Raw genomic sequence first — 144,179 nt, forward strand, 5'->3', positions numbered from 1 at the left:
AATGCTCCAACACATTCTCCAAATTTCTGGTCACTTTACCAAATGTCGTGTCATATTAAAAAACTTAGAATTATTTCGCAAATGGAGCATTATACCATCAAATGGAGGATTCTCACTCCGACCATTCTCTCACTGATCATTCTGATCAAGTTTTCACACCCCAACAAATATATCATTGATGTTACAAGATCATAATTATATAAAATTGTTTTGTTGGCACAGACAATAACTAGGTTAAATATTTATTGATCGAATATTTATAGTGTAATTCCGACGATGATGATGATTAAAATGATAAAGAAACCGGAATACATGCCATCAAGTAAGTTTAATTCACACACACACGCGCGCACACACACACACACACACACACACACACATATATATATATATATATATATATATATATATATATTTGGGTGAATGATTTTTACAAAATAGGTGTTGTGGATGATAGTTTTCACCAAATGAAGATTGGTTTGTCAAAGTAGAGTGTGGTCGCATGGATATTATATGACAAGAATGTCCAATTGGAACCGAAATAATTTTTTTACAGAGACAACAAGGCGAAATTTGTTGTATCTGGCCGAATAAAAAAAATAAGAGGAATATGGAAGTTCTGTAAATGAGGAAAATGCAATGGATTTGTGGTAAAACGGTGTGGACAAGATATTGAATATGATAGGCAAATATTCGTTAAGAGTGACATCGATTACAGGAAGATTAAGGATTAGAAGACTATATTGCTTCAAAGACATCAAAATGAAGCGAGCGACGACTGTAGTTGGAAAATTTGGAGCGGTGGAGGTTGATTGTGTACGGAGAAAAATACCCGAAAGAAAAAGTATGAAGTTAATGTAAAGGGGGGGAATCTACAGAAAAGTCCCAAACATTTGGGAAAATTTTCAAAAAAAGTCATAAAAAAGTTTTTGAACAAGAAAGTCCTTATTATTTAACATTTTTCCCAAATTAACGAAAAAGTCATTTTTTATATTTGAACAACAAATGACAGATTATGTGATTTTCTTAAAATAATGTGACTCTTCTGTTCAAAATTTTTTTAGGATATTTTTAAAAATTTTACCAAAAAATTTGAGATTTTTTTATAGATTTCCTTAATATAAAGTTACACGTAGATGTATTGGCTTTTACCAAAAACATAACCCTGGGTAAGAGGTCATAAATTCATTTTGAGTTAATGTTATAATATTTTTTTTTCTTCATGAAACATCCTTTTTTTCTAAAAAACTATTGTCATAATATAAGAACTGCAATTGTTTCTTAACTCCCTTATTATGGTTTTAGTGATATATTATGAACAAAAACTTTTAGTTGTTTATTTTCAAATTATAAATTTTTTAAAAAAAACAACAGTATTCTATAAAACCAAATAAATAAATAAATAGTTCGATGCTAATTTTTGTCATTAATCCTTTTATTTTTCACATTGTATGCTATGTGTATATTATTTACAAGTCTACTTTTGCATCTCTTTTACTTGCATATTTATTTCTTTTATTTTATTTTTCTCTTCATTCACACCTTGTGTTATTCTCCATTGTGGACTAATATTACTTTTCATTTGCAGAATGTTATAGATTTGTGGATTAGCATTCTTATTTTGGAAATCATCATGAATGGAAATAGTCTTTATCATCCTTGGATAGAATACAGATGTTCGATTATTTACATCTTACATGTCACTAATGAAACAGAGTAATTGGCTTGAATTGATCCGCTGGGGATATGTTTGACTATATTTATATATACTTGTACATTTACAACTGATAGGATAAGTATTGATCCTAAGTATTTGGATCTAATCTATACATTAAATTGACGCTAATCTACTATATGTTATGTACCCGTTTTACATTCCCCCTCAATTTTAACTATGACAATGTTTAGATTGTATATGAGACGCTATAACATGTTTTGTGTTGAAGGCTTAGTAAAAGCATCTGCTATCTAATCTCTAGAAGATAAACGAACATCGAGTGCACACATTGCTACTTTCTCACAAACGAAATGGAAATCAACTTCTATGTGTTTTGCACGAGCATGAAACACAGGATTAGCAGTTAGATAAGTGGCTCCAAGATTATCACACCATAACACCGGTGGTCGAGATTGATGAACACCTGGTTCTTTGAGTAAGGATTGTACCCAAGTTGCTTTTGTTGTACAATTAGCAAACGCCTTGTATTCAGCTTTTATACTTGATCTGGACACCATGAGTTGTTTTTGAGAGCTCCAAGAAATAAAATTAGGCCCTAAGAATACATCAAAGCCTCCGGTTGATCTACGATAATCTAGACAACCATCCCAATCTGCATCCGTGGATATACTAAGAAGTGTGGAATCCATTGAATATAGAGCCCGGTCGAAACCGTCCCCTTAATATATCTTAGAATTCGCTTGACCGCCTCCCAATGAATATTAGTGGGTTTAGAAAGATATTGACAAACTTTGTTTACAGCAAATGATATATTCGGTCGTGTTAGTGTGAGATATTGAAGACCACCAACCAAACTTCTATATTTGAACACATCATCATCACTTAGAGCTTTACCATAATCATGAGCTAGTTTCTCAGTCACAGATATTGGGGTTGAAACACTTTTACAATTCACCATATGAGCACAACGAAGTAAATCCAAGGCATAATTGTGTTGCATCAGAGTAACCCCTCCTAAATTTTGAACAACTTCAATCCCCAAAAAGTAGTATATGCGACCAAGATCCTTGAATGGAAACGAAGAAGATAGTGCACAAATCAGATTATTAACCACTTTTTGCAAAGAACCTGTAAGAACAATGTCATCCACATACACTAACATGTAGATAATGACATCACCCTGATTAAATAAAAAGAGAGAGGTGCCCGCTTTGGATGAGTAAATACCAAGCTGGTAGAGTTTTTCACTGAGTCTATAAAACCAAGCTCTAGGAGATTTCTTTAATCCATAAATTAAATTCTTTAATTTGCACACATAATGGGGTCGTAAAGCATCTTCAAATCTAGGTGGTTGTTGCGTATATACTTCTTCATTTAAGAATCCATGAAGGAAATCATTGTTGACATCAATATGTCGAAGATGTCAGCCTCGAGAAACAGCCAGTGAGAGAATCAAGAGAACTGAGGCTGGTTTTATATCTAGCAGAAAGTATCCTGATAATCAATGCCATACTGTTGGGTAAAACCACAAGCCACTAAACTTGCTTAATGCTTATCAATAGAACCGTATGGATTTTTCTTGACTTTGAAAATCCACTTGCAGCCGACTATATTGACATTAGGAGGTCGAGGGACCAAAACCCATGTATGATTTTGCTGAACAACATCAAATTTAGCTTTCATCGATTTTTGTCATGGGGGCTCAGTGAGTGCCAGTCGGTAGAAAGTAGGGGTTGCAAGGAAAGCTCATTTATTGGGAACATATGTTACCGTCCCATCAATTTATTTTTGAGGAAAAACTTTTCCTACATGACCACGAGTTGTAATACATGATGACGATCGAGTGGTGTGACATCCTCAATTTCACGGCCAGAAAGACCGATTTGTTTATGCTTTGTTTTTTTTAAATCGGAGTAATCTTTTAAAGAAAACAGTTGCGGAATTTGTTCCCAAAATATGATAAAAATTTATCAAAGCATTTCTTTAAAGAAATGTTTTTTCATTATATAACAAAATTTCGAGATGTCATGTTCCGATACAGACACATAAGCATAAACAAAACTTACATTATTTACACTAAATATTTTACTTCTCCTTTAATCTCTCCGTGAAATATATCTTCGTATCGATACCTGTGATACAAAGCAAACTGAGTGGGTCAGGCTTGGGAGCCTGGTGCGCATATAGGGTTTTCAACCCACAATAATATAATTATTATATTCAATTATCAAACAATCAATTCAAATACCCACCCCCATTATCTCCATTTATTTCTTAAAGATTTATCCTAAGAACCGATTACCCTTCTCCCATTCATTCCTAAGGATTTCCCTAAGGAACTGGCACAAAGTCTAGTGCTGCCATGGTTCTTAGATTACCTCTGGTGAACATGCAATTCACAATAATTAATGAACACCTAGTTCAAGAACACCTAATGAACACTTAGTTCCAATATTACCCAATGAACACCTAGTTCACGAACACTTAATGAACACTTATATTTCTAAAACAATATATCCCATCCCGTCGATCCCCACATACTGACCCTATACTATGATCTTACAAGATCTAGCCTAAGGAATCGATATGAACAACAAACTGACGAAGCTGCTTCGGAAATTCCCTGGCAGCAAACGAGGATCAATAAAGACATCAAATGAGGGGAATGGAATAAGTTCACCACGAACCTTTGTTCGTAAAAGAAAGAACCACAAGACAATTAATTCAGGGGTAGTTATCTAGATAACAATGCCTAGGTGTGGTCCGACTATCATGAGGTATTATACCCCCAAACTCTACCTATCCCAGCATCGAACTTTGCCTAGCAGTGGCCTGAATACATGAGGTATTTCACCCCCAGACGCACCCTATCCAGCAATATAACACCAGACATACCTAACAGTGGTCTATTACCGACACACTTTATTAGACAGTCTACGAAGTTCCTTTAATTACTTCGTGAAAGAAAACGTTGACATATGAAGCTCGGTCGATCACCTCATAAAAGAAACACTGACTCCAAAGCTCTCTCAAAATAAAAGTATGGAGAAATATTACTAGAGTACCCCCGTACACTCCTGTAACCAACACACAAAATTGTCCAAAAGACTTTGTACAAGATAGTACTTCTGGCACATTATAGTACTCTGGTATGCGAAAGAATCGTACCCGATAACATAATAGTACCCTGGCACAAGCAGCACCCAAGACACGGAGCTTTGAAAAATACTTCGTACATAAAATGTACTTCTGTACGTAGGACGTACTCTACCGATCATCAATCTCACCCCACACGTACTCTTAAAAAGAGACTACCCAAATTCCAATCTTAATTGAACTAAACATCCCATTTAAGTCTTAACCCATCACTAGGCAAACCTACAATGTTTATAATCAATTTTTTTTGATACTATCTTCGTTTAGGAAACGCTAACTAGTGTATACTTAACACAAGGTTTTAAGTAATAGTATCATATATACACATCTTAACACATATTGAACCATATCTGATTCGCACGTTGTATATTATCAAATATATCTAACACGTATTTCGGAAAATGACAAATACTTCACATACATATGTATATTTCATATTATAATCAATACTCGTATTTAAAATCACGTTCTTAAAAGGGACTATACACATGATACCTTATCGAATGAATACACAGTTCTAAAATACATAATCCGTGCTCCCGGATCTTAAATTTGCCTCATTACCTAATCCATATTCTCAGATCTAAAACTAACCTCTTGATCTGATCCATACCCTTGGATCTAAAACTAACCTCCTGCTCTGATCCATACTCTCGGATCTAAAACAAGTTTATCTCTTTATCCTTTTATCTCATGGTCCAACCCACCTTTTATCACCTACCAACAACCTCATCTACTCATGTTCTACCCAACATATTTTTAGATACAAAATACATATATAGTTTAACTCATTAAAACTTATATAATTCATCCATTCCACAATCATCTCAAATAAACAACAATATATTATACACATAGCACGTATTTCATAGCAAATACTTAATATTTATGTGTTAGAAGAAAATGACCACACACTCACTTGATTAAAAGATGATCGGACAACACTACAGCTTGTAGAAGTAGTATTCTTCGGTAGATCTGGAAGATCTTAACAAAAATTGGCTTCTCGCGGGCAGAGCTTCGGCTCAGTAATCGCACTTCTCGGGATCTTCGGGGCTTTGGGTCTCGGGAATGATACCGGGGCTTCGGGACGCGGAACGACTTCAAAAAACGAGAGAGAGAAGGAAGATTTGGTGTAAGAAGTGAATGAGGTCGAACTTGATATTTATAGGCTGATTTCGGCTCATTCACGTCGTGAGAATTCATTGCTCACGTCGTGATCCATGGATGAATCACCTCGTAGCTTCGACATCTGCGTTCAAGGCTTGAATAGTGTTTGTTTGACTCCTCACGTCGTGAGAATTCATTACTCACGTCGTGAGCTTTTGAGTTATCGTTCCCGTAGACTTCTAGCTTCGAAATGTGACTTTTTGACTCCTCATGTCGTGAGAAAAGAGGCTCACGTCGTGAGTCCAGTCAATTTAGGGTTTCTGACATGTGTCATGCTCTTAGATAGCTATATCTTCGGAAGGTCATAACTTTTGCATACGAACTCCGTTTTTGACGTTCTTTATATCCATGCATAGGTGGAGACGTACTATACAACTTTCATTTAGACTCCTAAGGATGAAAAGTAGTTTATCATAAACTAAATTTTACGTTTCCCAGTGTCGTGCCGGTTTTGACGCGAAACTTCGACAAGTCATATCTTCTTCGTTATAACTCGGATTTCGGCGTTCTTTAAATCTCCGGAATCCTTGTAACATATACTAAAACTTAGTTAAGATTATTCATTCTAAATAATCTTTCATCAAAAATTCATTTTTGACGTTTATCGTCTCTAAATTGACTAGCCCGGATCTACAAGCGTTACAAGTGGAGGTAGCTAGAGCGGTATGGTCTGAAGATGTAGGCTCGCCAATGATTGTTAGGGTGTCATCGAAAGGTGGAACGGTGGTAGTATCAGTAGGTAGAGATGGTGCCGCTACTGTTGCATCAACTGTTGTGGTCGTCATCAGTGTACCAGTTGAGTTGTTCTCGGAAGCTTGTTGATTTGATGTAGATGACACCTGAGTTGATTGTCGAGCACCTATGTCTACATTGGTGGTTATATGAAAACTCAGAATAGGTGCACGAGGTGCTACAAGTGCATTATAATGGTTAGTCCACACCATAGTGATATTTTATTTTATTTCCTTCTTTTTTATAGTTTATTTTAGATTTTTTAGCTCTTTTTATTAGTATTGCATAATATATTCTTTATTTTCCTTATCAAGGATCTTGTCGGGTACTTTCTATTTTTCATGAGGTATTTTTCAGGGGTTTGGAGCTCGTTGCGGTTGTGGATTAGCTTGGAGACGGGCTTTGTGGGATTTAGAGCTATCAGTGGGCTTTATGGATCCATCAAAGGAGATTTGGGCTTAAAAAGTTGAAGACTTAGATGAAGTGGGCTTATAAAGAAGGGTCTTGGATTCTTATTTTGGGCTTGGACTATCCACATTTGAAACTTAAAGATGATTGGCCAAATTTGAATCATGTGAGATGTGAAAGGGACCAAGGGAATCTTGAGTAGTGGAGTGGTGTAGTGGAGAAGACAGATCCAATAGCATTCCAACGACACTTGCGAGGGTGGAGTCTCAGTCGCGTAACACTTGCGAGGATACTCGCGCAACTGCACAATTTGGGGCATTTTGGTCATTTTGCTCATGATTTACTTTGGGGATTGAGTCTAGCAGCTCATACTTCGATCTTCCACCATTAGAGAGCATTGGAGGTGATTTTTGGGTGCTTGATACACATTCTTCTCGTCTTTCTACCAATTGTTAGTTTTTTATGCAAAAACACTTTTGTGATTGTTATCTTGTTGCCATGAGTGGCTAGTTTCTTTATTTTGGTTAACTTTGGCTAAAACCTTTGGATATTTGTGGGTTTTGAAGGATTCATGCTTGATTGTCATTTATCTTATGTTTATAATTCTAGTTCATATTTCTTATGCTTGTTTAATACTTTGATCATGAGCTTGGTACTTGAATGAGCAATTGTTGGTTTATTTCTTTGATGTATGTTTATAATTCTAGTTCATATTTCTTATGCTTGTTTAATACTTTGATCATGAGCTTGGTACTTGAATGAGCAATTGTTGGTTTATTTCTTTGATTTAGAATTGAATCATTGAATTTACTTATAACAAGGGCTTTATGATGGTAGAAATCATCTCTAGCTTATGGATCATAACTCCTTTATGGATGTGTAAGCATTGACATCCTCTAGGAATTGGGGATTCCTTCATTCTTAAGGCTAATCAACTTTCTTGGGTTCAATTGCTTCAATTGAATCCTAGATTTTGATTAAGAAGGTGTGTTGTGGGCTTCCCCAACCTCCATACTACCTATGAGGAATCTTGGCATATCATGCTTCATGATTGCTATAACCAATTTGGGATAAATGATAAGCTTCATATTGAATCCTAATGATAAATATACAAATGTTCATTGTGTTGAATTGCCTTGGTTGACAAATTCTCTCTAATATTTGACCATCTCACCATCTTGCTTAATTGCAAACTTTTTAGTTATTCAAGTCTTTTAGTTTTCAAGCAAGCACAACACCTCCTTTTTAGTTTAATTATAGTTAGTTTTATTACACTAGTTCTATTGGATTGCATTGGTGATTGAATACAACCATTTCCTCGAGGATTGATACCCCTTTTATCATTATATTACGTTTTATTTGCAAAAAAGGTGTAATTTTCTTGGTGGACTTGACATCCCACCACACAGATAAGTCATAGTTCCTCATATGGTCATTAATAATTGTCGGTTCAGATTGAGGAAAAGGTACGATGTTAGAGGTGGACGACGGTATGGTGTAGGTGTAGATGGATGATGTTGCAAATGGGAATCGTGATTCATTAAAGATAACATCACAAGATATGTAAATACGTTCAATACTAAAATCTAGACACTTATACCCTTCGTACATTGAGTTATAACCAAGAAAAACACACATTTTGGACCGGAATTCAAGTTTGTGAGAGTTATACTTGCGAATAATTGGCCAACAAGCACATCCAAAGCTGCGTAAAAAGAGTAATATAGGGTTATATTGAGTAAATGTGTGATAGGTGTTTCATTATGTATCGTACGGTTGGGCATGCAATTTATGAGGTAGCATGTAGTAAGGAAAGCTTCATCCCAAAAACGAAGTGGGCGAGAAGAGTGAGCTAACAATGCCAGACCGGTTTCAACAATATGGCAAATTTTACATTCTGCCATGCCATTTTGTTGAGATGTGTGAGGACATGATACTCGATGAGAAATACTCGTGCTTTGAAAATATTTGAGAAGTTTGTGATATTCATCTCCCCAATCAGATTGAACAATACGAATCTTAGTATTTAAAAGACGTTCAACATGTTTTTGAAAATTATAAAAGAGTTGTTCAACATCAGATTTGTTTCTGATAAGATAGATCCAAGTGTAGCGACTATAATCATCCACAAAACTAACATACTATTTAAAACCACCACTAGACTCTTGAGATGGTCCCTAAACATTAGTGTGAACAAGCTCAAGTGGAGAAGAAGCAATATGAACAACGTTATTGTAAGATAGTTGGTGACTCTTAGCATGTTGACACACATCATACACAGACAACTTATTATCAAAGGAAACACCTAATTTTTTTAACTTTAGAATAAACTTAACGACAGTTGAAGTAGGATGACCAAGCCGTTGATGTCATTGATACGACGATACCTTGACACTAGACGAGGCATGATGAGGAGTACTGGAAGGAGAACGACTGATTGGCACCGGATAGAGACCCTTCTTTTGCTTTTACTGAATATAAGGGTTTTCTTTGTATCCTTGTCCTTAACAAAGAAAGCATCATTATGAATTTCAATAAACACATCATTATCAGAAACAAGTTTATGAGCAGAAAGAAGATACTTATTGATTTTTGGAACATGCAAAATATTTTTAAGGGTAAGAGGTGTACCTAAACTGAAAATTTTAGAATGACCAATATGTGAAATATGAAAACCTACTTCATTGGCAACGTGAAACTGATCCTTGCCTTGATAGTGTTCTTGAACTGAGAGTCGATTGAGATCACTGGTGAAGTGATCCGTTGCACCAGTGTCAATGTACCAGTTGGTGTCGTGATTGTAATTTCATGTAATGACACTATTTCCCCCACGGTACTCCTCTGACTAATATGCATGATTGTATCACTTTATGCAATTTAATGTTATGTGATCACGTATGCCACACACTTGACATCGAGGACCACCATTGCTTCTGCCCAGACCACGACCCCGATCGCAGCTACCACCTCCACCACGATTACTGTTACGTTGGTAGTTGTGAGAGGAGTTCTTATCTTGATTACGACGGGAAGAGTTTGAATCTTGACGTGTAGCCTGGTTAGCGGAAGCTGTGATTTCTGTCACATTATTCAATGCACTGGATTGTGCCTCATGAGCAATTAGATAGGAATATAACTCAGGTAAAGTTATTGTGTCTTGATTACTCAGAACGATGATGGCGGTGAAGAGATCATCGTGGCATGGTCCTAGGCCGGCTAAGATGTAGCCGATTACTTCTTCATCAAGCATGGGATGGCCAATATTTGTCATGGTATCTGCAAGGCTTGTCATCTTCAGGTAGTATTCCGAAGCATTCAATTCGCCTTTCTTTGTAGTCAAAAGTTGTGTGCGTAATTGGATGGAGTTGCCTCTATGTTGTGTAGAGAACATGGTATGGAGTGAAGTCCATAACTCTTTAGTTGTATTGGTGCATCGAGTAAGCTAGGCAAGTACCTCTTGTGTCATAGAAGACAGAAGGCCGCCAATGATTTCCTAATCTTGAACAAACCAAGCATTGTATTCAAGATTTGGGACTTCCCTGATATCAGCACATGTTCACGTGGTGAGTTTGGCAGTAGGGACAGTGTTGGGGCCATCAAGATATCTGAAAAAGCTGCACACCATTGAAAATGAGGACAACTTGTGCCTTCCAAAGTAAGAAGTTGGTTCTCGTCAATTTGCACGAAATAGCAGTAGCAATTTTTGAAGAAGTGATGGGGGTAGACATGGCGGATCTAGAAGAAGGCCAGAAGGTCAGTGATGTTGGTGAGTAGAGAGAGAGGGAAACGTAGTCTTAGGAAGGCTCTGATACTAAGTGCAACAGAGTAATTGGCTTGAATTGATCCCATGGAGAAATGTTTGACTATATTTATATATACATATACATTTAAAAATGCTAGGATAAGTATTGATACTCACTATTTGGATCTAATTTATGCATTTGAATTGATGTTAATCTACTGTCTATTATACCCGTTTTACATCGCTTCCCTCATTCATATAAGAGCATAGGACTAGAGTAATATTGTTACTGTTGTATGATATTACAACATATCTAATTAGAATCAAACAATCTCTCAATGCAATCAATTTAGTTTATAATTGTCAAGTAATATTGTTAATTGTCTTGGATAGAATATAGATGTACATATATACCTAGGGCTGTTAATCGGGTCAACCCGATCGGGTTTCGGGTTAACGGGTCGGGTTAGTCGGGTTTTCAAAAAAAATAATTTAACCCGGTACCCGATCCTATTAAGGTATGTGTTGGTCGGGTTTGGGTTAATCGAGTTTCGGGTTAATAGGGTCGGGTTAGCCGGGTTAGTCGGGTTAATACACTAAACACTTAATTTAAACATAATATATATGGTTTTTTCAAGAGTGCAATCTGATATAAATCCAAACCATTTTTTTACTCTTTTCTTAACATCAAGAAGGCATACAAATTTAAACAAATTAAAAATAAAAGATCATGGACCTCATGGTTATTACAACATACGAGAAAACATGCATACGACAATAGCTAAAAGAGTTCTTCCATTATAAATATTAAATAGATGAACTTCAATCTCTAGTTAGCGATCAACACCATATAGTTTATTCATGTTTATAGTTAGTTTAAAGTAGAAATAAGTATCAAAATAAAATATTTACTTTTTCAGCCGCTCTAGTAATTTTGAGATGTGGAGGTTTTATATCTTTTTGGACTTCAACTTCACAAATGGGAGTTACTTGACCCTCATATGTTTCTAGAGTCACAAAAATTTACATTTTCAAAGGATTTGTAGTCTTTTTGTATAGTTCAAGTAAAGAGCAGTGGAATATGTAAAGGTTGTGAATTCCTAACCGAGTTATTTGGGTTGACCCAAAACCCGATTTTTTTGTAAAAATCAACCATAAACCCGACCCTAACTACAAATCGGGTTTGTCGGGTCAACCGAATAATCCGATTTAGAATTCTAACCCTATTGAACCCGACCCTAATTACCTTATTCGGGTTAGGGTCGGATCGGGTTAATCGGGTTCGGTTTTTTTGACACCCCTATATATACCGTAAATAATAACACGCAACAAAGTCGAAGCAAACCTTTTCGTTTTATGAAATAAAAATGTAACAAACATTACTTTTTAAATTACTAATTATAACGGGACTTTGATGGGATTTAGTTTGTACGCCGGAATATCCTTACCATGCGACGTCGTTTCATTTGATGACAGCCGATGGATGCCGTTGACTCCGTTGTACTAATTCTTTTATCAAAGTTTCATTTTGGCCCCGTATTCTTATGAAATGGCATTTCCACTCTTCTAAGTTTCAACATATGCATGCACAGTTGCACACTTCATTAATATTAGACAAAACTGCAAAAATGGTCCCTGTGGTATGCATTTTTTTGGGGTTTTAGTCCAAACAGTGACTTTTTTGGTTTCGTAGTCCTTTTGGAGTGGTTTGTATGCAAAAATGGTCCTTCCGAAAACTGAAATGACTATAATACCCTTGAGGTATTTATTTTTTATTTTTCTTTCATTATTCTTAAAATTTAATATTTATTTATTTATTTTAACAATTAAAAAAATAAAAAAGGGCCCACCTCTCTCTCTCTCTCTCTCTCTCTCTCTCTCTCTCTCCTATGTAAACCTACAGTAGATCCAACCCTCGTTCATAATCCATTTGAACATCAAATTCCAACATCAAACATCAGAGATTCCAATTTTTTCTTGCAAACAATCGATTTCTCCGATTCCTCAATTCTCAAACAATTGATTCTCACTTTTTTCCTGCAACTTAGATTAACCCACAAACTTATAGATCTTCATCCAGTTTCACTATGAACACACACACAAGATCAAGGTATATATTCGACATCGATTCAGCAGCAAAGTGCAGGTCCAGTGATAGTGGGCTGAGGTCCACTGATTTCCTACGGATGTTGAGAAGACTCAGTTTAGTGGCTATCAAAATCGACGATGAAAAGAAACATTAGTGATGTTAGAGGAGACGATAAACAAGAATCAATTCGAATGCTCAGGGTTATACCCATTATATCACCTGATTTAAACGACAATAAATCTAGAAACATCGTCTACATACAGGTTATACACAAACACCTATTTCATTGATAATACACATAAATGAGAGACAGAGGAATCGTAAGAGAAGGAAAAAAAGAGAAAGGGGTGAGTCGATAAAGGGGAGAAATCGAGAGGGGCTATTGTAGGGAGCTGCTCCGGTGGCCGGTAAAGGGGAAGAAATCGATGCGTAAGATACGAGGGGAGGAAGGAGTAAGATACGCAATGGCTCCCTCCTGCACCGATTTCCTTCTTCTCTACCTAATGGTGCTCGAACCAGAGAAGGTTCTCGATCTGCCCAATCCTAGTGGTAGCACATCAGCTCTGTTGCTTCCATCTTCCCAATACAGCGATGATTGAAAAGAAAAGAAGGAGCAAGGATTGGGGTTTGTTTAGGGTTGCTCAGATCAACAGAAAAGAAAAAAGATGGGGTGAGGCTAGAATGGTTCTATGGTGGGCGGAGATGTAGCGGTTCACGGTGGAGTTTGGTAGTCGAATGGAGGCTAGCAGGTGGTGCGGTGGCTATCTCCAGATTGCCGGAGGTAGCACAGCCCCTTCTTGTTCGTTGAAATTGGGAACGAGAGAAAGAAATGGGTATATGACCTGGAGAGAGAGAGAGAGAGAGAGAGAGAGAGAGAGAGAGAGAGAGAGAGAGAGAGAGAGAGAGAGAGAGAAGTGGGCCATTTTTTATTATTAAAATAATTATTAAAATAAATAAATAGATATTATATTTAAAAAAATCAAAGAAAAATGAAAAATAAATACCCCAAGGGTATTACAGTCATTTCAGTTTACTGAGGGACCAAATCCACAATGAAACTAGCTCAAAAGGACTACGAAACCAAAAAAGTCACTGTTTGGACTAAAACCCCAAAATTTTGCATACCACAGGGACCATTTTTGCAATTTTGTCTTAATATTATTACCTATAATGAAGAAGTTGTGGTCTACATATATAAGTCACAAAGTTGTAAGTGAGTGTTGTACAATGGTGAAAAACTACATCTAATGTTCATGAATTTGTTTTATTGCTGAAAATGGAAGGAAACATCGATTAATGAAGTTTCAAAATAATTCTACATACTAACATGAAGTAGCAAATTTCATCAGTAGTTCATTGTCTCAAAGAATTCAATAATATAAAATTTTCATATGTTCGTTTGGTTATGTAGGAATCCTCTTTTAGAGACATAAATTTGGTGTTTGTATCATTAAAAAGATATAATTAAAGTTTATATCACTTATATTGACGTATTATATTAAATCGTTGGCAATATACATATGTGATAATAAATCATAACACATACGATATCCTTAACATATTCAACTCATAATGTTAAACCTGGGTATTCAACTTATCTTAGGATTTTCAAATTAACCGGTGCAGAATTACTAATAATAATAATAATAATAATAATAATAATAATAATAATAATAATCTGTAACTATAAGGCACAAGATTTGAATAACTATTCATTTGTCTTGCCTCAACTAAGGTTAAATATTGAAGTCAACATAGTAGACAATTAATAGTTAGAATGAATATATCTAGTATATAAACGAGATAAAAATTGTCCCAAGATTTGAATAACTATTCATTTGTCTATGCGTAGGATGCTTAAAAATGTAAATACAAAGAAGTAGAGGGACTGGAATTAACAGAATGCACAATAAAGAGAAGCAAGGTAGAGTCGAAAGTCAGTAGTAGTAAAATTATTACAAAAAAAAAAAAAAAAAAGTTATAAATTTGACTATAAAAAACCCTCCATCTCTCTCTCTCCTTCACTTGCTCCACTCCTCTCTTTCTCTCTCTACCCCTCTTCACTCTCCTCACCATTTCCTATCCTCTCTTCAGCAATGCCACAACACACCTCTGCTTCTCTTCTATTATGATTCGATAGAAACACAGAAGCAGTACTGTTTTGGCATAATCTGTAAGCAGAAGGAAGGAAATCAAGACAGTGTGTGTCAAAACCAACCACTTTCTCAATCTGGGTAGAGAGAGAAACCCCCAAATCTCACCCACATTTAACGAATCTCCATAGATCTACTTTCCCCTGTTTTCCCCTGTTTCAGTTGAAACCAGATAGTGAAAATGGGAGACGTTATATCCGGGAAGAATCTGATACCGGAGAGTTTTCCGGGGGCGTCGGTGGACTTGGCGGCGCAAATTGGTTTGTTATGGGACCTAATCAAGGCGCCATTGATCGTGCCATTGTTGAGATTGGCTGTTTATGTCTGTTTGGCGATGACCGTGATGCTTTTTCTCGAAAGGCTTTACATGGGTATTGTAATTGTCCTTGTTAAGCTGTTTTGGAAGAAGCCAGAGAAGCGATACAATTGGGAACCCATTCGTGACGATTTGGAAATCGGGAATTCTGCTTTCCCTTTGGTTCTTATTCAAATCCCAATGTTCAATGAGAAAGAGGTTCGTCATTTATCATTATTGTGTATGTTTTGTTTGTGCTTTTTTCCGATTTCTCGTAATTCGGAGTAATTCCGTGAGTTTCTTGTGTCCTCCTTTGTTGATTTATGAGGAATTTATGTTACGTTTGGTATTGATTCATTGAATGAATGGATGATGTCACAGGTATACAAGATCTCAATTGGGGCAGCATGTAATCTCTCATGGCCTTCCGATCGACTCGTGATTCAAGTACTTGATGACTCTACTGATTTTGTCATCAAGGTACAACTTATTAAAGCCAATTTTACCTCTTTGGTTTTATATCTAAACAGTACTACTCATCAAAGCAGAAAGAAGATTTCAATAATTACTCATCACATTCAACCTTTTTTACTTATTCAAATCATTACACCATTTTTTATTTTTGAGACCGAGTTTGGTGAATCCGTTGCCATAATTTTGTTACATGTCATAAACCAAGTAAAGTTATTAATATGGTTTTCATTGCTATTAATAGTGTTTTTCCATATGAATTTTCTTCCTAAAAATCCAAGTGAACAGTTTCTGATTCATATAATCTAAATCAATAACTACTTTGATTGGGTTTCTACAAATTAATTAAATTCTATCTTATCAAACAAGGGAATAAACTCATTTCACATTTAAAACTTAAAAAACTTGCATCTTTCAGTAAACGACAAAGGCTACTTTCACGATGTTGTTGTTTAGATTTTTGATTAGATTGTGTTTTTAATTTAGGATATGATCGAGAAAGAATGCCAAAGATGGGCAAGCAAAGGAGTTAATATTAAGTATCAAATCAGAGAAAGCAGAGGAGGTTACAAAGCCGGTGCTCTTAAAGAAGGATTAAAGCATGATTATGTCAAAGACTGTGAATACGTCACCATTTTTGACGCCGATTTCCGACCGGAGCCAGATTTTCTCCGGCGAGCCATTCCTTTCCTTGAGTTCAACCCCCAAATCGCACTAGTTCAAGCTCGGTGGCGTTTTGGTAAGTTTCTCATTCTGATTTTTCTGTTAAATCTTGATTAAATTAAATAATATTTTATTATTTTTTTCTTATTTACTTACACTTTTTAGATAAATTTTAAAGGGTAAGAAAGGGTACAGTTGACGTTGAGTCTTGTTGATAGCTAATGTTAAAAGTGTCGGTGGTAACATTTTTCTTTTTTTTTTTTAAATAAAAAATACATCCTCTTTTTTTGTTTTTATCTCGTTAAAATTATTTAAATCATAATTTACTTATTTATTAAACTTGTACATTAATCATTTAATAGTAACACATTTAAAATACATTTTTTCTGCAACCTAATTAATGCAACCTATACGTTGGAAGTCATGAGAAAAGACATGCCAACAAGAACTACATAATTTCTTTTCTTATTTGTAATAATGCACAAACATTAATTTTCAAAGACATTTATTTTAATTAACACCGTTTACAATTTCAAACCTTTGAATACTTTTCCTGATAAAAAAAATGTTATTATCTTTACTTAAAAAGGCATTGGAAAGTGAGTTATATTATCTAAATAATTGAATAAAGAGTTGTATCGTATATGAACTTTTGACATGTACATATTTGATACCAAACTCCATCTATTTGCATGTACAAACTTTTGTTAACATTGAAACAACATTTTTGTGTAACATTTGATTAGATATTGTGTATGTGGTGGTTTTGTGGAAATAAACCAAGTTTAGAAAGTTACAGAGAGCATATCTAGAAAGTACAAGGATGAATGCTAAAAAAAGAGTAAAGTACAAGGCGATAAGATGTAAATTAATTGTTGTCCGTTGCCCAATTAGACTCCACCAATCACGGAATCGTAGCGCCCTCCACTTTGTTTACTTTGCGAGCTTATGCAGGGTTGTAACACGTGCTTAGAAAGTTGTACCCTAGTTAAAAATAAAAAAACAAATATTGGAGTTTGGAGTAAATTGACATAAATGTCCGGAAATAACTCATGGGCCACCCCACAACAGTCGGCATAAATATTGCTGGATGGTTTCGTCATTTCTACATTTATCATTCATATATATATATATATATATATATATATATATATATATATATATATATTTTTTACTTTCACACTCAAAAGTGACCTGTAATTTTTAAAGAGGAAGCAACTTCAATGTGTACAAGGGCAATATAGTAATTAGGTATGTCTGCAGTCCACGTGCATTTATGCTTCCATGATGTAGTGTACTCTGCGCATTGTCGTTGGTACAGCTGCTAGATTCTAGTTTCACACCGACGCTCTTTTCTTACCATCTGAAATATCATTTTTGTATTTTACCTACTTCCTTTTCATTTCTAGTCTAGAGTCTAGTCTACTATATATTATTATTATTAATAAATAATAAATAGAAGAACGTTATGCTAAACACCAATTCTTAATTATAAAAATTGAAAAATATCAAGATTTTTTTTTAATTAATGATTAAATAAAAAAGAGGCGATGATGATGGTGTGGTTGATATAAAGGTGATCGTGGGATGTTGACAAAAAACAAGCTGTGAGTTCATGTGCTGAATGGCGTGTTGTGTTTGTGATGTAGAGACATGTGTCATGTAGCTACGATTGATCATGGGCCCACAATATTCACACATGGACACCGCATTTACTTACTATTCACCTTTTTTCTTAAATAATATTTACAATAATTTATTTTTTTATTTGTTTCAGTGAACTCTGATGAATGTTTATTGACAAGAATGCAAGAGATGTCGCTGGATTACCATTTTACAGTGGAGCAAGAAGTCGGATCAGCTACTCATGCATTTTTTGGATTCAACGGTAATATAAATATAAATAAACAAATTTCGGCATTTATTTTTCAATAAAATAATCAAGGGGTAAGATAGTAATTAATTAAATATACAGGAACTGGTGGCGTGTGGCGGATTGCTGCCATTAATGAAGCCGGAGGGTGGAAGGACCGAACGACGGTGGAGGACATGGATCTTGCTGTTCGAGCAGGTCTTAAAGGATGGAAATTCCTGTATCTTGGTGATCTTCAGGTAAGTACATCAATTTTTCATCAAAATAAAAAAAAAAAAAAATTTTAAAAAAAAAAAAAGAAAGAAAAACTTTAATTGATGAATTGATTTTTATGATGATGAATGTTTTTTTTTTTTTTGTAGGTGAAAAGCGAACTTCCGAGTACATTCAAAGCCTTTCGTTATCAGCAACATAGGTGGTCCTGTGGTCCTGCTAATTTGTTTAGGAAAATGGTGATGGAGATTGTTAGGAACAAGGTTAGTTTACTTCATTTTCATTGATAAATGATAATCTCTCACTTCCCCCCATGTATTTATTTTTAAAGTGATATTCATTGCATTAATTTCACAGAAAGTGACATTATGGAAGAAGCTTTACGTGATCTACAGTTTCTTCTTTGTAAGAAAGATCATTGCTCATATGGTCACTTTCTTCTTCTTTTGTGTTGTTCTTCCCCTCACGATATTGGTCCCTGAGGTTGATGTTCCCATTTGGGGCGCCATTTACATCCCCTGCGTCATCACCACCTTGAATTCAGTCGGAACTCCAAGGTATGTATGTCTATATTTACATATCATCACATCACATCAAATGGTTTGCTAATTCAATTTTTGTTGTTTTAGATCCATTCATTTATTGTTCTACTGGATTCTGTTTGAAAATGTGATGTCCCTGCACCGGACTAAAGCCACATTCATTGGTTTACTTGACGCAAAGAGATCAAATGAGTGGGTTGTTACTGAAAAACTGGGAGATGCTCTCAAGAACAACAAATCAAACGCCAAAGCACCAAAGAAATTCAAATTCAATTTCAATTTCGGTGACAGGTAATTCAAATCGTTATACCTTTTCTTTCATCAATTCAACTTGAATGTTTCAAGAAATTAGCTTAATTAGGGTTAATTTTTGGTGATATGTAGAATTCATCTAACCGAGCTAGGGTTTGCTGCGTTCCTGTTCTTCACTGGATGCTATGATTTCATGTACGGGAAGCACAACTACTTTATATACATCTTCCTGCAGACGATCACCTTCTTGATCGTTGGATTTGGTTATGTTGGCACCATCGTCCCAAGCTCTTGAAGATGATGCATGGACTGAAATCGAAAAAAAAAAAAGAAAGAAAAAAAGCAAAAGCCTACATCTTTTTACTCTTTCCATATCTCAAATTATTCACAGTATATACAATCTTTCGTGTGATTGATAAAACAAACACATGCCCATGCCGTTTGAGAAAGGGAAGAGGAAAGAGATTGGAGTTTTTGGTTGGATGTTTGTGAAAATTTTTAAGGAGACATAAGAAAAATTAATTAGGTTGTTTGTTAGAGAGCATAGTATACAGTTGAATCGAGTCCAGTTGAAGAAGAAGAAGAAAAGAAGATGTTTATTTCTTATGTTGCTTTTGTTTTTAAATATTTATATGTTGAGTTGGGCTTTTTCTTTTTAGATTTATGTTTTGTGGAGGGAAATAATATGGTGGCAATAGGAGAGTGAGTCGATTATGATCGTAATGTGCCATCTATTATTGTACTCTCTTTTTTATTTATTTGTTTGGGAACTCATGTATTTGTAGTACAACTTCATACCATTAAATTAAACAAATGTTTTGTCTACTTTTTTTTTCCATGTGCAAAATTTTTAGAGATGATTTATTTGCATTTCTTGGAGATATATCATATATGCAGTGTTTTAAAAACCGGTTCGAACCGGCCGGTTGAACCGGTCGAACCGGGAACCGGAGGTGAGGGCGGTTCGATTTGGACCGGTTTGATAATGATTTTCTGACCGGATTAAACCGGCCGGTTTTGGTAAAAAACCGGTTCAACCGGCTGAATTGAACCGGAATGGACCGAGTTGAACCGGACATTCTTGGATTTTTGTGTTTGTTTTGTGCTTCTTTGTTTGATTTTGACTTCTATAATGATTGTTTTTATATGTTGTATTCTATTTATGTTTGTAATACTAAAAAGATGACAAGTTTTGTAAACAATGTATGTAGGATAATTAAAAACATATAAAAATATAGAAACGGTTTGACCATCCGGTTGAACCGGAAAACATCACCCGACCGGTTCAATTGAAAAACCGGTTTTTAAAACATTGCATATATGTATTTAGGTCCTTCAAACGAACTATAACAACTTGTTTATTTTCATTCGTTTAGGTTTAATCGAACAAACGAACCAACATTTAGAGAGTAATAAAAGATAAACATCCATAGTCATACCAAGAATTAATAAACCACTAGTAAGGAACTAGAGAGAAACCATTACAATAAAGTGCATGCCAAAATTGGATTTTGAAATAAACCATTAGCAAGGAACTAGAGAGAAACCATACAATAAAGTACATGCTAAAACTGGATTTTGAAGCCAAGGGACCATGTTAATTTTAGATTTTCTACTCCTATTGAAAATTGAAAAAATATAACCTATCTACCACATTATCAAACAAATCAGATTTCGTAGGAATAGAAGACCCGAAAAGAAGACAATTTGGAAACTCCATAAACACCATAAAGCATAAATAACCACCGTATCAAAAGCCTTCCGTTTACTTCCTATCAACCTAGCCGAATCCGTCCACTGAAAATCGAGAAACCGTTGCAATAAAGTAAGTTGATAGCACTTTAATATTTTTATCAAATCTTAAAATTGTAAAACTTGAACAATTCTTAGATGTTCCATTTATGCTCTTGCAGGTTGTATAACATTATGTATATATTATATAAATAACAACTAAACATAAAGAAATAAACATTCATGAATATTTATGAACAAACAATACCATAATTTACGTTCGTTCATTTAATTAGACGAACAAAAAATCATATTCATGCTTATTTAATTAATAAATAATTGAACTTTCCGTTGAATAGATCAATGAATATTCCGATGAGAAGTTGGTTTGTTAACAAACTTATATAATTATATGTATTTGCTTTAATGACTTCTTATTTCAAAAGTATATTGTATTCTCTTCCACAAAATAATTTAAAAAAACGACTTTCAATATTTTATTAATTATGTATAGATTAAGCATTAGACGACCTACTACTTTTGAGAATCTTAAATTGTTACGGGACATTTTGCTTTGGACAAAAGTCAAAAGAAATTTTATATGTAATACCAAAACCATAAATGGAATATGGTCATAATGAATTTGATTAGGAAGATACCCTATATTTGGACATGTCTATATCATTATAATATTTCATTACTCAAGTTGTTGGAAATTTAGCATATAGTAATATGTACGCATGTGACTGCTGAATCGTTTTCTAACAACTTGTGATATGAACATGAACACCATCCTTATTTATTTTGCCATAAAAAAGAGTAACTGTTAAAAATAAATCCTCAAACTTTAACCTCTTTTTCGATAAAACCATCTTTTTTCTGAAAATAAAAAAGTCACGAAAAATAAATGAATAAATAAACGTTCATTCAATTGTATTGGAAAAACGAAGAAATAATTTTTCAATGGTTTTTCGAAAATAAAAAACTGTTTTTATTAAAAGAAAAGTCAGTTGAGAAAGAGAATAAATTAAGATTATATTAATTGTCTAATCTGGATTGTTTGAATTAGATAGAAAATGCAATATAATTAATTCTAAGACAGGATAAATAAGATTATTTTGTTTTAGAGAAACAGTAAAATAATATTCTTTATAAGTTATTAATTTCTATCTTATTTTGTTTAAACAAAAAAAAATCCGGTAAAATTATAAAATAAGATTATAATAAATTTATAAAAATAATGTCGTAAAAATATCCATAGTTTAGTTTTTCTTTTTGGTAGTATACGGTACTGATTAAAATCCCAACAGTAAAAGGATTTTCAGGCTTTTGTCCATTTCCTTTAAGAGAAATGATGGGTTTATCGACCTACGGTAACCTATAAATTCATGTCAATACAACATTGAATTTCTTTTGACATGACAACTGAACATGAACAAAAGAGAGACTGGTCTCTAAAAAATGAAAAACGACAAAAACCGAACTCTTCAAAAATAGAGACCGACCTGAAGAAACTAGTCTAAAAAAACATCATCACTCTGAAACAGTTCTAAAAAGACGGGACTGTTACAAATAATTTTTGGTGTTATTTATGAAGAAACTAGTCTAAAAAAACATGATCACTACGAAACAGTCTCAATTTATACCAAAAGCCAAAGTTCATATACAAATAATTTTTGGTGTTATTTACAATTTCTTGCTTTCTTTATTTATTAACTTTTAATGTATCATTTTTAGTAAATCTTAATGTACAATTTTAGTGTTAATCATATATCTAATAACAGAAAGACCAAAACCGAAAAAAGACGTACGTAAAGACCGTGAGACTGGTTCCAAAAAGACCAGACTGTTCTGAGATCAACCCTATACCTGTCCACAACCACTAATGTGTGTAGGTCTACTGATTATCTTATGTAACTGGTGGCAGTTTAATAAAGCCACAAATACAGTATTAAGTTTAATCCCTAGGCGAGAAACGAAAAAAATGTAATTAAAAATTACTGGGATATTATATATCTGTGCATTGATTACCAGACAAAGAAATCCAATAACCTTAGATACAACAATTCTTTACTTCCTCCCAATCCCATCCTCATATTACACATTACATAATAATGATGATAAAAAAAAAATGATGCAACTTCCCAATTCCCATTCCCTCTATAAACCATGTAAATGTTTCAAAGAATTTCAAACCCCACCTACCAACACTCACACAATCTAATTGTGCAAAAAATCCCGAAATAACCCCAACTCTAGTGTAACACCCACCCTCTATGGTTTTTCTTTTTCTTTTTTATTGCCATGAAAAAAAAAATATTGGATAAAAATTATGTTCAAAGCAAACCAGCAAGTAAAGCCCCGGGATCTGACGATGCAATTGGTTGAGGTTGTTGTGGCATACTAGGGGCTGTGGGAATGCTAACCAAGTGTTCCTTGATATATTCCTTTAACCTGAATCAACATATATACACACACATAATATTTATAAATAGTATCCAAGTATTTTGCTATAAAATATTATGAAAAAGAAAAAGAAAAAGAAAAACATACTCGAATGTTAGTGTTGGATCTTGTGATGCAACTGTCATGCGGAGTTGTGTTCTGTCAGCTGGATCTGTTTCAATTCTTACCAAACATAACATGGCCCGTGTGCTTTCTGAATAAAAAGTTGTGGTTGCAACTAAATTACTTGGATTTGGATCCTTAAAATTAACAAGCAAACAAACACAGTAAGTTAAAATGTATGGTGTTTTTACTTTTTACAAATTACAATAGTCAGTCATAATAAAACTTACGAGTCCAGGGCAAACTATAAGCCTCAAACTGCTAAACAAATGTGACATTTCACCCAATGACATAGCTCTTACGCCTCTTACCTGTTCAATTTTATAAACATTAAACTTCAGATATAAATCATGAAGGAAAAGACATATAGACGAACCACTTCTTGAAGTTTCAAAGGAGGTCCAGCCAGTGATCTCCACTGTGGAAAAAACTCCTCTGTGGATACTGGTATAGGCTGGAAAAATTTGTTTATTACTGCAGGAAGCCGGAGCTTACTTTCAACCTGAGTAAAAAAAAAGTCAAACATTGACTAAATGGATAAGTTGTAGTCTTGTAGAATGAAGAAGCATAAATAAGAACATACCAAGCTGGTGCCAAACATGTATGAGAAATCAAGAACTGCAACATCCCTACTTGGACCAAGATTTACCACTTCAACTGGGCATTGAACCTGAATCGTTAAAAACCAATTTTTTAAATATTTATTTTTAAATAAATTAATTAAAAAAATACAAGGCAATACCTGTGCTCGTGGAGGTATAACTTCAGGTACTGATGAGAGTTCCAGTTTTAAATGAGATGGAGGCAGAACCACTGCTTGAACTGAAGTGAGTGAAGAAGTTGTTTTGTTCCCCAAAAAGATGACTAGGCGACCTTGATGACCTCGCCAGTCTGCTTTGATACCAATCTGGAATAATAATAATTAATCAAAAAAATAAATAAAATCTAATGCAATATATGATATGTGATATATATATATATATATATATATATATATATATATATATATATATATATATATATATAACTTGACTTTTTAGTACCTGAACATAAGGATCTTCATATAGAACTCCACTATCTTTAAGACACAGGGCATGAAATCTTTCTGCAGTGTCTCCTATTGGCTGTGTAAGGTTGTCAACAGAAAGTTAAAATAATATAAAGAAATAAATGATATTTATAGCCAATGAGGATAGGACATGTGGCAGACAGTAGTACCTTTACAATATTATCTTGCTCTTCAACAGGTGCAAGAGCTAATGCATCATCTTCACTTACAGGAGGAGGAGGTGCTTCAATAGCCAGTGGGCTTAAAAGATCTCCAAGAATATCAGGTTGAGGGTGGTCAACTTCATGTGAAATTCCATTAGCTTGAGTCAACTCTTGGTCAACGCTCACAGAGTTATGGTCAACGCTGGGGATTTTGACCATACCAAGTTGGGGAGGTTCGCGCTCAGATGTCACCACTAAAGCATTAGAAGCCTGCTGTTGTGTGCGTGACTTGATAGCACTTAGCTCTGCAGTATCAGCTTCAGTGTCTTCTGCTTTCTTGATCAATGAAGACTTCAAAAAGGTAAATCAAAGTCAACAACAATCACCATATCAGATAAATTATTATTATTATTATTATATGCTCAATCAATCAATCAATCAATTAAAACCCTACGCTTAAATATACCTCACGTTCAGGGAACTTTGGCATTTCTGCTAATATATCCATCAGGGCTTCACCTTTCCTACTCAATGCAAAATACTCCACAGCTCTTTGTTGTATCTCAGTATCAATGCATGTTTCATATCTGTCAATGTGTGTGAAATTAAATATTATCAAATTTTGCATATACAAAAAAAAAAAAGTGTAGCTCCTATTTATTATAAACTCACTTGCTGAATATTGCCCAGATCTGGTTTTGTAATTCGGGATCTGGTGGTTGAGAGTGCATCAAAATCTTTGCGTATGTTGAGAGAAGAATGGATATTGTTGGAGTCCTGTAGAAACAAAAAAAAAAAAAAAAAAGATGATGATCACAAAAGAAAACATAGATGTATAGAAATAGAAATACTCACGATACAGTAGGAAGCTTCTCATGTATAATGACAAAAATGTCCTTTGGGCTACACCCAGGTCGTCTGGCCAAAAGATGGCTGTATTCTCCAAGCAGATAAGCGCTAACCTGCATAATAAAAGACCCATGATGACATCAGCATACAGTTGTCTATATTTGTGTAGGAAATATAAGATATAATCTACATACCTTCACCATTGTCTCATGTATTGCAGGCTTATCAAGATATTCTCTAGCTTTGAGAGCTGCATAAGGCTAATGATTAAAAAAAGAAAAGTGAGTCAGTAGTAAGTCCTATGAACTTTAATAATGCAGATACCAATCTACATTCTACAATACCAAATTGATTAGCTGGATGTAAAATTACCTGAAGGTCCTCATTGTTGGTTACAAATTGCACAACACGAAACCAAATGTCATCACTGACAAAATCTCCTGCTTTGTCAATCAACTGAAGAATAACATCAACATACCTGAACAGTCATAACAAAAGTGAAATTCACAACATTAAAAAAATACTATAAAAACCATAAATCTGGTATTAGATAAAAAAACAAAACAGCATACCATGATAAATCAGGGGCAAATTTCTCAGCAAGAATAGCAGCTTTTAGTGCCAACTCTTCACGCATTGTGAAATCTGCTGTTCCAAGATACTAAAAGTAAATGTTTATCAGTGGCATATGAGAAAAATCCAACTGAAATATATAATTGAACACAGATTATATTTATATCTAGCAACTCTTTACCTGCAATAGTTCTTCAACAATGTCTTTAGCATTTGAAACATCACACATACCATAAAGTAGATCCAGTGCACGTCTCCGAATGCTGCATTCAAGAAATAAAATTAAGTAAAAAAAAATGATATAAATCAGTTAATAGCAAAATTAAGCCTCACACCTGATGTCAGGATCCTTCAATGAGGTGATAATTTGAGCTTGATGTCTCTTAATTATGTCCTGGACATCTGTAACCATCAACATTCGAGTCATGTTCTCCTGCAAAAGGGTAAAATAGGCATATAACATTTAAGTTATAACTCCATCAGATTATAGCAACATTATACAATTTCATTGATTAAATTACTTACGAGACCAAGATAACGGATATTTGGCTCACGAACAGCTATAAATTTCCCTAACAAAGCTACACACTGAGACATCATCTCTTTTTCAGCATCAAGATGCATAACAAGAGCAAGAGCTTCAAACAAAACAGCATGAGAAGCATTGTTCTTGTTAACATTTTTCACAACATCTGTTCCCATGAGTATTCGTTGTAGAACCTCAAACAATGCTCTTCTTGTGTTTGGATCTTCAACAGTTGGGAAATACTGAAGAGCCCTCATTGTTTTGACTTGAAGCCAAGGAGATGGAATACCATAATACGTGTATTCTTGAGGAATATCTTGATTTCTAGCAAGTCTTTCCAAAACTTTAACACATTTTGGAAGGCAACTCCAGTATGCTTCATGGTTGTTAGAAACCAAAGCAACAAAAAGACTCATTGATGATGTTAAAACACCAAGATTTTTTTCATCTAATAGTTGTGTCATTCGATCAGACCATCCATCTACATTCACCACATCAGGGTTTTTCCTAAAAAGCCTCAGAAGACAAAGTGCAGCCTTTTTTCTCACCAGTGGTCTGCAACTGCTTGAGACCTGAGATTTGAGAAAATTAAAGAAAAAGATAATAATCATATTTTCATTTACAAAAATTATAAATTAAATGTGGAGTTTAGACTTTAGACTTACAAGTAACTTTTGAACATCGGGTGCTAGTGATTCAGCGAATTCTCTACCACCAATATTCCCAACCTGTAAAAGTTTGTTAATTTGATAACAAAAAAAGAAAAGATCTAAAAAAATCACAATCATGGTTTTATATCCATACCATTGTCAATGCGAGACACTGAAAAGTTTCATTGCGTCCGATAATATCGTTGCGAACTGTATTTATTGCTAATCTTAAAAAATCATGATTCTCATTGAGCAAACATGATGTCACTAAATACCCAACCTTCAAGAAACACACACACCATAAGAATAGAATAACATAACACTTTTTTTTTGCAATACAGAGAAGGAAACAAATTTAAATTAAGGAATGGGTATGTTAGTATGTATGTACCTGCTTTTCTGGATATTTTGGTGCAGAAATCAAAGAAACAGCTTCCATATGACCAAAGTCCACATCATATCCTAGCATAAATATGTAAAGCATTTTCCAAACATATTTCTTTTTGTCATATGGTGTCAACCCCTGTGACAAGAAAAATGTGAAGGATTATTATTTATGTTGGAAAGATGTTGATTTTGTATGGGGTTGAACATGACTCATGACTGATCTTCTAGGATCACTAACTAGGCCTATGTCTAGTTTCATGAGTCAAGGTCATCCCTGTACTTCTACCAAAAGTGCATACAGATTTTAGTTTACCTTAAGTTATCCTCAATTCCTCATATCATGATACATCATCTGGAGATCACTCAAGTATTGAGTCGGCTATAAATTTTAATTATCCGTATAGCCAAAAGGGATTTCATACTTTTCAATCATTATTACCAATAATGTCAAATAGATGCAGATGACTAGTATTCCTTGAATCCTTACATATCCCAGGTCAAGTTGTTAGTTTGTATTAGTAAACTCCCTTTATGCTATTGTTCATTTCATTTTTAACCATTTCTCCTTTAAGTGTCAAAACAGGTAACATGACAGGCAATTGACCAATCCAAAGTAGTGCACATAAGTTTGATGAATCGGTTCATACCTCACCAACCCATCTAAGTTGTTTTAGAAATCCTCATTTCAAAGAGTTGCCAGTGTTTTCTTAATTTACTGTTTATATTCAGGTTGAAACATTATGCATCTCTTAGTTACATTGACCCCGCATTTTCTTGAATTCATCTTAATGTCGAGAAATTCCTCTACTGAACTTCCAAAATGACCTCAATTGACCAAACAAACTAAACCTAACTTTGTAAATTTCACTTCGCTTCGGTCTTAATCTAATCGAATTTACAAGTTCGGCACCTTAGCGAAAAATATATATACTAAAAATACAACTTTTCTAAATACGTATGTGTGGGAAATAGAAATGAAGCCTGACCTTTTCGTTTTTGAAGCGTGTACGGATATTGCCAAGTTCTTTATCAACTCGAAGGCGTTCTTGTTCTTTGTTTTGGCAATTACGGATTTCGGATATGAAGACGGAGAGACCTCTCATACCTGACAACGCCATCTCCGCTAGACTTAGATCAGATCCAGCCGAGCGGCGTCTGTTTCTCTAGACTATAGCCGTTTGTTTCTCGATCCGAATCCAATTTCAATCACAAAAATGCAGTCAATGTGAAATCAAATTATAGATTCATAAATGATAAAGCAACCGAAGAATATAGTGTACTGTGATCTAGAGAGAGAAGGAGAGGGAGCAGATGGACCGAGTAAAATTTCGGAGAGCCGTCAGCCAGTGAGAAGACTTCCCGTTTACCTTTCTCTTTCCAAAAATTAACTATAGTAGTAATATCAATAATCTCTCAGTTAATCCACTAAATTTGAAAAGAATAAATATAAGGAAAATCATAACAATATCATGTTGTAGATTATTTAATATAATAAATAACTTGTACAAGGGGTTAGATAGGTAATATCTAATTATTTGAGTCCGTCACTTCTTACGATATGTCTATTAAAAGTCAACAATCCATTATCATTCATGACGTTATTTAAGGATCACGTGAAAATTAGTCAATTCTCTTTGGAGGTTGAAGGTTATAGTTAATGAACATAATCATGAAACGACAATGTATGGAAGGTCATCTATTTGCAAAACGATTTGTCAAAGATAAATCTCAAAACTCATATATCATATATCATATGATAAACAGAAGTGTAATAAACCTTACGATATATCAAATAATCATGCCATATGTATGCATCTATTCCTCCATTAGGTTGAAGGTCCATATCTATTTGGGACATATCGGATTCAGGAGTTGTTTATGAGTAGATGTGTGTGTGTCACCTTTCTAAAAAATAATCTATTACCATTCCTACATACTCCACTCTCATATAAGGCCCTTATTCTAAGGTCAGGAATGTTGGATATTTTAGACCAATAATAAATGTATATAGATAATATTATCATTAATTTCAATTTTATTACGGAAGTTATTTAGAATTGTTGAAGAGTTTATTTTATTAACAAGTGAAGATAAACACTTAACATGTTTATCTTGTGAGTTAAGTCATAGTTTGACTCAAAATCTTCTAAATCCCTTACAAACAATGTGGATATGTGAGTATGCTTCCTCGTAATATTAACCTAGTGAGCACACCTCCTCCCAAAACAAACTGAGTACACATCCTCACAATATAGTTAAGCGAGTACATGTCATAACATAGTAGACCAACTGAGTACATCTCCTTACAATGCAGTTAAGTGAGTACTCCTCCTCATAATGTAGCTAAATGAGTACACGTCGTGACAATACTAACTAAGTTAGTACACCTCCTCACGGTGTAACTAAGCGAGTACACATATTAACAGTAATTCTAAATGCATGAGTTAATCCCAATAGTAGGCTAGATATTAAGCCTAAATATCAACAATGTTTGGGGTTTCACTAAAGTGCCCTTAAATCATTAATGGGTGTACCTCATTTAGAAACTATAACATCAAGCATTTGAATGAAAGAAACGACACACAAAATACATATCAAAATACATATAATAGCCATCGAGTGTGTATGTGTATGTGTATTGTATTAAACATAAGGGAAAACACAAGTACAAATATATCATATATTTTGAACAAGTGTTCATAGGGTAGAGTACTTACCTAAAGTCCTTTAGCTACTTCTTATAATCCATTTCTCCCTAGATGCTTTAAGGGCTCAATGCTCACCTAATTATAACAATAGTTGGGTCAAAAACCTTTTTATGCTCTGTTAAGCCACATATTAAGTTTTTGATATTAAAAGTGAAATATTATTGTTTCGCGGTCTTCTTTAAGTCCATATGAAGGCATATCAAAGCCTAGAGATGATATGGAGTTGTGTGGAAAAAAAAATATAAATAAAAGCGAACTTCTTTTACTTACACATATGCATGACCTTCTAAAATATGTTTCGTGGTCATGCAAGAGTTTTCATGTCATTCACAATTTGTAAGGGCATGAAATATTCAATGAAAAAATTATTCTCATATGGCCAAGTTGCATAGCCTTGCAAATAGACTTGTAAGGTCGTGCATTGTGTGTTGGAACTCTCTTTCGAGCATAAACTTCAAAAATGGCCATTTAGTATATCCAAATTGATTTAACCATTCCAATTCCAATTATAACCACTTAATTATATCTTAATCATTCACCACTTGATGACTTAACTCACTTAATGCTTTGGAGGATTGGATAAACATCTAGAAGGCATCAAACTTTCAGGTTAAGTATTAACTCATATTTGGGTTAATAGATTCTCTACATAATTTCTAGTTACCTTCAACTAATTGAAGATGAAATTCCAATTATGTTTAAAACCATTCAAAAGCATTATTACACAATGATTTGTGGTTTAAGTGTGATAACCCAATATTTTGAACAACCAAAACCATTTAGCTTCAATAGAAATCATATAAGCTTTTCTTTATTGTCATTGCATTACTAAACCGAAATCATCACCGCTTACAGTTCACTTTGACCTGGCGAACCAAAATCATAATGTTTCAAAGTGTTGTTAAACTTTCTAAAACTAGATGGAACACTTATGAAGTTCAAATTCAACATAGCAACAAAAACTCAAGGTAAAACAATAAATCCATAAATGTATCATCCAATCAATCGATCGATACATTAACTTCAATTTAGTTTTTAAACATCATTTAGGTTTTAAATCGGTTTCATAAATCGAAACTTATAATCGGATTTCACTATTGATGGAGATTTGAATCTTTCAAATATCATTACAACTTAAAAGTTAAGCCATGATTGAAAATTATCTCTATATATATTAAAAGAGAAACTTGATGACATCACCTTCAACAATCATGGTCATTCATTGTGTTTCCATGATTAATTTCAACCTTTGGATCATTCTGGATCATTTCAATGAAATTTATATTAATTTTTTAAATATATAAAAAATAAATACAAAAATTAGAAAATTAATTAAAAAAGCACAATAGTCTTTTGAGGTAAGACATGACAAAATGCACAACAAAAATAAACAATAGGGATCATCTGAGTTAAAAAATAAGTTAGGGACCAAACGCACAAATTACCCAAACCACAGGGACCGTTCGTGTAATTTACTCTTACCTTTTTCGGTTTGTTCACATATGAGTGACTATCTTTTTTTGTATATATCTAGGTAACAAACTTTTTGGAAGTGTTCACATATGACCATTATGACTAGATGTAATCTACTACAACCAGTCATATGTGAACATTTCTAAAAAGTTTGTTACCTAGATGTGTACAAATCAAAAGGTTAATTACTTTAATAAGTCTATTTCCCTAATATTTATTCTTTACATGTTCATGCAAAATGATCTTTAGTGTATATAAAAGGTTTGATGCTATTTATTATTTTTATGCTCTGTTGTAAATGTTTTGAAGTTTTGAAACCCAAGTTTGAACCAAAACCCAACAATCACTTGTAATATCCAAAAATCTTGGTCCTTGAAATAAATTTACATTTTTTGTCCTTTTAGTATGAAAAAGTCTCACTAAATGGAGAGGAAGACACATAATTTTGAAATGAATAAATATTTTTGGTTCTTTTAGTTTACATGAAATTACTTTTTTGGTCCTTTTAGTTTAGAAGTTCTTCAATTTCATCTGGAAATTCATGTCACTTTGAAATGAATTAAGATTTTTTTCCATTTAGTTTAAATGAAGTTATGTATTTGGTCCTTTTAGCTTAAAAGTTCTTCAATTCCATCTCGAAATTGTAATTCATTTTGACCCTTTTAAATGAAAAGTTGTTCGAGAGAGGAAGTGAATTTATATTTTTGGTCCTTTTAGTTTACATGAAATCCCTTTTTTGGTGCTTTTAGTTTAAAAGTTCTTCAATATCACCCAAAATTAACATCGCTTTGAAATGAATTTACGTATTTGGTCCTTTTAGTTTAAATGAAATCACATTTTTTGTCCTTCTGGTTTAAAAGTTGTTCAATTCACTTTGAAATTGTAATTACATTTTTGGTATGTTTACTTAAGAAGTTGTGCAATTTCACTAACCAAAAAAAATTGTTTATTCAAAAAATATTATGAAATGTACTTTACATTTTACCAATATATGCAATGTACTCCTTACCCAAAATAACAATGTGCTTTTATTTTGTTAGTAATAGTATCAACATAGTTGGTAGTTTATTAGTAATTGCAACATACTTATAATTCTTTACTCATAATAGCAATGTATTTGCAATTTCTCAAAGCCTTCGACAATAATACAAGGAAAACAAAATCAAACACGAAACATTGTGAGCAACGAAACAAATACTTATAGAATCGGTGTGGTTTCGATATTTTGAATCTTTTAAGACTTTAAGTGGTTTATTAATATTTTGATATTATAGGGTTTATCAACAAAGAATCTTTATTTTAACAGGTTGGGGTAAGCTTTTTGTATCAAGATTTTGATATCATTTCATAATCCCGGATGCCGACAAGTGGACTTATCCTACATAAGTAAATGTGCTTGAGTGCCAAACGTATATACTGCATGGCATGATCCATGCAAATGGCTTCGGCCATCTTATCTCAATCAAAGGAAAAGAATGTGGATCAAAGCATTTGAATGGGATAGAACTTATGAATATGTAGTATCGTGTATGTTTGTCCCTACACACCAGGTACTCCATGTTTTATGGTTAAAGTTTTCTCTGATTATAGCATTGTACTTTCTTTTTTTGTTATTAGCATATTGTATTTTTCACCGTATTCCAACCAAGAGCATTGCACTTTAAATATACTAAAGTACAATGCTATAATAAGGAACAATAATTATAAACTACATTGTTTCTTCTTGCATTTCGAGCCCCTTTTTATCTAACATTTTTTTTCTTTTCGAAAAGGTCAATCAAACTTATTGACACTTCTAAAAAAAGGGGATTGTATCTTCGTATCCTCCATGGGATAGCATACAGGAAAGGTTGGTTTCAAGGCTGGGATTATAGTACCGTTGATGATGGGTACATGACAACACTGCAAAAGATGGGTTTGGTCAATCTCAAATATGATGTGTGGCAATCTGATAATTGAGAAATACTCTGCAGTAAAAGATGGGGGAATCTTTTGGAAACATTAAGTGGTCTTCTTGAAAAAATGGTGAGCTTGGTGTATGAAATACCCATCTCTAAATCGGGATCCACTTTCAGGGGAAAGACTTTATATCGACAATTCTATAACATAGCTTTCGACTCTAAAGTGCTATGAGGACATGGTTTCATGGGAATGACTCAATAATTGGTGGATATTCTTGTAATAGAGTCAGAGAATGTTGGTGAAGACATATCATTGAACGGGGAATATTTGGGTAAACAAAACACTAATGCATTTGCCATCACTTGCATAATACAATTGTCGGTGGATATCTCATCTCTAGAAAGAAGAATTACCTACTACTATTCGGTTAAAAAATTGTCCACCAATAATTATCTAAATGCCCTTGAGCTGCATCGCGATTTGAGTTACTTGTATAAGTCGATTATGTCTTTGGATGGAGTCCAAAAATTTGTGAAGATTTGGGATGTTGCTGATTGTAAATTTGAAGATACGACATCTTTAAGTTGTGTTTACAAGAAGGATGGAGGTTTGATAGATGGCTTAAAGTTAAACGAGAACCCAGGCGTACATGTCTTCCTGCCTCTTAATGTGATGACCGGAATGCTCAAAGCCATGGCTGAGAAAGCATTACGTGAAACATATTGTTCAATGGGGAACATCAACGTCTCATATTGTGCTGAATATGAAGGAGATGATGATAATTTATTCGTGATTGAACCCAATGCAGGGAATACCATCGATGTAATTGGACCGAGGATTGAAATGAATGATATTTCTTATGAAGGTGGCTGCGTTGCATGTGATATTTGTGGTGCAGTGGTGTCAATTATCATCGGGACGACTCAATCACCGTGTGCCACTTCTTAGTCAGGCTAACTTCAGCGGTCTAGATGTACTAACGAACTTCGAAAGTAAGAGTTAGGACAAGGAACACTTCTAAGTAAGAAAGAAAGTTTCTTTTATAGAACTCAACTTTTACAAGGCAACTTCTCGATTGATTCTACAAATGATACCTCTTTCCTATATATAGGGTCTTTACACCTCATCAAATAGAAGTTTCTAGGTCCCGTATCTTCCCGACTATTCTAGACTCTTCCAATGATATCTATATAACATTTACAAGACTCTATAATATACTATACCATTTATGATGCCCTAGATATTTCTAGGACGTTCCAACATTATCCAACGTGTTCCTTTGTGACCTAGCATGTTCTAGGTCGTTCTAAATTCCTCCGAGTCATTTTAGCTTCACTTGTATTTTCTGGATTATTCATGGTCGTTCCATATTTTTCCTGGGACATCCATAATTCTTTAGCATCTTCCAGGGACTCGTAGTGTGTTCTCAATCTCTCCAGGGACTCCTCGAGTATTCTCTATCGTTCCAATGTTCTCTACATGATCCCAGAAACTTGGTCTGTGACATCCTCCCCCACTTAAACCCTTTGACATCCTCGTCAAGTCTTCGAAACGTATATCTCGATCCTATCACCAAACTACTTCGTGTCTTTTCTTTTGCTTTAAAGTGTTTCTTCGAGTAAGGCACAATTTGTTTCCCTAACGCTCCTTCTGCCACCAATCCTCTCTCAACCTCATAGACTCTTGGATCAATCTTCATGTGGGATAAATATCCATGTTTGTTCGAATGTGTCTCGTTCACTGGAACTTCCCTTTTTGGCTTCATATTCTTTTTTATCTTTTTACCCGGGCCATACGACATATGCATACTTCCTTCGCTCTCGGGGCCTTTGTGAAGCTTCATAGTTGAAAGGGTTCGAGCTTTTGTCTTGCTTCTTTCTAAGGGAATGATGTGGATCGTTGATCCCTTAGTTATACGCATGGTGTTGTCTCTCTCGAACAACCAAGGACGTACCTTATCCAGAATGTCCATTCCTAGTACCATGTAATAGTCGTCTATTCGAACCACTATCAAGTCGATGGATCCTTCTCATTCTGCAATCTTCATGGGTATTCCACGAGAAACTCCAAGGATTGAATTAAATGGAGAGTTGACAACCTTCAACCGTCCCCACTCCTTTGTATAATGGATCCCCAACTTCGTGGATTCCTCTTCTGCGGCGAAACTATGAGTTGCTCCGGAATCTACGCCTTAATGTTCCTTCCATTCACCTTAGCTTCGACAAACATTAGACTCTCCCATTTAGTTTCGTCTCCTTTAGATGATTTTATCTCATCCTTCGATATCGAGTTTAGAAAACGCATTGAACTTATTTGTGCTTCGACTTCTTCCTCCTACAACACCGTCGCATAGAAGGCTTTTTTCTTCAGTCAATCTCGAATCAAGTGAAGACCATCACATATGTAACACTTGACCTCCTTTTGTTCTCCTTTTTGATTTTTTCCTTCGATTAGTTTTCCTTTTGAATTTGAGGGTTTGGTGTGTCTTGATTTGGTTGTGGTTCTGATGTAGATCGATCTCCACCACTATTTTTCTTAACCGTGGTTTCTCTACGAAATTTCATTAGATCTTTTGTCACGACGATAGTTTCGTCGATGTCTCTAACATTTCTCCTGTTGAGCTTATTATAAGCTTAAGATTGTAGTCCATCCATGAAATAGAAAAGTTTGTCTTTCTTCTGCATATCAGGTAACTCTAGCATCAAGCTCATGAACTCGACTATGTAGTCTCGAATCCAGACACTTATGAAGGCCTATACACCATAGACCCATAGGAAGAATTTAAGAGGCAACTTAAGAAACATTTCTTCCTACATGAATTTAAGAGGCAACTTAAGAAACATTTCTTCCTACATTATGTAGGAAGAAATGTTTCTTAAGTTGCCTCTTAAATTCTTCCTATGTGTCTATGGTGTATAGGCCTTTTTCAGTGTCTTCGTGTTTCCTTCTCCACCATAGAGTTGCACTTTCGCATAGAGAAAGGACGGTCGTATCTACCTTCGTCATGTTGTCCTTCACTTAAGTAGCATTAAAGTAGCATTTCATCAACCAAAAGAATTTGTCAAGTTCTTTAGGTTCGCATTTACCTCCATACTTCAATGGTTTTAAGTGCTTCAGTGTGCGACAACGTTCTTGCAATAGCTCTTCTGGCGATTGCTGCCTTGCACAAGTTTACTTCAGTTTGTAATGCAACTAACTTCTCAAGTAACTTGTTCCACAAGGTGTTTGTAAGTCAAAAGACTTCTTCCTTGACATCGATGGTCTCTTCTATCCATCGCTTGTGTCACTTATCTCTGTAACGAATGGATCAATGATATTCTTCCACTCAAGGATCTCATTGACGTTAATCGCCACTCTTGTAAGCTTACAAAAACATCTACCGACTGGTCCCTCTTCTTGGACTTTATTTTATAAAAAATCAAAGAATACAAAAGGCAAGATCAAAGAGAGAGAGAGTAATTTCTTTTTCTTTTTCTTTTTTTATTTCTATAATAAAAAAAATTTTAAAAAAATACATAGGGCAAAATCATCATTTTATAAAAATTAAACCAAAATATACCAAACTCGCAACAAAATGGAAACTTTAGACCATTTGTGCTAGTCTAAACCTGATTGGCCCAAAATGATAATTTTTGACATACCATAAGGACCATTTTTGCAATTTTGTCCCTAATTTAATTAGATTTTGTTCAATAATACTAATTGAAGAAATACCAAAGATACAATAACATTAATTTTTCTTATTTCAAACTACAACAAAAAAAAAGAACTTGGTTGGATAAGAAATCAACCTAGTAAAAGGAGCAGGAGGCAACTGCCTTTTCAACTGCCAAAAGAAGCAAAATTCTACATCCAATTACTGAACACCACTCCATCTAGCCCAGTCTACAAACTGCATTCCACCATAAATATTGTTTGCAAAACGCACTCCAACTGTAAATGCCATTGCAACTACAGGGACCTGTTTCGCCAAAGGTAAAGCTTCCACCACACTTTCCAATCCATTGATAACTTGATAACGCGTATTAGAAGACACCGCAAGAAAAACACCTGTGTTTATGTTTATTCAATAAAAAACCTAAATATCTGCTGCATGCTAATTATTATATAAACAATCAAAATCATTACAAAACATAACATACCCCAAAGAACAGCACTTTTCACCAAAGGAGGCACTCGTGGTAAATTTTCATCTGAAGTATGCATCCTCCTATAATTACAAACAGATTTAAAGGGTATTTTAGACATTTCATTAGTAACATTGCCATATTGTCAAGTGAGAAGCATACCGTTTGGCATTCATAATCATGTTTGCAATTCCTTGACCGATTATACCACACCCAAATCCAACTGAACCATACAAGAGGCCCTGTATCCATTATTATCACCAAAACACATGTCATGTCAATTGTCATCACAAGGTGAGCAAAATTAATAAAGATCATTTGCATACCTTGTAAAAGTATGTTGCAAGTCGTTGTTGAGCTGAAAATCTACACCCTGGTCTCTCAAACTCAAAGACACTGGACAAGCAATATGATTCAAAAGTTACTACATAATCATTTGATTTTGTAAAGAAAATGGAAGTTTTGGAATAACCTGCTTGGAAGAGCTGCAACAGAGTTCTTTAGGCCACTAAAAAGACCACCACTTGCTACTGTTCGCTTTCCAATTCGAGCATATGGTGCTAACATGCCAACCAAAGCAATGTCAACAACTATGCCTACCAGAAGATCTGCAGCATACAACTCAAACTCTGCCCAAAAATCTTTTCCTCTTTTTTGGACTTCAGCAAATGTCGCACAGCAAGAATCAATCACTATCTCTGTTCCAACTTTGAACAAAAATGATGGATCAGCAAGCATTCTGTTACGAAGAACTGCACAATACTTCATCAAGAAACCTAGAGCCCACCCAGAGCCCTGAACAACAGATTGTAAAACAACTTAAGCTTTGTATCATACTCTAATTGAAATAACTTCCTTTACCTGTAAATCCATGTATCGTGTAAGAATAAGTTTGCGAAGTCCGGTAGCTTTTGCAGCTTCTAACATATCGGGAGGCAGATTCACGCCTTGTGTTTCAGCCACCTTCATCACCTCATCGAATTTCATTAACGGTCCAAACTCTTTCTCCTCGTGATCGTCCTCGTTGCCACCACCGCCTCCATTGCCGCCGTTACCAGGTGGAGAATTTCCATTTCCGTCATCTCCACCACCGCTTTCTCGATCAGGTTTAGAGTCGAAAACCTCGGTAACAGTGACTGTTTTCCCTAAATTGTCAGATGTAGCAGATTTTAACTTGGCTGTAAGCGCATTCCTGCCACGGGTTCTTAAAATAGGGTTTTGCATAAAATTAGAAACCCCACTTTTAAGTACCGATTTCAATTTCATGGAAAGCATTGGCGATTCACTTATGCTCGATGAATCACGGAGTCGTGCAACGACGAAACCTGGTGAAGAAATCGCCATGGTTTTGCTTCTCAACACAAACGCAACACAGAACAATCGCAAATTTGCAGAGTGTATGATTAGAAGATATTTCTTTTAAACACCTGCTGAAAACTTAAGTCAAATATCAACTTGCACACGACTCCGCATAAAATGAAGTGATCAAACAGTACAATGTACAACTACCAGCTAAAATCTGATGATCTTGTCATCTTCTGCAATCCGCGGTGCTTCAAAACGATAAACCCTAAAAATTTGTTTGCAAAGTAATTGGGCTTCCTGGAAATTGATAATTGATAATTGGGCTCCCAAGTAACTAAGGGTAATCAAACTATCATCTGTTAGCCACTAAAGTTTTTTTTTTTTAGAAAGTATGAAATGACATGTTAATGAAATGAATGTAGTCCGTTAGAAGGTAAATCTTAGATAATGATTTGACATAATTCTTCTCCATTTCATGTCATTTTGATTGGAAGTATCATTATCCAACCTTCAATTGTATTGTGTGAGATTCATGAATTGCATAAACTAATTAAAAAAGTATATAAATATAAAAAAAATATTATGTGAGATTCATGAATTGCATAAACTAATTAAAAAAATATATAAATATAAATATCAAAATATTTGAAAACTTCGAATTTATAAGAAAAATAATAAATTATTATAATAAAAATATTTTTTATCTTTTAAATTTAAAAAAATAATATAAATAAATAAAAGAAACCAATGAATTTTAATTTTGAAAATTTTAAAATTAAAAGGTAACTTTGTTAATGAAATTGATATCTATTTATTACAATTATTATATTAAAATATTATGTAGAGTTTAATAAAATAATAAAACTTATAAAATGACATGTGAAAAAATTTAATTCAAAATAACCACAAAATGACATTTGACAATTTGAATAAGAGTGTGACAAGTGACAAAAAAAACATTTATTTATTATAGAGGATTTTGGCATCATCCATTCCATTCTTTTTGCAACCACCTTAACCTCACCCCTTTCCATCTGCTATCTTAGAGCATGTTGTTCTAATATATCAGAATATCAAATAATTGTATGGTATTTTGGGGTTTACTTACAGGCTCCGGCTGATCGTACCCTCTGCATCTTCCATCCTTTATTTAAAAAAACATTTTAAAATTTTACTTTCCAAAAATCTCCTTGATTTGATATTGAATTCACATGAGTGCTTCTCCAATTCACTCAAACCAAGGCTCTGATACCAACTTGTAACACCCATAAATTTTTACGCCAAAATTTAAAACTTTTCAATCATAATTTAAAAACCAACGAGTAACTGTTTACAAAACATTTTCTATCAATATCCATCAGAGTGTCCCAAAATAAGATCAAAAGGATGAGGAGCGGTACGGTCACGCCTTTGCCTTGCCATGATCTCCTCCTGAAGTACCTGAAACAATAAACTGCAAACTGTAAGCACGAGGGCTTAGTGAGTTACCCCTATAATACCAATACTACACTGAAATACCAAATCTGTAACCATAAATCAACAACATGCATATTGGGCCATTGGCCTGACTGGACCGCCTTACATGGCCTACAGTCTACTGAATCTTCACCGAGCCTTCGGCATGACTGGACCGCCATGTGGGCCTACAGTCTTCCCGGACCGCTCATAAGGTATGTTGGCCTTCAGCACAAAGCAGGACCGCCTCAACCTAAATCAACGAGCAAACAATCATGTGCGCAAAACTAACATATATTGGCATATATAGGCATCAAACATAACTAACTCACTGATCATCAATCATAGCAATCTCTCATGACTAGAATACAGACCTAGCAAGCCACTAACATCCTGATCCCTAAAGATCATAGAAGCATAACATACTATATATATATATATATATATATATATATATATATATATATATATATCATAACGATAACAACTAAAGGGTCGACCTTTAGTGCCTTATACCCTTTTGATATAGTGAGGATAACTCACCTCGCAGATGTCGACTCTGTAGATAAATCCCAACTCTCAGATCACTCGCCAAAGAATCCTCCACCTATTACCATAATACGAGCATACTCATAAATCCTCAACCTCACAAGTACTCTATAAACCAACCAGTCAACCCCAGGTCAAGGTCAAAGTCCTCAGTCAAGGTCAACAGTCCCTGTTGACCTTAACTCGCCGAGTACCCTCGGCTACTCGCTGAGTTCTTTGAAGTTCTTTCCCACTCGCCAAGTCATCGGGTGACTCGTCAAGTTCTCACGATTTTCGATCGAAACCCTAAGGCCACCCGTCGAGTTTCCTTCTTGCAACACGTCGGCTACACACGCATTCATAACTCAGGGAAAACTCACCCGACTCGCCGAGTTACTCATACAACTCGTCGAGTTCGATGGCCATCTTCATAAGACTTGCCGAGTCAACCTTGCGAATCGCCGAGTTCCTACAGCCCTTAAGCCATACAGACTTATTTAAGCCATGTAATGACTCCAAATTACATATCCAAACTTCTAGGACATGCTTTTCACGTAAAGTTGCAAACTTTACGTGCATGCATGACTAAAAAGGCTCTTAATGCCAAAACTAAGCTCTTTATGGGGTTTCATGCACAAGGAGGGCCTCAACCACGACCAAAACATGAACTTTGTGATTCTAGAACTTGAGAAGGGTCCAAATCTGAAGTTACAACTTCAGGTCTAACCCATAGCTCACCAATATGACTCCCAAAAATCCATAAAGCCCTAAAACTCAACCACAAAGAGATCTAGAAGAAAAGGGGAGTAAAGATTACAACTTGATACCTCCAAAAGATGCTAGATGAGTTAAGTTCTGTTTCCCACACCTTCCGTGCCTCAACTCCTTTGCTCTTCAAGCTCTTCCCTCCAAGCCAATCTTCTCTCCAAGGTCTAAAACACACCACAAGGAGTACCACACGAATTAGGGTTTCACTGAGCTCTCCAAGACTAACTCATCAAGTAGGACTTAAAACCAAAGAACCTTTTATTTAATAAATATGTGAGAATCGGGGCGTTACACATCTGCAATGGAAGTCGACAAACGGACCGCCACCATATGCACAGTCGTCACCATTGATCACACTGCTTTGTATTACACAGTGTGTTACTTCTGCAAGAGAACTCTCAATGAAACCAACACTGTGCTGCCGTCCGTAAACTCAATGTGATTCCTCATCGTGGCGACGACGACTCTACTTTTTGTTACAATGGTTTCACAACTTTGAAGAGCAACCATGAAATACTTCCAGTTTTTAGTATATATTTTATGGAAGTAAGTCAATTTTTTTTAGAATAAGTTGTCATCTCCATATTCATCAGTCATTTCAAGATAATCTGACACGTGATACACCATAACTATATTTGTAGGTGTAAGTTCAATATGAACACCATAACAGAACTTAGATGCAGCCAGAAATGAGGTGGCACCACCAGGAATGTCCTCTAGGATGATGGTGGAAGTACCTTTATTGTTATTTTGAGTTTCTTTCATCAACTTTTCTATTTCTCCACATCTTGATAGTAAGGGAAACTGGAGAAATATTATACAAACTGGTTCAATTCCTTGAGTTACATTCAATGGATTCCGGAGATAAATCTAAACAAATCGGTTCTATCCAAAGACTCAAAGCCACACAAGGCGGTTCAAGTCAAGACATTCTATTTTTTCTTCAGATTTTCAAAATCCACAATATCATAAATACAAAAACTACAAAAAAAAAAAACAAAACTACCAACAACAATATTTTTTGGTGTAACAATCTTACAACACATTTAGGCTTCCAGAAGAAAATCAGAGTTATAATCTATGGAATCAATTTACTCAAAGGGTTCCAGAAACCCAATTCCAATATTCTCAACCCGAGAATTTCTAGTTCCATGATGCTCAAAACGTAGAATTTGATAGTTCTAGTGACGATCCAACTCCCTAAAGAAACGAAGAAGAAACCAACAAGGGGTTGCAACCCGTTGCTAAGAAAAAATGCAACTATACACACTACCAGAAGCGAAAAGAACTGGGTGGAACACGGAGAATTGGCTTTAGATAAGGTATATGTCGATGTTTCTAAAGATAATTAACATGGAAATCAGCAAAGGTTCGATGCATTTTAGGAGAAGGTTCTAGAGCATTTTAGTGTTTAAATGGAAGGTTCAGATGGGTCACAACACCAAGTAAACTTAAAATGGAAAGACCTCCAAAAGAAATGTAACTGTTGGGACATGATTTGTGGTTTATACTTTACTTTAGGTAGCTTTGAAAGTTATCGGTCTAGGACCGAAAACACCATGAATTCGGTGGTGTTTGGAACAAAATCACCATGTGATTTCGGTGGACTTAATGATGATTTCGGTTGGGATTTGGGCTGGGCTTTTGTATTTAGGTCTAGGTATATATAATGTATTGATTCAGCCATGTTGAGGGTTGGTCATTCTAATCAGCTGATTTGGTTTTAGAGAGAGACAGAGAGAACCGAGACATAGAGATCTTATGTACTAGACTATTGATCAATATAGTGTGCATTGAAGATTAAATATTGTGTTCTTAATTCATTATAATTGTTTTGCGTTAATCATTAGATTGGGATTCCGCACCAATATTGTGATTTGGATTGATACATTAGATCGAGTTTTACACTAACGCTTTCAACAATATCTATAACCGTAAGATGAACAGTCTGGCTAACGGGAGATATGAGGCTAATGTTTTACAATCCTCACTAAGCGAGTACCGTAGGACTATTAATCAGAAAGGTGTTCCTCATCAACAAGCTTAGGAGTGGTTGAAAGACAATGCGAAATGGGAACTGGTTGAAAAAAGTTGGTGAAGACTCCACACCTCCTTTATCAAAACGAACCAAAACATCTTCATCTAACGCCTACACATCATCTTATGATCCACAGTATCCTCCTAGATTCCCCCTCCCCCCCCCCCCCCAACAACAACAAACATTTAGTTTTAAAGACTCACCACCTTTGAGAAAAAGAAAAGGAAAGAAAGTGACATCGACATCATCAACAAAAAATGAAATGTTTGATCTCATCAAACAAATTGCCGACATCAAATCTGCAACCAAAACAGAGGCGAAACAAAGACAACGGTATCGGGAACAAAATTTACGCATTCTCAAAGCTAATGAAGAAAGGAAAGCTCAACTACTGGATCGGGAGAGAGAAACCAAGATATAGAGTATTTTCTATGACCGCATGATCATTTGACTGGAGGTATTCTGTGCACGGTGCTTAAAAGGAAATGAAAAATTGCAACTAAGTATGGTTGGGAGTTAGAGAACCCGTGAAGTTCGAACAATGATTTAAACGTCCTCCACCAATCACCATTGCTCGATGAGAAATATCATGAAACATGACTTGATTGTTCATTTTATCTAAATAATGAATACTACAAACATAGTTACTATCTTGTGGATGGAATATATTAATCATGGACTGTATTTGTGAAAGCATATCCATATCCAATAACCGACAAAAGATACGGTTTAAGGTTGCACAATAATCAACAAGAAAAGACGTAAAATGTTCTTTTGGGGTCCTTAAAGGACGTTAGGACATACTAAAAATTTCTACACGGGTTACGACGGTGAAGAAAACAAAAAACATAATGTATGTGACATCCCCAAAATCTTGGCCAGAAAAGACCAGTTTCATTTATGCTTTTTAAACATTTTCAGAGTAAATTCTTTTGATTTTTAAAAGAGATGCGGAATTTGTTCCCAAAAACAAAACATGATAAAATAGATTTTTATCAAAACATTTCATAAAGAAGTATAATTTCATTTCATAATCAAAAGTCGGGATGTCATGTTCCGATACAGACCATAAAGCATAAACGATAACATTACAAGCCGTTTAACAAATATATACATATACAGACTTGTAAACAAAACACCTTGATGATTCATCCATCTTATGCCCTTGTGTCACTTCCTGTAATACAAATAAACTGAGTGGGTCAGGCTTGGGAGCCTGGTGAGCATGTAGGGTTTTCAACCCACAATAAATAATTATATTAATTCAACAATCAACAATAACCCGATTACTCATTCCCGTTATCCTCACTTTACGTCCCTAAAACAACATCTATTATAAGGAACTTAATTTAGGATTTTCATCGAGACAGACATTACTACAAAGGGGCTTCCTTAGCAATAAATATCCTAAAGGCAACCATGTGGGGGATAGAGTACACCGGTGAATACATCGTTCGCACCACCTACAGTTATGAGTCTGCTAGTGTTCCACAGGACTGTCTAGAATAGTCCGTGGTCGTCATCCATACTCTGCTGAATGACTAGAATAACACCAACAACATCAAGGCCTCTCATCTGTTTATTACACACCAACTATCTACCCATGTTCTACCCAACATATTAGTAGATAAAAATATACATTTTTATACATAGTTTAAAACCTGTATAGCATGCTCGAATCAATACATTTTTCCATATAACAGATGAGGCACACACACATAACACGTATTTCATAGAGAATAAATCAGATCTATGAGATAGAAGAAAGTGAATATATATTCACACATATAATCAACAAAGTATACACGTAACACGTATTTCCTATAAAATACTTCATAATAATATGTTAGAAGAAAATGACTACACACTCACTTGATCAGAAGATGATCGGGCAGCACTATGGCTTGCAGAAGTAGTGTTTCTCCGGTGGATCTGGAAGATCTTCACAAAAACCGGGCTCCTCGCGGGCAGGGCTTCGACTAAAAAATCTCACTTTTTTCGGGATCCTCGGGGCTTCGAAACTTGCTTCGGGGCTCGGGAATGATACCAGGGCTTCGGGATATGATTGGCACGTAAATCGAGGCAAAAACTAGAGAGAAGAAAGAGTTTGAACAAGAGAAAATGGTTGATCTCGGTTTCTATTTATAGGCTGCTGGGTATGGGATTACGCTGGGCGTAATTTCTAATTACGCCCAGCGTACTCAGTACGCTGGGCGTAATTCAACGTCACTGCATGCATTATTTGGTGGCACTCGAATATTGGTCAGACAAGTTGCACCCCTCTGAGTACTCTGGGCGTACTCAAATTACGCTCGGCGTAATTTGACTTGTCAAACTTCTAAATTGCGTAACTTTCGCGTACGAGCTCCGTTTTCGACGTTCTTTATATCCACGCGTAGGTCAGACCATACTCTACAGCTTTTATTTAGACTCCGTCGGCTAATTTTGACTTTATTTTTATTATTTATTTTTAGAAGGCCGGGACAGAAAAACTTCGCTATAAATTCATAACTTCTTCGTCCGATGTCCGTTCTCGCCTAACTTTTCATTGTTTCGCTACTAACAACGAGATCTTCGATTCTCGTTTAGATTGTTTCGGCTAAAAACCGCTCGATCTCAATCGAGTATTCAGGCTGCATACTGCCAAGTCGAAACTTCAGGAAATCATAACTTCCTCATACGAAGTCAGATTTGGGCGTTCTATATATATTCGGAAACCTCGTTTCGGCCACCAAAACTCTATGCAAAGATATCGAGTTTATTTTACACTTAAATTTTGACGCTCATTTTATTCTTAATTCATTAAATTATAATAATTAAGAAAATAAACACATAATTCACATAATTCACAAAATTCACAAATAATACATTTTTATTATTTCAAATTGGGTTACAAAGGTTAACCTAAACTATTACATTGCTAAAAATGGCAAGTCCAGAAACACGGGCATTACAATGTACGCTTGTATAATACTACACAATTTGATATTGAAAGATAAAGGTGTTGTGATATCACCTGTGTATCGGCTCGAACACCATGAAGTTCAAAATGCCGACATCATTTGACTGGAGAATCTTTCTCATTATTATTATGTTTTTTATTTGTATTATTATCTTTTTATTAAGATTATCTATATGTATCCTTGTTTCATTATATATATATATATATATATATATATATATGTTTGTTTGTTTCATTTTCTTTCTATCATCTCTTTTCAAAATGAATCCAAATGTTTGGAAAATAGCTTGTTTCATTATATATATATATATATATATATATATATATATATATATATATATATATATATATATATGTTTGTTTGTTTGCTTCATTTTCTTTCTATCATCTCTTTTCAAAATGAATCCAAATGTTTGGAAAATAGTAATGGAAATTAATGATGATAGTTCATCATCTAGGGATGAACTTATCAACAATAATTATTGGCTCGTATCGTACAACTTCTTCTTAAGAACAATGCTAGTTCAAGCAACATTAAAAGAAGAAACACAAACCACAAACATCGTTTTAAGGCTGAAAGACTGCTGATTCGACATTATTTTGCGGATGATTCAACCGTATGAACAAATATTTGTTTATGTGACTTATTGGTGATATGGAATGAATTATCCTTATTTCCAACAACATGGGATGCAACAAATCAAAAAAGTTTCAATACACTACAAAATGCACATCAACAATATGTCAATTAGCAAAGGGTTATAACCCAGATTTGTTAGATGAGTATATGAATATGTCAGAAAGAACTTCTCGTGAAGCTCTTGAAAACTTTTGCTACGTTGTTGTCCAAATGTATAAGGCTGAATATTTACGCCGTCCAACATCTACTGATATTTAACTTTTGTATGAAGCACATGAAGCTATACATGGATTCCCTGGAATGATTGGTAGCATTGACTGCACACATTAGAATTGGAGGAATTGTCCAATGGAATTGAGAAGCCAATACATGAGGGGTGACCATCAGTATCCATCATTGATACTAGAAGCGGCGACATCACAAGATTTATGGTTTTGACCTGCATTCTATGTTGTAGTTGGTTCGAACAATGATTTAAACGTCCTCCACCAATCACCATTGTTTGATGAGAAATATCATGAAACAAGACTCGATTGTTCATTTTATCTAAATAATGAATACTACAAACATAGTTACTATCTTGCAGATGGAATATATTCATCATGGACCGTATTTGTGAAAGCATATACATATTCAGTAACCGACAAAAAATACAGTTTAAGGCTGCACAATAATCAACAAGAAAAGACTTAAAATGTTCTTTTAGGGTCCTTAAAGGACGTTGAGACATATTAAAAATGCGTACACGAGTTACGACGATGAAGGAAAACAAAAAACATAATGTACGCTTGTATTATACAACACAATTTGATATTGAAAGATAAGGGTGCTGCGATATCTCCTGTGTATCGGCCCGACCCCCCCCCCCCCCCCGGACGAAGTTGATGACCAAAAAATAATACATGAATTGTGCAACTTTGAAACTCACCATCAGCTTCGATCTGATCTTACCGATCACATTGAATATGTCTACATTCTAACTCTGAATAATATATAGTTAATTTTAATTGTCCTTTTAGAATTTAAATTAAGCTGTCTTTTTTTAAGTGTACTTTTATAATTATTGTTTATTTTTTATTTGTAGTGTGGTTTTTTAATTAAATGTTATTTTTAATATTATTTTAGAATTTTGTTTTTGTTTTAAATTAGCAAAATTTTCTTTTAAAATGAAAAAAATTATGTTTTATTTTATTTTGTATTTTTAATTTAATTAAATAAAAATATAATTTTAAAAGTGGGTTGAAAAAGATAGAATTTTTATGTATTGTAGGTTGGAAAAAAAAAATAAATAAAAAAAGATGATGCACCATTGTGTTGGAAGGAAATGACTCACTCATATGAATACATTTTTTTGTGGAATGAAAAAGAAATAATATTATTACACGGTACGAACATTACAAAATATCAATCATAAAAAAAAACTTAAGCAATTATGTAAAGAAATATAAACTATGCATAATAGAGATAGGACAACCACCATATGCCTTAATTGTACAAAAAGACATACCTCTTTCTATTACTGTGATACGATATATTTGTAATTATTAAACTTATGTGTCTTAAAGTTTATGTAAAATAAAAATGCGGTGAAGGTGGATCGAACACCTGACCTTCAGATCTTCAGTCTGACGCTCTCCCAACTGAGTTATCCCCGCTTGATGAGTAATTGTTGAAGCATCTCATATTATACATTTAAGGAAAAGGTTCATCTTTACCTTCTTACCAGCATAGTTTGTGGTTCCCCCGGCATTCGGCAACCGCAATGGAAGTGGACAAACGGACTACCACCATATGCACAGTCGTCGCCATTGATCACACCGCCTTGTATTACACAGTGTGTTCCTTCTGCGAGAGAACTCTCCCCGAAACCAACACCGCGCCGCCGTCCGTAACTCACTGTGATCACTGCAATTTCACTAGAAATACTAGTGCTGTTCCTCATCGCGGCGGCGGCTCTACTTCTAATCCTTCTTCTAAACGATTATTTCGCGTCCTCATGTCAGTAGCGACAGAGACGAAGGTGTTTGAGGTGGTCATGTTTGACAGGGCTGCTAGGGTTCTCTTTGGTTGCTCTGCTCAAGATTTCGCCGATTTCGCCAAGCTTCATCCCTTTTCCGGTTAGTATCATTTTAAAATTACACATTTGAAAAGAATATCTGATATATTAACGTTCATTATCTCATTTGATTTTCTTTGAGTCTTTGTGTAAATACGTTGGCAACTACTTCATCATTTTCCTGCTACCATCATTATTGTGTGTCCTAACAGATTGAAAATGTTATGTTTTCTTAGGTGAGATTGCAGGTAAGATTCTGGAGGGAGAGATGTTGAAGGTGACACTTTCAAAACCCAAGAACGGCAATGCACAACATCAACGAGTTGTATCAGTTGTTCCTTTGAAATCTCAATTTCGTCCTGTAATGGATACTCTGAGGGAATTACATAGACTAAGACCTGATTGTTAATAAATACCCAATGCTTAAACATTCTCACTTTTATTGTTTACATTATTTCTTAATACTCCCAACATGACAACAAAGTTTTCTTTTTCATCTTAGTGGCAAGGTAAGTTTTCCTTCTATCCACATCTTTAACATCTGCAATGAAGCCTTTGGTTGATCCTTTGGAACCATATGCCCAGCATCATGCACCTGAATTACAAAAAAAGAAAACAATTTTATGCAACCATAAAAGCTCATTGGATACATACATATATTATATGTATATTCATATATTGATATGAACATGCACAAACCTTAAGGAAAGTGAGAGGACCATAGTTCTTTGCCAATCCAGCTTCTTTCCCATCTACTATAAATTGATAGACTGTACATTCAGCAAAATATAGTTGACCAGACCATTTCATGCCTTTGACCCATCTATAGTTCCCTGTTAATTCAAACAAAACAAAGTCCTTTCAGACAATAGAGAGCAAACATAGCTTATTTTCATTTGTATGATTGTATCATATCATACCTAGCCAATTGCAAATAAAATCATATTCTCCAACATATATAAGCATCTTAATACCATCTTCCAAAAGCACTGGAATCCCAACTTCAAGGTTTCTCATAATGTCTTCTTTCATTGCTTGATACACCTTACCATTACACGCCCCAAAATATATTTCCTCTGGTACCCCTAATGCTTTCTTCACTGATTCCAAGTTCAAGAATTCACCTATCTTTGATAAGTCATCACATCTTTGCTTCCTCAAATCATAAGGCTGTTTTACAACAATTGTTTCTATTACATAAGAATTAAATTACACCACCAGTTATGATTGTAGGATATTTGTTTGCTTACTTACACATATTTTGCTAACATACAAAATCGTGGATTGAATTTCCCCACATATGTTCCTGGCATCAAGGCAACTGGCTTTACCATTTGTCCCTGAAAAATAATAGAACACCTCAAGTATATATACAACATTAACATAAATATAACAAGGTTAAATAATGAAAATTACCACATTTGTTTGCTGCTTCTTCACACTTTGGTACTTTTCGAATCAATTCATTGTAATCTTTTTTTGTAATTAATTGATTTTCCAAAGCAAAATCAACATCCGCCTTGAATTGGATTCCAGGTTCAGTGAGTCCATTTCCAATTGCAAATCCCTATTCAGTTAATCACAATTCCATGAGCAAAATTGAAAATCTTAAAACTGTTGGAAGATTGTAATGAACACCACCTTCAAGTTTAAATGAATTCCATCTTTGTTCTTGTTCCCCTGGTTTATACGGGTAGCAAAAGCTGGAATGTAGTGTCCTCCATATGATTCTCCAGTTATGTAGAGGTCGTTTTTCACATACTCAGGGTGCACCTTAAAGAACTCCTGTCATTCATTAAAAATTTCAACTTTAGTTTTTTATATTTGGGATTTTGAGATCACATAATTATTCAAATTACCTGAAGGAAGTCATAAAGGTCATCTCCTACACCTTTTTCATCATGTCGAATGTCTTTTTCACTCGAACTGTAACTGAAACCAGTTCCAATAGGTTGATCGATGTATATCATGTTTGCAACCTAGAAAATCAATATGCATGTTATAGTTACTTTTTTTTTTTTCATTCAATGGTTATATCATATATGGTAGAATGGATGAGTTAAAAGACCTGACCTTATCCCAACCATGGTCATTCCACACAAGTGACAAGTTATTGGTGAGTTGAAAAGGACCATTTTCATAAAAAAGAGCTATTGCACTGCTACAACCAGGTCCTCCAGTCAACCATATGACCACAGGATCATCTTTCTTGTTTCTTGATTCAAAGAAGTAGTAGAACATCCTTCAAACATCGTTAATATATTTCATTTAGTTACTATTTGATATTTGTTTATATATTTTTCATTCTACATGATGTGGTGATGACAAAAGATACCTTGCGCCTATAGTGTGTTTGATTTGAACATATCCAGCAAGATGAGCAAGGTCATGAACTGAAGCACCTGAATCCCCAAGAACTTGGAGCTTTAATGGCTTTTCAACAATTCTGGAACCTGTAATGCTGACTGAAGAAGAATCGGATATGTTTGGCTTAATGATGTTAAGATCGAGTTTTGGGTTCAAATTCAACTCCTTAATGAGTTCATATCCTGTTCTTGAGGAAGGATCATGTATCTGAGATGCAAAAGATGCGAAGGGAGAATGACTGATAAAGAAAATGAGAATAAGGTAAATGACAAGATCCATTGTGGTTAAATCTTGCTTTGTGTTTATGTTTATGTGAAGGGGTATGGGTTTTGGAGATTGATATAGGGTTTAAAATAGATTTCTACACGAAATCCCAATTGCACATGATTAGTTTTAGTTTCTAATTTCTATATTTGATGATTCATTGCTAACATCTTGCATTACTAGTTATGTGTAAATGTGATAATATTAGGCTATATTTTTCTCAGAATGAGATCTTGTTGTTTTACAAGGTAAAACCTTCAATGGAAATACATAATCCCACAAAGGCAAAATGTTAGAAATAGTCCACATTCTTGTTGTGGGTCGCTCTCCATGAACAATCATCCGTTGTTTAAACAATTAAAATTTACATACACAACATGCTACCATGAGTTGTTCATCTCAAAACGCTACAATTTTGAGTCTTCATTCAATGTTGTGTTCTTTTAATCTTTGCATTTACATTGTAATAATTTATACAAAATTGGCCATTTGTAAAGTATAGTGCTCATTTGCTACAAAAATCCAAGTGACATTGTGATATACAGTTGAAGGCAAACCTCTCTTACTCTACTAGCATTGAAGCTACAACCATTGATGAAAAAAGAAAGATAAAAAGAATCAAGAAAACACATCCAAGATCCATAATTAATGTTTCTCGGATGGGTTTTCTTAACCAAATCACTACTTACACAAATGGGCCCCACTCATCCTTGTCATCTCTTGCCTCAGTTTATTGAACTCTTGTTCAAGTTCACTCACTCTACTCCTCATCTTCTCCATGCCAACTCTTAGTAGCTCATTCTCATGCACAAGGCCCAATGGATGATATGTAGGGTTATTTTCGTCATCCAACACATGAAGGCAACCCGCTAAAGCTGTTTTTATATGCATTTGTTCAAAAAACAACACTTGGAAGACAACTCTAAGTGGTAGGCGTACATTTTGAGAAGCATGAGCACAAGCATCAATGGAAAGTTTCTCCCACTCAATGATTTTGCATAGACCTTCTTTTTCTTTCTCATGCAACCACGAATGAGCCTGAATCAAAAAATCATTTACTCAAAAGAAATAAAAAAAAAAACCCTTTTTTGAGTATATAAGAAATAGACCTCAAAATAAATATCCAAAGCTCTGTATAGTCCATCATGCAAAGATCTTGAAGATTCCGGAAGAGACTTTGCAAGTGAATGTATCTTGTCAGGTTTCAAGTTCACATCAGATGCAATCTCTACTATATAACTATCCACAAGCTTAGAAACATTTTTTAATGTTGTAAAACCCATTTCTTCACAAGTTATAAAATAGTTAATCATCCTTTCAACAGTATCCGTATTATATAATGTATCAGAATCAATATAACTAGGAATCATGATTCCATCTAATGTAGCAAATTCTAGTTGCATTCCTATCCTCCTTTCAAGTGATTCTTGACATTTATCGCTAACACCCAACATTAAACCAACACGTAAAAGTCCCAATAAGAAACGACAAAAAGACTCGCCCTTTATTTGTGGGAGAATATCCACAATACTCTCCAATACTACCCTTTGATCAACTATGTCATATTTTGTGGTAGACCTAGTTTTACTAAACTGCCCGCTTTGCCATCTGCCTAAACCATGAAGACATTTCCCAGAATAGTACATAATAGCACCTGCAAATCAGTGGCAAAGTTGTAAATGATGGAATGTATGATGATCATACAAGAAAAAATGTGGAATTGATGAATTGAATTATTTCACCTGTTAACTTTTCGGGTTGGATGCCTTTAGATTCCATTGTCTTGATAAGCCTTTTGAACAAAACAATACTAAGATGTGAAACATCTTCAAACCACCAATCCGATTCCGATGTTTGGATTCTTGCACCTGTGTCAATTCCATTCCAGAGAATGCTACCTCCAGGGCTTTGTAAGCAACCATACATCATCATCATTGGCCATCCAAACAAACTCGGGTCTGTGCAAACCATTGCTGACATGGCATTCAAGCATTTACTGATTATTTGGAGATTGTCACTTTTTGTTACAATGGTTTCACAACTTTGAAGAGCAACCATGCAATCCTTCCAGTTTTTTAGTATATTTTTATGGAAGTAAGTCTCTGTTTTTGAGAATAAGTTATCATCTCCATATTCATCAGTCATTTCAAGATAATCCGACACGTGATACACCATAACAATATTTGTAGGTGTAAGTTCAATATGGACACCATAACAGAACTTAGAAGCAGCCAGAAATGAGGTGGCACCACCAGGGATGTCCTCCAGGATGATGGTGGAAGTACCTTTATTGTTATTTTCAGTTTCTTTCATCAACTTTTCTATTTTCCCACATCTTGATAGTAAGGGAAACTGGAGAAACATGCAGTTTAAAAAGTTTGGTATTAATGATTGACACCAGTTCACACAGGGTGAAATTAAACATTGAAAGTTAGAAGAAAAAGTACACCTTGTGAAGATGGAAGTTTACTCCATCTATGACAATGGTGAGATCACTTGGCAAAACTGCATTACAAAACCTGGCACACAAATGATTACCAAATGATCAAAAAAGCAAGTGAATTTGGAAATCATAATGTTAAGAGGAGTAAAAGAGAAAGCATTTACCAGTCATTGTCTTCATTATAGAATTCCAAAGCTTTTCCTGTAGGAGCCATGGATGATCCTTTCTTTTCCAATTCAAAAGATGAAAAACTTATCATCTATGAGTCTATGACCATGCCTCCTTGTCTGATTGCGAGCTATAATTTAAACAAGAAGACCCATAAAAATATAGTCGGGAAAACATATATAAACAAGAGTCTGAGTCAAATTAGGTCGTCTTTTTGGACCATTGCTTGATTATAGACAAAAAGGTGATAATTGTGTCTCCTTCAACATTATTATCTGTCTGTGGGGCTTTTTCCCCCATAAAAAAGGTAAACTTTGAGTGCCACAGGACAACCCATTGTCATTCAGCAACCATCACAACCGGATATCAATTTGGTCCGATGTACTGTATAATTTAAACTATGAATATCCGAAAGAAAAAAGGAAAGAAATTAAAGTAAGAAAGAAGAAATTATGGAAACGCTTTCAAGTTGCCTACTTTCGGCTTCGTGTCTTAGATCTGTTTACCAAAGCACAATGACCCTACATATGTTTTATTTTTTATTTTTATAATGACTGATAGTGATATTTCATATTTGATCTGGTACCATTATAATAAATGGGAGTGCATCACATGTATTTCACATCCACTCAAACGTGAATTATATCGCTTTTATAATTAGCCTAATGGACTTATCAGTTATCAATAATTTTTTTCGTATGATTTTAAATTGGTATAAAGTTATTGGGATTTTGGGATTGGGGTGATAGCAATTAGCTAGCATCAGAATGAGTAGTGAAGACATAAAGACATGGCCAATGATAGCCAGGCATTTTGTCGAACAGGTTGGGTGCTATAATCAACAAGGCATGGATGAAATAGCAAGACGTGCTTTTGGTTTGTTTATTCAAACATTCGATCTTTACATTTGCTTTTTATAAACACTGATGATGCTCCCACACTAACTTAAAAGTTCAAATCGACTTTAATGGCTGCAGATGACGCAGTTGCTAACTCTGCCAACTTGAAATTTCAAATTGAATTGAAGGATCCCCTGTTACTAATCATGGTTCATGAGTCGATCCCCGCCCATGTTTGCCCCGATTTTCTGCGTCCCACGTGAATCCCATCAATAAAGTAAATCACATCTTAAATTGATTACTTCAAAAGTGAATTGCCCAAAGGCGTTTGTAGAACTGGATATTCAAAGCGAATTCTACTTTCCATTGTAGTGGGCAAGCACTTTTTTTATCTGAGAAAAGGTGGCGAAGCACTGAACCCATTCAATTCAACTTCTTTCGTGGACAAGCACATTCAATTATTTCACAAATGGAAAACCTCCTAAACACTAAACAAAATGATTAGAAAAACCACAATATTATTTTTATAGTGCACTAAAACTTATATTTTCAGAAATTCTTATTTAAGGTTTTCTAATCTCAGAAAAACCTAATATATTTTCATGAAAGGATTAAAAAACCATTATATTATTTTTTTAGTGCATTTAAACTCTCATATATATATATATATATATATATATATATATATATATATATATATATATATATATATATATATATATATATATATATATATAATCTAATGAATTTTAACAATCAAAACGTTGAGAATCGATTACCTAGCATTTTCGGCTATCTAGGATATACCGAGCTCGATGCCTTAAATGATACATTTTAAAAAAATAAGGGTTTTAACATACAAATAAATAATATAATGGTTTTTTTAAGATTCTGATGAAAATATGTTGGGTTTTTATAAGGTTTTCCCTTCACAAAATTATGCAATTTTGTATAAATTTAACAATATAATGATGTATTGTACTATTAGTTAAATATTTACTGTTATGTAGTTAAAATAGATAATTTAAAATGGTGTTTGAGAGTGTTTTTCAAAATGACTTATTTATGTATTGGTTTTTCAAAAAGCAAATAAATTAAAAAGTGACTCATATATTTATTAGTTTTTCATAGTTAAAAAGCTTTTGGTAAGCATCAAAATTTTAATATAAAAATGACTTCAAAAAACCAAAAATTTCTAACTTTTCTAAAAAAGTCAATATGTTAATTGAAAAGTAGGGGTGACAAATCGGACTATCGTGTCGTGTTTTTGTTTGATATGACACGGCACGATAAAGTTTTATGTAACATGTACACGACACGACATGATCTCAGGTTTTTCTAACTAACACGAAAACGAACCGATTAAAAAACGACAAACACGACACGACACGGCAGAGATAACATTAAATAACAATTAATGTATTTAATTAATATTTATTCATATATAACACGAAAAACAAGACAAACAAGAAAAACACAACAAAAAAATGTTAAATCGTGTCAATTTTGGGTCAAATTTTGAACATGAACACGACACGACGTCGTGTTGTTTACACTTGACACGAACACGACACGAACATGAATTCGAATTTCAATTTCGTCTCAATTTCATTTCGTGTTGGATATTTTTGTCGTATCGTATTATCAATTGTCACTCCCATTGAAAAATACGTTCAAACACCCCATAAATAGTATCTCCTACCATAAAAATACATTTATATAAGATTTTTTTTTAGTAAATATTGAAAGTTAGGAGACTTTTTTTTAATGCATGTCTAAAATTATATTTAACTATGTCCGTATTTTATGTGAGAATAAATAAATAAAACTATATTTTAAAATTTTATTTGGTTATTACAATATGAAATTTATAATATATTATTGGTTTGGAAAAATTAATATTATTTTTATGCATAAGGTGATGTCATTTTAACGTTTTATATATATATATATATATATATATATATATATATATATATATATATATATATATATATATAAAGAGAGAGAGAGAGAGAGAGAGTTAGGTTTAAATGTTTTTAGCAAATAATGTGTGACTAAATGCACCAATGAGAATTTAAGAATAATAAATCATTAAATAAATTAAAAAAGGGTATAATGGTAAACTTCCTATATCTAATTATGGTAAAAAATAATTCAATGAATATCTCCTTAATTAGTTTAACCCTACAAAGCCCACATCTCTAACCTTAAAGAGTACGGCGGCTTCCTTAAATCATAAATATCTCAATTCCTCCTTTCCACCAGAAATCATCGATACCTCAATTCCTCATTTTCACCAGAAATCGATTCTTTCACAGCTGCATGTTCGTCGGCCTATTATGATCGGAAAGAGGCTAGAAGTGAGGGTTCGGTGGTGCTGGTGGATCGCTAGCATAGGCGATGGAGGGAGGCCGACAGCGCAGGGCTGCTCCCCTTGGCTCCATTCTTCTTCTGGTCTGATTGTCTTGAAACACAAGGGCGGTTGCAAATTGGGAGTTGTAAGGCGACAGTAAGTCGTATGGGGTGGTGGCAATCGACAGGTGGGTGGAATCGGTGATGGAGGAAGTTGTTCGACAATGATTCAATCAATAGGTAAAGGCTCCTTCTTTTCTTTTTGTTCTTGTTTGATTTGGCAGAATTACATAGGTGTTCGTTTGATTAAGAATCGATGGATGTTTGTAGAAATACCTCAAAGAGAATTTGGCAGCTTTGTTGTAGAAATGGCCTGAAAGAAATTTTGATTTCTATGTTGCACGCCAGGTGTTTGTAGAAATGCCTCAAAGAGTATTTCTTTTATTTTCTTCATTAAACCTTTTGATATGTTTTTTTGTTGTTTTATTAACTCCTTATTTGTTAATTACCTGAGTAACATTAATCTTTGCTATTGATATTTGATTTTTTTAATCAATTTAGGGTGAAGATTTGATTAAGGGTTTATAAGAGATTTTCACAAATTTGAGACATTTTAGAACTTAAACATTGTATGAATGAGAAAACTCTTCTCAAAAGCATTTGTAATCACCTGATTAAATAAGCAATATGTGGAAAATATCAAAATCTAACCTTCTAATATTTGAAAATTATTAAACTTAACATGTTCCACTGTTCACAATTTTATAATCTTGATTTAGTAGCAAATTTTATGTAATCTATCAGAATATATTCTATGTATTCTTCCAGAATATATAAAATGCTAGGAATTGCAAGTAACATTATAGTAATTCTGACAGAATGCATTTATACATTCTATGCTTTAGAATGTTTATATATAGAGAAATACGATTGCAAATGGAAAATCACATGCTTTTAATTCTTTATAGTGGCATGTAAAGTTATAACTAGCAGATTTTATTCTATGTATTCTGCAAGATTGTATTCTATGTATTATGCAAGATTATGTTCTGTATATTCTACCGGAATGAATTATATGTATTCTCCCAGAATGTATAAATTAATAGGAATTGCAAGCAACATGTTTTTAACCATTATTAGTTTTTGTTGCATTTGTGATAGGAATGGTCGGAAGAATAACTTGAAGACCTGATAAGAATGACTTGAAGAATGAGCTAAAGATTGATGACACTCACAGTTTAAGGATGTTCTTATTTTTTAAGAATTACACTTGTATTTATTCATTAACTGTATATTCAAGAATACTGATTTTTTATGATATTCTTTTAGAATATGTATAAATATATTACAATGTAGAAGGCTATTAGTACGTAAGAATATGTATGAATTTGTATTTAAGTTCGAATATATATGAAAATATTAAAATGTTGTTATTTTTTAATTAGGAGTTCAAGAATTCTGTTATTCTTCGTTAATATTCTACTAGAATTAAACTCTGAAAGAACATCATTCAAACAAAAATTCATTCTGACGGAATAAAATCGGTTATGTTTACAAATTATGTTTAGAATTAATTAAAATTAATTTAAAAAATTCAGATTTTAAAATTAGAAGTGTTAATGATCCCTTAAAATCCGAAATTACCTTTTTTAAAATAGGTTAATTGACCAAAATACCATTTTTCTGAAATTTGTGTGATTATATGGTACATACTACTACTCTATTGTAATATCATAAACCCTCAGATCATAATCATTGATTTTATTCATCCGGTGGTCCAGATCTGTGCATTCTGGCACACAATAGTTAGTAAAAACAAAATAACCTAAGCCTATATATATATATATATATATATATATATATATATATATATATATATATATATATATATATATATATATATATATATATATATATAGGGAAAGGTTATTTGCAAAACAAAAAAACCCTAAAAATCATAAAAATGTATAAAAAAAATATCTAGAGATCACAACACTTTTTTTTGACATTTTTTAAGAAACAATTGCAGCTTTTTAAAGAAAATCGCTGAAAAAAAAATTTGAAAAAAAAACTTTTTTTATTACTAAAAAAAATTGATTTTTTTTTCAGCGAATTTTTATAAAAAGCTGCGATTTTTTATAAAAAAATTCAAAAAAAAGTTTTGTGATCTCTAAGTATTTTTTTTATGCATTTTTATAATTTTTAGGGTTTTTTGTTTTCCATAGAACCTAACCTATATATATATATATATATATATATATATATATATATATATATATATATATATATATATATATATATATATATCATTTTAACACATTTTCATAATACTTTTCATTATTTAAAATCATTATAATTATATTTTTTTGGACGACCGTAATACCTTCCTTATATTTTGTGCAATAATACTCTTCTTTCTATTTTGTAGGCATGATTCTGATAGGATTTCATGAACTGGTACGAAGCCCGTCTGGAAACTAAAACAATGCAAACGTGGGCATCAACGGACGTAAAAGAAAATGTCAGAGGTAACATACATGATTTTAAGGGTAGTATGTCGGAAAATTGTATTACGCCAGACAATTTCTCAAAAAAATTATACTACGCGGGAAATTGGAAGGGTAGCACATGCCATGTGCAACTTGTTGGTCTGCCCCTGACATAGGTGGAGGGCGATTTTACCATTGTCGAAGTTACCAACACCGTCATAGTCACACTTGTCATACACCATTGATACGAAAGTCGCCTGGAACAACACTTCTTTTTGGGTGATTATGGTTCAGAATGTATGGTTCTTAAATTCTTTTAGTGTGGTTTCCAAAACCATGATTAAATTAGTGTTTGTTCATGTTCGCTTTTGTGGTTTGAATTAAAAAACCATGTTTATGGTTGCTTCTGTTGATTGAATCAATGTTTGTTGATAGTTAAAAGTATTTTTTGTTGGTTATTTTCATAACCAAAACATAAAACGTGGAAGCATAATTTTGGATCTTTAATCTCGAATTTGATTAAAAGAAAACTTAAACATATAAGAATGATTAGATACCTTGTTCCATTGAGATTTTCAGATCTAGAGACTAGGAAGAGCTTTCCAGTTGATCTCAAGAGCTCTCTCTAAAATCCCCCATCAATGAACCACACATATTTCTTAGTGTATTTTCGTGTGTTTTGATTTGCTCCTCATCACATGTATTTATAGATGGATATAAACCCTAATGTGAGAGATGAAAGGGATCTTGAGGATCTTGAGTCAAACCGGGAACTCAACCCACATGGTAAGTAAATATTCTATAAATCCGTCCATCAACAATTTATATTCTTACCATAATAAATTGATTTCATGATAACATTACATATATATGATGTGGTCTCATAATTATCTAACAATCTCCCACTGGACCACAAATATATAAATGTACATATAACCGTATAAGCGCTTTAATGAATGTTATCATAATATTGGTACCCTTAAACAATCTCGTCCACTAATCATAATAGTATAGGATCAAAGCGGTCTTCGTTACAATTTATGTAACTAAACCTATCAATGGTCACATATACATATATAACTAACGACATAGATTAAACATGAAGTGTGGTTTTAAATCTAAATAGATTTCCAACGAGTTCCTTTTTAACTTGAAGTGAGATCAAACTTCAAATAAGTGCAACTAATAATGGAGTCAACCGAATTCTTAATTCTATACAGAAAAACATATTCTTAAACAAGACATAACGCACCATAAAACTCCCACTAAAACCAATATCACACCAACGTGTGTAGTATGCTCATGAAAGACCTAGGGAGGTATTCCCTTTATGAGCGGATCTGCTTTCATGGAGTTTGTTCATATGTGTTATATATATTTCCATTTTGCACTATTGTGTTAACAGAAGGAAACTTGATGTCAATATGCTTTGATTTAATAGAACTTCTGTTATATAACATTGTTGATTTATTATCACAACTTTAATGGTCTTTCAATACCAACAATGTGTAGCCTCGTGACAAATTTTCGCAACCATATTCCATGCTATAAATTATGATGCCATTATGGAAGATGCTACCGAAGTCTATTCCATGAAGTGGCTCATCATGCTAAAATTTAAAAGTATCCCTATATGGATCGGTAACCATTTTGGCATCTAATAAAATCAGATTTTTAATAAAAATGATCTCCAAAACATCTGATTTCCTATAGTTGAGCATATAGACTTTTGTTATATATAGATATCTCAAAATTCATTTGGCTACTTTCTTATGATCCAAACTTGGGTTGTATAGATATCGACCCAAAACCAGAAAAATAAATTTACTCCCACTTAATATGTGATACACAATATCATTTACTATATTTACCGCAAAACCAAAAGAGATAATAAATTGATGATAAATGTGGTACCACGCATAGGATATCCGAAGTTAAGGTTGTTGAGTTTGTGTATTCAAAATAGGATATTGAAAAACATTGTCGATCACTGATTCATAATTTGCATACTATCGAAAGCAATAATAGGAATCAAGATTGATTCCTCCTTAAGGACAATGTTTTAACCTTGTTTCTCCCCCAAACTCAACATCCTCAAAGAATGTTGCTCTATCCAAAATGAATGGTCAATATCCACGCAATTGAGAACTAACATAATGTCCTCATTGCATTCCTTAAAGTTAATCTCATTGAGTAAGAATCATAAGTGTGATTAATGTTAACAGGTATAATACCATAATTCAGATTTCTGTTTTGAGCCTATAGGTAAATCTACTTTTATGCTCATTAATCCATAAACCGTAATCAATAATTTCAATTTATGACATTTTTATAAGGTATCAACACAACATTAATATCAAGTCTTTGGACAGTAATACTAACTTGCAAGAGATATCCTTATTTTAGAGATAAACGTTGACAATAAATCATGTCAATTAACAATCTCCTCTTTGGATTGACTTATTAATCACATGGAACCAAAAAATCGCCACACGTTTATCACCACATATATGTTTATTCGGCCAAATATCAGTCTACCTTTGGATCGGCTAATATCCGCATTAATATACACATAAACTATAAATTTTGATAATAAGAATTGACAATATATCATGTCAATTAATAAATCTCTCTTTGGATTGACTTATTAATGACATATAACCTAAAGAATCGTCACATATTTATCATCAAACATGTATTTATCCGGCCAAATATTAACATACCTTTGGGTCGATTAATATCCACATTAATAAATACAAACCATAAAATTTAAGTTATTTGTAAATTAATTTTCACAAAAGAGATCGCTTTGACGATATATTGTGTCACTTAATTTACCCTTAAAATAAATAATATGTCATAAATGAAATTTATCAATAACCAAAAATACGTTTATAAGTTTCCATAAACTCTATTGCATGCTTTTGTACAACTTTTTTTTTAATAATTTTAAATATTTAATATCACCGTAATTTAAGTATTTACTCATAAGATTAAACTTGCAATAATTAAATATCACATATCAAATTTGACCATACAAGTTGAACATATTAAAATAGTTAGCAATTTCATACACCATAATTTTAAAAACTTATTCGTACCATAATTTCATAATTTAAATATATAAATTTATGGTAAAAAAATTGCTACTTCGTTTTAAGGTTAATTCTTACAGACATGTCAACTTGTGACCATTTGCTACTTAAAATGTGGAACAAAGTTACGCTGAGCATACAATTGTATGTAGCCACAAAAATTAATAATTGAAAAAATAACCCAAATTGTAAATAGCAAAGGCTGCTGCTACGTACCCTAATGTCTGCAGTTTTACTAAAAGTTGGAAAAGACACAGATCTATAGTCAAAAGGTATAATCGAATCAAAGATATACAAAATAATAATAAACAATATATTAATCCAGATTGGGTTTTATCATGATGAAGATTTGAAAAAAAAAAATTTATAGTCTCCAAATTATATATACATATATTCTTTAAATATATCGTATGTATCTAAAAGTTTAGATACTTGATAAAACCCCTCATGGTCACTGTTATCTTTGATTTCTTTATTAGACTTTAATAAACATAAAGTCTTTTAATCAATTAAAAGAATAAAGCTTTGATATTATTACTGGACATCCACAAGTAAAGTAGTCAATTAAACATTGGCTTGTATTTTAAATCATTCACAACCGTAACATAAGAGACACACTTTAAGCATCACAATCTGGTACCATCTTGCTTTCAAGCAAGAAAAAAAATGTCCGAAAAGAACAAGAAGACAAAGTTACGTATACAAGTATGTTATACATCAAATGTTATTAGATCGGAAAATATCCCACAATTTTAATGGTTTATAATCCAATCAAAATTTTCTAGTAAGAGATTCAAGTAAACTCTGATATCAATTGTTGGTTATTTTCATAACCAAAACATAAAACGTGGAAACATAATTTTGGATCTTTAATCTCGAATCTGATTAAAAGAAAACGTAAACATATAAGAATGATTAGATACCTTGTTCCATTGAGATTTTTGGATCTAGAGATTAGGAAGAACTTTCCAGTTGATCTCAAAAGTTCTCTCTAAAATCCCCCATCAATAAACCATACAGATTTCTTAGTGTATTTTCGTGTGTTTTGATTTGCTCCTCATCACATGTATTTATAGATGGATATAAACCCTAATGTGAGAGATGGAAAAGATCTTGAAGATCTTGAGTAAAACCGGGAGCTCAACCCACCTAGTAAGTAAATATTCTATAAATCGGTCTATCAACAATTTATATTCTTATCATAATAAATTGATTTCATGATAACATTACATATATATGAAGTGGTCCCATAATTATCTAACATTTTTTTTTATTGAAAACTTTGTAAACTTGTTTGACACAGAGGAGTAGAAACGTCCACGTAAAAAATTGTCTTAAGTTTTTTGATTTTTTGAACTTGGTATTTTATGCTTGGCTTCTCAAAATATTTGTATTTGTTTTCAAAGCAATCATGGAGATTTTCTTGTGAAGGAAATGAAATAATTTTTGGAGTTATATTGCGTGATTGAATAATCCAATATTAAGTCACTTTAACTCATGCATTGTCACGTGTTGCCTTGTGAAGGGTACAAGGGTTAATATGATAATTGTTTATGGTAGGCAAGGAGTTGGTATACGAATTGGCATTTGGCAAGTGCTTTTGTTCCCTTTTAAGTATATTATCTCACTTTAAAAAGAAAATGACAAGTTAAATAAATATGATATTTTAAAAGTTTATAAAAAATATAAATGATGTTTTAAAATTAAAATTTATAAAAAAATAAAAATAACAGTTAAAAAAATTTTAAAATAAAAAAAAGGTTTTAGACAGATGATATTTTAAGTTTTTATTTATGACATATGAAATTCTCCCTCGATCAAGTTTAATAAACTCTAATTATTCAACAAATAATTAGGTCCATACAAACAATTAGGTTCATAATACATGAATTACTTTCATATAAGAATGTTTACTAACCAAACAACATCGATTCTTGAATATTCTTTAACTAGTTTCAAATATCCTCGTCAAAACCCAAAACATGGTAAACCTAAGTTCATCAATATGATCAGACATCGAGATTAGGGTTACGCCTCTGGTTGTTGTGTTAATATAACAAAATAGGGATAGATTTCTTCAAAAAGTAGTTTTTTAAAGCCCTCTTGATACCAAAATCGCCCTTGGACTTCACTCTCGAGCTCTTTGAAGTGTTTTGTGATAAAATGTGTGTGTGTTTTTGTCAGAAAAGTAAACAACTATGTGGTCTTTCTTCCATGACACATTCGAGCATATGTTGCGAAAGCTAAAAACAGTTTGATTAACGAAGAAAAACTAACCCAACAGTATTTATTCCGTATAGAAAATTAGAACATGTTACCAATATCTTCTTGTCAAGTTCAAACATTTTCAGGACTCACTTTCTACAGAATCCTCATGTACATATGTAATATGTTCGAATCATAGGATTTCAATGAAGAAGACATGGATATTACTACCATAGTATGGGCAGCTTTCATGCAGCAGCAGTTGGTTCAGTAGTGGTTCGTGCTTCAAGCGTCTTCTCATATTCCTCGATAGATTTGAAGAGCTCAGAGAAGTTCCCTTTCCCGAATCCTCCACACCCTGCCTTCTGCTGCACCTTGCCTTCATCATCTTTCACCATACACCCAACTCTCTGAATTATCTCTATGAATATGGTTGGCCTGCCCAGATACAAATACAAACAACAATCCCAAATTTTGGGAATTCATCAATATGCAAGTTAGGGTTCTGTATTATTGAATATGCTGATAATGAATTCAAGAGCATTGGTTAATATGGGCATACCTGTCACCCACGGGTTTGGTGAAGATTTGAAGCAGAGTCCCCTGATCATCTCTATCGACTAATATTCCCAACTCCTCACACTCCTTAATCTCTTCATCTGTCAATACATCTCCGACTCTATTCTTCAAATTCCGATAATAAGTAGGCGGTGGCGACGGCATAAACTCAAAACCACCAATACCGCTGCGCTTCCTCATCTCTCTCAAGGTCCGAAATATGTCCTCACTTGCCAGCGCCAAATGCTGAACTCCGGCGCCTTCGTTGTGTTCCAGATACGTCTGAATCTGGCTCTTCCTCTTTGTTCCGTACACCGGCTCATTCATAGGGATCAAAACCATCTCGCTATTGCACGCTAAAACGACCGAATTGAGTCCGCTCTCGCTCGTGCCGACATCCTCCGCCGTGAATTCGGCGAACTCATGGAATCCGGTGAACGATTTCACGTAGTCTACAGCCGGAGCGAGTTCCGGGACGTTGCCTACGGCGTGATCAAGACGGCGGATACCGTAGTCAAGGTCAGGAAACGACGACGTCTTTTCAACTGGTTCAAACCCGGGCAAGAAATTAGATATGCCATCAAAGTTTGGATTCTTGAAGCTTATGTAACGCAAAACGACATCGCCGTAGAGTTTAACTTCAGACAGTACGACGTCGTTATTTCCAAGGGTGATTGGGGAAGAAGAGGGTTTAGCGCCGTGGGAGACGCTGACGGAGAAAGCGATTTCGGCGTCTTCGACTTCAATGGCGACTGAGCGGACTGCGAGGCCGTGGGAAGCGGTGAAGTTGCGGCAGTCAGTGTGGGAAAACGACGGGATGGAAGCGGTGGTGGAGGTGACGGCGGAGGAGATGGAGGGGGAATAAGGAGCAGTGAAGAGGAAGTTGAGTTGGCCGGAGCGGAGGAGGTAGGAGGCGTGAGTTGCGTTTCCAGTTGATAGATCGGATTTCTGAACGATGGGCATGCCGAGGCCCCAGGAGAAACGTCGGGCGGTGTTGGTGGCGTCGGAGCACCAGAACTCAATGTGGTGGAATCTTTTGACTGAGAATTTGTCGGACATGGGATTTGTTCGGATGAAGCTGTTGAAGCCAACTAGCTTGAAGGCGGAGCCGGTTTGTTCTCCGGCAACATTGGAGGGTTTAGCTTCCGTTCCCATTTTGGATTTGGATTTGGATTTGGATTTTGAAATCGTGAATTAGGTGTAGATCAAATATAGATGTATAGAAGCGAGTAGGAGCACGTCTCCAAAAGAAACAGGATATGAACCACACGGAAGTATCAACGATTGGTTTGGAGTGATGATATTGACACGTAACACTGGTTATCTCAAAGATTCAAACCAGAAATTAGATACTAATCTTTGTTTTTCAAGTTGCATATATACACTTTATCTAACAAATTAGTGGCAATATAAGATCGTTATGCCAAATTTTTAAATTTAAATCCTTTAACAAAAATCTATGCATACGAGTATCGTTATATACTTATAAAACTTGTATTTTTTCTTGAACCACATTTATTTGAAACTTCTATGTATTTTTTTCTTTCACTACATGCATTTGAAACTCCCATGATTTTTCAATTTCTTTCTTATAATTATTATAAGTTGGTTGTGTAATCAGATATAAACTAAATTTCAATATTAAAAAAAAAAAAAAATTCTACTTATAAAGTTTGTTTTTAACTTTTAACATATTATACTTAATTTAAAGGTCTAATATTTGTATGTAAGCTATTATCATTTTAAAGCTACAACTTTTGATCAATTTGTATAAAATATTTAAATTGTTAATTTAAATATAACCTTACATGATCAACTTAAATATAAAATTTAGTTCAACTTAAACAACCTAAAGAATATTTAGTAAATAGTTAAAAGTAATAAATTGTAGTGTTTTTTTTATTAATGATTATAAATTGGTTAATAAGGCTAAATAAGTATCAAACCTAAATTCATTTGAAATTCTCATGACTTTTCAATTTTTTTCTAATAATTATTATAAGTTGGTTGTGTAATCATATATAACCTAATTTCAATATTAAAAAATATATTTTCTTCTACTTATAAAGTTTGTTTTTTAACTTTTAACATATTATACTTAATTTATTAGGTCTAATATGTTGTATGTAAACCGTTATCATTTTAAAGCTATAACTTTTGATCAATTTGTATAAAATATTTAAATTGTTAATTAAAATATTATCTTACATGATCAACTTAAATATAAAATTTAGTTCAACTTAAACAACCCAAAGAATATTTGGTAAACTAGGTGTGAGGCCCATGTATTACATGAGTTTATTTAAGAAAAATTAAATATGAAATTTTCACAATTTGAAAAATTTGAATTTATAAGAAAAATGAGAAATTTTTTGAATTATTAAAATTAACGAGGCTTTAATGTATTGAATACATTTATATATTACCTTACATATTAAATGTAGAATTTAATAAAATGAAAAATACAATAAAATGACAAGTGGAAAATAGAAAATTTAAAAATTCTAGAAAATGTCATGTGTCCAGATAAAAGAAAAAAGGACATGTGCCCAAAAAACCTTCATTTATTAGAGTAGATAGTTAAAAGTGATAAATTGTAGTGTCTTTCTAATAATGATTATAAATTGGTTAATAAGGATAAATAAGTATCAAACCTAAAGTGTAATAAAAAATAAACTAAATTTCAATATTAAAATAATATTTTTACTTCTACTTATAAAGTTATGTCTTTAACTTTTAACATATTATATTTAATTTATTAGATTTAATATGTTGTAAAGATAATAAATATAAATCTTAAAGTGTAATCATATATAAACCAAATTTCAATATGAAAAAAATATATTTTCTTTTACTTATAAAGTTATGTTTTTAACATTTAACATGTTATACTTAATTTATTAGATCTAATATGTTGTTGTATGTAAACCATTATCATTTTAAAGCTACAACTTTTGAACAATTTGTATAAAATACTTAAATTGTTAATTTAAATATAACCTTACAGGATCAACTTAAATATAAACTTTAGTTAAAAGTGATAAATTGCAGTGTCTATCTAATAACTATTATAAGTTGGTTAATAAGGTTTAATAAATATTTAACCGAAAATGTAATCATAAATAAACTAAATTTCAATATGTAAATAATATTTTTACTTCTACTTATAAGGTTATGTCTTTAACTTTTAACATATTATACTTAATTTATTAGATTTAATATGTTGTTGTATGTAAACCATTAACAGTTTAACGTTAGAACTTTTGAATAGTTTGGACAAAATACTAAAATTGTTTATTTAAATATAACATTACAATGTCAACTTCAATATAAATTTGAGTTCCACTTAAAAAACCCAAATAATATTTTCTTAATAGTTAAAAGTGATAAAATTTAGTGCTAAATGCAAAAACCAAATTGTAATATTAATTTAACTAAAATATTTCTTAAAGATATTTTATAATCATTAAAAGTTTTCAAATAAGTAGCATAAAATAACTAAGAATAACAATAGTTAGAAATAACTCTATATAAATAATTATATTGTTACCTTTAAAATAATAAAAAAATTGTTTGATGTTTTAAATAATTACAATGATAGAAATTAACTAACAATAACAACAACTATAAATAACATTAAACTATATATTATATTTACTTTTATTCATGAGTAACCCGCGAGCAGAAGTCATTCAAAAGATTAAGATTAAAAAAAACATATATTTATAATGATTTCAGCTATATAGATGCTTATGCACAACGCGCAGACATTCTCCTAGTTTAATATATAAATATTTAGAAATGCATTTTTTACATCTAATTATTTAATTTAAAATTGAATATTTACAAACTAATCATATTATTTTGAAAATATTAAAATTTTTTATATACGAGGGATCGACATGTATGCCTCATGAACTTAACGAAGATGATTAGTAGATATATTTCAAAATTGAGGAGCATTTGAGATTGAGTTTAAAAATATAATTCAATTTTGAGTAAATTACACGAATAGTTCATGTGATTTGGTCTCTAACTTTTTTTTTTTAACTTGGACGGTCCATAATATACATTTTTGTTACAAACTTGGTCCTCCTAAGCATAAAAAGACTATTTTACCCTTTATTATTATTTTTTAATTTAATTCATTTTTATTCACCTATTTATATTATTATTAAATATAAGAACTTAAATTTACTTTCCACTTTCATCACCCACGTTTTTTGGTTCACCCACAACTTCCACCTCCGGTTACATCTTCCACCGCCTCTACCCTCCCCCTTCTACCCGTCGATGTTTTCTCTCTCCAGCATCCGACATCTGCAAAGTCACCGCCACAACATCTATTGCTCCCGCCATAAGTGTTGATCTACTGCCCTGCCACCCCCTTAGTGTAAGCATGTAAGGAACCCCCATCTTAAATCAATGTCGAAGTTTAATGGTGGTGGATATGAAAATCGTCAAAGCTTTTAGTCAAGATGCAGAAAACAAATTCTAATGCTTATTCACTAATCTAGTTATTTGCAAACTGAGAAAGGGCATAATTTCTAATGCTTGTTCACTAATATGGTATTTACAAAACCGAGAAAGAACACCGATTTTTAGATCTAGGGTTTAGATTCATGGGCCTACCATTGTCGACAAACCAAACAAGTAACAAGGATGGATGATTTTTGTTGGCAAACTGTGACTACAATACGACACTTCCATGGTAGATGCAATGTGTGTATGTTTGGCGGGGGGGGGGGGGGGGGGAGGGGGGGAGGGGGGGTTATTGATCAAATTAGAAGGTGACTTGGTGCTTATTTTCTTTGAGTAATCAATGGCTTCGTCTTCTTACTTTCACCTATAACTAATCCTCAAGCTACCAATTTAAAAATGCTTGGAAAGTAAGCTTGTATTTGTTGAAATCTTTTGTGGTGAGTAGTGAATTTGATAGACCATTTATGATTCAATGATTTGTAATTGTAAGAGGCACAAGGATTTCAAATCGTATTTTTGTTTTCTAGGGTTGTTTTAGTGGTCATAGAAATTGTCTCTTTAGCTTCATAACAGTTTCATGCTAGAAATCAAATTAAGAAATTGAAATTTTATGTCATGTAATTAGAATTGCGTTGTTGTTTGTGATTTTATTTTGTATTGTGCATAAGTCGTCTGATAGTGTTTCATGGTCGTCTAGTGGTTAGGGGGAAGAGATATGGGTCATGGGGGAGACGAAGGAAAGAAATTTGAAAAAGATTGGGGTAGGCCCATTATATGTTAATAATAATATAAATAGTTGTATAAAAATGAATCAAATTAAAAAGAAATCACTAAAGCGCAAAATAGTCTTTTAGGTTTGATATTTATTTAACCTTATTAACCAAATTATAATCATTATTAGAAGAACAAATTACTTAAATCGTTCTTGTGGTTTGGTTAAATTTGTGTGTTTGGTCCCTAACTTTTGTTTTGCACTCGGACCGTCCTTACAAATTCATTTTATTGCGTCCTTCGTCCATGTCAAACATAAAAAGACACTTCTGCCCTTTCTCATTCGTTTTTTACCCTTTTAATTATTTGTTTTATGTTTTTAAATAATAAAATAAAATAAAATAAAAAGACCCCCCCCTCCACTCCCCATTTCATTCTCATCCACCCACTCATTTACATTCTCCAAGTTTTCCCAAATCCTCTTTCCGGCGAGAGACCATCGCTACTTTTCCAATGATCACCATCACTTTTCCGGCACACAATTGTCGCCTCTGTAACCACCTCTTCTCACCAACCTCACTAGAACCTCAGTTCCTCCCTTCCCGTCACGGCGTCACCACCGTTCACCTTTTCTTCTATTTTCTTCAAAATTGTCTTCACATACCATTTCAAACCACAACAAACAAATAATCCATCATCCCTCTCCATCGTTCTCTATACTCAATGTGAAACAGAGTTGCTGCCATCTCCATCTTACAGTAGATTTCTTCATTTGAAATCCGACTCTTAGGTTTAAAATCAGTGTTTTCCAGAGATTGACGAAGTTTGTGAAACCATTGTGTTCCATAAATTGTTTCATGAAATCGGTGCATTCAAGCAATCGATTGTCGTTTGGGAACCCCGCTTATGATTTTAATTTTCACAAATTGATCGCATGTGGAGAACCGTGTCCGCTAAAATCCTCCGACCACCACATCTCTCCTTCACTGAGTTTCCTTCTAACCCCATTCTTTTAGAAATCATATTTGATTTATAGGGTTTGATCAGTTTTTTCTTTGATCATCGATTTCATGTTAGGTTTTGCGTTTTCGATTTTGATTTCCATATATGATTTTCATTTCAACTTACGTTCTGATTTGATCGATTTGATCTAGTTATGGTTTTGATTTCTATTTTTAAGTTTGATTTTTGGGATTTTATCTTGGGTTGTGACCTTATGAAATCGATTATGTAGTTGTAGTGGAGCTAGAACGTTGTGATTTTGGAATCGATGGGTAGCGATTGTCGATGGCTGGTGGTGGTTATCATTGGCCGGTGGTAGTTGTTGGTGGTCGATGGTGGTATTTAATGGATTGTAGTGGTTATCGATGGCATGTGGTGTTAGTGGTGCAAATGAAACAATGAGTGGGTCCCACATGCCTATAAATTGATTTTCTTTAATTAATAATTAATAGAAAATAATAAATAAATAAAAAATCATACAAAGGGTAATATAGTCTTTTCATCTTGGGCAGGGACGAAACACGTAACAAAATCATACTATGAGGACGGTCCGAGTACAAAACAAAAGTTAGGGACCAAACAAGCAAATTTGACCAAACCATAAGGACGATTTCAGTAATTTGTTCTCATTAGAAAGACACTACAATTTATCAATTTTAACTATTTACAAAATATTATTTGGGTTGTTTAAGTTAAACTAAAATTTATATTTAAGTTGGTCCTATAATGTTATATTTAAATTTACAATTTAAATATTTTATACAAATTGTTCAAAAGTTGTAACTTTAAAATAATAATGGTTTACATCCGATCCAACAATATATCAAAACTAATAAATATAGTATAATATGTAAAAAGTTAAAAAAAACATAACTTTCTAAGTAGAAGTAATATATATTCTTTTAATATTGAAATTTAGTTTATATATGATTACACTTTAGGTTTGATATTTATTTAATCTTATTAACCAAATTATAATCATCATTAGAAAGAAATTGAAAAGTCATGAGAGTTTCAAATAAATGTGGTGAAAGGAAAAATGCATGAGAGTTTCAAATGAATGTGGTGAAAGAAAAAATATTTCCTTTATAATATAGTATAATATAATATGATATGATATGATATGGTATGATATAATATGATATATATATATATATATATATATATATATATATATATATAGAGAGAGAGAGAGAGAGAGAGAGAGAGAGTTAGGTTCAAATGTTTCTACTATCTATTGTGTGCATGTAGGATTGATTTTGGACCAATCATTTTTGTTATTTTAAGAAAATAATTAATGCATATTAAATGCTAAAGATTTAATTAATACTCATTATATCTTCAACATGTAATATATATTAATTACTTTCTTAAAATAACTAAAATGATTGGTCCAAAATCAATCCTACATGCACACAATAGATAGCTAGAACAAAATAACCTAACCATATATATATATATATATATATATATATATATATATATATATATATATATATATATATATATATATATACATGCACACAATAGATAGCTAGAACAAAATAACCTAACCATATATATATATATATATATATATATATATATATATATATATATATATATATATATATATATATATATCCACACATACAATCATTTTTATTCTATATCCTAAAGTAAAATAACTTTTGTTATTTTATTTTAAGGTTATTACATAGTCATTTTGGATACAAATTTTAAAGCAAAGATTGATTAAATATGATTAACATTTCATATTTCCAACACTTATTCCCATACATTTGTAGGAATATTTTCCATAGAATACACATACACATCAACAAGACATGAGCATTTTTACCAATGAGCATTTTTCACTTATCGGCTATTGGTTCAATGGTGGTTCAAGTGTCTTCTCATATTCCTCTATAGATTTGAAGAGCTCCGAGAAGTTCCCCTTGCCAAATCCCCCACACCCTGCTTTTTGTTGTATATTTCCTTTATCGTCTTTCAACATACAACCAAGTCTTTGAATTATCTCTATAAATATGGTTGGCCTACTCGAACACAAAAAAACCATAAAATTATAACAATCACCAATTTGAAATTGTTATTGTAAGCAAAATGCAAAAATATTGTAAAATCCTCATGTTTTTTCATAATGATTAATATGCAATTTAAGGTTGTTGAAAATACCAAAGGAAAATAGATAAGGTTTTTACTCTTTCTCCATGTCTACCACGTATTAGTTTACACAAACAAAAATCAAGTTCTTCCTTTCTCTACTTTATCTCCCATAATTTGCAAGCAAGACATTTCCTTTTTCCTGGTTTCTTTTCATGAGTCTTTACGCCTCACAACCAATAGAGTGACTCAAAAACCTTAAGATATACAACCTCGTTATATTTTTGTAATTATATTTTATTTATAGATTGTAACAGCTCCAACTCAACTATATTTTACACTCAATAAATAGTAAAATAAACCGTTACACTCTAAATTTAGAGTGTTAGTTATGTTAGATTATATTGTAATGTTTATTCATTTGTATAGTATAGGGGCTCTTATGTAAATATGTATCTATTTATATTGTTATCAATAGATGCATCCCTAACGAGAGGGTATTCACAATAATAAACATGGTATCGAGCCAACCCTAAATCGATCGGCACTTCTGCTCTCACCTGGAATGATTTTTTTTACTGGTGAAATCGTTTCTGGTCATTCCTATTCATCTCACTGTCAATTGCTGTTCTTCTGCACTCCCTTCTGCGACATTACTATCTTTTGCTGCAAGTTTTATTTTGTCTTCAGCCTTTGTTGATGTACCTGCTTGTCTACCTACTATTGTTGTTCCTGCTTGTCTACAATTCAGATCCAACATTCTTGGGCTCATTGGTTTCCGCCTTCTCCTGGTAAAACTTCCAACATTCTTGGGCTCATTGGTTTCCGAAAAATTCCACCATCGTATCACAATATTGTCGATGTCATCACCAACACTAAACCATTCCCGAAATTCCTTGAAGGCATGAAAATGTTATTGATACATGAGTCTCATGAAGAAGCACACGACTCCATTCGCGAAAATACACTCACCTCCTCGGCCGCTTTATATTCTTCGTCGAACCATGGAAAATCTAGAAATAAATTTAATAAGGGCAAGAATAATGGGTAGGTTGCTTCGAAAGGCGGGGGTGTTAATAATAATGTTTCCTCTAGTGCCTCTCATTTTACAGGAAATCAAGGTGCTCCGGGTCATTTTCAAGCATTTTTGGAGCTCCAAACGTGTTGTCCGCCCCACATCAGCAGTCCAACAGCTTCCTCGGACCTCCCCCTGCTGCCTACAGATCTTCTTTGCAGTCCTCGACTGTTGTCGCCGCTCATCAACAACCCCTGATGAATTTATTTCTAGAGTGACGTTGTAGATGAAGTGATGAAGCACTATATAAACTCTATTTGTAGCACCTGATTCCGGGTACGTAAATCTTATTTGAGTACTTTCCATTTTTAGCCTTGGACTCGGCGAGTCATAGGTCCGACTCGCCGAGTAGAGACGGGACCCGGGACACGTTTAAGTTGGTGACTCGGCGAGTCCATATTCCGGACTCGGCGAGTCACCGCTGTTGGATGAAACCCTAAGTTTCAGGGGTTTGCACCTTATTTAAGCCTCATGTCCGCCCCAAGCCAGCCCCCATTCACCCTCAGAGCCCCCAACCCTCGTTCAAAGCTTATTTCCTAGAGAGTTTGAAGCATTTTTGTGTGATCTTGAAGGTTTTGAGAAGGAAGTGGTGTAGATCAAGAGGAAGGGAAGGAAACCAAGCATCTTAGTGTTCTCTCAGTGATTCCTTTGAGGTATAACCCGTTTTCCCTCTGTTTCTATGCTTATTACTCCATTAAGTCTTTCTTGAGCCCTTCCCCAAGCTTGTATGTGCAATATAATTCATAATAAGTTGATTGGCCTTTAGATCTAGGCATGGTTGAGCTCCAGGAGCTCATATTTGTTGCCTTTATGGACCCACATTGCATGAAGACCCTAGATCTACCCTTTTGGGTGCATTTTGAACCCTAAAACCCTTATTGGTGAATATCTACACGTAAAGTTGGAAAGTTTACGTGTGATTCATGCTCTAGGAACCCAGATCTGTGAATGGCATGGACTGGAATCGAGCAAAATCGCATAGTTAGTGGTTGCATGGCAACGACTCGGCGAGTCTGCTCGCGAGTCTCCAAGTTTGTCCCCTTTTCGTAGTGTCGAGTGTGAGCAGTGAGTCACGGGGTGTGACTCAGTGAGTTGGAAGCCAAACTCATCCATGAAGGAACTCAGCGAGTCAATGCCCTGACTCGGCGAGTTCAAGGCAATCTTCTTAGATCAAGAACAGACTTGGCGAGTTGTTCATACAACTCGGCGAGTCTTAGCATAAGTGTTCATCGGATGAAGATGAACTCGGCGAGTTGTTCATACAACTCAGCGAGTAGGATGAAGGGCTTGAACATCAGTTTGGAAGGAGAACTCGTCGAGTCAACGCCGAACTCGACGAGTAGAGACGGGATCCAGGTCAGTCGATTGGACAGGGACTCAGCGAGTTGGCGAGCCAACTCGGCGAGTCGGGTCAACTGAAAGTTGACTCTGATTTGGACTTATGACATGATCAGGGGTAAAATGGTCATTTTACCCAAAGGTCAGTTAGCAGTGATTGATTGATTATGTTGTGGGAATTACAACCGGAGGATTTCCGGAGCAACAGCAGCAACAGTAGACAGTTAGTTCCCGATCAGATCAGCAGCTACTTCGAGGTGAGTTACCTTCCAGTAGCGGTGGGTCTACGGCCACAATGCCGGCCCACCAATAGGAGTCGTATGATAGATGATTGCCTTTGTGATATCATCTAGGTTTGCTACTACCTGATATGTTATATGCTAGCATGATATGTTATATGTGATAGAAGTAGAGATCGGTTGTTAGGACCGAAGGGTAGTTCAGACACCCCATAAATGTCTGACAGTATGTGATGATATGTTTGCATGCTGGCTTGTTATGTTATATGCGATAGAGGTAGTAGGAGGGGACCAGTCCCCGAGTTCGGTTGTTAGGACCGAAGGGTAGTCCAGACACCCCAGATATGTCTGATAATATGTTATGTATGATATATGTGTAAGTAGCAGTAGGGGGTGAAACAGTCCCCGAGGATCGGTTGTCAGGACCGACGGGTAGTCAGCACCCCAGAATAGCTTGACACGGGTAGTCAGCACCCCAGAATAGCTTGACACGAGTAGTCAGCACCCCATAATGGCTTGACACGGGTATGACGGCACCCCAGAATGGCCGCACGGGTAGTCGGCACCCCAGAATGGTCGTACCGGGTAGTCAGGCACCCCAGAATAGCCTGGCAGTATGTATGATATGTGTTGTATGGTATGTGGTACGATGGGGGAACTCACTAAGCTTTGTGCTTACAGTTTACAGTTTTGGTTTCAGGTACCTCTTCATCAAAGGGGAAGGAGCTGGCACGGTAGTGGCACATCATGCACACACACTGGTTTCCGCATTTACGAGATTTCTCTGGGAATTATACTCTGATATTTCGATTAGTTGTATGATTTGACTTTTAGACATGGTTTACGTTGTGATGTGGTTTGATCAAACAATGTTTTTAATTATTAATGTTTTCTAAAGTAATGTTTTAAAAACGAAATTTTTGGACGTGAAATTTGGGTCGTTACACTATTTTACACTCTGAAAATAAAATGTATTTGGAGATGCTCTAAGGACATGAGTTACATCCATATAGATTTTTTGGTCGGTAAATCATCAAAACATGTTCATTTTATTTTGTAGATATTTATTAAATTTCAACCAATAATATGACAATATTATTATATTATTTTCTTATAACTAGAGATGAGAATGAGACAAAGGAGTATTGGGGACCTTATTCCACATCCACATCCCGTTGTCCCGCCCCAATCTGGCATCCCAAATGGGAATAAAAATGTGTCCTTATATCTTCATCCTTAATGGAAAACGATGAACCATATCCTAAAAGTCATGGATTTTCCTGCTCAACTTTTATGTTAATATAACTTTAAATTTTATATTGACCAACATAAGATGTAAATTTACAGTTATATTTTAAAACCCTCTTTTAAAATTTTGTTGAAAGCCGGAGCTTTGAAAGAACAACAAACAATTCCTCAAAAATTAAGATTTTAGACTTCTTTTACTTGTTAAGTCATCGTAGATTGAGGTAGCATCCAATGACATGATAAATAGAGTATATACAAACATGTTATTTCTTCCAATTAGCTCTTTAAGTAATGAGTTAATGTCATTGTAGCCCAACCAACTACCAAGTTAAATTTTAAATGGTCGTTCATGTTTTTTTGGTTGTTTAGAGGCACGAAGTTCATTTTTACATGTAAAAAAAACCTTAACCTGTAATTACCGGTTTAAATCTCGTGTTTTTTTCACTTAAAAAAGAAATTAAATTGAAATCCACCTCATATCTTTATCCATCATCTTCTTCTTCCGCTTTTATGTTGCTCCCATTCACAGAAACAAACCACCATTCTTCCTCTAACAACTTAAGATAAACTCCATCATAATTGACCACCATTCTTCCTCTAACAACTGAAGATAAACTCCAGTATAATCGACCCAAGAAACCATAAGTTTTTCCCTATAGGAGGTTCATATAAATAAGCACATCTTTGCGACATCAAAAACATTGACCAACCACTCGAAAGTGAATTTATCATATGAGGTATGAACTCGAGAATGCCATCTAATACATGTACAACAATATGTCTACTGTGGAGCATACCAGGAACAACGATATCATGACCTCCGACTGTAATCAGTGATCTCGGATCTCGGTGATGCAAAAAGATGGTTTCCAGATCTATTTGTCAAGAACAAGAACTATGGTAAATCGGAACAAAATCAGATCTTCTAAGTTTTTCTCACTGGTGGCTGTTTTTGGAACTCAAGAAACAGATTCAGGAATGAAAACGATAAAAATCGAAGATTTGTGTCACCTGACTGGCCTCCTACTCATTTTCATCTCTGACATAGGGACTGAGCTCTCGTCCATGGAAGTCACCTCTGGTGCTCTGTTCCTTACATATTTTTTTTTCAGATTTTTTTCAAGATCTGGGTGTGATTTGCTTCTTATGATCTTGGATAATAAATAATGGTGGGCGGCGGAAGATACCAGTGGTGAACAATGGAAGATGTTGGTGGTGGGTGGTGGCTGTTGGTTTTTGGATTTGAATCTAAACCCTAAAAGCAGAGTTTCAAACTGATGCATAAATATGTGTTTGAAACAAAGAGGTGATGATTGGTTTTTGGGTAACAAGTACCTTATATTTTTAGGTTTACACATTTAGTAGTAATTTCTTTCCTATGTTAACACATATAGATAATTAAAGTTCTTTTTATGTTTGAATCAAACATGTTTTTTTAACAACGTTCTTGGGTTTTGAAGTGTACGGAATATTTTATGTTTAAATCAAACATTTATTCATATTCTTCATATAACATTAACAAATCTATTTAAAATTTTAATCTATAAAACTAAAATACGATACAAGTTATTGAAGGATTTACTGCTATGATGATGTTATTGTGATCGGTGATTCTTTAAGCAATCAAAACGAGAGAGAGAGAGAGAGACAAAGAAAGAGAGAGAGTTTGTCAAAATCCACTTGGACATCATCACATCACACGTGGACCAATTTTAAATGATGTGGTAGTAAATCATTTTTACTAGACAAATGTTTACCGGATGACCTCTTCCAATATCTATTGATATTGACATTTTAACACATTAAAATGGACTTTATGCATCTAGAAAGCAAAAAAAAAAAAAAAAACATTAAAGACCTTTTAAACCAAAACTGAAAAGTTTTTAGGGCATAATGACATTTTCCCTTAAATAATCTGTTCGTTTATATCATTTTAATGTAACTGACTATAGAATTTTCGGTTTAATCATTTACCAAAAAAAATTACTACTAAATTATTAACCAAGGTTTCTAGTGGTATATTATCAATTTAGAGGCGGTAAAATTGACACGATCCGTCAATCCGACATAAAAATAATAAGTTTTGATAAGAGATTTTGTCATGTTTGCTAATTGGTTGATACGACATGAAAATTAAATAATTAAAGTTATTGTCAAATTCTTTCAACACCTTTAATATTATAACACAACTCACCACGACACGCTTATAAGGTCTAAAACCTAAACATTAAACCCCTCAAATAAACTGGTTTGAACAAGCTGTTTAAATAAATAAATTGATACAACATGATACGAAAATTAAACTGTTCTCTTAACCCATTTAATATTTAAAATCGAAAGAATCTCGCAAGGACTTAATACACACATTAACAAGGTTCCAATTATATAAGCATGACAAAATTGCAAGAAGGGTCCATGTGGTATGTCCAAAAATGCTACTTTGGGCCAAACAAGTTTGGACTAGCACAAATAGTCCAAAAGTTTTCATTTTGCTGCGTTTTTGGTCCAAAACAGTTTAAAATTTTTAAAAATGATGAATTTGCCCTTTTCCATTTGTTTTTTTCTTTTCTTTTTGTTATTTAATTAGTTTCTAACTAAAAAATATAAAAAATAAAAGAAAATCCCCCCCCCCCCCCTCTCTCTCTCCCCTCCTCCTCCTCCTAATCACCAGAAAAACCCAACAACCATCGAATTTGTTGCCTTCTTCAGCCCAACCTCTCGTCTTCTTCCATTTTAATGGCAGACCGACCCAATAACCACCAAACCGCCGCCATGGCCAGCTGAAGCAAGCCTTCGATCAATCGCAAACAGGACCGTCGACACTGTTCAGCGGAGAAGAAGAACCGGCGACAACCACCATTTTCCCTTTTGTATTCATCTCTTTTCGACCCTCAAGCAGCTTCCATTCGTTCTTCCTTATTCCTCCATCGATCTCAGTAACCATTTTTCTTTTCTGTTCAGAACACACCATTTTCATCTTCTTTTAATGTGATCCCGAGTTCCTTTTCAATGTGTGTATTTAACCCAGATCTCAAAGTTTGTTTATGGAGCAGGTTCTGTAGGTGTCACCTCTAATACCAGTGATGGTTATGAATCAGCTGTAGGGGCAATATCAGTTTTCAACTTAGCTTCTTCCAAGATCAGTTTGCAACCTAATTTAACTCCTAATCGGACATATCTAGCCTCGTTTACCCCCAATTTCCTTTAATTCATGCTCAAGCAAAGTCGATTCCTCAACAATACAAGGTATCTTATTAGATTCAAGCCTTAATCCTTTTGTTCATGTTTCGATTTTGGTTGGTGCTAAGGCTTGCTTTAACAGGAAGCTCCAGCAAGGGTTAGATCGAAAAAACCGAACCTTGAAACACCAACAAGTTTAGATCGACGACAAGGGTTTCACACTAGAAATCGGAACCCCCCTTCACTTCTCAAAATCCAATCGACAAACACAGTCACCCAAAGTCGCACCCTCCTTCTCCTTCTTCTAAACTCGATTACAGTTCTCCTTTTTCTCCTTTCTGAATCGATTGTAGCTCCTTCTTTTATCTGTTTTTTTTTTTTTTTTTTTTTTTTTTTTTTACATTTGCAACTGGTAGGAATGGTGATAATTGAGGAATAAGGTGTTGGATTAGTGTCTAAGTCAGTAAGTCCATAACTATTTTGGTATGTACTTGACCCGATGGTGCATGGTCCTTTTGGGTTGCCTTCACCAAAGCAACTTGATAGGATGAATTATGGAGATAAAGGATTAACTATGATTTATTAATATATTATGAGAATAATATATTAAAGGAGAAATCATATTGTTTAATTAATATTAGTCAAGAATTAATAAGAATTAAGTTTGTGACTAAAAGAGATTAATTAAACTTAAGGGACTAGAATTGTAATTATAAGATAATTGCAATTGGGCCATGGATTGCCTTATATTATAAGGTTGGACGGATTCTATGGGGAAACCCATTAGAAATCGTCCAAGGCCTTTAAGGAAAGGAGTCCATGGGTTGCTTAGGGCTTAAGCATCCAAATTAGGGTTTCCTTGTTAGATAACCCTAATAGCCTCACTATATATAGAACCCTTATGCTCCAAAAACGGGATGAAATAATTGTCTAGGGTTTCCACACGTTTTTGAGAGCCTCCTTCTCTTTTCCTCTTCATCCTCTTGCTCTTGGTGTTTGTGAACCATTAGAGGAGTGACATTTGTGACTCTAAGCTTTCTAAAGTCATTACAAGAAGGATTTGAGATTGTTATTGTGTCATGCACCCACCCATATTGTTCACCTATCACAGGAAAAAAGGGAGAAGGACCACAAGATCACGGAAGGAAGGTCACAGTGGAAATGCATCCTCCACTATCTGATGTCAACCAATAGAACAGTTGAGGGGCATTTTGGGAATTAGTATTCACGCGTTATGTTAGTATTAATAGTAGAGAGATTGGGAGTGGGGAGGGCAGACAAAAAGAAGTTAGTCTTTCAGGAGAGGGTAGCATCTCGAATAGCTACAGTTTATCCCTTCTTATCTTGTAATTGCACTGTTATTTCAATCAATCCATACATCCCACCCCTGAGGCATCTTTGTATCTATTTTCTGTGTTTTATCCTATCTAGTCCATAACAAACCTGGTATCAGAGCAGTTCGATCATGGCTGGAGGAGATGCACTCAAACGGGTAGAATCCTTGGAGAAAGAGCTAGGGAAATTGAATGATAGGCTGGAGACTTAAGGGCACCAGATTCAGTTCCAAGGCGACTCTATTGCATCAATGCAGTTGAAGATGGACCAGAAATTTGAAGAAGTTTTGAAGGCTATAGCCAAGGGGAAGAATCCATCAGAGGAGGGCAAGGAGGATGAACCTTTATCCTCTGTGATAGTGACGCCAGGAGGAACCGGGACCGGAAGTAGCCACGATGGAGGAGGCGGCGGAGGCCGAGGAACGGGGGAATCAGGGGGAGGACTCAACTGGCGATTTAGGAAACTCGATATGCCACTCTTTGACGGGGAGCACCCCGATGGTTGGATCTTGCGTGCCGAACGCTACTTCAATTTTTACAAGCTCTCTGAAGCGGACAAAATGGAGGCGGCAGTGGTGGCCCTAGAAAGTGACGCCCTTCTGTGGTTCCAATGGGAACATACGCGACGACCGGTGACGCGCTGGCAGGAATTGAAGTTGCTCCTTCTACGACAGTTCCGACCGGTTAACGCAGGTACGATACATCAACAATGGCTCGCTTTAACTCAATCCGGGTCGGTTTTGGAGTACCAGCGGTCTTTCATTGAATTACTTGCCACGTTGAGAAATATACCCGATGAAATCACTCTGGGCCACTTCATCAATGGGCTGACGGATGAGATTAGGTCAGAAGTTCAAATACTGAGCCCAATTTCGGTGGATCACGCTATGACTTTAGCGATTAAGGTCGAACAAAAGCTCCATTCCCAGTCGAATCAAAGAAACCCAAGCACCACCGTTATCCGTCGGACTAACACCTCGGGAACCCTCTCCGGCACACCATTGATTACACCTCTCAATACCACCTCTTTCACCCCACGACTGCCACAAATACAAAACCCTAGCTCCACTACAGGAAACACTGCACACAAGAAAAATGGTGGGGAAGTGAGAAGACTATCAGACAAGGAATGGCAACACAAACTAGAGAAAGGCTTATGTTTTAAGTGTGATGAAAAGTGGAATGTAGGGCATCGTTGTCGTCGAAGGGAGCTGAGTGTTCTCATAACCCGAGAAGAAGAAGACAGTGAAGGGGAACAAGGAGAGGATCCCTTGCACGAGGCACCACCGGAGGCGCTAGAGACGGCTACTCTCTCTGGTATATGCCTTAATTCTGTTCTAGGGAAGTCCAATCCGAAAACGCTTAAGTTGAAAGGAGAAATGGGAGGGCAGGAAGTGATAGTTATGATAGACCCGGGAGCCACACACAACTTTGTATCCCAATTGGGACTGCCGGTCACACCAACTCCAGGCTTTGGGGTATTTCTGGGAACAGGGGAATCAGCCAAGGGAACAGGGAAATGTCAAAGAGTAGTTCTGCAACTACAAGGGGTAACTGTTGTTGAGGAGTTCCTACCCTTAACCCTTGGGAGTGCGGATGTCATACTTGGAGTTCAATGGCTTGAGAAGCTAGGTCCAGTCACTACCAATTGGAAAACACAAGTTGTGAAGTTTCAAGTTAATGGGCAGACGGTAACCCTTAGAGGGGACCCGACCCTAGAACGAGCTCAAGTCTCACTAAAAACCATGATGTGGACTCTATGTACCAACGTAAGGGGTTACCTGATCCAGCTTAATCAAGTGGAAAAGACCTTGGGGTTCCAACCCTTACCCCAAGCCCCGGGATATCTCCATGGGGTGCTAAAGAAGTATTCTAGAGTGTTTGAATGGCATGACGGCTTGCCTCCCGAACGAGAGCAACAACATACCATCTGTCTTAAAGAAGGAACTGAACCTGTGTCGGTCCGCCCCTACCGGTACTCCCATTCTCAGAAGGCCGAAATCGAGAAACTTTTGGGTGAAATGTTGAAAGCTGGGATCATCCAATTGTCCCAAAGCCCTTTTTCCAGCCCCGTGCTACTGGTCAAAAAGAAAGATGGTTCATGGAGGTTTTGCGTGGATTACCGCAACCTCAATAAGGTCACCATCAAGGACAAATTCCCAATTCCCGTAATCGATGAACTCCACGGATCCATTGTGTTTTCCAAGTTGGATCTTAAATCCGGGTACCATCAAATCCGAATGCGGGAGGAAGACATACCCAAGACAGCCTTTAGAACTCACGAGGGTCACTACGAATTTCTAGTGATGCCTTTCGGCCTTACTAACGCTCCCGCTACCTTCTAGTCCTTGATGAATGAGGTATTTCGCCCCTTCCTTAGGAAGTTTGAGTTGGTATTCTTCGACGATATCTTAGTTTACAGCCGAAATGAAACAGAACACCTTCAACATTTGGAAAAGGTGTTGAACCTTCTACACACTCATCAATTATTTGCAAACCCTGGTAAGTGTGATATCGGCAGAACACAGGTGGCTTACTTGGGGCACATCATATCTGAAAAGGGAGTAGCCATGGACGAGGACAAGGTTCAGGACATCAGTAAATGGCCAACCCCAACCACAGTGAAAGAACTTCGGGGATTCCTGGGCTTGGCTGGATACTACCGGAAATTTGTTTCCGGATATGCTAAGATTGCTTCCCCCCTCACAGATCAACTTAAAAAAGATTGTTTCAGGTGGTCGGGAGAGGCAGAGGAAGCTTTTCAAACTCTGAAGTCAGCCCTCCAACAAGCTCCAGTTCTAGCAATGCCAAACTTCCAAAGACCTTTTGTAGTAGAGGCCAACGCATCTGGGACAGGCTTGGGGGCTGTGCTGACACAAGACGGGCATCCTATTGCCTTCTATAGCCATGTGTTAGGAACGCACAGCAGGTCCAAGCTCATATATGAGAAGGAGTTAATGGCGATAGTTTTAGCAGTTAAGAAATGGCGACACTACTTGTTGGGAACCCACTTCATCATTAGAACCGATCAAAAAAGCCTCAAATTCCTTATGGATCAAAGAGAAGTAGGACCAGAATATCAAAAGTGGCTTTACAAGATTCTGGGCTATGACTTCGAAATCCAATACAAACCGGGGGTGACTAATCGGGTGGCTGACGCCCTTTCTAGAGAATTTTCACAGTTACACATAGTCACGGAACTAGCCAATATGCTCTCATCATGGTCAATATCCTTAGAATAGTTAGAAAAAGAGATATCACTCAACTGGGAAAGAGGCATGTGGGATTTTTAGTGGAAGGGGGCCAGGTGCGATACAAGGGAAGGTTGGTGATTCCCAAGTCCTCGTTGTTCATTCCGAAACTGCTGGTAGAACTTCACGATTCAACCATTGGCGGGCATACAGGAGAGTTCAGAACGTACCAGAGAATGGCAGAGGAATGGTACTGGGTGGGAATGAGAAAAACAATTCAGAAGTATGTAAGGGAATGCGACGTGTGCCAACGACAGAAGTCACTCACCACTCACCCTGCAGGCCTTTTGCAACCCCTGCCTATTCCAGCCCTAATTTGGGATGACGTGTCGATGGACTTCATTGAAGGACTTCCAAAATCTCAAGGGGCTGATACAATACTGGTAGTGGTGGACCGACTCTCAAAATACGCACATTTCATGACACTTAGGCATCCTTTCACCGCTCTAACTGTTGCTGCAGTATTTATCAAGGAAGTAGTCCGACTCCACGGGTTTCCGCTATCGGTGGTCTCCGACAGGGACAAGGTTTTCATGAGTACATTCTGGAAAGAGTTGTTTCGGGTGCAGGGAACGAACCTACTCCGTAGCACTGCCTACCACCCACAAACGGATGGGCAGACTGAGATTGTTAACAAGTCCCTAGAACTGTTCCTTCGCTGTTTCGTTCAAGGGAAACCGAAAGAGTGGGCCAAATGGCTCGCCTGGGCTGAATTCTGCTACAATACCTCTTACCACACTGCCACTCGTGTATCTCCTTTCAAGGCTGTATATGGAAGAGATCCCCCAAAAGTCAACCGCATACCCCGGGGCAGCACAGTCGTCTCCACGCTTGAGGAGCAACTAGTGGAAAGGGACAGCGTATTGGATGATCTGAAGGGCCATTTTCTCTATTCGCAATAGAAGATGAAAATCCAAGCGGATCGAAAGCGAAAGGAGCTGAACTTTACGGCGGGGGAAAAGGCTTATCTCAAACTCCAACCATATCGACAAAAATCAATGACAGCAAGGCCTTTTCAAAAGCTAGATGCCCGCTACTATGGGCCCTTCACGATATTACAGAAAATTGGTGAGGTCGCCTACAGGCTATCACTTCCAGACGGAGCGAAAATCCATCCGGTCTTCCATGTGTCCCAACTGAAGAAGGTGATAGGCAACCAAACAGCACAGCCGGAACTTCCCCCTTAGCTAACTGAGACTATGGAGCTCAAACTCAGGCCGGAAACAGTGCTAAGAGTGCGACAAGATGACAAAGGACAAGGAAAAAAATTGGAAGTTCTTATCAAATGGAAGGACAGCCAAGAATTTGAGTCAACATGGGAGGATTGGGAGAACATTCAAGGGTTATTTCCCGACTTTGATCTTGAGGACAAGATCAGTCTTGTGGGGCAGGGTAATGTCATGCACCCACCCATATTGTTCACCTATCACAGGAAAAAAGGGAGAAGGACCACAAGATCACGGAAGGAAGGCCACAGTGGAAATGCATCCTCCACTATCTGATGTCAGCCAATAGAACAGTTGAGGGGCATTTTGGGAATTAGTATTTCACGCGTTATGTTAGTATTAATAGTAGAGAGATTGGGAGTGGGGATGGCAAGCAAAAAGAAGTTAGTCTTTCAGGAGAGGGTAGCATCTCGAATAGCTACAGTGTATCCCTTCTTATCTTGTAATTGCGCTGTTATTTCAATCAATCCATACATCCCACCCCTGAGGCATCTTTGTATCTGTTTTCTGTGTTTTATCCTATCTAGTCCATAACATATTGCTACATAACAATCAAGGTATGATTTAAACCCTAATTCATATGTTATATTGATTATCATATCCTAGATCTAGGGTTTATAGTCTTGGATGAATTGCATGTACAATAGAGAAACCTAGATCCAAGCATTAGGGTTTGTATGAGCACATAGGATGTTCTTATAGCCAAAACCCATCATAAGGGAGGTCTTGGGTGATTGGTGATTGAAGGTGGCGTTGGGCGGTGGTGTTTGTGTGGGTGGTATAGGGTGATGTGAGAGAGAGAGAGATTTTCTTTTATTTTTTATAATTTTTTAGATAGAAAATAATTAAATAACAAAAAGAAAAGAAAAAACAAATGGAAAAAGGGCAAATTCGTCATTTTTAGAAATTTTAAACTGTTTTGGACCAAAAATGCAGCAAAATGAAAACCTTTGGACCATTTGTGCTAGTCCAAACCCGTTTGGCCAAAAGTAGCATTTTTGGACATACCACATGGACCATTTTTGTAATTTTGTCTATAAGCATTAAAAGGCAACGTCGAACGTTTCCTACCTTATACTTTCTAAAATGACAATTTTTACCCTTATATGTTTTAAAATACTTTGTAAACTGACATTTTCTATCTTAATATTTTATAAAGTGACTTTTTTCATCCATATATTTTTTTACTTTTTAAAATGATAGTTTTTACTTTATTTTTTTTAAATACTTAATGAAATGAAATTTTATGACGATATATTTTCTAAAATGACTGTTTTCACTATATACTTTTCAAAATACATTTTAAAATATCATTTTTATCACCTTTATTTTGAACTTTGTGAAATGTAGTTTTCATTCGTTATTTTTTTAATTAATGATACCAACAATGTATATTATCTATTGACAAATATTATAATACATAACTTTTATCAACATAATGGTCAAAAAATCATCTTACAAAACACGGATTGCCTAGCCTAACATAATTTGCTAACATTAAAATTTTATTTAGCTTTTAGTTTATTTATATTATTTTTTTTAATTATCCCAATTACCACCCCCATCGGTAACCCTCAATCCCCGTCTATTCCTATTCCTCTTCCCCATAACACCCTCTAATCGTCCTCCTTATGTACGTCATTTATTACATTTTTTGGGTTTAAATTTTTTGAATTTTAATATTATTTTTAATGTACTAAATATTATCATCAAATATTTTTATGAAACAATATCGGATTGCGTTGGAGGACCCATGGGATACTTTATCCCTATCCTCATCCGTGTTCAATTTGATTATTCCCTATCAATTTGGGTTAAAATATAGAAAATGAATTATAAGGGTAAGAGTTTCAAAGATGTTCAAAAAAAAAGTCATCAGAGTTTTGTTTTTCTTTATATAAAAAACATGTTAGTCACAATAAAAAAAATGATTTGAACATATTAACAAACGAAAATTATAATGACATGACATTTTTCTTTTAGTTTTACTTGGAATAGAAATTGATTTTCACAGCCTTCTTTTTCAAAATTGTTTAACGGGAGGGAGTGAACCAAGGGCCGAGCCACCTTAGGACCAGGGTAGGTCCAGGCCCACTCTCACATTTTTATTTTTTTTCTTTTTGCTTTTCAAAATAAGATATAATATTAATTGATATATGCTATTCTTTTTCTGTAACTTGTATTCTTCTTTCATTTTTTTATTTGGTTTTTTCATTAATTAGTTTATATATATATATATATATATATATATATATATATATATATATATATATATATATATATATATATATAAAATTTACGAGGACCATCCTAAAATTTTTTTTTGGCTTCCCCCTTGGAGTGAACATAGAACCCTTTCTAAATTGACCAATTAAAACTGCCATTTTATACGCACAAAACCAATTTACCCCTGGTTTGTGACCAAACTGCCCCTATATACAGTTTCTTCTATCACATCATCATCAGGATTCTCTCAATAAAAGCAAGTCATGTTGACTGGTGTGCTTGTTTGTAATGATACTCGAGCTTGTTTGTAACGATGCATCTTGAAACTGATAAGCATTTCCAAATTTCAGTTGCTGTATATAGATGGGTGATGTAGAGAAGGACCAAACTACCCCTATATACAGTTTTTCTTTTTGTCATTTTTTGATTTTTCAGAAAGACCAATTTGCCCCCGCTTTAGGCTTATCACACATCCAACTCGAATATATGCATTTTTTTTGGTAATTAACAATTTACGACCAAACTGCCACTGCTTTAGGGTCTGATTTCTTTTTCTTCTTTTTAACTGAAATAAACAGTCCGCGCTCAAAAATCATATGAATTCCAACGGAGAGCTTAATACAGGGACTATGCTTCCAACTTTCTTTTGTATCTTAATGCATGTTACAATTTCTACCCTTGATTTATGAATCTTTTAGGCAACTAGGCTTAAATTAACAATCTTTAACACATCTACTTACTTGATATAGCTTTCAGCTAGTCTTAGATGGTGGGGTCATAATGCAATCCAACTCTAAGCAGAGTCCACTGTGACTCTCTATCCACCAGTATTCCCATGATAATTTAAAACTTATTTATTTGATTTTTTTTTTTTAATTTGACCATTATGATAATTTTTTAAAATATCAACAATTATGTGTAAGTTAAAATGTAACTTATAATTTTATTTTACTATTACTGTTAATGAATTTTAAAATCACTTATATTCATTAAAAAGATTATATAGGTAAAATGTTTTAAAACCATTTATTATTGTCATTATTATTTATAAGATCATTAATTATCAGTTATTATTATTATTATTGCTTAATTGTAAACGTTATGATTTTAGGTCTAAAAGATATAAATTTTTTTAGTTACTACTTCCCATTTATACAGTATTATTATTGATTAAAGAAAAATGGAAAAGTAAAGAAAATTTAGGGTATAGATAAGAAATATGGCTGCTACTTTTGATAATAGATATCATCTATATACAGAAAAGTCTTAATGATGCAATATGCTATTTGGGAAGTGAAGAATATTGAGGAGTTTCATGTGAGGAACATAATATTACCTGTCACCCACAGGCTTGGTGAAGATCTGAAGCAGAGTCCCCTGATCATCTCTATCCACCAGTATTCCCAACTCCTCACACTCCTTAATCTCTTCATCTGTCAATACATCTCCAACTCTATTCTTCAAATTCCGATAATAAGTAGGCGGTGGCGACGGCATAAATTCAAAACCACCAACTCCGCTGCGCTTCCTCATCTCTCTCAACGTCCCAAATATGTCCTCACTGGAGAGCGCCAAATGCTGAACTCCGGCGCCTTCGTTGTGTTCCAGATACGTCTGGATCTGGCTCCTCCTCTTTGTTCCGTACACCGGCTCATTCATCGCGATCAAAACCATCTCGTTATTGCACGCTAAATTGACCGCATTGAGTCCGCTTTCGTTCGTACCAACATCATCCGCCGTGAATTCGGCGAACTTATGGAATCCGGTGAATGATTTCACGTAATCTATAGCCGGAGCGAGTTCCGGGACGTTGCCTACGGCGTGATCAAGGCCGCGAATCCCGTAGTCAAGGTCAGGAAGCGACGACGTATTTTCAATGGGTTTGAACCCGGGCAAAAAAGTAGATATGGCATCATAGTTGGGACTCTTGTAGCTTACGTAACGCAAAACGACGTCACCGTAAAGTTTTACTTCAGACAATACGACGTCGTTATCTCCAAGGGTGATTGGAGCAGAGGAGGGTTTGGCGCCGTGGGAGACGCTGATGGAGAAAGCGATTTCGGCGTCTTCGACTTCGATGGCGATTGAGCGGACTGCGAGGCCGTGGGAGGCGGTGAAGTTGCGGCAATCCGTTTGGGAAAACGTCGGGATGGAGGCGGCAGTGGTGGTGGTGGAAGGGGAATAAGGAGCGGTGAAGAGGAAGTTGAGTTGGCCGGAGCGGAGGAGGTAGGAAGCGTGAGTTGTGTTTCCGGTAGATAGATCAGACTTCTGAACGATGGGCATGCCAAGGCCCCAAGAGAAACGACAGGCAGTGTTGGTGGCGTCGGAGCACCAGAATTCAACGTGGTGGAACCTTTTGACTGAGAATTTGTCGGACATTGGATTTGTTCGGAGGAAGTTGTTGAAGCCAACTAGCTTGAAGGCGGAGCCGGTTTGTTCTCCGTCAGCAGCGGTGATGGTGTTTCCATTACTTAGCTCATGAGCTACGGTTTCCATTTTTGGATTTTGATAGCTTGTTGACAACTTTTCTATACTCAATTTATTTTGTTTACTTTTAGAATTTACTTTTTATCTATTTTTTTTTCACATATCATACTCATATTTAATTTATTAAATGTCATTTTTTAGTTATTTTAAATTAAATGTCATTTTTTGATTATTTTAAACTAATTTTTTTCCACTTGAGTTTTCTTATTTTATAAAATTTTATATAATATTTTAATATAATAACTATAATAAATAGAGTAATAAATTAATATCAATTTTATTATTGGATATACATTTTAATTTTAAAATTCTAAAATTAAAGCTCATTAATTTCTTTTATTTATTTATTTATATTATTTGTTTAAATTTAAAAGATAAAACAAACATTTTAATTTTAATAATTTATTATTTTTCTTATAAATTTAAAATTCTCAAATATTTAGATTTTTTATATTTATTTTATTTTTTTAAAAATAACTCATTTAATATATGGGTCTCACATTTAATTATATAGAATGAGCTAGATAGATAGAGATGTAGAAATTAGAAATGACAATCATATCCCCTGAGGATGAGAAACTACCCCGTTACTTAGATGGTGTGATGCATATGCATAATGGAAAAAAAATGGAAAATGTACAAATAAAGGAAAAGCAAGTCTTAGTATATTTAAGACATAACGATAGGACTTTTGAAAAAAAAAAAAAAAGTACGCATCTGAGAAATTAGAAAATAGGTAAGAAATTAGAGTGAACAAGAGAGTACTAAAAAAGAACTAACATACGAAAACGTTATAAACAATAAAGATAAAAAAAAAATAAAGGCATACAAGAGGGAGAGACTGTCTGCAATTTAATTGGTAACCTGCAAAATTAAAATTCAAATACAAATACAAATGAAAAAAAAATCCGGAGGCTTAATCTGCAAAAAAAACATTTAAAGATGTTACATGCTGCATGATATTATATGATTTTAAATGTGTTGCACTACATTTTAAAGTTTTTCTCCTATTGCATTTGAAACGCATTTAAAGTAGTGGTGTCGATCAGGTAAATTTTTCGGGTTTTGGAGAAATTGGGTCTGTTAATTCAGGTTTTTCATGTTAAAAATATATATGTTATCCGACCCGAATTAAATTCGGTTAATTCGGATAGTAGGTCGGGTTTGGGTAATTCAAATATTACCTGAAAATAAATGTAATCAAGTAAATATATCATGTTTTATTAGTCTTATTTATATAAACAAATAGAAACATAAATGAAGTTATTCAACTTTGAACATTGAAAATTTTTAGTCAACAATACTTGAGATATCAAGTAATCTTTTAATAGCTTAATCTAATCAATAATAAGAGATTAAAAAAAACAAATACTCAAAGATCTTAGTTTAAAATTTGAATCTCATGATAGAATCAAAAAAGAGTTTAATATATAGAATAAATATATTAGTCATTGTTTTAGATGGAAGATTTGCAAATTAAAACGTTGTATGGATAAATGTGGATATTACCTAACGGACCCTTTATTTTTTAAATAAATCGGGTATTTCGGGCTCAAACTGTCGGTACACTTTTCGAATCGCAACCGGAAACCCTATACCCAGTCTACAAAAAATAGGGTAGGGTAACCCGAATACCTGAAAATATATACTTGATACCCGAGTTATCCGACCCGATTACCCGAATTGAAAACTGATCGGACGGATAATTCGATTTTTCGGTTATTTTCAACAGACTAATTTAAAGGTGTAACATATTTTTTATGAAGTGAGTTTAACAATTTCTACTATCTTAAAAGGAATGAATATCTATTAATATTAAGAATTAAATATACGAAATAAATACTAACCAAATGATGCGTTGATGCAAAGCGGTCGTTTGAAAAAAAAAATACCAGTAACATTTCATGAAAAAGAAAAGGGCACTAATATGCATATGGATTATTAGAGAAAAGGGCACTAATATGCATATGGATTATTAGATTAAGTGGTTAAGATAGGGGTAAATAAGTAAATAGGTTCCAAACTCAAATAAGGAGTCTCAAATAAATAAAAGGAAACCAAATTTGCGTTGACGCAAAGCGGTCGTTTGAAAAAAAAACGGTAACATTTCATGAAAAAGAAAATGACACTAATATATATGCACACCTAAATAAGGAGTGTTAAATAAATAAGGAGAAACCAAATTATTCAAAACTCCCTATTCAACTCGATTAATAAGTGTTTATAATTTTTACCAATCCAAACACTAATATCTTTTTATTATTGGTCCATATCGATATAAGAAAATAAAGATTAAATAAGCAAACCCAAACACCCCTAATCATTTCCATCATCTATGGATGGAGATGGTAACTAGGAGAGGCTTAGAAATATGGTGTAAGTTGTTAATCTATAAAGTTTTATTGTGCCATGGGTCACAAACAATATTTGCTACCCTATGTGTAATTGCAACACTCATACTAGAATACCATATTTTTATGTTGGGTTTAGAAAAGTTGATTTGTGTTGGGTTTAGATAGGGTACATAACATACGTACATAAACACAACATTTAGATAATACAAAAAAGAATTGAAAACCCCTAACAATCGTAATCATCAATCTACCTCCTCTAAGGCTAAGCAGAGTGGCTCGCCAAATACTGTAACGCCCCGTCTCTGGTATGATGCTTTCGTGGCTTTTATTTAGAAGTTTTATTGAGGGACTCGGCGAGTCTATGGCCTGACTCGTCGAGTAGGGTCGAGTTTTCGTGCACATGTTAGTTGGCAACTCGGTAAGTCCATATTCGGGACTCAGCGAGTCTGCCTGCCTGGAAGAAACCCTAAATCCCCGGGTTGCTCACTATTTAAGCAATGCTATATGCCCCAAACTCGTCTCCTTCACTCTCAGAGAGCTGTGAGAAAACCCTAATCTATTCCTTATTGTTTTAAGTGCTTTTGTGTGAATTTTGAAGGCTTGAAGAAGAAGAAGAAGAAAGGAGAGAAGAGGTGTAGAGCAAAGATCCAAGGGCAAATCAGAGTTCATTGAGGTATTTCTCGGATTCCTTCTGTTTTATGCTTTAGACCTCCATTAGAACTCTTCTAGGGCTAGTTTGATGCATTTTCTAAGCCTTATAGTTGTATGGATGCCTTAATAGGACGAGATATCTCTAGATCTGTTCATTTAGGAGTTGTAGAGCCCGGATCTGTTGCCTTTTTGGAGATGCTTTGCATAAGAACCCTAGATCTAGCCTTTATTATGCTTTTTGAGCCTTATTATCTTCTTGGTCGCTATTGGGCACGTAAAGATAGAATCTTTACATGCTAATCGAGTTGAGGAAGCCTATATCTATAAGTTTCAGATGCTGGATTCAAGCAGAATCGAGTTAAGAGTAGCTGCATGGATATGACTCGGCGAGTCGGAAGAACGACTCGGCGAGTCAAGTCGTGAGTCCCGTTTTTCCTTTTTTGAGTGATGTCGAGTGGAAGCCGGTGAGTAGTGGACTCAGTGAGTTGGAGGATAGACTCAGTAATGGAGGGACTCGACGAGTTGTTCATACAACTCGGCGAGTCCAAGGCAATCTTCTTAGCTCAAGAACAACTCGTCGAGTTGTTCATATGACTCGGCGAGTCAGATGAAGATTGTCTGAGTTCTTGGATCGAGAGGGTACTCGTCGAGTCAATGCCATACTCGGCGAGTAGCCACGAGTAGGGTTGAGAAGTGAGACTAGAGACTCGGCAAGTTGGCGGCCCAACTCGGCGAGTCAGGTCAACTGTGGGTTGACTTTGACCGGGAGAGTTGACTTTGACCAAGGGTAAAAGAGTCATTTTACCCAGTGCAGTGTTTAGCATTTGATTGAGTGTGTTTATGGACTTGTAGCCGGGGAGATACCGGAGCAGCAGCAGTTAGCTTCCAGAGCCATTCACACAGCAGCCAGTTCACGAGGTGAGTTTCCTTCCAGTAGGAACGGGTCTAAGGCCACAATGCCGGCCCGTTTAGCTAGCAGTCAGCTTCGGACCTCGATCCGATGTGGTAGTTAGTATGTTTGATGCCTTCGTGGTTCAGACAGGATATATGTGTTTATGCCAGTTGATATGTTTATGCTATGTTCAGTCAGCTTCAGACTTTGGTCCGATGTAGGGGACAGAGGTCCAGTCAGCTTCGGACTCCGGTCCGATGTAGGGGACGTAGGTCCCAGTCAGCTTCGGACTTCGGTCCGATGTCTCAGTCAGCTTCGGACTTCGGTCCGATGTCCTAGTTAGCTTTGGACTCGGTTCGATGTAGGGGACGAAGGTCCCAGTCAGCTTCGGACTTCGGTCCGATGTAAGGGGGCAAGGCCCCGGTTAGCCGGACTTCGGTCCGATGCAGTGGGCAAGGCCCAGTATGTGCTTTATATGTTATTGTGTGGTATGTGGTAGTTTGGGGGAGCTCACTAAGCTTCGTGCTTACAGTTTCAGTTTTGGTTTCAGGTACTTCCGCAAGCAAAGGGAAGAGCTCGGGATGATGGCATCGCACACACCACAGCTTCAGTTTTTATCCTGGGAGTTGATCAGCTATCTTAGATATGTTTTGATACAGTTGTGACACAGTTTTCTCACTGTATTTTAGTATGGTTTTGAGATTTGCAACGCATGGTTTTATTATGATATACTCAGTTTTATGATTTTTGGTTATATTAAAAATGAAATTTCCGGGTCGTATTTTTGGGTCGTTTCAAATACCCTCGCCAACCATGTTAAGCAACTCAGAACACCACCCCTAGTGCTTGCTAGGGGGCTCGTCACAGTGTTGGCGAGAAGAGAGAGAATGTGAGAAACGAATGTGATTGGTCCGCGTGTAGTTTGACTAGATTACTAATTTGCTTGACAAAATTCAATTTGTTGAATTCAATTTACCGAACCTTGCAATGCAAAAATGACGATTTTGTTCAAAAGAGAAGAAGATAAATTGTCTTTGTTGTCTGGTTTTCTCAAAAGAGAAAAAGATAAAGCAAATGAAATATGGTATATTTATAGAATGGTCCTTGTAGTTTTACTTTACTTAAGCTTAGTCCCTTGTGTCTTAAGATTCTTTCTAAATCAAGTGAAAGTTATGTTTCATAGTGATATCACAATGGTACACATTCATTTATAATAATAATAATAATAATAACTACAAAACAAATTCATTTGTGGTTTAAAAAAATAAAATGTTTAATATTTATGCACAAAAAATGTTTCTACATTAAAATAAAGTATTTTAATTAAATTAGAAAAAGAAAAAAATAGAATGCTAGGAGTTTTATCACTCCCTACCAAATGCTAAGAATAAGTGTTAAATGTTAAAAAATGAGACGACACTCCAAAATCTGAGGTAACAAGGTGTTACGAGTATTACCACTCTCCTTAGCCTAATAAACAAAACCTAAACAAGTCACATGTCTTCTTTCTACACATCTGTTTTGCCACGTGGCTTGCTTATATTCTTTTACATTTTGGTTTCTACATACTCGAATTTCATCTATGAAATTCAGAATTGAAATTTGAAATCGATTCAATTTAACGTGATTTGAGGATAAAAGGATTTGAATTTTTTGAAATTCCTTATCTCATCCCCTCTTCTCTGGAGAATCAATCGAATTTGTTTGGTAAACCCGATTCTCTGTATCCCCCCTTCTAATCATGTAATACTTGATTCTCTTATGATTTCTTTTGATTTTTGGTTAGAAATTTCTAATTTTTTATTTAACACCGTTGATTTGCAAGTAAACCCCATTTCACCTGTTAAAATAAAGTATTTTAATTAAATTAGAAAACGAAAAAAATAGAATGCTAGGAGTTTTATCACTCCCTACCAAATGCTAAGAATAAGTGTTAAATGTTAAAAAATGAGGCGACACTCCAAAATCTGAGGTAACAAGGTGTTACGAGTATTACCACTCTCCTTAGCCTAATAAACAAAACCTAAACAAGTCACATGTCTTCTTTCTACACATCTGTTTTGCCACGTGGCTTGCTTATATTCTTTTACATTTTGGTTTCTACATACTCGAATTTCATCTATGAAATTCAGAATTGAAATTTGAAATCGATTCAATTTAACGTGATTTGAGGATAAAAGGATTTGAATTTTTTGAAATTCCTTATCTCATCCCCTCTTCTCTGGAGAATTAATCGAATTTGTTTGGTAAACCCGATTCTCTGTATCCCCCCTTCTAATCATGTAATACTTGATTCTCTTATGATTTCTTTTGATTTTTGGTTAGAAATTTCTAATTTTTTATTTAACACCGTTGATTTGCAAGTAAACCCCATTTCACCTGTTTGTCATCTCACCATCTAAGCTATTCTACCAATTTATGTTTTCAAACCATAAATCGACTTATGGTTTCATCAGTAAATACGACTTGATTTCCCATCTTCATTTACAAATGAGTCTTTCTAGATGCATTCATTGGTTCATATTCCCCACCTTCATCTTCACATGATTAGTCATCAGCGTTGTAACAACCATTAGACACGACGCACCAGTCCACACCTTGATTTGTAGCCTTAGTTCTTGTAACATCTCGATGATGAGGTAATATCAATTTTAACCCTATGTATGAAGAAATATTGCATTTTGGTCCATGTGTATAAGAAGGATTGCAAAATGGCCCATAGTGGCATTTTGGTAATTTTTGGGTCGAGACTTAGTACGTTGGGCGTACACTTCGTACGCAAGGCGTACATGCAAGGAAAGTTATACGTTGGGCGTACATCGCGTACATGCAAGGAAACTTATCTGGACCGCTCTACGAGCAGTCGGCCTGACTGGACCGCTTCGCAAGGCCTACAACTTATTTGGACTGCTCTACGAGCAGTCGACTTGACTGGACTGCGTCGTATGGCCTACAACCTATCTGGACTGCTCTACGGGCCGCCGACCTGACTGGAATGCCTCGCAGGGCCTACAGCTTATCCAGTAGTCCCCGGGTGTCTTGGACTACAACACAAAGCAGGACCGCCTCAACCTAACTATAATATGTCGACATGTGTAATAGATAAACATAAACACAAAACCAGCAAATGCAGATAATCATACAGATATACTAATTAGTCATATACTAGCATAATACTATTCGATAACCAGGATACATAATCTAGTGGGCCGACATTGGTGCCTTCGACCCACGACACAGTAAGGAAAACTCACCTCTCAGTCTGAATGTAGTCTGAATAAATCCCTGCTCCGACAATCGGCTCTATCCGACTCCAAAATATCAAAACAATTCCCATTAATAACATTTTTCCCAAGATACCCTTGGTCAAAACTAGTCAAAATCAACAAACAAACCAATTCAAACTAGCCAAGTCAAGTCAGACCTCGTACGCAGGGCATACACGCGTCCAAGGCATCTGGGATCAACCTGTGTAGGGTTTTCCTGGAGTGTTACAGTTCTTATTTGGTCGTATCTTGAGCTCGATCCGCAAATTAAAGTCGTGTGGTCTATTTTGGAATTATTAGATGTGGTGCATCAAATGGTAAGGCTTCATTGCTTTAAGATTTTGTGTGTCTCTCCATATCTCAACATATGCCTTTTTTCTTGTATCTTTTGCCTCAATCGCTTGTCTCTCATTCTCTCCCTCTGTAAAACAAACGGCTGTGCTGTTAACTTTTACCAAAAGCTGCAGTGAAAATTGATTCTCCTTTTATGGATTTGGATCTTTACTACCATAACAATATGGGGGAATTTGCGCCAATCAAAGACAAAATTAGGATTGTTTTAATCATTTATAGAAAAACCATCGATTGTGTCTTATTCCCTCTCATCGTACACAAGTTTGATTATGCAGAGAAGTTAATTAATGAAGCTTTTTGTTGTTGATTTTGTCATGCAATTGCATGTAAACATTACAACATTACTGATTAATAACTTCAATTTTTACAAGAAAAGTTGACAATAGTGTTGTTTCACTAGGATGACGGCATGATGGTTGATGGGATCTTGGGTTGAGCAACAAGGCCATATTTTTCCTGTCAATTGTTTGTTAAAATGCTTGAATAAATATTTTGCCGATTAGTAACACCATGTCACCCCATGCCACATAAACAACTCACATTGTTTCAACATTCAATGTTATTTGTTCACAAAGTTTCATTGAGCTGAACAGAGTTCCAAAAAATGATCATGATAAACAATTCATAAATCAAAATGTAGTTACAAAATTCATTATGATCGACATAAATGAAAGTAAAATGTTATGTTTATTAAGTCTCATCATGTGATGGGTATTCTGTTTTGATATATTGAGGCCTCAATATAAACAAAGAGAATGAGTCTAAAGGTGGAATGCAGGATTTGGAACAAAATTTTGATAAGGGGTATTATCGATACTTATGGTTTTTGACTTTCTAAGTTAAAATTAAGGATAGACAATAAGGGACCTATTCTAAGTATCGAACTAGATGAAACATACATAATTCGTATTTTTTTTACATGTTAGAGCTATTTATTTAGTCTTTATGTTACCGTTTTGGTTCTTGATGGATTTCCTTTTACATTACATTACACTAGATATTTATTTCACTTGGCATAGTTCGGAAACTAACCTTGAGAGTATGAAGGATGCTATTATATTTTTTGCTTCATGATTGGCAGGACTTAATGAAGCTTGATGTTATTGGTTTTGGTCAATAATTGCATGTAAGCATACTGATTAATAACTTCAATTTTACAAGAAAATTTGACAATTGTGTTGTTTTTCACACTAAAAACATGGACAATTTTGCCCTTCGTAGAACATCTTGCACAAAAGTTATGTTAGAAGTTGATAATATGGTTTTGATGACTCGATTTGCTCTTCATTTATAATAGCTCATCATGCTATCAAGGCTCCATTAAGTTCATTATCCTCGTACTAGGCACGGGATCAATGGCCCACAAAACTTCTTCTAGCATGTATAATATCATCCATAAATTACATTAAGGTAAGCATCTATTATATGTTTTATTATGGATGTGTTTGTTGAAAATTCAACCGGTTACGGGAATTCATTTCTTCATTTGGTATAGCTATTATATATACAACAAATGTACTTTATATATTTATATGTATTTCGCAACAGTTTCTTTAAGGAATCCCATGTTCCAAACTCCAAAGGATGTTAATTTAAGATCTCTTTCCAATTATAATTAAGTAAGATTTGATATTTTTTTCATTTTCTTGCATGTTCATAATCACGATCGATAACCCATCGAAATTAAGAAAATTATATTTTTAGATAATATGTGGTCTGAAAAATGGAGTAATGTGTAAAATATTTTTACCAATTGCTATATAGTTTCCTAATAGTTTCTATGTATTATCATGTGGTCTGAAACAATGTATTAATAAAATTATGTGACATTTAATTAGTTATTTTTAATAAATATCAAATAATCAAATCATATGCAAAACTAGAACCCACAATTATTTTGCAAATAATATTTAAAATCTTAATCACCAAAAAAAAATAAGTAGTGAGTGAAATGATCAAGAAACAAGACATAATATTTTAAACCACCATTACTAGAGATAGGCTATGTCCGTAAATCAGAATGAATGATCTCAAAAGGTGCAAAAACAGAAGAATCGGACAAATCAAATGGTAATCTAGTGTGTTTGCTAAGTTAACACACAAGGCACATTACATTATTTTTTGGAAATTGACAAGAAATAGAACTATTTGAAGTAAATGCTTCAAGACTTGATTGTCGAGATGATCGAGTCGTTGATGCCACGTGATGGGTGAGATGGAGACAAAAGCATTACTTGAGGAGCTTGAGACAAGATAAAGGGGCATGGTGCTATCACAACGGATTAGAGGGAGGCGGTCTGATAATCAAGAACGGTAAAACCATAAGGATCAAAATCAATAAAACAATTATTATAAGTAGTGAATTTGCTAACAGAAATAAGATTTTTGACAATGTCGGGTGTGATAAGAACATTTTTTAAGTGAAGGGGACGATAGATATTAGGGATAGGAAAAAGAGAATGTCCCAAAGTCACAACAGGTATTGCAGATCCATTACCAACATAAATAGATCGAGGATAATGAGTATTACATACGTTTTGAGTATACCTTATTGTACATGAACATGGTCAGTCACTCTTGGTGTCCATAACCCAAGCGTCAATGCCCAAATTGTTAAGAGTCATGGTATTAAACAGTTACGGGAGTGAGGTGGGTTGATCAGATCCCAACCAAGCCCAAGGAGGATGATCTGTACTTGCTTGGTGAAGATGGGCCTAATGTGTGGAGTTGTTAGGTTGACTGCCAAGTAATTTAGGGCTGCTGGAATTGGGTCTACCACATGGCTATTGCTGGGTTGAAGGTCCACTAGCCCACTGTTGCGTATAGGCCGAGGGTGGATCCTGTCACTATTGTGAGGTGGTTGTGGCGGAGGCATAAAAATCTAGCCATATTATTGGACACATTGACCAGAAAAACAAAGAGGCTGATGAGGGATATTGTCACCACCCCATCGGTTGTTGGAACCCCCTGCCACGTCTGTTTTGGTTGCTGGCTCGGTACGAACCGCCTCCATTGCCACGGTTGGATTAGGTTGAACCTACATGAAGAAGGGTAGATGAGTGGCTGTCATGCAAAGGAGTGGTGATGGAGGGAGATATAAGTTGAGTTTCTTCAACTGACAACATGGATCTCATTTCAGAAAAGGACGGTTTTGTGAATTGAATGATCCAGGAAACACCTTCGTATTTGTTGGAGAGACCATTAAGAGTATGTGTGACCAAGTTGCATTCTTTTACCGGTTCTCTAAGGCCTTCAAGCAAGTCTCCAAGTTTTTTTTAACTTTTTCACAGTAGTCATGAATGGAGAGGTCTCCCATGGAGATGGTTCGGAGCTCTGTTTCCAATTGCATGGCTATAGATTCTTTGTTCTCGTAGAAGATGGTGTAAAGATTAGTCCAGATCTTACGGGCATTGGCATTTGGAGAATGGGTAGCAGTGATTGGTTTTTGGGAGATAGAACCAAAAATCCAGAGCTTGACCAGTTGATGGAGTTGTTCCCATGCTGTTGTTGTCGGTGGCTTGTTAGGTGGCTCGTATGAATCATCTATACGATCTAAAACATCACAAGCAATACAATGGGCTCGGAAAAGATCACTCCGAGTTTCATAATTCCGAGTTGTGAGATCAAGAATGAGAGGAACGTAAGTTTCTTATTTGTAATAGCATAAGCTTTGTGAGTGGGGGTGGTGGAGGTAGAACCTGTCATTATGAAAAAGAAGAAGAAACAGATGAATGAGAGTGTCAATTGATGATAAGAGTCGACATAGAGAGGAATCGTCGCTTATGGCTTTTGGCTTGATACTATGCTAATTGAGATAATTTCCCATGATGAATTAGTCATTAACAAAAGTATTAATACAAACCCATGAGGGCCGATTACAATACAAGGCTAATACTATCGGGCTTCAATACAATCGACTAATACAGTGGCGGACGCAGAACATTTTCGTAGGGGTGACATTAATTTTTTTTTTTCCAAATAAATCTATATTAGCAGTGTCACTCGTGTTTTAAGTCAGTACACCCAATAGAAAAAACATTAAAAAAAAAAATTTTACACTACGTGCCGGCGTCGGAGCAGTGGTCCGGGACCCCTGGGGCACCACTAAGGTCCGCCACTAGGCTAATACAATACACAAATAAAAATACAAAAGTTACATGAATAATATCTGCTAACAAAAATATCATTTTGAACTCCCAAACGACCTTCAACGCTAGAAAAGTACATTACATCATGGCAAAGCCATAAGTTTGGTTTTTTGGTCCATGTATGATCAATAATGAATTTGTTAAATCCTAAAACCGAAATTAAGTTTGGCAAAATATAGGAAAGTGAAGAAAACATAGGTCTTTTTTTCAACCCTAACCGATTCGAATATTTTTGCTCGAAAACCAGTTTGGATTCAATTTGGTTTTGACTTTGTTGACTAAAACCGTTTCGGAAAAAATCCAATTTGTACACCTTTAGCCTTTTTATTTATTCACTTCATTGGTTAGCTTCTTCTATTTGATCAATATAAAACTATTTGGTTGACGTCAATACATCTGAACCAACATGATGCCGTTGGTTAACTTCTTCTACATCATTTTTCATACTAAAACATAGGACGACTAAAAAAACTATATTAGTTTCCTAGTTTGTGAAAGACATATATTTTATTAGAAAATATAACTCAAACCAATTAAATTAAACGTTATTTAGTTTGGTTTTGGTCAATTTAAAATTGTTAAAAATGTAAATGATTTCCAGATCCCAAAACTGAAATGAAAATAGTGTGCGTCTCATCAAAATATCTCCTCCTCGCCTTGGAGTTTTGAGATCCCTTTCAAAATATCCTTGACTCAGGAGTTGTTTAGGAATACTTTTAAAATGACCTTTAAGACTTTTGGTTTTTTTAAAAAGCTAAAAGTTAAAAAATATGTTTCATTTTAAGAAATTCTTTTAGATTAACTTTTTGGCAAGAATAAAAATGAGCTATTTTACTAGAAAATATAACTCAAACCAATTAAATTAAACGTTATTTAGTTTGGTTTTGGTCAATTTAAAATTGTTAAAAATGTAAATGGTTTCCAGATCCCAAAACTGAAATGAAAATAGTGTGTGTGTCTCGTCGAAATATCTCCTCCTCACCTTGGAGTTTTGAGATCCCTTTCAAACATATCGTTGACTTTAGTACTTTTGGTTTTTTTAAAAAGCTAAAAATCAAAAAAAGATGTTTTATTTTAAAAAATTCTTTTAGATTAGCTTTTTGGCAAAAATAAAAATGAGTTGTTTCAATAGTTATGGATTGGTGACTTTTTATAACTTTCAAATTTTTAGCTTTTGAAAAATCAAAAGATAAATCAAACACATTTTAAAACTTTCTTTTGTAAAAAGCCAAAATATAAAAAAATAATTTTGTCGAAAGAACTTTTTAGCTTGAAAAGAAATCTCAAACACCCCCTTGAAACCAAACTAAGAAATCTCAAACACCCCCTTGAAACCAAACTAAAACTGGACAGACTATTAACAAACAATCGACTAAAAAATGATGATGACGTGAAAATAATATTCCAATAGTCCTATAAACCGATTTTGCATGACTTTTTTTTGGTAATACGACATCATTTATGTATCAGAATCTTTCAGGCTTGATATATTCAAGTAAATCAATTTTTTGGTTGTAATGAGTCTAATGACAGGGTACACAACAAAATATAGGTATAGTTCCTAAAAACAAAAAGAGTCCCTTTTCATATAAGCACATTCAACTAGCTACTGGTTTTGCAATGGTTTGCTTAATTGCTTCAGCATATGTCTTGTACTGATATGTAAGTGTCGATTCCAACATCTCCCAAATTGGTGTCTTGGGATTCCAACCTAAAAAATTCACCCAAATTTCCAACCTAAATCTCTTACCAAGAAACAAATTCATAAAAACTAAAGGGGAATTATTTGGATACCTAATTGTTTGTTTATAATTGTCATGTCTGGGATTCTTTTGTCACTGTCATCATAACCTTCACCATAAAACTCTTTGGAGCTCACATCAATGGTGGGTGTTTTTATTGAATCTTCCCCACTTACCTTCGAGTATACCTGAGTCATCATTTCAGCCAGTTGTCTGACTGTAACTTCATTGTTTGGGTTACCCACGTTGAATATATGACCATTAGCTCTACCAGGATTTTCCTAACAACAGAGCACAACATTTTATTAGCAAAAAGATACCAAATTAAGTGTTGAAAGGATAAGTAAGGAAGTAGAGCATACAATCATCAAAAGAACAGCTTCAATGGCATCCTTGATGTAAACAAAGGTTCTTTGTGATTCACCACCATCCACAAGCTTCAGAGGTTCACGCCTCAGAAGATTCTGAACAAAAGGAAAATATTGTAGAATTGGAGAAGGAGTAGCTTAAGAATCAAGAAATTCAAGGAAAAATTTAACTAACATTACTAAAGCAAGCTAGAACCCTAGGAACACCATCACTGGGACCATCGATTCCAGGAATAAAATCCATCCTCGGGCCAATCCAGTTGAAAGGTCTGACTATGGTGAACTGAAGACCATTTTCTGCACCCTCGGCTGTAAAAAGATTTAAGAAAAAAGAAGTAAGGAGAGATTCTCATATTATTAGACAAAATGAGTCAAAAGTATGTGTTAGTTTTGTTCACCATAGATTAGCCTCTCCATCAACTGTTTTGCACATGCATAAGACCACCTTTGCTTCTCAACTGAGCCAAAAATGCAAGGGGATGTATCTTCTTTCAGGATGTAATATGCAGGATCCTTTACATATAACATATATCATACAGAAAGAACTTTTTAACGAATTAGGCAAGACTGGAAAGGGGAAAGCACATGCAAGAATACAAGAAACTAAGGATCTGAAACCTCACCTGTCTCAGGGGGCTGTTGTTAGGAAGATAGCTACCTATTGTTTTCCCATAGATTTCACATGTAGAAAAATGAATCAGCCGCTTCTTATTATCAGAACAGTACTTTACCTGAAAACAACAGTATAAAGCTTAACATGCAGCTGTAGAATTGCTCTTAATGTTCCTAGTAATGTATGCTGAACACTGATCATATATGTAAAATCAAATCAATTCTTACCACTGGAAGACCATCAATGAAATTGCTGTAGATAGTGTCTAGAGGACGCGTATTGTAATCCGCTGGTGTGCATATGGCCGCTAGATTTAATGTCTATATATCAATAAAGAGGAACAGCAGAATTCAGTAGAAAGCTAGTCATGAAACACATTCTTATACAGCATTATACAGTTTATGATCCATTGTTTACATTATCTGAAAATACTATTTGATGTTTAATGTTTCAAGCATTAAACAGGATATTGCACATTATTAACATATTAGTAAAAAACAGATGACTTGAAATACTGATCTAAGACGATTCATATTACCAAAACTGGAAATAAACAGGTATGGAGCAATAATTGAACATTTTACCAGATCGGAGGACTTTATGAGGCCTTCGAGACGAGAATCGTTCTTGATGTTGATTCGATGGAAGTGAATACGACCTGCCCAAGGAAGAGAGTCCGGTTCAAGTAAGTGTTTGATCTTGTCATTATGAACATCCACCGCGAACACCGTGTGCGGCGTTTCCGACATCAATTTCTCGCACATATGCGATCCTATGAATCCTCCGGCTCCTATCATGCATATTGTTATCGGTTTTATAGTATTCCCGTCTAGATCTAGCCTCGCCGTCGACGCTGACATCTCGCTCACTCTCTTCGATAGGTCTCTTCTCTTCTCTGTAGGGTTTGGATTGGTGTCTGTTACGGTGTCTCCGGTAAGATTTGGGGGGAACTGGGAAGGGCGTCGGCTTTTAAATGGAGAGATAAAATCATAAAAGGAGGGAGGAGGACGTTATACACTGGGCCCACGGCTAACAGTATCAATGCCATGTAGACGATAAATGGTGTTGTACCGTTATACCATGGGGATGACGACAGCGGATCATAGTTGTTTTAACTTTTACGTCGTCCCCTTTTTGTTACTCGTGGCTGACCTTTGATATAACTTATTTTCTCAAAAGGCATCATCTTAAATATTAATTTAATTGCTTACCATAATTAATCAATATAGAATTTACGCGGTTGATAAGATTTTGGGGTTGAATCTAACACAATGGGACGTTAATTTTAAAGTTTAACTCAAATACAAGTCAGGAGATTTCACGTATCTACGATTCATCATGAATATGATTCGATAATGAACCTGTTTAGGAGAACTACAACTACAATTTTGAAAAGTGTTAAAAATTACTAATGAAAGTTGTTAGGGAATTTCGAAAATTTGGGTTATAGGAAATCTGAATCACAAACAGGAATCGTGTTATACACTTTCCTTGTTTGATATTTCGACCCTAATTGCCTTGGGTATCTCGAAATCCAAACGAGGATAATTCTTGAAGAACAATTCTGATTTTAGGCACAAAACCAGAATCAATTTTGAGAGACAATGAAGAAGAAATCGATATCCGTTTTTCTGTGTTTCAAAGAAGTCGTTGTGTTTCCCAGACTTATCCACACAACGGATAAAACGAGAATAGTTTTCAACTTTCAGAAAATACAAATTATACCTTGTATTTGCATCTTTAAAGAAAATGCAAATTGACACAGTAGATCAGGGTTCGGTACTAACAATATTTAGTAAATACAAGTGTGCACTCCCACGCCTCCTAACTTGTATTATAACTAAAACACTGTTCTTGAAACACTTGTTAAATCCATTACACTAAAATATATTTGGTGATTAAATCACCAACAAAAGTTTGGTACTATTACGGTATTACCTGATGTTTGAAAATTAATAATTTTCATCCAAAGCTCTATCCAACCATCTATAACTATTATTGATATCCAATATGTTAAAACGGTGTTGATTCATACAAAAGAGTTTTTAGCCACATAACAATTTGTGTTTTATATGTTTGTATTAATTCATTAAACACAAATTATTATATATGTCCAAAAATTCTTATGTATGGATCACTACCTTTTAAGAACACCATTTATAATTGTTATTATTAATATTTATCCAATTTGATGAAAACCATTTGTATATACGGTATTTCACATGTATATGAATTCTCCAACTATTAAAATATATTTTCTATAAATAAAATGATTGAAGGATTAATGATATTTACATTAATAAAATAATGTATACATTATATGTGTTTTTTTATAAATTGTTTAAAGAAACTAATAATTATATAATACTTACATTCCAACCAGAATTGATCATAAGGATTCAAATGGTCCTCAAATGCCCAGGATAAGGCAGAAAAAAAAAATTATCGTTATTATATATATATATATATATATATATATATATATATATATATATATATATATATATATATATATAATAAATAAAAATCATTAAGTGTCAAATGACACATTTTAGGGTATGATTATAATGATATCATGTGACATCTTTAAATTTTATTCACATTTAATACTTTAAAATATTTAAACATCAATATTCATATTTTGAATTTTAAAAGCCAGATCGGGATTTAAATTTTGAAATCATTAATCATTACCTTTTACATATTTTAACTTTTATAAATAAAATTTTGAATTTTAAAATATCATTGCTGAAAAATATTCTAATTCGGAAATTTCACTTGTGTGTAATGAGTAGATTTCCTCAATAGAATTAGATGAATATATATGAATAAGTGTATTCATATATGAATACGTATACTCATATATGAATAAGTATAACAGAATGATTATTCATAAATGAATATAACGGTGGTGGGTGGTGGCGGAGGTGGTGGTTGGTTGTGGAGGTGGTGGTGGCGGCGGTGGTGGTTGGTGGCGGCGGGAGGTGGTGTATCCATATATGAATATTACTCATGTAAAATCCTGTTTTCTGTCATTTTTTATTTCAGGATCGTGGGCTGAAAGTCGATTATGTAAAGGCTTTTAGCCTTAAGGAGATAATGTTTATACCTTTTTGAAAGAAGGCAATGATGGTTATGAGATCTATGTCGGATTAGGTGTCTAAGTCTATAACTATAATTAGTGTACACTTGAACTGATAGTAGCATAGTTCTTTTGGGTTGCCCTCAAACCTAGTAACTGGACAGGATGATAATGGAGAAAGATATGTTGATTTATGTCACACCCCAAAACCGATAACTGCGGAATACGTTTCGAGGTGGATGACGTAGTGAACAGTATCATCACAATGGCATAATAGTAGAAACAAGAAACATACAACCATAGTATTACATAGTGAGTTTAATTACAATCGTATTTTGTAATGATTAACAATCACCCAAAAGTAAATCAAAAATAGAGATGGGTCTTGCGTGCTCCACCTTCTCCAAAAATGCCGCGTCTGTACCTGTCTATCTTTGACCTGAAGATACAAGTTATTTTGAAAACAATTATCAGCATAAAGCTGGTGAGTTCATAAGAGTTTAGTGTGAGTTTTTGTATACAAAGCATTAGTGTTAAAGATGTATCATTTATGTTCATAAGTAGTAGAAACTTAGAAAATCCCATATTTTCCAGGAAATACATTGTAAGTGACAATCTGTGAAAAGTGTGCATTCTTTATATCTTTGAAAACAATTTATTGTTAAAAATACATTGGCAAACCTCCAAATAACAAACGTGATAGGATAAGTAAGCCCGTGATCAATGATAGAGGTGCGAGCTTCCTTTAGTGACAGATACTTACTTACTTCGGGATGTGGTTTAACATTTAGTGTAGTATTTTAGAGTAGTTGTAGTGTATTCCTTGTATATAACTAATAGTGAAGATAATGGAGGATCCCATGACCTTCCCGGTCATGCATAGTATAGTGAAGTAGTGGCATCCCTGGGCCTGTACGGCGCGGACTGAGTTAACAGTCGGGATGTAATAGCGTCTGCCCCGTATAGATCTATACATGTAGAGTCGTCTCCTGCTGGAACACTCCGGGCGTAGTGAATAGCGAATAGAGTATCTCGTAGCGGGTTAGTGTATTATTGTTTGTTTAGTGTTTTCTCTATTGTTATCGTGTAGTAATCTTTTAGTATTGATCATAGTGTATTCTCCTACTAGTGTATCGTCTAGTAATAGTGAGTATTATAGTGTAGATAGTAATAACTTTAGCGAGTAGTAGCGGTAGCGACCTTAACCATACCTATTATGGTTATCTTAGTGGGGATGTTTCTTAGCACGTTAGTGACTTTAGTATTAAGTGAAAGCAGTAATATTCGTATCCCATACTGATATACAGATTATATAAGTAAGAAATCAACGACAGTCGGACGGATAACTACTACCCTAAGCCCACAATCAAACAAGAACAGGAAATAAGGCGAGATATCGGTCCTAAGTCCTCCAAGTCTTATTTATATAAATATATCAGAGTTGTTACATTTTATAAGTAAATTGATTTAATAAAAGTATTTTTCCAAAAGAGCGTTTATTATCTGACTCACTGTTTAAAAATAGTTTGAAAAGGGTGAAACCCGTTTATAAGGCATAGGGACAAATCACATGTGATTTGAACTAAGAGTAGTGAATCACATGTGATTAATCCTTGTAACTCGGAAATCGTTCTGTAAAACTTTACATAAACATTTATAAGCAACTTGTATCTCCCCCCCCCCCCCCTAAAACATGTAAAACACTTGAAAGGTTCATTAAAGGGGTATGAACTCACCTGAAATCGCGGAAATCGGGTGAATCGGGTAAATCGGGTAATAGTGTCGATTGAGCGTTTGGTACCAAATAACCACTTGAGCACCTTTTAGGACCCTAATGTCATATGAAATATGTATTTTACAAGAAGTTAATCATCTTGTGCTTTTCATTATAGTATTTGGACATTCTAGTGTCGTTTTCGGGGTTTTAAGGCCTAGAAAGGGTTCCCGGGAGTGGTACAAGGCCATGGATGATTTACGGGAGGGTCCTTGAGTTCACTCTCTTAGAGTTTATGGCCTAAAAGCCATCCATTGGGAGTTTACGGCCGTAAGCCCCCTAGGCTTGGCCGTAAACTCTTGTGACACTCCAAAATGTGAGTTTAGGGCCTTATCTCACTTCCTTAATTTAGTGGTGTGTGTTTTGGACCAAAAGGGAAGGATTTACATCATAAGTTGTGACATTTTTGGGGAGTTTACGGCCAAGACTTGATCTTGGGCCGTAAACTCCTATAAATCCTTCAAGATGTAGGTTTTACTTGTACAACATGGTCCCATATGTCTTAGATAAATCCTAGAAGGCCCTATAGTGAGTTTGGAACAATTTGGCATGAATTTGTGGGGAGTTTACGGCCCAAGAACATCCTTGGCCGTAAACTCTTCATTTGGTATCAAAATGAGACGTTTTATGGTACAACACACTTCCAAAGGCCTTAGATAAATTCCTTTCATGCATTAGGGTAGTTTAAGGACTTGTTTGACACAAAATTTTGGGTGTTTACGGCCCAAGCTTAGTCTTGGCCGTAAACTCCTCTTTTTGTGCTCAAATGATGTTGTTTGATGCATTTAAGTGTTCCTTGGAGTCAAGTCTAATTTACCAAACACCCTAGAAGTGTTTTTGGGGCTCTAAACATGGATTTGTGGGGTGTTTGAGGTGTTTACGGCCTAAGCACAAGCTTGGGCCGTAAACTCCTTTTTAAGCATCAATTTCTAGTGTTTTAATGTCCAAACTCTTCTAGTTATAAGCCTTAATTAGTATACTAACTCACAAGAAGGAAAAACTTGGTCTTTGGCATGGTTTTTGGGGGTTTACGGCCTAAGGAGCTTCTTAGGCCGTAAACTCCTCTTTGGACCTTGATTCCTATGATTTTGGCCCTAAAATTCAATGAAGTATGACTAGAATAAGATAGAGGGTGAGTACTTACGTTTGGAGGTCGGAAATTAGCGGAATCGGGGCCGATTTCGAGTCTAGAGAGAGAAAGTAGAGAGAGAGAGTGGGTGTGTAGTATATGAGTGTTCAAATGTTGTGCACACCCATTACATATGTCTCGGGAATCGCACCCGATACACGGCTACCCGATGTTTAAAGTTAACTGGGTTAAAACTTTTTACCCGGGTGAAGTGGTTGAAAAGGTAATACAACTCTATTAGGTTAAACGGGGTTAACACATACGAGTTATATTTCTCATGATAAAATTAAGCCATGCATAAATTTAGATATTTGGATATTGACGATTCCAAATATTACATAAAATAACGTATGATGACACGTTCCGTTAGTGAAAATGGGATTTGTAACGGAATTAGATTTGGGGTTGTCACAATTTATTATTTGAGTAATAAATTGAAATAATTGATTTATTAATATATTATGAAAATGATATATTAATTAAAAATCATATTGTTTAATTAATAATTAATCAGAAATTGCTTTGAATTAATTTTGGTATTAATTGGATTAATTAAAAGTGCATTGACTGTTTGGTTATTTATTGAAAGTTGATGAAAGAATGTCCAAGCTCATTGGATGAGGTAGACGAAATCACTTGGGCAAGCCTAAGAGTTTTCGTCCAAGCCCCTTGAATGAGGGGAATGGTCGCCAAGCAAGGGAATTTAGGGTTTCTCCCTTAAACCGCATCAAGCTACCTCAACTATATAAAGGACATATCCCTTCACATTTTCGTGTTCTCCTTCTCTCAAGAAGCCTTGGACGAATTTGGCTATCTCCTCTCATCTCTCTATATTCATCATCTTGCTAGCTTGTATGTGATCTATTAGACGCACGACAATTGTGATGGTTGCTTCCAAGAGATCAACAAGAAGATGTTCATTCTTATTTGCTACAATAACAATTAAGGTATGTAATCCTTAACCCTAATTTGGTATTTTCGAAAATAGCCTAGTGTTCTTAGGATTTTCTTTTGATGTTCATAAGTATAGGTTTGATAGTGAAAACATAGATCTTTATTAGGGTTGCATGCACACTTAAGAGTTTATGTTTGTTTGTTTTGCATAAAGCTCATCAATGATATCAGGGCTTGGCTTGTTTTCTATTGAATTTGTTATAATGGATGAACTGAACAAATTAGGGTTTATGGAAATTAAACCCTAAAAGGCCCAAATTTCGATTTTAGGGTTAGGGTTTTGAAACCCTAATCTTGTAATGGTCATATGTGTACAAAATAAAAAACATAAGTGACTAAATATATACAAAAAACATAAATGACTAAATATGTACAATTAAATATAAATGATTAAATATGTACACAATCTAAACTATGTTACACTTCTAATTTATTATCCCTATCTAAAATCATATTATTTTAGATTGGTGGTGTTAGACATAAAAATTAAGGTAAATTACATCAATCTTCTATCATGTATATGCCAAAATACACGTTTAGTCTCTACTTTCAAAAATTAATTCGGATCGTCCCTCGTTTGTTTAAAACTTACATGCTTAGCCCCTTGTTGCTTTAAATTTGCACACTTAATCATTTACCATATTTAAAATGACTATACTACATTTACTCTTTTTTTATTTATTTATTTAGAATTCATTTTATATTTAAAAAAATTAGAACCATATACTATCTTCCCAATTTCTCTGTTTTCCTCTTAAATCAGTTGAAAGCATAAAACATCAATCCACCACCGTCTTCGGCCACCACCGTTAGTGACCACCGCCTCAACTCTTAAGTAGATGTCATTGCTTCACCTCCGACTACCTACTATGTTTCTCCTTTCTCTCAGAACACTATCGACGACCACCACCAATATAAGGTTACTTGATAGAAGATGGTTTCTAGTTAGGGTTTCTTGTCGGAGTGCAGATCTGCAACCTTCTATTGTAGTTCCATCAACGATAGTCTCTCCATCTCTCTTGCACCAAAAAAGATTGGAAGAGGAAATCGATATGAGGTTCCTCGACAGTAGCGGGATGAGCACCAAACCAAACCAATATAAAAAACCAGAATTGGTTCCAGAAATCGAAATCGAAATCATGCAAATGGTGGTGATGGTCGTTCTATTACCTCTTTGTCGGATATGGACTCAAGTTTGGAGAACGTTGAGTGGTCAACTAGTTTTCAGACCATGTGCGTCAACTAGAGAGTCCTTATCAAAAATGTTTGTTGGTTTGAGATGGAAGGCTCGCTGGTGAGAAGCCATTGTAGATGGAGATTTAGAGGGAGATGTATTGATTTCTTTGTTTAACGTCTTGAAGATGGGTTTGGATTTTGGAGTATGTGGATCTGATTTCACCTACTTGAAGAGGGTTTGGACTTTGGTCTCAACGGAGAAAGGAGGAGCGTCGAAGAAAGTATGAGGAGGAGTGTTGTTGGGTGGTTACAGGCATTGAGTGTGAATGAGGGAGACGGAGAAGGAAATTGTGGTAAAGAGGAAGGGTGGGATATATTTTTTTTAATCTAAAAACTAATAAATAAGTAACAGAAAAATAAAAAAGAAATTGTTAAGGCAAAATAGTTTTTTTTATAGTCATAAGGATTAATGACTAAACGTACATTTTGGTACATCTACAATGGACAAATGATGTAATTTACCTTAAAAATTACAACAAAATTTAACATAAAATTATACTTACATATGTTTGACACTTCACAACAGTATATCTACTCACAAGTCCAAAATTATAAACTAAATAAAAAGGTTCCTTTTATCGAAGAATCAAATTCCTTTCTAGCAATTTCCACATTATCCTAATATCCTTTATGCTCGAGGTAAACACCAAAAAAAGTTCGCTCATAGTTGAAGCTAGAAACGATGTACAACTTTAAATAACTTTTATAAAAGCACACAATTTACAAGTTTTACCTCCCTGTGATCACAGATAACTATTTAAAAATGTCTTTTTTATCTGGACGATAGATGTCAAAGATCCTCCTTTCTATACTCTTAGATTATTTATTTTTATTTTTTTTTTACATATGTTACCTTAGTACACAAGTTTTGTGTAGCAGGTAAACTTGTGAACCAAGACATTATATGTATGAGAATAATTATCTTAGCGATATAGATTTTTAATTTTAGAGTTTTTTATTATTTTAAGTGTCTAATGTATATGATTTTCTATTTAATGTCATATTTAACTATTGTTTAATTTAAAAACTATCTATCTGACCATTTTTCAATTCCATTAAGATTGTTTATTCACATAACAAACATTATCTTTAATGTAACAAATACTTTGATTTTATATAACTTTTGGTTAAATGTATTTTTAAATATTATTTTGAATTATTGTGATTTTTAAAGAACTTAAAAAACATTTATTTATTTTTTAGTTATTTTAAAAATATATCTATATTTTGGGGACATATATACGTTTATTTGACATTTTGATTTTGATTTTATATGTATTATATTAACACTATCTTTTAGTTATTTAAAAAACTAGTTTTTGGACATATTTTAGTTATTTTAATTTTTTTTAAAGAAAAATATATATAACATAATATTGAAAATTAATAAATAAAGTATATTATTATTACGTTGCAAGTTGAAAATTTATAACATTAATAATTTTCCTTAATTACATTAAAAAGATTTTGTTGATTGCTACGTTGAACAATAATTAAAAACATTGGCGGACGCAGACTATTTTAGTAGGGGTGTCTCTCATACTTCAAGGGGGTGCACCTAATAAAAAAAATTAAAAAAAAAAAAATTACACTACGAGCCGGAAATGGAGCAGTGGCCCGGGACCCCCAATTCTCCACATAGGTCCACCACTGATTAAACAACAGATAGTTTAAATCAATGTCATATAAAATTAGTTAAAACTAATCTTTAATAAAAAATTATACATATAATTATATGCATTTAGAACTTGTGGTTTGAGGTCATTGAAATGTCAAAATAAACTAAAGGAATGTTTAAAGACTATTTTTTACATAATTAAAAATATACACATGAATGGTTGTTTAAATTAATTAACAATAACGATGGTTAAAATTATCATTAAATCAAAAATGAGATGAAATAAAAAAAAATGGTTGTTATTCAAAAATTCATCATGATCTGACCAAATGAATAGTTTTTAAATGGGGTTGGTTAAAAAAAACACCTCATTTTATCATTTAGACACCCTATATAGTTTTTAAGGTATTTTTATTGGTTGAAATATTATTTTTTTGTTCTGAAGAAAATAATTATAAGTAGTTACCTATATATTGACTTTTGATAAAGATGTCTATAAGGTGTCTAAAAGTGTCTTAATAGCAATATCTTTTTAAATTCATTTAGTTTGAAATTTTACATAATTTTATTCATGTGCACAAGTCAACTAGAGGTCGTTGAAATCCTGCGGGTTAAGATTAATATTTATCTTAAACTATTTCAGTTTTACTTTTATTTTGTGAATTGTTTTTAACCATTATAACTAATACATCTCTTTTATTTTGTGAATTGTTTTTAACCATTATAACTAATACATCTCTTCAATTTATGCTGTCTAGTAGATGTCTTTTTATAACATGTTTCAAGATAATAATAATGTTTAATACCAAATTTTCAATTTAGTGTAAAAAATTATTATTTTATATTTGATAGTATTTTTTTAATAATAACAATACCACAATTTCAATTATTATTAAGCAAAATAACGAATTTAACAAGTAGTCGACTTTAGATTCATTCTTAATCCAATGAAAGTAAAGGAAATACACCTCCCTAAGGTTTGAGGGAGTGGCCTCGCCACCCCTCGCCAAAACACATGCTATCAATCTTTAAATCATCCCTTATAAGTCGTTAAGATACTCGCTAAATAAGAAACACTACAATAGTAGCAAGAAGAGAGTGAAGAAAAAATGGGCTGTGATTGGGTGAGATTATTTTCTTTTATTTTTATTTTTATTTTTTTCAAAACAAAACCAATTAAATTCCTCTCACTATTACTTCCTACCATTTTTAACTTCTATACATGCTAAGTTTACTTGGCAATATAAAAACCTATATGGCAATATAATAGGAGTGTTACCACTCCCCTTAGTCTAACAAGTATTTCATAGTTTTTCTCCTTACAGTTGAAAATTAGTTGATTTTCTTACCTGAGACGGCCTAACTTTTTTATTCTTTTAACCACATTTATTTATTTATATTTTAACTAAGTTTATCTATTTTATCTATATTTCAACTATAATATTCTAGTCTGCACTTTACACAACACAACACGCATACATTTGCCTGAAAAAAAAATATATATATATACATTATCTATTTACAGGTTTTACCTCCGTCCCATCGTCGTGCTGATAGCTATTGTTGCCAGCATACACATTATCTCGAATACGTTTAAGGAATGATTTGTCTAGGTTTTATAAATAAATGTTAAATTTACCAAACTGATTGTTTTTTTCCCATAAATAGTTTTAAGGTCTCGGCCCTTTTTATTATGTATTATATATTATTACCATATATGATACTTTATTTGATAAAAAATGAATAGCACTAGCAACAGTTTATGTTTTTCCGCTTTAACCTCAACCAAATCTACATCTTCATTATTAATATTTTATATCCAAATTCACAGCGAAAACTCAGCTGCAAAATCCCAAGAAAAAAATAATACGAATATACGATTCCCCATTTCTTGATTACCGTGCCCCCGAAACACAGAGACTAGAGACATATTGTTGGTGTAAAATTTCTTGGTATCGTGTTGTTGTCTTGTTGCTATACCTCTGCGGAAAAACCCAGAATTCGGTCCATATTTGATGGATCTCTGTTGATCCAATCATTTGGGTATTAGTGCTTTTCGTAGTGTGTGCTTTCTTTTCTTCAAGTCTTTCTCTCCTAAGTCGTCTCCATACCTTGTCGAGTTACAGAGGCGATAGGTTATCTCTTCTTTTTAACATGTCGGTAACTAGGTCATAGGGTTCGAATTGGGTGCTATTTTACTTGATTGTGCCTCGTGGTGTGGTTTTTGCAAAAAGGTCCTCGTTAAATCAGGAATATGTAAAGAAAGCTTGAAAAGGGGTTGTAATGGTGGCAACTGAGGAAGGTTTTTGCATTCAGATGTACACGAGACAAGTGGCTCTCTTTCTCTCTTCGCAGAGACAGCAGTCGATATTTACTCCATTCTCTCTCTACGGCTCTCACTAAACTCGATACACACTTGACAGCTCAACCATCACCTTTTTCTGTATTCCACCGCTAACCATTTCCTCCTAATTTTGGCAAAAATCCAACTCAAGATCTCAATTTCCTTTTCTGGCTTTTCTCGAGTTCGATCATGGGTAGCTATCTTTCTCCTAAATTCGTATAAAAATCTCGACTTTTTTTTAAATTGTTTTAGCTCTCTATCTCAAGTGCAAATCAATGGCGGCAATCCTTCGGTTCCGAAAGTTGTGTTTCATTGAGCCAACATTGAAAAACTGTGGATCATCTGAAACCCCAAAAGACGAGAAACAAGAAGAAATTCAAACAATTACAAAACAAGAGTGCGATAAGAACAAGAAGAAGAATAAGAGAGGGTGGAAGTGTATAGATTCTTGTTGTTGGTTCATCGGGTGCATGTGTACTACTTGGTGGCTACTCTTGTTTCTGTACCATTGTCTACCTGCTCATTTGTCTGGGTTCAAATCCCCTGAATCACCTGGTGTAAGGCTCAAGAACGAAGGATTAACCCCACTCCACCCTGTCGTTTTGGTCCCTGGAATCGTCACCGGTGGCCTTGAGCTTTGGGAAGGTCGACCTTGTTCTCATGGCCTTTTTCGCAAACGCCTTTGGGGTGGTAGCTTTGCCCAGATCTTACAGAGGTTTTTTTTTTTTTTTTTTTTTTGTAACTTTAATTAACCACCTTCAATCTTGATTTTCTAGTAGCAAAAAAGTTGAATTTTAATACGACTTATTTGTTTAAAATTCAGGCCATTGTGTTGGTTGGAGCATTTGTCACTCGACAATGAAACAGGACTCGACCCGCCAGGCATTCGGGTCAGACCGGTTCCGGGTCTTGTTGCAGCAGATTATTTTGCTCCTGGGTATTTCGTTTGGGCTGTTCTTATCGAGAATTTGGCTAAAATTGGGTACGAAGGGAAGAATATGTATATGGCTGCTTACGACTGGAGACTTTCTTTTCAAAACACCGAGGTAAGGGATCAAGCGCTAAGCAGATTGAAGATCAACATCGAGCTAATGTATGTAACCAATGGTAACAAGAAAGTGGTGGTGGTGCCACATTCCATGGGTGTCATCTACTTCCTCCACTTCCTCAAATGGGTGGAAGCCCCACCTCCGATGGGTGGTGGCGGTGGTCCAGGGTGGTGTGACAAGCATATCAAAGCAATCATGAACATCGGACCGGCGTTTCTTGGTGTTCCCAAGGCAGTTAGCGGGATGCTATCAGCCGAAGGCAAAGACGTTGCTTTTTTCAGAGCCATGGCTCCTGGTGTGTTAGATTCAGAGATTCTAGGGCTTCAAACTTTAGAACACATGATGCGTGTAGGGCGAACATGGGACTCTGTGATTTCATTGCTTCCAAAAGGGGGAGACACCATTTGGGGTGACTTAGATTCCTCCCCAGAAGATATCCAAACAATAAGTAGTTATCAGAGACAAAACAACACGAAACATCAAATCGAAATTAAACAAGAAACGAAATACGGAAGAATCATTTCATTTGGGAAAACAGCTTCCGAGCAACATTCTTCAAATCTCACAACTCATGACCTTGTAAAAGATAAGTTGGATTCGGGTATGAATTGTGGTGAGGTTTGGACTGAATATGGTAAGATCAGCCGTGAGAACATCATGAAACTTGCGGATAACAAAGCGTACACAGCCGGAACATTGATCGATCTACTACGGTTTGTAGCTCCAAAGACTATGAAACGGGCAGAGGCCCATTTCTCACATGGCATAGCATCGGATCTTGATGACCCGAAATATTCCCATTACAAATACTGGTCAAACCCATTAGAGACAAAACTACCACATGCTCCAGACATGGAGATTTACTGTTTATACGGGGTGGGGCTTCCAACAGAAAGATCATATGTGTATAAAGTCTCACAGTCTGACAAATGCAATACAATTCCGTTTCAGATTGACAGCTCAGCGGAGGGGAAGTGGTTACGTGGCGGAGTTTACTTTGTTGATGGGGATGAGAGTGTACCGGTTTTGAGTGCGGGGTTTATGTGTGCGAAAGGGTGGAGAGGGAAAACAAGGTTTAATCCATCTGGGAGTAGGACGCATATACGGGAGTATAGACATAAAGCTCCGGGGAGTTTGCTGGAGGGGAGGGGTTTGGAAAGTGGGGCCCATGTTGATATAATGGGGAATGTGGCGTTGATTGAAGATGTTTTGAGGGTGGCTGCCGGAGCTTCTGGGGAGGAGATAGGTGGTGATCGGATATATTCTGATATATTGAAGATGGCGGAGAGAGTAAATATCAAACTGTAGGTGTAAGTTTTGAGCAGCGTTATCTGCAATCTTCAACTAAGGGATGAGTGGTATGATCAACGGCAGTGATGGTTGGTTTAGGGTCTCGTTGATGACTATCATTGCGGAAAAAGAAGAAAACATATCATGAGAGAGAGAGAGAGGGGTCCAATCTCATCGTAGTTTGTCTTTTATGTACGCCTGAACTTTAGTTGTTCAAATAAAGTGCTCGAGTGAGCCGTGTTAATCGTGTGCTTGTGAATACAATCTTTTTAGGGGTTATGAAAATGGACACATGGACAATTTTGATACCTTGGAGGCTTGGATAGTTTAATAATGCTTTATTTCCAATGAATCAAATAGATAAATAACAAATTAATTTAAAAAAAAAAAACAAATCATATAGTCAAAAGTTGTTCAAAATTTATTTTAAAACTTTGGAGAAAATTGTGCGGCACAGTAGAGTAGTTTTTTTAACGCAAAATAGCAACCAATTTACACTATTCATTGACATGTCAAAATTTAAAAGTTCTAGCCAACATTTTTTTTTTTGCTATAATTGGTAGAAAACAAAACAGTAACTTGGTATTTTGCATAAAAAGTACATTGCAACTAAATACTAATGAAATCCAGCTATTTCGTGCAAAAACAATTAGTGCCATGTCACTATTTTCACATTTCTGCATTTTGCCACGTCTGAAATATTAAAAACGATGTTAAAAAGAAAAAGTTCGACACAAATTCAAGACAACCATAGACGCATCTTTTCATTGAAGCTATTAAGGGAAAAAAAAAGGGATAAACAAATTCCCTAGGCCTACACCATTACATATCAACAACAATGTATTACTTACAAGTTTTTCACGGAAGCATCTTCTCCGATGAACCCTTCACATCTTGCATCACCAAACTCGATACAGAATCACTACCAGTTCATTAAAAGGTGAAGAAATCAGTATCAATTCAATTATTTTTACATATTTAATCACTAAACTTGGGATCTTATTTGTCGCATACAAGAAAGTAATGAAGCAACTAGAGAAATTGCCTTACTTTCTATATTTACAACAGCAGTCCTTTAATCTACCAAGATCACGTTCATTCACCCCAAAATTGTTAGGGCTAACCCGATCCTTTAATGCTAACCATTGACTTACAATACAATCAATCCTTTTCAGCTGTGAAAAAAAAAATGATCAAGGGATACACAAAGTTTTTAGAAAATCCTCAAATTCAAGTAACAAAAAAGTCAAATTCTATAAATGAAAGGATACATACTGCTGTAGTTCTTATGGAAGCAGTTGAAGTTTCTTGATCTTTATTTGTAGCAGCTAACTGGTGATCAAGAAGCTCTTCTTCTATCAAATCTGATTTGCTTGATAGAATCGATACATATTGTTGGAGATTTAAAGGGCTTATTTCCCCTTCTTGAATTTGACCCAATAATCTTGAAATGATATCCCAAACTGCATTTCTAGCTTCTAAATCATCCGAAGCAAAAGGGAATATATCCACAAGACCCTGTAAGAAAGGCAAATCTGGATGTATCTAAACTGTCATTATTGATTCCATGCTAATTTCAACTGTGAGGGTAAATTCGTCATTATGTTTTCTCCAATAAATATATAAGAAATTTTACCTTGATTTAACTCTAAAATCAGATCATCAGAGTCACTCAATAGATTGGCAATTAGAACAGCAGCTGTCACACATGAGGTGGCTACCTCAATTTTATCACCAAGTTTAATCAGAGTGGCAAGAAGATGAACAAGTTTTTTACTGGAGCAAAGCTCTTGTGAACAGCTGTCTATTACAGTTAGTGCTTCAATAGCCCGAAGAATGATATCAAGAACTGGGTACCTGATAGTGATATTACAACCATTCATATTATAGGAATAAAACTAACAAAATGTTATGGATGACAAGTCAGCAACTAGATAATAAGACAAAAAAAACATGTACCTTTCAGGTATTCGTTCATCTCCCACAACTTTGCTAATCTCAAATGCCAAGAGGTTGATTAGAATTACTGGAAGACCTAATTTCACCAAGTTTGGGAGAAGAATAGCTTTTACTTCATCTTGACTTTCTGATATAGTCAGCAGAAAACCTACACTCTTTAAAAATATGCAGTTGGTATCGAAAATCTTGGAAATATTAATAATCAAAATACCAAATAATCGAAATACCTTTTCTATAAGTTGTGGATTCAATGTATTTTCTACAACCCATAATACACGAGATAAAACATTCTCAGGCTGCAGGGCTTTAGCCCAAGTTATACTATCATTACCTTGAAGACACAAAGTTAATAACCTGTGGGAAATAAGAGAAAAATGGATATTAGATTAATGTTTGAAAATCAATTCCTTAAGCACGAAAATTTTACCTAAATTCTTCACACAAGCATGGAGTGTCATCTACAAATAGTTGTTCCACAATTATTTCAACCAATCCTTTTACAGAGGCGATTTCTTTGCGTGATACTTCATGGCAAGCAAGGTTCCCAATAATTCCAAGACTAATCTCCTGCAAAAAAATAATCAAATTGAGAATGAGAAACTTAAGTCTATATATTTATGCAAAACAAAAGGGAATGTAACCTACTGTGACTCGAGGTGACTGGGAAACAGTTAGAGTGGCCAAGATAACTTCAAGAACCAGATTTTGAACCTACATGTGAGATTTGAACGAATCAATGATGTGATAAAAACAAGAGAATGGAAGACTTTATCAGAAAAGTCATGTACCATGAGTTCAGCATGTGTTCTACTTGTTGCAAGGTCCCATAATATGCATCCATGTTCTTCCCAAGATTCGTCTCCAACTAAGGGATCCACATGCTTTTCTTGATCATCAGAACTATCATCTTTTCCTTCCTGCTTGTTTGAGGTGTTGATCTGATCAATGATGTCCATGGTCTCATGTTTGTTTTCCGTTAAATTATCTTCAGCTTGTGATACCAAGCTTCCATTTGTTCCTTCAGTAGCAGAAACACAGCCACTAACCATGTCAGAAGTAGCAGTTGCATTCATGGTCGGTGGTAGAAGTTTCCTTATCAACGATATGACATAACTAGGATCAACCGTGGTTGAGATGTCAAATAACTGCACAAAGTTACAACAAAAAAATTTCAATCTGTAACACTTGTAATGTTTAATGTATGATTTTACAGTTCTCAAACGTAGAGATTGATACAAATTTGTTGCGATTTAACACAGAAGGCTCTTCTATGGTGGATGCTTGCTACAAACTTAATACGATTAAAGTATTTACTCGACGGCATAATATTCATGTCAACATTTAAAAGAACGAAAGGTTTCATTGTTCAATTCGTGCATTATATAAAAATTTTGAATCAATATTTTGTTGTTACAGTGCCCAAAACTCATAGTTAACCCAAACAATCATCACTAACACAATACGAACCAAATTATGGACTTTTTATTTTGTTTTTTTTGTAAAAAAACCTTTTTGCATCAAATGCAATAGAGTTCATATACGTAATAGTATGCATTTTATGCAGAAATAAGGATGCTACCTCGTCGGCAGGAGCAGGTGGGTGGTGCGCTGGCTGTTCGATTCCTATTTGTTCTTCGTCTTCAGTCACTGACTGCGATTCTATCGACATTTTTAGGCTTCAGCCTGTGGGTTTTGAAAAGGGCTCGCTGTTTGTTAATAACTTGTTTCCCCTTTCTATTTCCCAGTGTCTTAAGATACACTTATTTATTTATTAAAAAAAATTCTTATAAGTTTACAGAGATGGTCCACGTTGTTGGCACAAGTTCAAGTTTTGAAAGTTTGGCACCACATTCATCATAGTTCCATTTTTTGGCATAATTGGTCCGTAAATCATTAAATCTAACTGTTTAACCGTTAGATTTTCATATATGACTAAGCATGAGCATATGACCCGTGGGACCGGAAAAAAACCGGGACCGGACCCGGACCGAACCGGATTATCATATTAATGGGCCGGTTTCGGGTTTGATTTTTATCAATAACCGGGTTTCGGGTTTGGACCGGACCGTACCCGAATTAAATGATTTAACCCGGACCGGACCCGAAAACCAAAAATTATTTTCTTTTTTTTATCGACAAACAGCAAGCAAGAATTACCAAAATAAAAAAAAATATTGTTCGATTGAGTTGATTCGGCCTCTCCTATGGATCACATTATAGTGTCAATTTTTTTTGGTTTCGGCCTCTTCTCTTGATCGTATTATAGTGTCGATTTTTTTTTCTTGAAAAACCAAAAGTTATTTCCTACTACATTTTTTATTAATAAAAATAGTGCAGTTTTTTTTAAATAATGTTGTTAAGTGTAATTTTTTTATAACAATAGTGCAGTTTTTTTATATAAAAATAGTGATGTTAAGTGTAAATTTTTTATAAAAATAGTGTTATTTTTAATAAAATAGTGTGACTTTTACTAACGTTTTTACCTCATTTGCACGTATTCTAATTAGAGTTTCGCATCGTACCATTGTATTCATCATCTTTTATGTATTTTTTTAGTTGAATTCTGCAAACAACAAAGATATGAATGATGGATGTTACATAATAAGATTATAATTTGAAATACTATGCTAGATAGTGACATGACAAACAAAATCTGAAACCGTAAAGAACAAACATACGAAACCTAGTTTGGTACAGGAAACCCGTAAACAACACTACTAAAGTCTAATTCGGTCCAAAACCCGAAACCCGTTTTAGTACCCGGAACCTGACCAGACCAAACCCAGACCCGCTACACCTAAAAACGGTCCGATTTTTGGGTAAGGTAATTCACGATTTTCAGTTTTCGGGTTTTCGGTCTTCGTGCCGGCCCGATCTGAGTTCTGCCCGTTGCTCATCCCTATATATGACCATTTTCCTTCGAACCAAATTGGTAGAAACTGTAAACTATAAGGCCAAATTTGTAATATACTCATATTTGTATATATAACCAATATCTTACATCCATCCCCAAACCCTCTCCATATCAGAGCACTTAACCCTTCAAAATGAGCAATTTATATGGATTATATCATTTGAATAGACATAAGGTACTAAGATCCTTGTAACACTTTTATAACATCGATTAGTTAATGAATTTTGGTTAGGAGGAACTAAAATAATATTTCTCCATTGATGAAGGTCAAAACTCAAATAAGGTTCAAATTCACCGAATTGACTAATTGATGTGGTTTTCTAATAAGCATAAGGTAACATCAATTTTGCCATTTAAAATGAAGATGATTTTCAGAACCCAAAATAGAGTTATCAATTGGTTCACACCCCAAAAAAGATAACCAATGAAAATGGCTTCAAACTCTTCTTCTCCGATCCTTAGACTTGATTGCATAAAGATAAAGTAAACACTAAGTGTGTGTATGTTTCTTTAACTAAGAATGCCTTTTATAGGCTAAACCTAATGTCAAACTTGCACACCAAACAACTATCTAAAATGACATAATTATCTATACTTAAATACATAATTTTCTAGTCATTAGTTAAATATAACTAACTGCAAATTAGGTCACTCTCTTTTATAGTTTTCACTATTTATATTATACGGTCAAATAGGCTTATGTAACGTCAGCAAACACCCCGGTAGGCTTATATAATGTCAACAGCTTGATGTGTCGGTGGGAATATCTACAACAAATCGATGTCACATACCCTTTTCTTATAGAAATAACACTGCCACCTTAATATTTGAAAATCATTTACATTAGAGTAAATTACACGAATAGTCCCTATGGTTTATGGTAATTTGTGCGTTTGGTCCCTAACTTATTTTTTTAACTCGGAAGGTCCCTATTGTTTGTTTTTGTTACGCGCTTACTATTTTTCCCTTTATTTTTTAATTTATTTAAACAAAAACACCCCTAATCTCACCCTTCTCACCTTACCTTACGTACCCCATCATTTTTTCCTATTTAAATAATAGTATTTTTAGGTATGACAGGGACCAAGCGCGTAACAAAAACAAACAATTAGGACCAAACACGTAATAAAAACAATCAATAGGGACCTTCCGAGTTAAAAAAATAAGTTAGGGACCAAACGCGCAAATTACCCCAAACCATAGGGACCATTCGTGTAATTTACTCTTTACATTAAAACTTTCTAAATTAAATTCAAAAAGTACTTATAAGTAGTTTAATTACTAACATGACTTCAGAGTTAACTAAATGACATCATATGTTGCGAGTGATAAATGACCTCATATATTTGAAGAGTAAGCTAACTTTTCATGCCTTTTTTTTGCTTACAGCTCTAATTTTCAACCTTGTGGACTCTGGTTAGAGTTGGATGGGAATGTTAGGTGTGACTATTGTAGCAGTTCTACAATGTGAGTTATCTAACGGTTAGATGTATGTGTTAAAATTGTTGACGTCCATGAGTCGAAAATTATGAACACTTTTACCATAGTTACTCAAAGTATTCTCGATTGTCGAAGTCTATAAAGTTGAAAACTAGAGTTAGGAATATAAGAAGGGATGGAGAGCTGGCTTGTTCTTCAAATTGGGTACTCTAACATAATGAACTCACAAACACTAAAAGTTGTTAATTAGGATATGTTAGATGCAGAATAGTTGCCACTTATGATGTGATCTAGGAAAATAAGAATCAGTGTTAATTTTTAAAATTGTAAAAATACCAAAATATAATGGTTAAACTGTAAAAATACCAAAATATAATGATTTTTACTTTTATTGTCCAATATTTTATTTTTAACATGAGAACAAAAAAATTTAGGGGTATTCATTATTGGATATCTAATGTTTTTTTAATAGAAACAATTCAATTTAAGCATCCATCTGGATATTCGATATTGTCAACTAATCCAAATCCAATTAACATTGATCAATCGAACCGAACCGATCCAATTACACATTGAATTGGGTCGTTTATCTATTGGATATTTACTTTGATTATCCGGTATATCTAATTGGATCCATCCAATGGATATCCAACTTTTATCGAATTTTACATTACAACCGATCAAAATATCATTGATATTTTCAAAAAGAACATCCATTTTACATTTTAAAGATTCAATAAAAACCAAAATACGATAACGGATCAATAATATTAAAAAGGTCAAAAGAGCAAATTCAACCAAAATACAACAATCGACAGTTGCAATATATATATATATATATATATATATATATATATATATATATATATATATATATATATATATATATATATATATATATATATATATATATATAGGTTCATGTGAGACGGCCTAATTTTGTGAGACCATAAGACACATTTTTATTTTATTTTTATTAGTTAATTCAAGTTCCGAAAATAATATTTAAAAAAAGAATTTTTGGATTTTTCCATTTTAAAATTATTTGTTAGAATATGTACAATGTAATATTCTATTAGAATATTTCACGTATTTTTCAAAAAAAAAACGAGATTTTTTTTTTATTTTTTATATTTTTTTAGTAATTCAAGTTCCGAAAATAATATTTAAAAAAAGAATTTTTAGATTTTTCCATTTATTTTGCATTTTAAAATTATTTTTTAGAATATGTATAGTGTAATATTCTATAAGAATATTTCACGTATTTTTCAAAAAAAACGGGATTTTTTATTTTTATTTTTATTTTTTTTAGTTAATTCAAGTTCCGAAAATAATATTTAAATTTTTTTTTTGGATTTTTCCATTTATTTTGCATTTTAAAAATATTTTTAGATATGGTCTCACGGTCTCACAAAATTAGAATGGTCTCAAATGAACCTGAACATATATATATATATATATATATATATATATATATATATATATATATATATATATATATATATACTATCTTATAAAAAAAATCATACTATTTCTAAAAATAAATTGAATATAATAATAATATTTTTTAAGACGTCCAAACCATTAAGCTATGAGTACAAGTAACCAATAATAAAATAATATTAAATTTTAAATTTTAAACTTAGCCTTATTTAAATTAAATTGTTTAGAAATAAATGCAATATGTATAAGTATGCAATGCAATTCTAAAAGATTTTATATGATTTTGCTAGGGTTTATCTTTCCATCTTATCTCTTGTTTGCCTGGTCATCCGCCTTCATTCGTGGAAATGAACACAAATTTGATCTAATTCTCCCACATCCCTTCTTTATTCAATGCACTCTCTCCCGATTATCTCAAAAAAAAACCTAATACCTACTGCCTCCCCACCTCCACCTTCTTCATCACAGCCTCCTGGAGCCGTCGCTACCTCCACCCTCATGATGTCGTCGCTACCTCCACCGGCACCCCTTTACCGTCCCACTTCTACCTTAATTCGAAATGAGAAACCCTAAGTCTATCTCCCCGCCACCATTACGCCATCACACAATGTTTACTGGAAGCCCTATCCCTAAAGTAGCTCCACCATCGTCACCAGGCATACAAACGAACTGATTTCTCACTCCCCCTTTGTTGAACACCACTCTTACGTCTGGAGCGCACCACGACCCACTATTGTCTTCACCCGCCACCCTAATCGCCTCCAATGTAGCCTCATCTTTTAAAGCTTGCCATACACTTCTAGCAGAAGGTCCCTCACCAAACCTAGCTGCCCCCAACCCCTCCTATTGTTATTTTCCATTTCATTTTCTGATTTAGGCGACCTGCTTTCCATACCTCTCCTCAAACCCATCTGCCCGTTTTGACCGTATGGGTAGTCCCAATTTTCGGGCACGTCTCTTCGGGCAGCCCCTCTGCCCCTCATGTAAGAAGACATGGTGTCGTCATTCCGGCCTAATTTATTATAGTCGGAATAGCCTATTCTGTTGTACTTTCGACCGGAATCCTCGAATTCCATCATGTAATTCCCACCGCCTCTTCGGTTGTTTAAGGAAAGGTCACGGGCCATGTCTTCAACGACCCGTTCGAGACCCCGGACTCGGTTTTCCAAAGTCACCATGCCATCGTGGGACCCACCCATGAAATCCTGCAACATGTTCATTAAATGAGCTTGTTGTCTTTCCAATTGTAGTAATTGTCTTTGTATCGCGAGCTAATTCCCTTTATTGCTTCTGATTTCGTCCCTTTGATCATTCATATCATCGTATTCCCGCCTTCTAGAAGGACCACTCGTTGATCTATCAGCTATTTGGTGGGTCTCTTTAAAATGTGACCCTGATTCTGAATCATTGATGACATAATTAGAATTTTCACCATTGAGGTCATTTTGGTCATTTGAGGACTTGATGAATCTACGGGGGACAACTACTTCGACTTCACCAGAAACCTGTCTTTCAAGTCTTTGAAAAAATTCGGGGTTTAATTCTTTGTCACTTAAAGTAGGTGCCTTTTTTTCAAGATTCCAACTGTCTTTTCGGGTTCTTCATTTTTTACTGGAGCCTCTGTCTTTTTATCATCCTCTTTAGCAGATTTAGAATGTTCACCATCTGAAAACATTTCAAAGGAATGGAATTTGTCAAAGAAGTTGGAATCTGAAGAAATCGTAATCTGTTTCGTATAAAATGAAATGGAATTCAATTATATTTTTTGTTTATTGTAAACATATAATGATAAAAAAAAATTCTTATAAACTTTAGTAAGTATATAATGAGGGTGTTCAAGTCATTTAGTGAAAAAGAGAATGATTTTATTTATGTTCACCATGATCTCTAGGTGTTTTTTGATCTTCAGATCCTCCTGCAAGACCCTGCCATTGTTGCAAAGCCTCTATTATACTGTCTCTTGCTGGTTTTATCTGTGGAAGTTGATAAGGAGTTAGTAAAAGAAACTAAATTTAGGTTTTGTTGAATCCAAATAGCAATCAAAGCATTTCAGAAACAGGGTAAATGCAAGAAAAAAGCAATATACTTTCATTGAAGTGCTTGCATATTAGCATCCTACTTCCGTATTTCTTATTACAACATTGTACTTAAAAAAATGAAAAATCTATCTGATTATAAGTTTATAACAATGTCATATAAATACAAAACAAAATTTACTACTATCAATGCGTAGATTGTTCAATGTGTAATGCCCTAATAAGAAAAACATTGAAAGTACAATGCTACTTTCATATTTCGTATTTTGAGAACAAGGTAAATGCAAGAAATAGCAATGTACTTTCATTAACTTGTTGAATCCAAATTTTTACTATCTTATAAAAGAAATCTAACTATTTCTATAAATAGATTCAATATAATAATAATATTTTTTAAGACATTCATCTCTCTAAGCTTAATGTACAACCAATCATTATTATAATAATATTATAATTTAAATTGTACAAACATTTAAACTGAAAGTGCAAGTAACTAATTCTTGCATGTTTACGTCTCACAACATCAACTTTGACTTGGACTCTTTATCTTTCCTTCTTTTACTCTTTTAGCTCTTCTTATCCTAAATTAAAATCCCTATCAATCCGCTTAATCTGAAATTCAAATGGCACGTCACAATAGATTAAACCACGTAATTTCTCAAACCCTATCGACTCCTCTCTAAAATCCAAACGAACTTCACTGCCATCTCACAGCCATCAGTCTCCTTATCTCCGGTGTTGCTGCTTCTTTAGTGCGACAAGTATTGTTGTTTGTGTTGGACCTGTGAGCTTTTCTTTACTCGCCATCGTATCTTCACTATCAAAAACTCCATACCATCTCATCTTCATGCACCACCGTCACAACCCATCACCACCACCATGTTTCTCACCACGAGTCACGACCTTTTCCTTCCTAACCATTGTTGTGCTTATAGGTTTTCTGCTTCTTATTAGTCTCCTATAAACCTCTTTCTCTCAATCCCTTTTCTGACATGTTTCCTGTTTTGAAGCCCTAATCATCATCATTCGTTTTGATGGACAAAATAGGGGAACGAGGGAAATGGAACGAGGATTGGAAGATGAAGAAAAACCCCCAATAATCTTAATTGGAAACATTTTATTATCATCATTGTTTGACAACCTCACTATTGTTACTGTTCGTGCTAGGGTTTGACATCCCCTATGACAGTGTTGCTGGATTTATGTTGCCAAATCTGGCTGAAGTAAGTTATATGTAAAACTCTTAGATCTCTTATTTTGATTGTGATTTCACTCCTAATTAGATTTATTGTACATAATATTTTTTGTATCGATTTTTCAATAGTTGATTATTTGTGTAAACGAGAGAAGAAATTGATGTGATTTCACTCCTAACTAGGTTTCACATGGATGATGAAGCATTATAGCAGCAAAAGAATAAATGGAAATAGAACAAGTGTCAATGGAAATAGAACAAGTGTCCGTTGAAGACTCCATTTGTGGAATGGAATGGGTTTTTAGTTTTTTTTTTATCGAACTCATTTATTTTGTATCTTATTATTTATCTGAAGCTTGAGCATCTTTAGTTTGATGAAGATTTTTTTTTCAATTTTTCATACAATCTAAGGTAAAATTCTGGTTTGGATATATAAAAAACTAATTTTGAATTTTCTAGGTCTATTAAATCATTGATTTTATCACAATATTTATCATTTTCCACCAGTCTCAAAGAAATCCTTCTACCTATTTATCTATCAATTTAGGGTTTTAATATGCCTTCTTCTGAAACAAGGGACTCATCATTTGGTACCATTGTTTAAATGGTCCTGGAACATAAATGAAGATGATGGAAGGTGATATCTTTAATGATTTCGTGACATATGCTTATGGATAAGGGTGACAGATTTACTCATTATTGATATGCTGCATTCAATTTTGTTTTTTTGGAAGCTGGGGTTTTGGTTTATTTTAACATGTTGCATAATATTTTTGTTCTCCTCTTTTGGTTATATATATGTTCATCTTCCGTAGCTAATTATGGTATTTACATTAACTCTTGTCACGAGACATCTCCACAACTCCACACATCAACAGATCGAAGATGTAAGTGCTCTTATGCTAATGATTTTGAAGTTGTTTTATCATTTTAATTAAGTGCTTAATTCTTTTCACCTTATTTTTTAGCCTGCAACGGTCATCAAGTTGTGATCCCCTACCCTTCCAATAACCAATTCAATGATTGAGAAACTGGTTAGCCTTTTTGTTTTTTTATTAATTTCCTGTTTTTTCATTTCTTCATTTTTTTGGTTTAAAGTAGATCCTAAAATGCATGGTTCAAAGGAAAAAAAATAAATAAATAAATAAAAAGTGTTAGTTGTTGTTTGTCCACATTAATATAACCAGGTCATGTTCAATATTTCTTCATAAAACTTGAGTATTTTTTTTTTAATTTTCTGGGTTTCAGATTGATAAGCTTAAGAAAGCATGTGAAGCTGTTTTTTTGTGAATTAGATGACTGAAAAGTGGTATCTACTAATGGAAGCAAGTAAATTGTTTTTTGCCTATGGGTTCAAGTTATATCCATAAAAGTGACAGGTTTTTGTTTTTATTTGTTTTCAGTTTATCATAATGCATCGAGTGTAACACCCAAGATCAGAAAGGCCAAGAAAAAGAAAGAAACCCTAAGTCAAGGAGTGGACTCGTCGAGCCCGGGGAGGAACTCGACGAGTCGGAGCGGGATCCGGGGAATCGAGTAAGTGACCAACTCGGCGAGTCGGCTCGTGAACTCGGCGAGTTGGGTCTGAACGAGGAAACCCTAATTTCAGGAATTGTTACCCTATTTAAGCAACTTATTCTCTTCCTTAGGGCTCATTTGCGGCCCTATAGTCCAGAACCAGAAACCTTAAGCCTCCATTGTTGCTCATTCAAACTTTCTTGCCATTTTGGGTGATTTGAAGGAAGAAGGAAGAAGGCACTCATTGGGGATTCAAGAATTGGCAGTAGATCCAGAGTTGTGAGGTCTTCCAGAGCATTTGAAGGTAATGAGTCGCTACCTTCCCTCTTTTGCATATAGATCAACCTTTTATCTTGGGATTTGGGATTTTTAGGGCAAGTTTATGAGCTATTCCGAGTTAGAAGCCCAGATCTGAAGTTGCTACTTCAGATCTATGTGTATCTTGGCCTAGAGAATCATAAAGCATCAGTCTATGGGTTGATTGTTGAGCCCCTTTGTCTCAAACCCTAGTTTATAGTGATTTGAGCCTAGATCTCGTTAGCTACACGTAAAGTTTGCCACTTTACGTAAGGAATACGCTTTAGAAGAGTGGATCTACAATTTGGAGTCCATGCATGACTCTAAAGTCCTCTGCATGTATGTAGATCTGTTGGGACTCGGCGAGTCCTTCGAGTGGACTCGGCGACTAGCTTGAAGATGAGGAGGACCTCGACGAGTGGGATGAACAGCTCGTCGAGTCGGATGAAGTTAGGCATGAACTCGGCGAGTTAGAAGAACAACTCGACGAGTTGGTTGAAGATTGCCTTGGGCTCGGCGAGTCTATTCTTGGACTCGGCGAGTCAGGTCGCGAAACCCCAGACCCTTCGAGTTGAAACTCGAATCAGTGAGTCGGGTGGAGACTCAGCGAGTTGGACAAGTCAGGACTCGGGAATAGTTGACTCGGCGAGTCATGGACTGACTCGGCGAGTCGAATCGCGAATAGAAAGACCCTGAGCATATGAACTCGGCGAGTTATTAGGTGGACTCGGCGAGTAGGGTTGACCTGGAAGGTTGACTTTGACCAGGATTTTGACCTTGACTATAGTTGACCTTTAGAGGTCAGTTGGACTAAGTGTTATATTGACATTGGTAGCTCGAGGAGCTAGTGGAGCAACAGTTCGGAGTCAGAGGTCAAGTAGCAGTCAAAAGGATTAGCAGCATCTGATCAGCAGTCTCAGGTGAGTTTCCTTCCAGTAGGAACGGGTCTACAGCCATAATGCCGACCCGTTTAGCTAGTAGTAGTTTCCGGATTTTGATCCGATGCAGTAGTTAGTATGTTTGATGCCTTCGTGGCTCAGACACGATTTATGTGTTATTTGTTCCGGGCTACGGCCCGATGTAGTATGCAGTATATGTGTGTTCATGCTAGTTGATATGTTTATGTTATGTTCTGTTCAGTTAGTTCCGGACTTCGGTCCGATGCAGGGGACAAGGTCCCAGTTAGTCCGGACTTCGGTCCGATGCAGGGGGCAAGGCCCCAGTTAGTCCGGACTTCGGTCCGATGCAGGGGACAAGGTCCCAGTTAGTCCGAACTTCGGTCTGATGCAGGGGACAAGGTCCCAGTCAGTATCCGGACTTCGGTCCGATGCAGTGGGCAAGGCCCAGTATGTGCTTTATATGTTATTGTATGGTATGTGGTAGATTGGGGGAGCTCACTAAGCTTCGTGCTTACGGTTTTCAGTTTTGGTTTCAGGTACTCAGTTTTCAAAGGAGGAGCTCGGGAAGATTGCAGTGCACACACCATAGACATTTAGCCTGGGAATGTTTGACTCTGATAATGATGATATGTTTTGAATTAATACTCGAAAATTATGTTATGACTTATGATACAGTTTTTATAAATATGATTTAGTAATGTTTTTAAAGAAATTTTTAGTTGTGATTTTTGGGTCGTTACAAGTTGGTATCAGAGCCTTGGTTTGAGGGATTCAGGCGCACTCCCGAGTGTGTCTGAACTCAAACTAAGGAAGTGGTATAGAGTTTTCAAAAAAAAAAAAACCATGGTTACAAAAGGATTTTGAGAAAAGAAAACAATTTTAGAAAAAGTATAAAGAAAAGAGTTTTAGAAAAAGTGAAAAGAATTTTGAAAAGAGAAAAGGGTGTGGTGCATGCAATTAGCCGAGCTCAAGTAAGTACTCCCAATTTACCCATACAAGTTATGTTATGATTATCAGTATCAGTATCAGTTTCAGTTTCAGTTTCAGTTTCAGTTTCAGTTTCAGCTTCAGTAGAACAGCATGCTAGAATAGGACTAAGGATCTAGGATGATGCCTTATATGCCTGCTTTATGTGTTTCAGCTTGATAAGAATTTCATGCTAGTAATGAGTAGACAGTAGTAGGATAGTCTGTGTAGGTTATGCCTGGTAGTATGAGCTTAGCATCGTATGCTAGTACAGTTTCTTGTTATGAGAATAGTTTTGCCTGAGTATGTTTCCTTTATCCGAATGCTGCTTGCTTTGTGCATTGTGGGATTCTGAGTGATGGGAGTTAGCCATTAGGTGAATACGTCACATCACATGTGATCAGGATTGAATAATCTCAGAGTGCTGGATTTGGCCCTATTGCGCAGCTCTTGTCTGAGTCCAACCGTTGTAGGGACGAGACTTTTACTCGAAGGATTATCCGAGCCTCATTGCATGTGATGGTAATCAGGTGGTGGCTAATTGGCATTACAAGGAGGCCTTCAGCAGCTGACTGTTTGGGTAGAGTTAGAGGTTCCCGAGGGCAAGCCTAGGATGAGAGTAGCAGAGATCAGTAGAAGAGTAAAGGGGACTTGGTGGAGTTGAGGTAACTCTTGAGGAAAGTACGGATAGATGTGGAAGGTAGTATGGGCCCGTACTACTGAAAGTAGAGGATCCGTACTCGATTCAAGAAGGGCCAAGACAAAAACCAGGGAACTAGTAGAGTGTGTGAGAGATTCCGCAGCAGTAGTGTGTAAATTGATCAGGAATTGTTATATTTTCAGCATGGTGACATTGCGCGAGCTACCAGTTAGCAGTTCAGGCGTTGAGGAGGGATCTGGCTCGGGCTTTGGAGCCGGGCAGCTTGACGATCAAATGAGGGATTTCATTTCCGCAGAGATCATGTGCAACATCATTAATCAGACTCCAGTGATTTTCGGTTCGGTTAGAGAGGCCATTGTGGAGCTCATAGACAGTCATCTTGAGGCCTTTAAGGCCGGGATAGTTTCAGGACAGATTGGGGCTCGTCAAGATCCCGATTCTTATGGAGTTCGGGGATCCATCAGGGGGGGGGGGGGAGATCCCATTTCTAGTTTTTGCCATCAGGGGACAGGAGTGAGTGGGGCATCCTGTCTCCAAGAGAGACCTCTGTATGATTGGATAGTTGAGGAAGTTTCACGAGCCATTCGCGAGGATCTGCCCGACATGGTCGTGAGGATCACTGATAGATTGATCGAGAGGCTCCAGGATCAGACAACTGTTGTTCAGTCGACGGGCAGGGAGTCTGAAAGGAAGAGGAAAACGGATGAGACTCAGGTAGCCACATGTTCGGGTAAGAGGCTCAAGGGTTCGGATTTGAGGACGAGGAACTATCAGATCCGCAGTCGATGCGGGAAGTGCGGAAGGACGCACATGGGTGTGTGCAGGCGTAGAAGTGGTGGCGATGTTGGATGTTTCAAGTGCGGCCAGATTGGTCATTTTAGCAGAGACTGTGTTGTTACCATCGCCCAGGGACTTGATCCGTTATGTTTCCATTGCATTCAGAGGGGCCACAAGAAGGCCCACTGTCCGAGTTTGTATACAGCAGGGCAGGTGCCAGCTCCTGCCCCTGGGACTTCGAGAGCCACCAACGGACATCAGGGCCGGGCAAGGGCGCCTACGGCTCGGAGCCGAGTTTTCCGGTAGATTTCAGCAGGGATTCGAGCAGCACTGAGTGATGGAGGTATGTATCTTTTACTTTTCTGTCAACTATTATTTGTGATATTATTGTTATGTTGCTGCATTGTTATCAATAAGCTTAAGTGTTGGGGTATTATATTACCTGCTTGTGACTGAGTTTTATGCCATCTGCATACCTTGGAATTAGAATGGTGAATTGGAGGACGTCCCCCCTCCAGATCAGGTTACTTCGGATATAGTAACTGTAGCATGTATGTGTAAGATGCAGTAGTGCCTTACTACTTGTGGAAGGCGTTAGTCGGGTAATGATCAGTTATATTTTCAGTAGTGATAACCCAGAGTTTTTAGTGGAGTAGCTAGCGGTCAGTAAGGAAGTGGGTTGGGGATGTGCGCCCCAAACGCAGATTCTCGGGATGTAATCCCTAAAGCAAATACATTTAAGGATCGAAGGGTGCTCAGTCAGATAGCAAGAAGGGTGCGGATCTGGTAAGAGTTAGTTAGAGCGCTGGCAAGGGTAAACGTCGGCGGACAGCATATCGCCCTTTTAATGGAAGGAAGGATGGAAATCCTTTCGACCAGTGAGTAGTAAGGATCTAGCCGAATCCAAGTGGGGGAGAACCCTCCGAGTATACAAGGATAAGAGCCACGTAGACTCAGAACGAGTGCGCGGCCTCCGAGAAGAAATGATAGTAGCACAGTGATCGATGGATTGAGAAGTTCAGAATTGGGAGTTTGAGGACCTTCTCAGCAGTTAGTTCATGTAATCGAGATGGTTAGAAGCTGGTTGAGAATCCAGGATTGGAGGACCACTTGTAGGGGCTCAAGTGAGTCGGAATGAGGATCCTGAGAACGGTTAGCAAGAGATGTTTTCGTATTAGTAGCCAGTGACAGAGTCAGCATGCAGGATTGTGTAGATTCAGGAGTTGGGAGTTTGGAAACTTCCCAACAATAGCTTCTTGTATCCGGATTAGTAGACGGTTGGTTTGGGAACCAAGCCGAAGAGTTCCTCGACAAAGCGCTAAGTATATCAAGGATATAAGATGTCGAGGATTATGCAGTATTCAAAGACTGAGGGCTGGTTTTGAGAAATCAGGATGAGGAATCACTAGCGGGACTAGGGATAGTCAGGATGTCCTCGGGATAGTAGTAGTAGTGTTGTAAGTCTGCGGGGGTAGCCGTAGCATTCACTAGCAGTCAGATAGTAGTAGTAGTGTTGTAAATCTGCAGGGGTAGCCGTAGCATTCACTAGCAGTCAGATAGTAGTAGTAGTGTTGTAAGTCTGCGGGGGTAGCCGTAGCATTCACTAGCAGTCAGGTAGTAGTAGTGGTGTTGTAAGTCTGTGGGGGTAGCCGTAGCATTCACTAGCAGCCAGATAATATTAGAGAGTTGTAAGTCCGCGAGCGTAGCCGCAGCCTTTATCAGATTGGTAGGCAGCATGAGCGCGTTGTTGGACGCGGGAAAGCAGTAGTACCCACCAATTCGGGTGCAGTAGTGAGGATATGGGAATCCACGGGTTAGATTTCGGATTTCCAAGTATTTCAGTTATGGTTAAGTCGGCGATTTGTCAGTAGATCGTCACCTCAATTATGAGATCAGAGTAGTAGTGGACCGTTGGGGTTCGGGTATGTTAAGGGCTACCATCAGTTTGGGAGCCATCATATTGTTAGTCGTGGAATTGATGATGTCAGGATGTGACGTAAGGACCTGATCGGTGGATTGGGAGGTTGTTAAAGTTACAGTGTCAGGATGACTGGTGGAAACTAGTTCCAGAGGAAGATTTCGTTTAGAAGTTGTGGGAAGCAGCCATTCAGCCAGTTCAGTGATTCAGTCAGCTCAGTGTTTCAGCCAGTTCAGTGTATCAGGCAGTTCAGTGTTTCAATCAGTTCAGTGTTTCGGGCAGCTCAGTGTTCCAGGCAGTTTAGATTTTCAGGCATGTTCAGTACTGCAGGCAGTTCAGTGTTTGGATAGTTTCAGAGTTTTGGACAGTATTAGTATTTGTGTTGGAATGCAGGTGCTGACGGTATAGTTGGTTGGTTTGAAAAAGTGAAAAGAATTTTGAAAAGAGAAAAGGGTGTGGTGCATGCAATTAGCCGAGCTCAAGTAAGTACTCCCAATTTACCCATACAAGTTATGTTATGATTATCAGTATCAGTATCAGTTTCAGTTTCAGTTTCAGTTTCAGCTTCAGTAGAACAGCATGCTAGAATAGGACTAAGGATCTAGGATGATGCCTTATATGCCTGCTTTATGTGTTTCAGCTTGATAAGAATTTCATGCTAGTAATGAGTAGACAGTAGTAGGATAGTCTGTGTAGGTTATGCCTGGTAGTATGAGCTTAGCATCGTATGCTAGTACAGTTTCTTGTTATGAGAATAGTTTTGCCTGAGTATGTTTCCTTTATCCGAATGCTGCTTGCTTTGTGCATTGTGGGATTCTGAGTGATGGGAGTTAGCCATTAGGTGAATACGTCACATCACATGTGATCAGGATTGAATAATCTCAGAGTGCTGGATTTGGCCCTATTGCGCAGCTCTTGTCTGAGTCCAACCGTTGTAGGGACGAGACTTTTACTCGAAGGATTATCCGAGCCTCATTGCATGTGATGGTAATCAGGTGGTGGCTAATTGGCATTACAAGGAGGCCTTCAGCAGCTGACTGTTTGGGTAGAGTTAGAGGTTCCCGAGGGCAAGCCTAGGATGAGAGTAGCAGAGATCAGTAGAAGAGTAAAGGGGACTTGGTGGAGTTGAGGTAACTCTTGAGGAAAGTACGGATAGATGTGGAAGGTAGTATGGGCCCGTACTACTGAAAGCAGAGGATCCGTACTCGATTCAAGAAGGGCCAAGACAAAAACCAGGGAACTAGTAGAGTGTGTGAGAGATTCCGCAGCAGTAGTGTGTAAATTGATCAGGAATTGTTATATTTTCAGCATGGTGACATTGCGCGAGCTACCAGTTAGCAGTTCAGGCGTTGAGGAGGGATCTGGCTCGGGCTTTGGAGCCGGGCAGCTTGACGATCAAATGAGGGATTTCATTTCCGCAGAGATCATGTGCAACATCATTAATCAGACTCCAGTGATTTTCGGTTCGGTTAGAGAGGCCATTGTGGAGCTCATAGACAGTCATCTTGAGGCCTTTAAGGCCGGGATAGTTTCAGGACAGATTGGGGCTCGTCAAGATCCCGATTCTTATGGAGTTCGGGGATCCATCAGGGGGGGGGGGGAGATCCCATTTCTAGTTTTTGCCATCAGGGGACAGGAGTGAGTGGGGCATCCTGTCTCCAAGAGAGACCTCTGTATGATTGGATAGTTGAGGAAGTTTCACGAGCCATTCGCGAGGATCTGCCCGACATGGTCGTGAGGATCACTGATAGATTGATCGAGAGGCTCCAGGATCAGACAACTGTTGTTCAGTCGACGGGCAGGGAGTCTGAAAGGAAGAGGAAAACGGATGAGACTCAGGTAGCCACATGTTCGGGTAAGAGGCTCAAGGGTTCGGATTTGAGGACGAGGAACTATCAGATCCGCAGTCGATGCGGGAAGTGCGGAAGGACGCACATGGGTGTGTGCAGGCGTAGAAGTGGTGGCGATGTTGGATGTTTCAAGTGCGGCCAGATTGGTCATTTTAGCAGAGACTGTGTTGTTACCATCGCCCAGGGACTTGATCCGTTATGTTTCCATTGCATTCAGAGGGGCCACAAGAAGGCCCACTGTCCGAGTTTGTATACAGCAGGGCAGGTGCCAGCTCCTGCCCCTGGGACTTCGAGAGCCACCAACGGACATCAGGGCCGGGCAAGGGCGCCTACGGCTCGGAGCCGAGTTTTCCGGTAGATTTCAGCAGGGATTCGAGCAGCACTGAGTGATGGAGGTATGTATCTTTTACTTTTCTGTCAACTATTATTTGTGATATTATTGTTATGTTGCTGCATTGTTATCAATAAGCTTAAGTGTTGGGGTATTATATTACCTGCTTGTGACTGAGTTTTATGCCATCTGCATACCTTGGAATTAGAATGGTGAATTGGAGGACGTCCCCCCTCCAGATCAGGTTACTTCGGATATAGTAACTGTAGCATGTATGTGTAAGATGCAGTAGTGCCTTACTACTTGTGGAAGGCGTTAGTCGGGTAATGATCAGTTATATTTTCAGTAGTGATAACCCAGAGTTTTTAGTGGAGTAGCTAGCGGTCAGTAAGGAAGTGGGTTGGGGATGTGCGCCCCAAACGCAGATTCTCGGGATGTAATCCCTAAAGCAAATACATTTAAGGATCGAAGGGTGCTCAGTCAGATAGCAAGAAGGGTGCGGATCTGGTAAGAGTTAGTTAGAGCGCTGGCAAGGGTAAACGTCGGCGGACAGCATATCGCCCTTTTAATGGAAGGAAGGATGGAAATCCTTTCGACCAGTGAGTAGTAAGGATCTAGCCGAATCCAAGTGGGGGAGAACCCTCCGAGTATACAAGGATAAGAGCCACGTAGACTCAGAACGAGTGCGCGGCCTCCGAGAAGAAATGATAGTAGCACAGTGATCGATGGATTGAGAAGTTCAGAATTGGGAGTTTGAGGACCTTCTCAGCAGTTAGTTCATGTAATCGAGATGGTTAGAAGCTGGTTGAGAATCCAGGATTGGAGGACCACTTGTAGGGGCTCAAGTGAGTCGGAATGAGGATCCTGAGAACGGTTAGCAAGAGATGTTTTCGTATTAGTAGCCAGTGACAGAGTCAGCATGCAGGATTGTGTAGATTCAGGAGTTGGGAGTTTGGAAACTTCCCAACAATAGCTTATTGTATCCGGATTAGTAGACGGTTGGTTTGGGAACCAAGCCGAAGAGTTCCTCGACAAAGCGCTAAGTATATCAAGGATATAAGATGTCGAGGATTATGCAGTATTCAAAGACTGAGGGCTGGTTTTGAGAAATCAGGATGAGGAATCACTAGCGGGACTAGGGATAGTCAGGATGTCCTCGGGATAGTAGTAGTAGTGTTGTAAGTCTGCGGGGGTAGCCGTAGCATTCACTAGCAGTCAGATAGTAGTAGTAGTGTTGTAAATCTGCAGGGGTAGCCGTAGCATTCACTAGCAGTCAGATAGTAGTAGTAGTGTTGTAAGTCTGCGGGGGTAGCCGTAGCATTCACTAGCAGTCAGGTAGTAGTAGTGGTGTTGTAAGTCTGTGGGGGTAGCCGTAGCATTCACTAGCAGCCAGATAATATTAGAGAGTTGTAAGTCCGCGAGCGTAGCCGCAGCCTTTATCAGATTGGTAGGCAGCATGAGCGCGTTGTTGGACGCGGGAAAGCAGTAGTACCCACCAATTCGGGTGCAGTAGTGAGGATATGGGAATCCACGGGTTAGATTTCGGATTTCCAAGTATTTCAGTTATGGTTAAGTCGGCGATTTGTCAGTAGATCGTCACCTCAATTATGAGATCAGAGTAGTAGTGGACCGTTGGGGTTCGGGTATGTTAAGGGCTACCATCAGTTTGGGAGCCATCATATTGTTAGTCGTGGAATTGATGATGTCAGGATGTGACGTAAGGACCTGATCGGTGGATTGGGAGGTTGTTAAAGTTACAGTGTCAGGATGACTGGTGGAAACTAGTTCCAGAGGAAGATTTCGTTTAGAAGTTGTGGGAAGCAGCCATTCAGCCAGTTCAGTGATTCAGTCAGCTCAGTGTTTCAGCCAGTTCAGTGTATCAGGCAGTTCAGTGTTTCAATCAGTTCAGTGTTTCGGGCAGCTCAGTGTTCCAGGCAGTTTAGATTTTCAGGCATGTTCAGTACTGCAGGCAGTTCAGTGTTTGGATAGTTTCAGAGTTTTGGACAGTATTAGTATTTGTGTTGGAATGCAGGTGCTGACGGTATAGTTGGTTGGTTTGAAAAAGTGAAAAGAATTTTGAAAAGAGAAAAGGGTGTGGTGCATGCAATTAGCCGAGCTCAAGTAAGTACTCCCAATTTACCCATACAAGTTATGTTATGATTATCAGTATCAGTATCAGTTTCAGTTTCAGTTTCAGTTTCAGCTTCAGTAGAACAGCATGCTAGAATAGGACTAAGGATCTAGGATGATGCCTTATATGCCTGCTTTATGTGTTTCAGCTTGATAAGAATTTCATGCTAGTAATGAGTAGACAGTAGTAGGATAGTCTGTGTAGGTTATGCCTGGTAGTATGAGCTTAGCATCGTATGCTAGTACAGTTTCTTGTTATGAGAATAGTTTTGCCTGAGTATGTTTCCTTTATCCGAATGCTGCTTGCTTTGTGCATTGTGGGATTCTGAGTGATGGGAGTTAGCCATTAGGTGAATACGTCACATCACATGTGATCAGGATTGAATAATCTCAGAGTGCTG

At 35.4% G+C, this 144,179-nt stretch overlaps 11 protein-coding genes, 1 long non-coding RNA gene and 1 pseudogene across 13 annotated transcripts; 3 read left to right on the forward strand and 10 right to left on the reverse strand.

Moving 5' to 3' along the window:
• Positions 1–15,168: 15,168 nt before the first annotated feature.
• CSLA02 (cellulose synthase-like A02) lies at positions 15,169–20,262 on the forward strand. Its single transcript, XM_079025976.1, has 9 exons — positions 15,169–15,642; positions 15,805–15,903; positions 16,381–16,633; positions 18,335–18,445; positions 18,533–18,669; positions 18,793–18,906; positions 19,001–19,200; positions 19,273–19,476; positions 19,570–20,262. The coding sequence occupies exons 1-9, from the start codon at positions 15,310–15,312 to the stop codon at positions 19,730–19,732; spliced, it is 1,614 nt and encodes a 537-aa protein (XP_078882102.1). The 5' UTR covers positions 15,169–15,309; the 3' UTR covers positions 19,733–20,262.
• A 2,893-nt stretch (positions 20,263–23,155) lies between these two features.
• On the reverse strand, positions 23,156–29,290 carry LOC145087876 (AP-2 complex subunit alpha-1-like). The gene is made up of 21 exons (XM_079025977.1): positions 28,920–29,290; positions 27,938–28,069; positions 27,701–27,826; positions 27,562–27,624; positions 26,896–27,468; positions 26,706–26,803; positions 26,552–26,633; positions 26,370–26,458; positions 26,170–26,275; positions 25,992–26,057; positions 25,804–25,910; positions 25,621–25,725; positions 25,415–25,535; positions 24,955–25,299; positions 24,780–24,860; positions 24,479–24,643; positions 24,320–24,406; positions 24,113–24,238; positions 23,967–24,047; positions 23,722–23,873; positions 23,156–23,622 (listed from the first exon to the last, which is right to left on the reverse strand). The coding sequence occupies exons 1-21, from the start codon at positions 29,049–29,051 to the stop codon at positions 23,505–23,507; spliced, it is 2,955 nt and encodes a 984-aa protein (XP_078882103.1). The 5' UTR covers positions 29,052–29,290; the 3' UTR covers positions 23,156–23,504.
• An 8,437-nt stretch (positions 29,291–37,727) lies between these two features.
• On the reverse strand, positions 37,728–39,691 carry RER1 (reticulata-related 1). The gene is made up of 6 exons (XM_079025978.1): positions 39,005–39,691; positions 38,616–38,938; positions 38,470–38,539; positions 38,306–38,385; positions 38,159–38,226; positions 37,728–38,066 (listed from the first exon to the last, which is right to left on the reverse strand). Exons 1-6 carry the CDS (start codon positions 39,485–39,487, stop codon positions 37,873–37,875), a joined length of 1,218 nt encoding a protein of 405 aa, XP_078882104.1. The 5' UTR covers positions 39,488–39,691; the 3' UTR covers positions 37,728–37,872.
• A 9,862-nt stretch (positions 39,692–49,553) lies between these two features.
• Positions 49,554–50,391, forward strand: LOC145087879 (replication factor-A carboxy-terminal domain protein). Its single transcript, XM_079025980.1, has 2 exons — positions 49,554–49,956; positions 50,132–50,391. Exons 1-2 carry the CDS (start codon positions 49,602–49,604, stop codon positions 50,302–50,304), a joined length of 528 nt encoding a protein of 175 aa, XP_078882106.1. The 5' UTR covers positions 49,554–49,601; the 3' UTR covers positions 50,305–50,391.
• A 429-nt stretch (positions 50,392–50,820) lies between these two features.
• On the reverse strand, positions 50,821–51,474 carry LOC145087880 (uncharacterized). The gene is made up of 3 exons (XR_013700906.1): positions 51,312–51,474; positions 51,150–51,235; positions 50,821–51,065 (listed from the first exon to the last, which is right to left on the reverse strand). It is a non-coding gene; the product is annotated as an uncharacterized LOC145087880 (long non-coding RNA).
• Positions 51,475–51,503: 29 nt separating this feature from the next.
• On the reverse strand, positions 51,504–52,541 carry LOC145089889 (serine carboxypeptidase-like 49). Its single transcript, XM_079028277.1, has 4 exons — positions 52,231–52,541; positions 51,969–52,137; positions 51,755–51,874; positions 51,504–51,680 (listed from the first exon to the last, which is right to left on the reverse strand). Exons 1-4 carry the CDS (start codon positions 52,539–52,541, stop codon positions 51,504–51,506), a joined length of 777 nt encoding a protein of 258 aa, XP_078884403.1.
• A 473-nt stretch (positions 52,542–53,014) lies between these two features.
• LOC145087878 (BTB/POZ domain-containing protein At3g44820-like) lies at positions 53,015–55,889 on the reverse strand. The gene is made up of 5 exons (XM_079025979.1): positions 55,134–55,889; positions 54,976–55,045; positions 54,269–54,878; positions 53,636–54,180; positions 53,015–53,564 (listed from the first exon to the last, which is right to left on the reverse strand). The coding sequence occupies exons 1-5, from the start codon at positions 55,226–55,228 to the stop codon at positions 53,208–53,210; spliced, it is 1,677 nt and encodes a 558-aa protein (XP_078882105.1). The 5' UTR covers positions 55,229–55,889; the 3' UTR covers positions 53,015–53,207.
• A 10,293-nt stretch (positions 55,890–66,182) lies between these two features.
• Positions 66,183–67,966, reverse strand: LOC145087881 (4-hydroxyphenylpyruvate dioxygenase-like). Its single transcript, XM_079025981.1, has 2 exons — positions 66,683–67,966; positions 66,183–66,558 (listed from the first exon to the last, which is right to left on the reverse strand). The coding sequence occupies exons 1-2, from the start codon at positions 67,831–67,833 to the stop codon at positions 66,369–66,371; spliced, it is 1,341 nt and encodes a 446-aa protein (XP_078882107.1). The 5' UTR covers positions 67,834–67,966; the 3' UTR covers positions 66,183–66,368.
• Positions 67,967–74,565: 6,599 nt separating this feature from the next.
• LOC145087882 (4-hydroxyphenylpyruvate dioxygenase-like) lies at positions 74,566–92,623 on the reverse strand. Its single transcript, XM_079025983.1, has 2 exons — positions 91,430–92,623; positions 74,566–74,909 (listed from the first exon to the last, which is right to left on the reverse strand). The coding sequence occupies exons 1-2, from the start codon at positions 92,587–92,589 to the stop codon at positions 74,738–74,740; spliced, it is 1,332 nt and encodes a 443-aa protein (XP_078882109.1). The 5' UTR covers positions 92,590–92,623; the 3' UTR covers positions 74,566–74,737.
• Positions 92,624–105,671: 13,048 nt separating this feature from the next.
• On the reverse strand, positions 105,672–107,953 carry LOC145090667 (UDP-D-apiose/UDP-D-xylose synthase 2-like). The gene is made up of 8 exons (XM_079028794.1): positions 107,553–107,953; positions 107,196–107,288; positions 106,979–107,086; positions 106,754–106,868; positions 106,531–106,664; positions 106,350–106,451; positions 106,040–106,268; positions 105,672–105,956 (listed from the first exon to the last, which is right to left on the reverse strand). Exons 1-8 carry the CDS (start codon positions 107,826–107,828, stop codon positions 105,844–105,846), a joined length of 1,170 nt encoding a protein of 389 aa, XP_078884920.1. The 5' UTR covers positions 107,829–107,953; the 3' UTR covers positions 105,672–105,843.
• A 10,624-nt stretch (positions 107,954–118,577) lies between these two features.
• LOC145087883 (Lecithin:cholesterol acyltransferase family protein) lies at positions 118,578–121,691 on the forward strand. Its single transcript, XM_079025984.1, has 2 exons — positions 118,578–119,820; positions 119,929–121,691. The coding sequence occupies exons 1-2, from the start codon at positions 119,381–119,383 to the stop codon at positions 121,460–121,462; spliced, it is 1,974 nt and encodes a 657-aa protein (XP_078882110.1). The 5' UTR covers positions 118,578–119,380; the 3' UTR covers positions 121,463–121,691.
• A 197-nt stretch (positions 121,692–121,888) lies between these two features.
• LOC145087884 (ARM repeat superfamily protein) lies at positions 121,889–125,142 on the reverse strand. 2 transcript variants are annotated; one of them, XM_079025986.1, is made up of 11 exons: positions 124,983–125,142; positions 124,192–124,548; positions 124,049–124,114; positions 123,831–123,970; positions 123,631–123,757; positions 123,404–123,558; positions 123,081–123,301; positions 122,720–122,979; positions 122,495–122,619; positions 122,296–122,366; positions 121,889–122,121 (listed from the first exon to the last, which is right to left on the reverse strand). In XM_079025986.1, exons 1-10 carry the CDS (start codon positions 125,070–125,072, stop codon positions 122,303–122,305), a joined length of 1,605 nt encoding a protein of 534 aa, XP_078882112.1. In that variant the 5' UTR covers positions 125,073–125,142; the 3' UTR covers positions 121,889–122,121; positions 122,296–122,302. The 2 variants fall into 2 exon arrangements, with proteins under 2 accessions (XP_078882112.1, XP_078882111.1); XM_079025985.1 differs by having other exon boundaries at positions 121,889–122,137.
• A 4,416-nt stretch (positions 125,143–129,558) lies between these two features.
• Positions 129,559–131,292, reverse strand: LOC145089890 (microtubule-associated protein TORTIFOLIA1-like; annotated as a pseudogene).
• Between the last annotated feature and the right edge of the window lie 12,887 nt (positions 131,293–144,179).

Source organism: Lactuca serriola, chromosome 2 (genome assembly GCF_051521515.1).
Source record: "Lactuca serriola cultivar US96UC23 chromosome 2, Lser_US96UC23_V15, whole genome shotgun sequence".
NCBI lineage: Eukaryota > Viridiplantae > Streptophyta > Magnoliopsida > Asterales > Asteraceae > Lactuca > Lactuca serriola.

Bases quoted from the DNA above. Each gene is read 5' to 3' on its own strand.
- CSLA02 (XM_079025976.1), top strand. From the start codon at position 15,310: ATGGGAGACGTTATATCCGGGAAGAATCTGATACCGGAGAGTTTTCCG. The intron at 18,446-18,532 runs GTAATATAAATA...TTAAATATACAG, and splicing joins TGCATTTTTTGGATTCAACG to GAACTGGTGGCGTGTGGCGG. The intron at 19,477-19,569 runs GTAATTCAAATC...GGTGATATGTAG, and splicing joins AATTTCAATTTCGGTGACAG to AATTCATCTAACCGAGCTAG.
- LOC145087876 (XM_079025977.1), bottom strand. From the start codon at position 29,051: ATGGCGTTGTCAGGTATGAGAGGTCTCTCCGTCTTCATATCCGAAATC. The intron at 26,634-26,705 runs GTGTGAGGCTTA...TCTTGAATGCAG, and splicing joins TTGAAGGATCCTGACATCAG to CATTCGGAGACGTGCACTGG. The intron at 26,058-26,169 runs GTAATTTTACAT...TTTAATCATTAG, and splicing joins CCAACAATGAGGACCTTCAG to CCTTATGCAGCTCTCAAAGC.
- RER1 (XM_079025978.1), bottom strand. From the start codon at position 39,487: ATGGCGATTTCTTCACCAGGTTTCGTCGTTGCACGACTCCGTGATTCA. The intron at 38,939-39,004 runs GTAAAGGAAGTT...TCTGTTGTTCAG, and splicing joins CACGATACATGGATTTACAG to GGCTCTGGGTGGGCTCTAGG. The intron at 38,386-38,469 runs GTATGCAAATGA...TAATGGATACAG, and splicing joins TTGCAACATACTTTTACAAG to GGCCTCTTGTATGGTTCAGT.
- LOC145087879 (XM_079025980.1), top strand. From the start codon at position 49,602: ATGGAAGTGGACAAACGGACTACCACCATATGCACAGTCGTCGCCATT. The intron at 49,957-50,131 runs GTTAGTATCATT...ATGTTTTCTTAG, and splicing joins CAAGCTTCATCCCTTTTCCG to GTGAGATTGCAGGTAAGATT.
- LOC145089889 (XM_079028277.1), bottom strand. From the start codon at position 52,541: ATGGATCTTGTCATTTACCTTATTCTCATTTTCTTTATCAGTCATTCT. The intron at 52,138-52,230 runs GTATCTTTTGTC...CGATGTTTGAAG, and splicing joins AAACACACTATAGGCGCAAG to GATGTTCTACTACTTCTTTG. The intron at 51,681-51,754 runs GTAATTTGAATA...AATGAATGACAG, and splicing joins ACCTTTATGACTTCCTTCAG to GAGTTCTTTAAGGTGCACCC.
- LOC145087878 (XM_079025979.1), bottom strand. From the start codon at position 55,228: ATGATAAGTTTTTCATCTTTTGAATTGGAAAAGAAAGGATCATCCATG. The intron at 55,046-55,133 runs GTAAATGCTTTC...TTTGTGTGCCAG, and splicing joins TATAATGAAGACAATGACTG to GTTTTGTAATGCAGTTTTGC. The intron at 54,879-54,975 runs GTGTACTTTTTC...ATGTTTCTCCAG, and splicing joins TAAACTTCCATCTTCACAAG to TTTCCCTTACTATCAAGATG.
- LOC145087881 (XM_079025981.1), bottom strand. From the start codon at position 67,833: ATGGGAACGGAAGCTAAACCCTCCAATGTTGCCGGAGAACAAACCGGC. The intron at 66,559-66,682 runs GTATGCCCATAT...GTATCTGGGCAG, and splicing joins ACCAAACCCGTGGGTGACAG to GCCAACCATATTCATAGAGA.
- LOC145087882 (XM_079025983.1), bottom strand. From the start codon at position 92,589: ATGGAAACCGTAGCTCATGAGCTAAGTAATGGAAACACCATCACCGCT. The intron at 74,910-91,429 runs GTAATATTATGT...GTGTTCGAGTAG, and splicing joins ACCAAGCCTGTGGGTGACAG to GCCAACCATATTTATAGAGA.
- LOC145090667 (XM_079028794.1), bottom strand. From the start codon at position 107,828: ATGTCAGCGTCGACGGCGAGGCTAGATCTAGACGGGAATACTATAAAA. The intron at 107,289-107,552 runs GTAAAATGTTCA...ATTGATATATAG, and splicing joins TCATAAAGTCCTCCGATCTG to ACATTAAATCTAGCGGCCAT. The intron at 106,269-106,349 runs GTATGCTCTACT...CTCTGTTGTTAG, and splicing joins AAGCTGTTCTTTTGATGATT to GAAAATCCTGGTAGAGCTAA.
- LOC145087883 (XM_079025984.1), top strand. From the start codon at position 119,381: ATGGCGGCAATCCTTCGGTTCCGAAAGTTGTGTTTCATTGAGCCAACA. The intron at 119,821-119,928 runs GTTTTTTTTTTT...TTTAAAATTCAG, and splicing joins TTTGCCCAGATCTTACAGAG to GCCATTGTGTTGGTTGGAGC.
- LOC145087884 (XM_079025986.1), bottom strand. From the start codon at position 125,072: ATGTCGATAGAATCGCAGTCAGTGACTGAAGACGAAGAACAAATAGGA. The intron at 122,980-123,080 runs GTAAAATTTCTT...AGATACATCCAG, and splicing joins GATTTTAGAGTTAAATCAAG to ATTTGCCTTTCTTACAGGGT. The intron at 122,367-122,494 runs GTAAGGCAATTT...ATGAACTGGTAG, and splicing joins TGCTGTTGTAAATATAGAAA to TGATTCTGTATCGAGTTTGG.